The sequence below is a fragment of the Manacus vitellinus genome, unplaced genomic scaffold (genome assembly GCF_001715985.3).
Source record: "Manacus vitellinus isolate BGI_N305 unplaced genomic scaffold, ASM171598v3 scaffold_29_pilon, whole genome shotgun sequence".
Taxonomy (NCBI): domain Eukaryota; kingdom Metazoa; phylum Chordata; class Aves; order Passeriformes; family Pipridae; genus Manacus; species Manacus vitellinus.
In genome coordinates this window covers 9331215-9475393 of record NW_021940207.1, presented here as the reverse complement: position 1 = coordinate 9475393, position 144179 = coordinate 9331215, and the positions used below count along the sequence as shown (strand labels likewise).

Here is a 144179-nt window from a genome sequence, read left to right as displayed (position 1 = left end):
TGGGTTTTAACTAGTTTTATCCAGCCTAGACAAAGTAAGAAATTTTGTTACATGATGAGGCTAAATGTTTTTCTTTTACACTAAGGCTGTAACACACCCAAAACACAGAAACTGTGTTACCTGAGCATCAGTAAGGGGATTGCAATACAGCAGGAAGAAATGAGAACAATTTCTGACATAAAAACTAAGAATTTAGTGGTATTATTACCTGTTGTATCCAACCTCCTGCCAACTTGAGGCATAGACGCAATTTGCTCATGCTTGTCTACAAAAAAAGGTTTATCCTTCAGGATGTTGATCGGCCTCTTCAAGATCTTTCAGGGCTGTTCAGGATGCTCCTAATGTTACTAAATTTGCATGAGCATTTGTAGTTTTGTTACTACTATGCTTAGGAGCCATTTCTTGGACAATGATTTTAGTTTCTTGGTTGTGAACAGAAATTGGGTGTTCCTGCCCTGTTACATTTACAATCATAAAGATAACACATGGGTCCATGAAGCTGGGGGATTCCATGGAAATCATGAGCCAATATTTGATCAGTGTGGATAGCAACAGCCCTCTTGCACTGAGAAGCTTAACTGTCACCAAACCTCTGGTAAGGAGGAAGGATTGGAAGGAAGATATTATTATGGATGAAGAGGAATATTATTATGGCTGAGCCACACTGGCCATATGGAAGGAAAGCACAAGAATACTCATGAGAAAATCCAGCAGCTAAGTAATCAGAAAACACACTAAATCTACCATCCATGAGCTGTGCTCATGTTTTGCTTGCTCAGCACTTAGGTCTGTTGCATCTTAAAGGAACAGACTTTCTCTTGACATAATAAATTATGCGGTGGACAATTTCCCAGTTCGCATCTCCTCTGCTACGGTACACACTAGCTTTGTGCACTTTAGTATTTACCAGGAGTCAGAAAGGAGTAAATTATTTAACTCCCACCGTAACTAGCCACTCCAGACTTTGAGTTATCCAAGGCTTCCCCCAGCTTGGAGTGTTTGTCCTAAGAACGTGCCCTCTCAAAGCAGGACACCCACTTTAAATTCAGTAGGATGCTTTCTTCACAGAGTTTAATGTTTTGGCAGTTCAGCCAAACACACATCAGATGTGGGTGGCACTATTCACTGTGTGAATCATAGAAGGAGGTTTAGAAGCACATTGTCTTCTGCTGAATGATGTTACCCAAATTGTGACCTTAAGATCTCGGATACTTTCTTGCAGCAAAGTGACTTGTATGACTTTGTCAGTATTTGTAGACAAAGTCATGAGAAAGGGGCTGCTGAGGATATCTTACTGTTCATATTCTCTCACAGACATTTTCTACAACGCCTGACTTACACTATCCTTTATAGTTTTAATGTGGAGTAGTCCTTAGGGAGACCAGGGAATCATTCCTGTGGTTAGTGTTGTAAAGATAACTAAACATGCAACTAGAACTAGGGAATGAGTATTTGCCATTGGTTGGATCTCAGCACAGCCTTTGATACCACTGGGTATAGCATAATTCCTCTCAAATTGGCAAGAGAACTGTAAAGCTAACTCAAAGAGTTCTTTAATTTGGCTATATTATGAATAGTTCACTTATTTTCTTCCTCTTGGCTTGAGGTTCGTCCAAAGATGTATTCTGAGTACCCACACTTCTTGCTTCAAAATCCCGTTTTTCTTGGTTCTAATTTCTTCTTCCTGTTAAAAAGCTCTGCTTTAAGAAGCTTGTATCCCCAGTGCCTTGCTGCTAGTGCAGTCATTGCTGGCTGTGCAGCACAGATCTGAGGCATTGTCATTGGTCTGTCTTGCAGTTCCTGTCAGTCACACAACATTGGAACATGTAGGGACATAAGTCAGCCTATGTCCTTGATATAGGATACCTAAATCAAGATGCTGGTGCAAAGAGTAGGACAGCTTGAAGTGTTGCCTCTCTTCTGATAGGTACCCTGAGAAGTAGAAGAGACAGAGGGATAAAAAGCCTTTTTACTATTATCTGAAATTGTACATATACAGTGTAGCACACATGGTATATTTTGAGGGTATTTCATTTTGAAACTCCTGCAATAATTTGGAGCAGCTGGTGAAAGTTTGGGACAACAGCTCTTTGCAAGTTTTTTGCAGTGTTGCACTTCCCTTGCAGCATGTTGGTTATACTGCAATAACATATCACTGTGACCCCAGTGCACCCCACCTTGACCTCATGACTATAAGAAAAATGATCAAAAATTGTTACTCTTGAAGGCATCATTCAGAACACTGCCAGACTTGGTGTCATTAACCATGAGTCACAAATCTGATAATGCAATTTAAGATATTGAATCATATCCTCAACATGTGATTCATTATGAGATTTAAATGCCAGAAGTGTTGTCTTGGACTCTATTCCAATATATATGAGTTCAAATACCCTTCCAAAATAAACAAGTGACTAACAGCCATAAATTCAGTTCACCTCAACCACTAATAGTGCCCAAAAAGATTATCCTTTAGCTTTTCTGGCAAGGACAAGGTAATAAACATGTACTCGCAAACCCCACCCCAGATCTTCCTATTTCAATCCAAGGATGCCAAAATTAAAGTTTCAGCCTCTCCAGGGTTGTTAATTCTTTTTCAGATGAAGAGAGGTAAAGGACCTTACAGCTTTCATTAACCAGTGGGGTAAGACCCCACTTGACTTCTTGAGGCACACACAACCTGTGGATAATTGTTGCAGAGGGCATGGGAGAATGCAAGTGATCTGCCCCTCATCTGTTCTGGGGTGCAGGGGCAGATGCTCAAAGGAACATGAGCAGCTGAAGAAAGGATTTCTCCAGAGCAGATCTGACAAAGCACAGTGTATGTGCATGGTCAAAGTACTTCCTTCATCTCTTAGGAGTAAAATACTATTACTGGAAAGCAATCATTGGATGCAATGTCTCTTTCAGAGAACTATTCCTGAGTTTTCTTTATTGGTGTACACCAACACACTCTGTCTCCCAGTGGGAAAAGTTATCCATCCTTTGGAAATGGTAGAAACATCATTTTGAATGGATGATCTCTTACTACAACTCAACAACTTTTGGGCTTGCGCTCAAAAATAGATAAACTAAAAATCACAGCTCCTTGTGTCTGCCCACTGTCACTGAATACCATCTGCTGGATAAACTGCTTGTACTGGCATTGTGCAGTTCCTGTGAGTTGTGGTGGTTTTATTTAAACTTTTTCTCTTTTCCATAAATTTTAAAATTTTTGAACATATTCTAATTCTGACATATAAATATAGAGTTCTGTTGGAAGAAATCTGAGCAAAATCTTTTGGAAGCTTAGTTGTGAAGAAAGGAAATATTCTTGTTAAAAGAAGATTTTTTTTTTTATTCTCTGATTATTATTTTCAATTGTTATGGGTATCTGCTTATATAATTGTTATATTAATTGATACCCGTTAAAGAAATACAGGACTTGATATAAAGAGACAAATCACTGGATGTCAATGTGATTAAGGGCTCAATCTTGAAGCTGCATTTACTCTTTCTTTTATAACTAACTGAATCTAAGGTGTAATCCCATTGATTTTACAGCAGTTACTCTGAACTTACACATGTGGAAGTGAATGGACAGCCAAGCACAGCAAGTATTACACACAGCTTAAACAAATTAAACTAAATAAACCTAACAGACACCTCCAAAACACCATATGAAAATTAACAGAGGGAACTGTTTGAATCAAAGCAAAATTTCATTTCAAGACAACTGGCACATTTCATGTCATCAAACTGCATAGAGTTTCTGATCATTTTAAAACAAGAAGTAAAGATACAATAAGAGTTTATAGGACATGTTAACAAGAGGAAAACAAATTCATAGGTGTCAGCATCAAAGCAGCTTAGAAAGACAAACCTGAATACACTTGTTTTTGAACTACTGCAGGCAGAACAGTCTGTCAGTCCCTGACTGAAATGCCCTGGTTCAATGTTCATCAGTGCTGCAGCTGTTGGGCTCAGATCTGATATGGTATCTTGTGAAACACTGCAGAGATAATGCAATTGCCAGAAGATCTGTATAACAAGAAGTTTTAGCACAAGGAGGACGATTAATTGCCATGTCATGTGCAGGACTGAAATGGAAAGGATCATAGCACACTCTCAAATAGGCAGCATCAGTACCAAGAGGAGTTTGGGGAATACAGAAAGTATTGCTAATGAGCTCACATCAGCTGAGCTTAGCTCCAGAAAGCACACCAAGGTCAGGCAAAAATGTCATTCAAGCAGCAGAGTCTGGCTGGTATAAAATAGGTGAGCCTACGTGGGGTATCAGCATTCACAGGAAAACTCCCTAGAAGGAAAGGAGATGAAGGCATTTCTGTTTCTCAATAGAGCTCTGAAAACACACCAGAAGGATAGTAACATCACCCTCCATTTAATGAGAGATGGAGATGTTCACCAAGAGTTCTGACAGAGCAGCCCTTCCCCCAGTCTGAGTGCAGCACTGCTGGATTTGGGAGCCAGGCTGGAAATTGTCCCCATGGCTTGTCATGTGAAAGACTAGCCCTTTGAAGAGATTTGGTAATTCACATAATCATTTCTCCTCCCAGTGTAAGCAATAACCTTAGCTCCTAAAGGCCTGAGCTGGAGTTATAACCATTTTTCAGGTTAGTTATACAATGTTATGCAGCTCTTAAAATACAGAGCTCCGAGTCAAGATAAAAACTGTAAAACTAAACAAGTGAGAGACTGAGTGAGCTGAAGGTGCAGTGGTCTGTGGCTTGTCTCCCACTGCTCTCCCCTTCTCCCATGAAGTACATGGTCCAGGTGTAATGCAAGGCTACATGTTGCTTTCCATTAATGGCAACTGACACCCAGTAATGTCCTGCTTACTGTGGGGTTCCATCCCCACCTCCTCTTATTTAATTTCCTTTTTCCCCTAACATCATTTTTTTCTGATAAGAGAGTCTAGGGAAAATGTCTTGCATTAAATTGCATATTTTCTTAAGAATCATCCAGTGTTTATATCAGCATACCAAGGAAAGTTCTTTTTTCTTGCAATTCTCGGGGAGAATTCCCTATTTTTGGTGAGTGTAACAAGATTTTCATCAACATCTAGATGCTTTTCTGTGCCTTCCCAAATGTATTAGGAATAGAGCAGAAAACCCCAAATCACTCTTTTCAATATTTACAAGGTGTTCTGGTGTAAGGTATGTATGTGAAAGCCTCAGCTAAGCTTTGCTCTCTGGCATATGCCCAGTTTTAAACAGAGGGTTCAGCCCAGACTGTCAAGACAGAGTTGGGCAAACAACAACCACCAGTGCAGGTGTTGCCAAGGCACAGATTGTGCAGGGATATGAAATGGGAAAAAAAAAACAAAAACAAAAAAAAAAAACCACAAAACCAACAACAAAAAAACAACAAACTAGAATTTCATGCACAAGCCTGAACCATGTTTTTATGGCTTTTAAATTAGCAGCTAACCAGGTAGGGGATCACTTGTCTCTTGTGTTTTTAAACATTTCACTTTGCTTGCTTTTAGATCAGATACTTCATTTAAAAGGATACATGGATTTAATTACAAATTAGATATTCTTGCACCTCTAACTTGACAGAGCAATTCTTAGTTTCAGCATCGACAAGCTTTTCTGCCTAACAAAATAATTCACTGCAAATGATTTAATATGGCCTGAGAGAACATGGCAAAAGAGTAAAAATGCCTTAAAAAAATACAGTGTAGCATTCTGGCTCCCAAAAGATTACAACAGGATGTGTTTGACAGCCTTGGTTTATGAAATCAGTCTGGTAACACTTATATGTACAAGAATTGTCAAACTTGGTGTTACTAGAGGTCAATTTTCACATTCTCACTTAATGCAAGTGTAAAATATAGGTGACAAATTTCATTGTAGCCTGACAGGTTTAGATGTGCAGTAGATACAGTATCAAAAGTATGTCTTATGCTACAAGTGGCATTTTTAGCATTTCTCAACTGAATACAAATCCTTCACAATGTTTTGATCTTTTTGTAGCAGGACATGAAAAATGTACACCAGGAAGCTGCCTCATGCTCTAACAAGCTTTTTTCCTATGAGACAAATGTTTTAAATGCTGCATTCTTTGTTATTTTGAATCTGCGCAGTGATAGGAACAAGCCTCAGGAGAGTTCTGGCAGATTCTAGGACAAAGAAATTTTCAAGAAACTATCAAAATACATGGTTTTCTATGTTAGTACTTCTAGTCTGTTTTTTCCCTCTTGCAATATATTCTACCCTATTAAATGGCCACATGGTTCCAATTTCCTTTTCTCGTCCTAGCATCTGGCAAGGATGGGCTCAGCTCTACCTGTGTTCATTTTCATGACGGTGCTCTAGTTACTCAAGGAATCATGAAATCCACTAAATTCTCAGACAGAAGTTATCAGAATAGTTGGCCTCAGGGAGTCCTTGTATGCTATATCTCCAGAAGCTCCCCAAGAACTATGAAAATACTAATAATGAATAGATATCTTCCCTTTGGGCTTTTTCAAACCAACACCATTCTATGAGGCTAAAGGAAACTGCAGAGCTTGTAGCAGAGACATACAGATAAGGTTCAGTTACTTCATCTCGACTTTATATAAGATGCATATATACATATATATATATACATTTTAAAGATTACAGAATTATTGACACAATTAATTACTTGCAATATTCTGAGTGATTAAGACTTGAACAATAATACCTTTTCTCAGAAGTTTGATATGGGACTGAACAAACTTATTTCCAGGAATAATTCAAGAAAAAGGTTTGAAATTTCACCTCATGGATAGATGGAAATGATGCTGGTGCCCAAATCCCAAAATCTTTGAAAAGTTCTAAAGGGACAGAACTGTAAATTTGGTTGTATAGCAGCATAGTATTCTATTTTATCTCACATATTATACTGCTGCAAACTGTGAAGAATCCATTTTTTTTTTTTTTGGTGTTTTTGCATCTTTCCCCAACCCCAATGAATATATTATAAAATCTAGGAGAAAGTTTTGATTCTAGCAAAATAAAATTAAATATCTGAATTTTTACTGAGGAAATTGTATCAGAAAAAGCTGTAGTTGAATTAGCTGATCATTGTAGGTTTCTCACAACTGAAATTGTATATCCTAAAAAATTATTTTATTAGCTAGTGAGTAAAACCCTTAGAGTCCATAAACATTTGTGATGGCTCATGGCAAACCTGAGAAAGGAGATCTCTCTGTACCAGAGAGGCTGAAGACACAGCCTTAGCAAGGCATTTTTCTTACCTTGTGCATGGATATAGCACTTGAATCAATTAAAATTCAATTGCTTTGGAGACAGAGACTGAAATGTTGTTATCCACACAGGAACACTGAAAGGACCAAGGGGCTGTGCTTCACATGCCCTGAACAGTCACACCCCCTCCACCTCTCACTAATGGAAAATAGACAAGAAAAGAGAAGGGAAAGGGTTTCTGTCCTGGAAGAAAATGTGAATACTGTTATCTTTCAAAGGGGGATATGAACAGTGAAGAGTGACAGAGGATTACTGCAGTCTTAATGGAGACTGTTAAATTAGGAGTCTGGAACTGTGTCTGACCAGCAAAGGAAGACCTGGAGTCAGACACACCTGCGAGTGTTCGAGCTGTGAGGCATCAGTTATAAATGAAACTCTCTTGTCTAGATTATTGATGAAGATCAGTAAAACATCACCCAGAATGAATTATTTCAGTCTAGAATCTGGGAAGGGTTATTTTTTAAATTAAGGGGGTTTTTAACTACAGTCTCAAGTTGCCCATTAAAAAGTTCCAACTTTGCAATTAATTATGGTGTGTGGCAGCAATGTGCTACTGTGTTAAATATATTTTTCAGAGAAGAAAAGAAGCCAGATCATCCAGAGGAGCAGTGCAGTCATGTCCCCAGCAATCATCACTGCCTCAAGATTTTCCACCCTGACAGAATATTAGGAAGGCAGTGGATAAGCAAAAAACTTTTGGTTTTGAATCTTACAATAGCAAAGCAAACTTTTTAAGCTAATGTTTGAAACTAACATCTTTACAGATATGGAAGAAGCAACAAGAACATACTAGCATTTCTTCAATATTTATTTGTCAAATGAATGATTTTTCTTCATGCTTCTTTAAAAAGGGCTGTGATTACCACATCCCAATTTCACATTCAAAAAACAGTGAAACATAGAAACTTTTCTTTGGAGCCCTGAAATGGGACATTAATACTTACAAGACCGTTTTCCTAACTTTCTGGAAAATTATTATTACTATTATAGTAAGCAGTTTTTTCAAAAGATAAGAAGTTCCTTAGGCATTCACTGAGAAATTATCTCACCAAGGAGAGTCTTTTTTCCAGCAAACCTTCCACATTAGCAACTGAAGCAGCTCAAACCTGTACTCCTTCTCTGCAGCCCAGCTCACTCTGTACTACCAGCTGAGGAAAGCTGTGTGCACTAGATTAAGGAGTGCAGTGTATTTTTCAGTGTGAGCATTTATTTTCTGGTCTGTGCAGTTGCTAACCTGTCTGCTCTCCCAAACATTATGGGACTCTGACAATTTCTAATGATGACAAAGTAATTCAGCACTGTCTGTGTTTATTCCTCCAGGAATACGCCGCTTTAGCAGAAGCACATTTGCAATGTGCATGACCTCTGCTCTCCTTAATAAATCTTTTTGACAAAATGAAGAGATGGGGCAGCATTTGGAACGGGAGCTGCATCAACTGATGCATTTTCCTGCTTTAGGAATCAGTAGAAAAATTCTCAGATGTATTTAATGCAGTCTAAAAGGCATTCTTTCCATAAAAAAATATTCTCAGATGTATTTAGTGCAGTCTGAAAAACATTCTTTACATAAAGGTACCAAGAAAATTAGAAAAGCCCAAGACAGCTAGTTCATTCAGGAGGTGAAAGCTAAACGTAGAGCTGATTTCAGTTGGAATTGTGGGTCTGAGGTGCTCTCGAAAGAAACACAATCACTGGTACAATACTGATACCTCCAGAAACACCGGCTCAGGTCCATGGGACTGCTGTGCCTACAACAGGAGGGAAAGAAGACTTTCCTTAACATTAGGTCTTTCTGAATTTCTGGGGCCAAGCAGTTGTAGTGTAGAGTAGCCCCAGGACAGTTCTGCCTCTCCATGGCCCCCTTAGACATTGTGAGTGACCAAGAGCTGAAGAACTGAGTATCAACCAGTATTAAGCACACAGTGGAGCTGGATAACGTAGGTAAAAACCTTATGCTGGTGAGTTGTACATACTGGCAAATAATGATTTTGAATAATGGCCACCTGCCAGTAAGATCCAGTCTGGTTCAACTGTTACACACCCCTCTGTACCACAGGAGGACAAGAATACAGCTGCTGCATGAAAGTTTAGGGGAGCTCCTCTGATCTTCTGCATAGAGGTTCAGCCCAGTTCCCTGAAGGTTCCTATCATCAATCTAAAAAATTCCTTTTATATCTTTCTGCTGAAAAACTAAAAAGCTGAAAAAAATATTTTTTTTTTTATTATTTCTGCATTTTTTAATTTGGTGAGGATCCCCTTCCCCTGTTCCTACTGGAGCATAGGCTGAAATAACTCTCATCTGTTTATTCATCTGAGCAGCAGCAGCATTCATTCTTTGAGCATGAATGAAGCCTCCTGCACTAAAGCAATATAATAGTGTTTCTCTGCACCACAGAGAAAGAAGAAATTCATATTTATTCAGATTCATACTTATTTATTTATTTGGCAAAGGACTTAATTAAGTTGAGAGAATCAAATACATAACTAGAACCTGCAGAGCACTTTTTAATTGAGGAGAGCCTTCATTTGTGTTCAAACATTTTTTTAATGATTTGTTCAGTAATTGTTTCTAAACAGCACTGTTGATAAAAAGCTGCAGACTGAAAAATTAGACCTGAGCACATGTCTGACTTTTAGGGAAGCTTTGACTGACAATGCAAGATGTCATAACCTGTCAGACTCTGTTTCCTTAAAACATTCTGAGGAGAATGAAGCATAAAAGCACTTTCAAGTTTGGAATCTTACGTATTGAGTTCTGAACTGAACTTTCTTGTGTGGGCTTATCATCTATTACCATTATGGTAGTAGGTTTTGAGGCAAAAAGGGGGGGGAAAGTCCCCCCACAAATCCTCAAAAATCAAATGCTTTTGTGTTCCAAAAGAACTGTAGTTTTTTAGCAACTACTGCTGTTAGAGAAGTATGGACTAATAGTGAAAATAATGTCTGCACTCTGGTTACACAAGCAAGCTATTTTAATTGTTGCTATTGGAAGACAAGAATCAGCATACTACATCTTAAATCATCTGGAAAAATGTGTTCCTTGGCTTTTTTTCCATTGAATGAAATGTTGTCTAAAACAGATAAAAAAGTTCTACTTCCTTATATGTTTTTAGTGTGTCTTCAGGGCATTGCTATTTATTTTGCAAGGTCAGAGTAACTGTGTGTTATTCATTTCACTGAATTTTTGAAATAGGGCCTAGTACCTATCAATTAAAGTGATAGATGGACTAAAGTATGTAGTACTTTTGTCTATTGTAAGCTACAGTCACTGATATTTCAGAACTCTTTACTTTTATATCAGTTCTCTACTTGGCTGTTTTGCTTAATTATAGGTCTAGAGGCAGTAACTGTTTGAAAAAATTCTAAAATGAAAAAAAAAGGTCAGATTAAAAAGTAACAGCTGGGTAAGAATAATTATAAAAATAAATAATGAAAACAATTAGAAGTGAAAAATGCAGCATTCTGGTTTTCTCTAATTGCCAAATATCACTGACAGCATATTTCTCTGTTAAAACATCTCTAGGATTTTGATACCAGAGCATAGTCCTGATGGTTGCACATTGAAAAAAATTGATTTAGTTAGTTTTTTGGCCAGATTGTGTGCATACTGGAGGACTACTGAGCAAATTTTAAATGGAAGAAGACTGGGAAGGTCACATAATCTTCATTTCATACCTTTTTATACCTTTTCTTTTGCTGTGATTGCCTGATATATACTGATATACTGATATATTCAGACTGCCATCATGAGGTTTTGCTCATCCATTCCTACATCCCAGTTACTATACTCAGGTTCACTGTGTCAGAGGCAATAGAGGACAAATCTCCAGTTGGGAGACAGTGACTTGCTGGGCCATTTCTGGGAAAGCAGTCTCAGCATAATTTTATTGTGCACATTTGGCAGATGTGGTCACTGCCTACCCTGTGGCAAGTTCCCCTTTCACATCCTCTGATGTGGACAGTTTGAACCATTCTTTTAAGGCCTGTTTCCTTGTCTCCTCCCCATCCCCACTTCCAATAGCCTCCCCAGTCCTTGTAGTCTGGTCCTTATAGTCAAGTTCATAAAATTACATGAATTTGTGTATGTATACATATGCATGTACACAGGTGTATAGGGATGCATCATGACCATGTGTCAGCAATGCCATGCTGTGTTTTCTCTGGGGTAACAGCAGTCCACCACTGCCCTAGAGCCAACAGCTGGTACAGTATGCTGCCTCTGGACTCCTCTGAGGGTCACAGCCCATATTACAACCACAAAAGGATGTATTGCCTTGTGGTTCTGAGGACTCCCAGCAAGAATTGATACACAGTATCTCACAAAACCAGCCACTAGAAACCTGGGGAGAAAATGATGGAGCACCTTAATGCCCTTAACATGTCATAAATGGTATCAGTGGACTGTGCCAGGGAGTTGGCACATTCGTAACACTTTTCCTTAGTGCAATATTGAAATTGAGAGCTACAACAAAAAACACTGCTGGACTGGTGATTGTGCAGTATTTTGATGGATTTAGATGAGATTTAGATTTAGAGAGATCAAACAGGGAAAAGATGCCTTTTTATTTTAAACTATGATTGCTGAGCAGAACAACAGCCCATCTATAAAACTGTAAGAGGAAAAACAAAGGTTCATTTTCTCCCTCACTAGAAACACTAGTGGCGTGGGACTGACGCAAGGAAAGAAACTAAATAATCAATTCAATATTCACATAAGGAACAAACAAGCAAAAAAATACTCTTGTTTTGACATGGAGCAAAATTTCGTGACAAATATACTTGTATAATCTTGAAGTGATTTGAAGTCATAAGACTGATGCAATGAAGATGAAAAAGAGCAATAAAAGCAGTTATCACTAAGATCCTCTGGCCAGAGCAGCTGTCCCTCCCAGCTCCTTGTAGCCTTCAGTCAAGCATGGCCAGTCTGGCCAGAGTACCTTCATGGAATGGTGGAAAGAACAAAAGTCAGCTCAGACTGAGGAATTTCACAGGTTGTAGGGTAGTGTCAGCAGTCTGAACACATAACAACTGTTGTTGCATGCTGGCCTGGGAACAATAAATCACTGTCCAGCTCCACATTTGTTCCTCAACACCATATGAGGCCATTGCCAGCCCGGATTAACAGATCCATCAGCAGTTTCCATGAGGCACATCCTCTTTCCCGGCAGAGGTGAACACATATGCCTGAGCTGGAGTTCTATCAACAGCGGAGGTGGTGACACAGCAGTGCAGAGGAATATTTTACCCCCCTGCAGTGCCCCAGGCTCTGATCCACAGCAGTCCTCCTTTGCAGCACCGCTCACAGAGGAGCAGACATTTTTGGCCCATGTATACTTGAAGTCCCAATTAGGTTTTTTTCTCCGATTGCACCCAGAAAAAAACATTCAAATGCAAACTACCACCACAGTGGTGAAACCTCCCTAACTCACTAAATGATATCATAACAGTGAACAGAAAAACAAAGAAATAAAGTGTAAGTACACAACTTCCTTACGCAAAGATGGGGTAAAAGAGCATCTTACCAGTCTGCCATGGGTCCTGGCTTTTCCCTTAGCTAATTGGAAAGAGGCTTGCTGGTACACATACCATGCCATGGACTGGCTATATGCAGGCATCCAAGCTATTAAAGGAAATTCTCATACAGAGAAATCAACAGCTTCAAGCTGTTATGACTGATGTCATTTTGAGTACATGTTGCTTGACCACGTGAACTATGCAACAGCGACTTATTGGCACGGGAAATTCTGTCTCCACATCTCTTGCACTAAATAACATACTTTGACAGTATTTCTAGCTAGCAAAATAAGGGACCGTCAAGTTAAATGCCTTCTGAGCCAAAAATTTGCACTAAAGTATATTTTTTTTTTTTCAAACTGTGGAAATGTCCACTGAAAAACAACTCTTTGTCTGTCCAGCATCTTCTGAAGAAGACCACTTTTCTGCCTATGCCAAACCAGCTAACATAGTGAAGATCTGATGAACCCTAAAAGAACAGAATGTCTTGTTCATTTACATACAGTAAACACATGTTTCATCCAAACAGAATTGTGAAATAGTTTTGAAATCCTTCTTTCATTGGAGTTTGGAGACTCTTGGCTAACAAGACTCCCAGAAGGTTTTATTGTCTCTTGTTTACATGGGAGGATCAAATTACAAAAGAAATGTTTTGGAAATATAATTTGTCTTTTGTTTCCTGTGCACTTTATTTCTGTTGAACTCATATTTCTAAGATTAAGCATCAGACACCTTCAGGATCCTGCCAGCATGAACTTATGTTTTAAAAGAAGAAATGCATAAAGTCTGGCACGCATAATGATACACATAATGATGTCTTTATCACCACAGTTGAGATAAAATTTAGAAGCTGGAAACACGGCTGTCTAGCAGTCATAATTCTGTCTGCATTTGTCTGGCACCAGCTTCCCTTGCTCTTTATTTTGATTCATTCTGTATTTTCTTCTCCAAATATTTTCTTAGATTGAGTACCTGTAGTACTAATGCTTGTCATGCTGAGTAGTTTTAATTCTGGCCACTTATGGGAGTGGGTGTTGAAGGTGTGCAAAACTTCACATAATCAAGTCCAAAAGACAAAAACGGCACAGATTGTGAAGTCATCACAGCAACAGCAAAATGATCTTCCATGAAAAGATGTCTTGGAGAAAAGTCTGTGTATGTCAGGGAGCAAGTCTCAAAGTTTTCCAGCAATGGTTGCTGCAGAGTATTCCAGGAATTAAGGCATGCCCGAAGGATAACCGAATCAAGCCAAAACAAATCAGGTTGGGTAGCAAGCTTTTACTTAAAAAACAGTTCAATTTTGAAGCAGCTGTAAGTGTAACAAGCTTGGTGGTCTCCCCTAGGTCCCTGAGTGTTAGGGGAACCATAACCCCCATCAAACCACTGCACAGCATCTGGCACAACTGGCAGCCATGGCATCAGCAAGGCCCCAGCTGGAGCCTCCATGGCTGCAGTGCCCCTTCACTGCCCAAAACACCAAAGAAACTTGTGTGCTCCAAACAGAGCTGGTTGGTGGAAAACTTTCTCCGTTTACAAGCAGTAAATTCCATGCCTGACCCAAGGTCCATTCAAGCAGCTGTCACAGCCATTAATGTTTCCTTTTCTCAATGAACTGCCATGTTGAGAGCCTGGGGGGTAACCCCTGGACATGGGGAGGTTCAGCGAGTAAACTGGTCCCTCATAGGACCTGGTCTGACAGAGGCCAACTCTTGTGCACCCTTCCAAGTATATTACAGCGTAAATAGAGTAAAACTGGAAAGAAGACAAGAAAGAACAGCAAACAGCAGGAGATGCAGCAAGGCACAACATTTTTCATCTTCAGAAATAATGCTTTGTAATTTCTGTAATGGGTTTCACTGATGAGCTTGAAGAGATCTGTTAATGAATTACTTAGCTCACATAATATTCTTCTGTCATAGAAATATTAAATTGATATACAAACAAGTAAACTGAGAAGCTAGGAAAGCCCATGACCTGGCCAAACATGCACACCCACCTAGGAGCAATGGAGGGGAACCTGTGGATGTAGTAGCACCTCCCAACCCACGACACCTGCTTCAGGGATGCACACACCACAGAGCCACCAGAAGAAATACAACATGACTGGTGCTTCCCTCTCCCCTCCCATACTTCTCCTGCTTATCTGTTCCCTTCAAAAGTTCCAGCTTTGGCTTTTGATTAGTTGTAAAACAGAATAGTTCAAAGCTACTACAATAACATTCAGTGAAAATGGCACCAAACTTCTGAGCATCAATGGTCCCTGAAGTATGTGCATGGTTAGGAGAAAATCTAATTCAGTCTAGCTCAATAGCCATACCAGCCAGTTATAATAATTAGCAATCATCCAAAAATCAAAGAGTAAAACAATGTCAATGTGGAAAAAGAAATCTTTTTATGATTTGCTTTTACCCCGAGAATACATCTTATAAAATAGGCACCAAACAGCATTTGTTTCTACTTAAATTGTACTTGTGTGATTCCTTTTTTTCTGAATAAAATGTCCATTAAGTATTTAGGGAACACCATGACTCAGAGGAAGTTTGCATGGGATTCTTAGTGTGCAGTAGAGTACTATTGTTTTTAAAGTCATCAGCTTGGGAAGGCTATCACCACATTAAGAATGACCTTCAAAGCCACAAAAAGTAGGATTTGACCATGACTAGCCCTCTCTCTATCTACTAAGAATAATTGCAAGACTGGAATTCTTTATTCTAATAGTAATCAGGAACCAAAGAAATGTTGTATGAAGCAATAGCACATTGCTGCTCACTTATGGTGTATGCATAGTCATTGATGGATCAGCTCTGAAAATTATTCTGATCATTAAAGGCAAGTGGGAGCCAAGCAAATGAAAAAGAAACAGGAATTTTCAGCACTTAATCTGGATGTGCAGGTCCTCACAGAAGAAGAGCAATTTAAGCATCTGTTACTGTCTGCTACAATTTCAATCTTAAGAAATCAGTGTCATACTTCTTTTCAGGAAAGGAGCCTATGTTGTGACTCAGTATTTGGTTCAAGCTGCACTTAATTAGAGTAAATCATTGCTGGAAATGTCACTGAGCTGTAATTCAGATAGAAATAATGAAGCTTGAAAATAATTTGATTTACAGCTGACGATCACCTAGAGAGGTGCTTTCTAGAAGAGGTAATTCCAGAAAGTTCTTAAGGAAATACTTGGGTTAAAGATAGTCTGAGAAATTATGAAGAGGTTTTTTATTTGTAAGAGGTAGAAAGGTCAAATCAGACAGGGGTTTTTTTGTCAAAGATTTTCAACACACAAGCTTAACTCAGAGAAAATAGTATGTCCATGTACTCATTCCCTAGCAGATTAGATGTATGGAACTGGCCCTGTTGCTAATAAAAATCCAGTTTCAAAACAATAGCTGCAATCTACTTCTTCTCATAGCCAAGAAGCCATGTGGCCAGAGGGACCACTGTGGGCTGATGGAGCTGCTGTCTACACACTTTCAAATTATTTTTTTCTCTGCACCTGTGGTAAATAACTCCAAAATTTCAACTCTGGTTGAAATCATCTATAACAGATGAGCTTTAGGCCCTAAATTTAGAAAGATTTTCAAATTAAATAAAAGCTGAGAGGGTTTTTTTATACCTCTCTTCCTTTACCATTCAGATGCTACCCAGTGTTAGCAGTGTATAGCTGCTTCGCTGAACCATGGACTCATCTGCAATGCAGCAGCTCAGCAGCAATTCATTTCTGCTATGCTTAAAGTTTAACTTCTTTTTTTTTTTTTTTTTTTTTTTTTTGTCTTTTGAGCTTAGCAGGACAGAAATAGAGTCTCATTCCATTTTAGAGGCATAAGAGAAAAGGCCACTCATTCATATGCTTCAGACACTGGTTGGTTTTGACTGACACCACTAATATTGTGCAGATCTAGGCATTTTCTCTCCCCTATTTCAGATTATGTCAGATGCACCTTTGTCTGATTTCTACCCCTCTTGTAGCTTAGCTGTGCGGATAATTGTAGCATGTGAGCAGATGTATAAAAAAAGGTAAAACTACATAGAAAGCACACCATAATATGAAAGCAAACCTTCAACTTGACTTACCATTTCTGTGGCACATCAGAATACTTTATCCCTGAAGGGTATGTGGCATACACACTGTGCATGTCAAAGCCAAAAACAGGTCACCTAGTAGGTACTAAAATGAAAGAGGTACCATATCACTGCTAATTGCTCACATTCAGCCCACAAAAATATCTGCTTTTGCCACAATAGTTACCCTTTTATTTATTTTGTTGCATGCATCGAAGAGGGAGCATTTGCAATATCCCCTCTGGGAACCAGCTGCCCCATGGGTGCTGCGTGCTTACACTCACCCAAGCCTGAGCCCTCCCAAGTAACCCTTGCAACAAACTTACCCAACCCTGCTATATACAGGAATGTTCATTTCCTCATTTCTTTTTAAACTTCTGTTTTATTTCATTTAATAGCCAACCACCCTGTGCAGTCCCTGTGGGGACCTAACTCAGGGGCAGCTGCATTTCACAGCACCAAGAGGGGCACAGAACAGTTGGGTGACAGGGAGAGACCAGCCAAAGCAGATGTACATGATTGCTCTGTATCTCTGCGCTGGACTCTGACAGGCAGTCAGGCACAGGGAGAGTGAGGCAGGCTTTGGTCTGGCCTAACAGCTAGGCCATGTTTAAGAGTCGATCAAAGTTCTTATACAAAGGCACTGAGAGCATGGGGAATTGTTTTTCTTGATGTATTGACGCTTGCTTTCTGTGTTTCTTGCGTTCAATACCTACTCATAATCTCTGTTGTAGTAGCCTCTGAATTCTCAAGTTTTTTAGAGTTTTACTTTGTTTTCCTCTTAGATTGTGTTTTCTCTTTGATGTTCTGTTTTCCAGTGTTTGTTACGGCACTGCAGGCATCGCCCAGAAATCAGTGTCTCACTCGGGCATTACATAACAGTTACACCAGATATTGCTGATGTTTCCCACTGTTTACAAAGCAAACTTAGTTTGCTCTTCATGTTTTCCAGTGTTCAGTTGTCAGTTTACAGACGAGAACTGGCTGAGTCATTTTTGCCGAGCCGTCGCCTTTCCACTCGCTGTATCCAAGTCCCAAGTGACAGGGAGCACACGGCAAGGACTGCCACACCAGAAAGGGCAGATAAACTGCTGCTGCAGAGGAGAGAAGTTATTTTGACTTGATGTACAATGTTATGAGGTTTTTTCAATGGTACTAAGTCTTTTAATTTCACTGTGTTGATGCAGGCTTATTTTTTTAAACTGTTTTTTTTCCTTTCAATTTCCAACATTCATTACTAAGAGCTAAATCTTTGGCCACAGGAAAGTATGTCTCCTCTGACTTCCCTAAAATTATACTGAATTACGCATGCTGTGGTTTCATCCCCAAATCTGCAGCCCTGTATTTAAGGGGTACTTGCACGTACTGAAGTTTAAAAGTGAAAAAAGCTGGTTTGGTTTTGTCTTTACCTTCTCTGTCCTAACCTGAAGGTGTCACAGAGCATACAGCATAGTGATTCTGAGCAGGCCATAGTTCACTTTTGTGCCCAAACCTGTCTCTTTTCACTGAAGATTTACCTCTCTTAGTCTATCCTTTGCCAGCCCTGGCATAGTCCTTCTCTTTGCATGTGCTTTGGAAAAGGAGCCAGGTGACATACAGGGGAAGAAATGTGGGCTATGCAGAGCATTTATTCTCTCCATGTCAGTATTTCCCAGCACATGCTATAGAGCCAAGTGGATCTGTTTCTCACACGTCACAGCTCTCCCTTTAAACACAATGAACAATAATTTTCCTGTGCAATGCTTTTTTAGGCTATGGAAGAAGAGCGAATCCAAAAAGCCAGTGTGTGAATCTGCTTTCAGACAGCTCTCCACTCCACTCCTGTGCATTTCCAATAGGCACAGCAATGATGCAGCACCAGCACCACTACCCTGCCCTTTTGGAGATGGATGTTAGCAGTCATAAATAATCACTGAATCCATGAGAACTAAGGGGAGCTCATTCTTTTGCAGTCCCAACAGTGTGTCACACCATGATGCATCACCTTGTCTCATAGAAATGAATTGGTCTTTTGTCTTTCTATTCCTCCACATTTCCAGCCATTTGCATTTCCCTCTGATGAATTCTATAACCAGGCTGAGTGACTATTCTTTGCAGAATTGGTTTCAGACTTTCCAAGGCATGGTGGAAGAGGAAGGTTGTTGCACAGAGAGCTTCACTATTGCTGTGATGCCTTCTGGGTTGTAGTGAACTGAAAAGATTTTGTTTTAAAGACTCAGCTTTGAAAGAGTGATTTCACCTTCCCAGTTGCTAATGAAATTACTACATTCATGTCAAATTGAAACTGGTACTACACACTAAAAAGTGACAAGGAACAGCTGTCTTTGATGCTATGGCTTCCACTTATAAAAAGGTTTCCTTCTCAGTTCCTAGATATTTTCACGGAATAAGCAAAGCCAGAGTAGCACAGGTTTGAGAGCCTCAGTGTCCTTGTCCATTACACATTTTTCGCACAATTTGCCCTGCAGCTGCAGAAATGAAAAGTAAAAAAGTGATAGACTGAAAATTCTGCCCTAATTAATACTGTTTTCTCAGTATTTTTTCTAAGCCGATGACCAGATGTTTGAACTTAAATATGACCAGTCCAGGCACACTGAACATACACTCCACTTGAGTGCTTTGTTTGATTAGGGTTTTGTTTTGTTTTCTTTACTTTTCAATAACTTTGATGATTTTATAAGATCTTACCAAAAAAAATAATCACAAGTAATAAGCTAACTCCAGTTTACACACATGCAATGATAATTGTATTAATAACATGGTTCCTTTTACTACTGTGGTGAAAGAGCATTGAGCATCATGCTTATAATTTTCCATGTTGCACAGAACTGCCACAGAAAGGAAAAGTTACTTAACCTGAGTATTTTATCTTCGTTTTGGCTCCATTTAACACCACATTGCTAGTACTGAGATATGGTCAGTGTGTTTGTATATGGTCCACCAGGAACTTCAGTTGACATGATGCCAGTCCTTCCCTGTTCTCAGATAGTTTGACCCCCACATTTGTAGAAGCCAGGAAAAAGAAAGGCACAGCCCTGGTATCTTGCTGTGTCACAAGCAGCTGGTTACACAGGATTGGAGGAGGAAATAGGAACTGTTTTCCTGTTCAATGAACCATATGCAAGCTGTTTGCTGGATAGGAGTGGTGAGCCAGCATTGGGCACTGCTTCCTTAGGAATATTTAGGGATCTGAATTCACTTGGATTAAAGTGGCTTAGGTTATGTGACAGTCATGTGGGCACTCGCTGCAGTTTATCATCCATAACTGAATATTTGGTCTCATAGCACATGACTTTTAACTTAGTCCTCTCCTTAACACTTATGAATTTATCCACTGATTGTTACCAGTGTTTCCTGAAGAAGATGAAGTTCAGTCTAACAGAGCAGGCATTTCTGGCAGGAAAAAAAATAGACTATTTTTTTTTGTAATGAGTAATTTGCCCCTTTGCCTACTTTTTTTTGGTACAGTGGTGGTCTGCAGAGCAGGAAGTGACAACCCCACATTTGGCAGAGAAGGCAGCAAATATAACCCATAGCTTCCTTAGAAAAACTGCATTGAGAATTAGCCATCAGAGCTGACTGTCTATTCAGGCTAGCAGGCAGAGCCCAGCCCCAGACTGTTCACTGTATTGAGCCCATGTGGAGCAGGCTATTTGATGTATACAAAATGGAAGCCTTTTTTGAGTTCTGAACCTGATCTAGAAGTCTGCAGTTAAGTGTCTTTCTTTTACAGACAAAGGAAATTTTTCCTGAAGGTTGTTTCATTTGCTTCATAGTAAAGTGGTTTTCATTTAAGATGTCTTTGTGTGTTGACAACCTTGTCTGAAGGTTATTTCATTGTATTCTCCTTGATCAAATGCTATTCACAATACAGTGGATGTCATGACCCAGTAATCCCATTTAATAAAATTCAGTGTCTCCTGACTAGCTAGCAAAGGGAGGTCCTATTCAAACAATTACCAGACCTTAGCATTGAACTTGTGACTAATATAAAATCAGAAATGACTCTTACTTTCCTCCTTCTTTTCACCTTGAGTGAATTTTAAATTGATTAATAGATCTAGATATCATCAAAGTCCTCAAAATCTGCACACACACTATAATAAAGGCAAAAAATAATTTCTGATGGGTACATTAATTCACCTCATAAGGCATCTTGTTAATTCCCTTGTCTCTTGAACTATTTAAAGATGATGATGTTGCACATTTGTCTCCCCAAAATAATTAACTCTTATCAAAATCCACTATGCTTCATTTACTCAACCATAACAAACTTGTTGCTCACAACACACAGTTTGTCTTTGATATCAGAAACATGAAAATTATGTGAAAGAAATAGGCTCTAGGTCCATAAATGAAATTTTATCCCAGCCTTGCAATAACTGTATCTAGGTATCTTGCTTTTCTGCTACTATGGCCTTGAGGGAGTTTCCAGACACGATAACTCTGCAAGATGGAAGATGGGAGAAATTACCTGATCAGCAGGATACTCTTGGGACTTGAGTAATAATGTGCTCAGTCCACAGGAGAAATTAAGATGCTCGGATATCCTTTTTTAATGTGAATTTAAGCATCCCAACAGGTGCAGAGTTTTATGCGTGAGTTTCATACTTGCACAGTTAAGATCTGATGTGGATGAACCACCTAATGACTAAGGAGATGATCAGCTCTTTACCACCAATACAGCAAGAAACTAGAGGCTGCTAATGTTGCAATATCTGAAAGGAACAAAGCCTATTGACTTGACTGTCAAAAAAGGCTCCAAGCATTTTTGGACAGGGAAGATGAGTGACATCTGCATGATAATGACAGCAAGTCATGGGTAATTTAATGCAACCTGCCTTAAATGCCCTGAAAATCAAAACAAAAAGCATCCTGCACTTGCCTTTCTCAAGTATCATGTACAGCTGCTATGTGTTTCAAACAGCTGCAAGATTTGTCTGAGGAAGATGCAGTAGTTGTTTAGTGTCAGCATATTTGTCTGAAGAGCGTTTAACAAACCTTTGGGATGATCAGCACTTTTAAAAAGTACCTTGCTAAGGGCCAGTTTCTCCTCCATGTCACACATGGAGGAGGCCTCAAACATACAGCTAGCATGATTTAAACCTAGATATGCAGTAAGCATAACATGTACAAATATCCAGAAATATACTCACTGTGATAAAAGGTGGTAGAGCAATACAACTTCAATGGGTTTCAATGTACAGACGTCACAAAGTTCCAAACCACTTAGAAACTCACTCTGCAGATTTATTGTCACCCTCCTTCCTTCCTTCAGCATCGCCAGAAAATTAATGGACACTTGCCTGATACAATCACATAACTGAATGAAGCAGTTCCATCCATAGGCCTGGTACAATGAATTTATATTGACAAGATCACTGTAGTGTGACTATATATTTCAATAGTTCTCAAGCTGCTATAGATCAGTGCCTCCAAAAGCAAGCAAACAAACCCCAAAATGCGGATAATAAAAATGCTTGGTCGTCTTCTGCAGCCAGTGGCAGAAAGTAACCTACCAAGTTTTGCCTTTGTTTTGGGATGAGTTGGATGTGAATGTCATTGCACTCTGAAAAGACGATCCTGAAAACAAGAGCTGGCATTAGCATATCTTTGGATACATAATCTCATCCTTAAGGCTGAGTTGCAGTAATTAAATAAACAGGATTTCAATATGGGATTTGCTGCGGAGCCATTTTTCCATCCTGACCCTAAAGAAAATTAGTGGGGCTTTTCTAATGGATTCACATAGGACCTCAGTGCTGCAAAGCATCTTATTAGTTTCATTATTCAGCAAAGCATTCTAGTATAATTGAAGGATGCTTTGGGCCTCTTTCCTCACCTAGCATCACATCCTCAGCAGTTCGCTTGGAAGCAATCCCAGCTGGACACTGGAAGAAGTGCTGGTAACTATCCGATTGGTACTCACGGCCTTTGATACTTCCAGAGCTCCCTGGAGAAAGCCACTGCTTGTACAGACTCATGGAATCATAGAGTGGTTTGTGTTGGAAGGGATCTTAAGGATCATCTTGTTCCAACCTCTCTACCATGGGCAGGGACACCTTCCACTAGACCAGGTTACTCAGAGCTCCATCCAACTTGGCTTTCATCATTTCCAGGGATGGGACAGCCACAGTTTCTCAGGGCAACCTGTGCCACCACAGGGTGCCTCACCACCCTAACATTAAAGAATTCTTTTCTATTATCTGATCTAAACCTACTGTCAGTTTGAAGCCATTCCCCCTGGTCCTGTCACTACATGCTCTTGTAAATAGTCTCTTTTGCCATCTTTCTTATAGGTTCCTATCACATACTGGAAGGCTGTAATTATGTCACCCTGAAGCCTTCCCTTCTCCAGGTTGAACAAATTCTTTCCTCTTAAGAGAGGTGCTCCATCTCTCTAATCAACTTGGTGGCCTCCTCTGGACTCACTCCAACAGGTAGATACCAGTTTAATATGGTTGACTTGTAGCTGTTGTTGGCCTGGGGAGGAAGGGATGGGAGAATGACTGGTACAGAAGGCAAGGGAGGTCAGCCAAAACCAAACTGCTTCTTTTGGCTCAGTCCTAAAACGTGATGCTGAGCTAAAGAGAGCAATGCAGCACACAAGATCTCATGCCACGATCCTTGGATATCCACCACTACCATTTAAGGGTGTACTGAGGGCCCCCAGCTGGGTGGGAGGCAGAGAAAAGCCAGGAACGAGTATTTGTCAGGGCCAGCAGACTGTTCCTTGAACAGTTCTAATTGAAGCCAACCCCACAAACAGAGGAAGGCATCCCAGCTATCCCAGCTGGCAAATATTATTTTTTTCCTTTTGAGGAAAAAATAAAATACCATCAATTAAAGAATATTTAAAATATCATTCAACGTTTGTTTGGGTTGATTGTTATAGCAGCATCGTGTGGCTGATGGATTCCTGGTGCAAATGAGTCACTTGCTGCTGTAGAAAGGTATTTCTGCCTGGCCATTACTTCCTGCTCCCTTGACTGTGCTGACAGAGCTAATCAGATACTTAATTGTGTTCTTTCAAAAGTGAACAGGAAAGGCATTCAATGACCAGTGAAGACATTTCCAAAGGAAAACGCTCACTTTCTCCTGAAAAAAAAATATAAAGGATTAGGTCTCTTTGGGACTGTGTTATTGAGAATGAATGGCTGTAAATGTGGATTGCAGATGATTTACTCCATATCCCAGGATTTGGGGGATGAGTCATATTACTGTACCAGACAATGGCGGGACAAATACAAAAAATCTTCTTCTATTGGGAGAAGGAAATATATAATGGAAAAAAAAAGGTTCTTCAGCACACTGATAAAAATAAATACTTATTCAAAAGAATTTTAGGACTGGATTTTTTTATAGCAAAAAAGAAAAAAGAAATCGCTTGCATATCTAGGTTTTCCACAGTTTTTGATGTAGTTATTATGTAACATATACACATTATGTTTGCGTTTTATATGTCTGTATGCATATATAAAACCAGTACAATTTTGAAAACTAATGTGTTGTCTGGCATGTCCTCAAGCCCTGGATCACTTCTGGACAGAAAGAAGGCAAACCATAGAAATCTGCTTACTTTGGATCTGGCCTCTGACACTCTTTGATAGATAACAGATAACAGTGTCATTTCTAACAGGCCTTCAGCCGAGATAAAACCCTTTATATTAATGGCCGTATTTCTATGCAACATCAGAGAATGTAAAAGACAGGGTTTGGCTGAAAAAAAATGACCCTCTTGGCATGTGCTGATATCAAGGAATATTAAGTATTTTCTTCCAGCTCACTGAGCCTTCACAGATTTAAGGCAGACCAGTACAGCCGTCCACAGCAAGGTAATACATAGTACAGCTCTTTCTGGAAGAATTCTGGGAGACAGCCAGCCTGAGGAAAAGTGCTGAGCTAAATTCAACACAATATTATTGTTCATTTCTCTGCTCACTGAAACAGACTTGGAAAGGAAAGTGAATTTTAGCTCCACAGTGTGTGAAGTATATATTAAATAAGAAGTTGAATCAGGTGAGTATTTATTAGAAAGTACAGGAGATGCTGAGTAACACCACTCTGAGTTGTAAGAATGCCAGTCCACGCAGCCACTGAAAGCAAAACCTAGGAGCTGTGTTTCAACATGTGAAATTGGAAAGGAAAAAAAAAAAAGGAGATTAAGACACTTTTAAAAGTGTGTTCTTTAGTGTGCACCTACTTGAATGAGTTTTCCCCAGTGTGAAAAGTGCCATGTCATTAGAAGTAATATAGATTTGTGGGCAACTGCCAGCCATGCTTTGCGCAGGGTAAAGGAAAGCAATGCAGAATTATACTCCATCATTCACCAGATTGCTTCAACTCCTTTTACTTAAATAGAAGTCCATCATAATATTACAGAATACTTTAAAAATGTTCTGTAATTAGTTTCCAGAAATAAATTAGCTAACAGTGGATGAATCACAGACTTTTTTCCTGCACACACCAGGCTGATCAACCCTCAGAGATACTTGAACCTGGAAAAGTCACAACTGAAAACAGTGTTATAGCCTTCCCAGCCCTGTACAACTTTCTCATAATCAGGTCCTGGCTTTCATTCCTTCTTGTTGCTGTCTCCAAAGAGATACACTCCCATTGGCATGATACTTGCCTTGCTTTTTCGGGAGTGATGTGGAAGTATAGCAGAGTTGTGCATGGCTGAGCTGAGCTTTCAGCTCCTTTTGAAGTCAAGAGAATGGCAGACTGTGCATATTAGAGTATTTCTTTTATTGCATTTCCCAAAACAGTGCTGCTTGCAAGGTTGCCAACGCTAAGCAGTTGTTAGTTTAGTGTACAGGAGAGCAGCAGCTGCTGGGCACATGCCAATTCCTTTAAGTAGCAACAGCACTGCCACCTGAAGCCATCCAAAAACAAAGCAGAACTGACGAAAATGCCACAAACTCATCTATATGTTTATATGCTGTGCTGCTGTGGGCAGGCTGCAGTAATCACATATGCAGCCCTTCAACACAGGGCTGACAAGAAAGTGACTCCAAATACAGTGTAGCCAGGAGCAGAGTGAATGCAAACTGTAAAATTACTGTCCCTCTTAGGGATTTGCTGCCGGTTTTCTACTTTACTTCTCAAATAACTTCACGGTTGCTTTGAAAACCTCCAAAGCACTAACCAGCAGTTTACTTGTTAATGTCACAATTTGGGCCAACAGCGGAAGCACCAGCTGGTTTGTTTCTGAAAGGCTGTAAAGAAAGGGCTCTGGGCTGGGAGCACACAGCACTTCAGCTTTGCTTTTGGAGAGCAGTGGAGATTGCCTTTTGATGTACAACTGCTTCCATCACATGATACAGGGCCTCCAGAATACAAAGCTGCAACCACGATTTTGGAAGTAAAGCCGTAGGGTGGGTATAAGACTTTGGCCACACATCTGAATGCGTTAGTTAAAGTCCTCTCACCTCCATTACTGCCCAGTGGTTGCAGAGTTCTGCATCTGCCTTTTACCTCAACAGATATTGGGGCAACAAATACTAAGTTATCACATGAGATTCTGCCACATTTGCAGAAAGTAGTTGAATACTTTCCTTCTCTTTTCTTCATACCACCTAGAGTAATGAAGTCATGAAATGGTTACTTTATTCTCACTCCCATTTTGCCCCATCTTGCAAAACAAAGTAAAGCAAATGGGAGATCTCACGCTGGAGCACATTTCCTGCACCTGGCACCAATGCTGCCAGTCACTCTCCTCAACACAACGCCCACCACCATTTTGCAGCATGAAGTGCTCCAGTCTTCTGTCCAAAGCCTTCACACACCATAGAAATGAATTTAGCATTGTCTCCTCTTCCTGCAAGTAGGCACAGAGCCAGTGCTGAGGGCAGAGGGGCAGGGTCAACCTCAAAGGCAGTGTCCCTTCCACTTCCTAAATGTCTCTGCAAGACCTTTCTGCCAGCAGCCAAATTGTTACCGAACAAGAGCAAACAGCTGTTTGCAGCAGCAGGGACTCCTTCACACTGCCAGAACTTGTCATAAGAAACCATGGGACGTGCTGACCCCTGAGAACAGCCCCTGTGCCTGACACGACACCCCAGACATGCACCAGCCTTCACTGGGGCTGCCCATGGGACACCAGAGCTCTGTGAGCTTCTGGCACGTGCAAGATGTTTCTAAGACAGCCCCTTCTCTGGGGATCAAAGGTTGCCTGCTGGAGTGCTCTGTAGAAATTCCTCCTTCTCGTGGTAGGAAACAGCCGAGACCATGGAGTCTCCAGTGGGATAAACACTCTAAGCAACACACTAAGATAGCTCTGAAAAGCCAAGCCCAAGCACTACAAAGGCAACTATTTTCCTGAGCACTGGCAGTGGCCATTGCACCAGCACGGCTGCACTCAGAAATCAGGCATTTCAGATTTAGGTGCTAAACAAAGAACTTAAAAGCCCCAACATTTCTGGGGCAGGGAGCAGAGCCAAGAGAGATTTCAGAAGGCATTTATGTGCTTGAATTTAAAGATAGGAAATTACTACTCATCTGGGACGTGCAATTCTTTGGAATATCCAGACTTAGTTATCTTGCTTCTACTGAGTCTGAAGATCTTATTCTGATTATTTTGGGTTTTTTTAAGAAGTAATATCACATCTTCTATAAGAATTTAAATTATCTGTGTGCCTAATTTGTTTTGTTTATCTGTGTTGTGCTACAAAAAAATGTATTACACATTCAAAACTCACCTGAGTGGCTGCAGACTTTTATGAAGGCACAACTGATATGATGCTTCAAAGGCCAGCTGGTTTCCATGATAAAAGATGATCTGAGATGAAAAAGAAGTAGTTTTCCGGGTTTCATGCCTATTATGAAATGATTATTAAAAGGCGACTCCAACGCTGTGTTAGAAAAGGGTGTGGATGAGTACCAAAGACATTTTCCTGTCCTTATGAAGAGCTATTAATAAAGGAAAAATTTTAAAAAGTGATATATATTACAACCTAAATAATATCTTCCCACCCAAAAAAAGTTGTTTCACACTTACAGACAGGCACTGGGGTCAGGTAGACATAAAGATATCTGGGTGTTATGATGGTACAAAAGAAATGCTATACAGCGTGAAGTCGGCCATTCATTGAAAGGGATTAAAAATGGAAATGGAGTCAAAGAAGATATATAGGAAATAAAAAGGGTAGTAGAGGGTATAAATACCATAGGATAAGTGAGGGTAGCAAAGCAGTAAGAACAGATCATCAACACCCTGTGTACTGTTGACAGCAGCAGAGACACCTGGGGCACAATGATCTATATTTATCCTGCAGAACACAAGTGGTACGAGTGAAACCCATAATTATTGGGAGGAAGCTTAAGAGAGCAGAGAAGGAAAGTGGGGTGCAAGGGTGGGCAGCATAGTGTGTGCCCATGGGCTGCACCCTCTCCCTCATTCTCCTGGGGATGCTCCCGTCCCCGTTGGATGGATGAGTGGGTGCTGGATGCCCCCAGTCACAGCCCAGGTTGCACAGACACAGTTGCTGGCCCAGCTGACATCCTCATCACATTCCCAGCAGGGCATGGAAAGCCTTCATGGAGTCACTAACCCAGGAGAGAGGAGGAAAATGTGTGTTTGCATACTGTCCCCCAGCATTTTTTATCCTCTCCTAGGTAATTTCAGCCGCGAATGTTCAACTAATTAAGAGAAAACAAGACTTGACTTGAATTCCCAAGCTGAGACTGCAGCCTCGTCGAATTTCTTCTGCTGACAGATTTCTGTTTTCTTTTGAGTTTTTTTAATCTTTTATCTGGTTTGAGCTGTCTGCAGCAAGTGAAACAAGTCCACTTGCAGGCTATTTCTGAGGTATTGCTTCTAATGATCCAGTATTCAAGTCTGATTGTTTACACTAAAAGACACCTGATCTTGTTAAAAAGGCTAACATGTGCTGCAGATAAAATCCTAACGAAACCCCTTAATTCTTCAGATGTTTATCTACTGCGGTGTTGAATTTACTGTATAATGTCTGAGGTGTGCTGCCAATGATGGATTCAGGTTGTAATCTCTGCAGGAGAGGCAGCTGAGTTTTTTCTGTATGCAAATTGCTGACAATGTTAATGGCCATCAGCAAGGAACAAATAATCCTTCTTATAATGCCAGCACCAGTTTCCTGTCTGTATCACAATCCATTCTTAGGCAAGAGATGTAAAATCAATAGAACAGCTCCCCTCCATTTATGTAGAAATATTCCTCTTGCAGGTGTTAATCCAATTAAAAGCTCTTTTTTTTTTTCTTATACAGAGGCATCCAAAGAATAAGATGTTCTGCCTAGGGATGCACACGTATTATCAGACCTGCCTATTTGCATGTTTTTGTTCTTAACTTCTTTAAAAAAAAAAAAGAAAAGCAAGTTATTTCATTTGAATAGGAATTTCAGGCAGCAGAAATATAATTTGCACGTATAGTTGAACTCCAGAAATACTGGCCATGTCATAAAACACACAGCTGGATAGATCCTTATCTCACAGCATTCAACCTGCTCACTAGGTGGGAATGCTTAAATCCCTGCCTATCACAAACACTCCTGAGCTTATGTCACTGATCTGTTTTAATACAAAGGCTCGCTCTCTCTCTTCATGGTCCATCAAATTTGAAGACACCATACTGATACTACTGGAAAAAAACACCCTGCACCAATCCTGCTCACTTACAGGAGGTCATTTTCTAGAAGAGAGATTAATGGCATTGGGATTATGCAGCTAAATGAGTAAACCCATCTGCTGTCATTAAGTTGGTTATATTTACAATAAATAATACTCTCCATCAGAAAATAAAACTTCTGGAATTTGCTATATCTTACTATATTTTCTATGCAATGTTCACAAAAGATTGCCTGTTTCAGGTAATTAACAGTGATTTGCTGAGAAATGGATTGAAAAGGTTGTGCTTTATGACAACAGGTTGAGTAGCAGTGATCTGATTTCTCTGTGTGCACTTCAGCAGTGCAGCAGAAGCTGAAGGATAGACTGAATTCTTAGATGGCTGTTCTGGTACCAGCAGCAAGACAGAATTTATTGCCTGCTTTCATTCATTGAACCATATACATTTAAATAATAGAAAGTACCTGAAGACAATCAGCAGTGTAAATTACCTAAAGGAATGTAAGTAAAATGGTTTTGAGGCAGCTCTACAGTATGTCAGTGTCACTGAGAAGACTGTGTGGAAAACAGAGTGGAGTTAATGAAATGCCATTTCACTGTCAAGTGCTGAAGCACCACCAGTCAAAGACTTGTCAGGACAAACTGTGGTAGCAGTGAGTGAAGAAGCAGCTGGAATGGTGCCAAAAACAGGACCTAACACTGACTGCAAACTGTGCCACAAGCCAAGGTCAGACGTCACTGTAGTTTCTTACGGTGGTCTCCAGTCCCTTTTAGCAAAACACCCCAGGTGACTCTCAAAGCCCTATTTAGCACCAATGGTAGCCAGCAAACAGGGCTAAGCACAGGGGAAAGAGTTGTTCACTCTGCAGTGAACTTCCCTCTCTCTGGCAGAGTTTTGGGCAAGGATTTCTCTGCTATATGGACCCCATGGAATCCCACAGGCTCCCACCTGCAAGTCTGGCAGTATCATTTCTTTGATAATATTTGCATTGGCTAGTTTGTGAAATAAAGTCCATGAAATCATGAATCTGGGTCTCTGTGGTCAGTGAAATACTGAATAATGACACAAACTTCTCCATGTGTAACAACCTCAGGCTTCTCCAACGCAGCACACAGTGACTTTCTGCACACAGTAACAGAACCAGACATCTGAACATGTTTGGACCATGTTATCAGAGCTCCCAGGAAGGACTCAAAAAATCTCTTGAGAAATCTGTCTGTTTAATCACCTAAAAATGTTTCAACAGTCTGTCCTCTTCTATTCTGGAAGGAAACTCCATCCACTAATTTTGGGTGCACACTCATAAAGTGTGCACCACATCCCATCAGAGAGCTGTCACTACCTTGCTTTTAGAATGAGGAAATTATTTACAGCAACTTGATGTGTTGCAGCACCAGCAAGGAGAAGGATGAGTTCTGCAGGCTGGGAAGGAACAGCCCAGTGACATCTTCATGCAGATTGTTCATTTAATCATTAAACTATCACAGAAGAAAGTAACACTGGCTGTGTTATGCAGCCACATTCCTCAAGACAGAATTGCATTACTTTAAGACATAAAATGGCATAATTGTGTGCATGCTATTCTAGCAACGGCATTGACAAGCATTATATTCTATATAAAAAAAAAAAAAAAAGAAAACTGTTCATAAATGACACTGTCAAATCAGATAACAAGCAGCAGGAGAAAAAGCAAGAGTTGCCATGAACGGCCAAATGCCACTGATGATGAATGCAGGTAATTCTGGGGCAGGAACCCAACAAAACAGGCACAAGAGTGAAAAGGGCATTCCAAGATAATTAATGTAGTGTTTCATTTCTGCCTTATTTCATACATACCTTTCTTGTTGCCTTTCATTCTTTTTTTATTTTATCTTTTTTAATTTTATTTTCATTGTGTCTTAATGGATTGTTGAGAGTGTGAAAAGTGAATAAAGTTCCTTGACCACCTTGAAAAATTCACATTATTTTAGCAAATTATGCACATATATTTTTATAGGGTCTAGGGAATTCCAGATGTAAATTACATTTCTTGCTTTATTCATGCAAAGTTTTACTATGCTTAGAAGCAGGAATGCCTTTGTTGCTCAAGACCAAAGCCACTCCTTGAGAAGCTGTTCAGAAACAATAATATTAAACTACAAACCAAACAAAATGTTGCCTTACTACGTTTAATGAGAACTTCATTTTTCTTACCTTTCCAAGCCTGGCAAAATGCTTTCAAAATTAGATGTCATTCCTGAGGCCTAGAGACATGCAAGCTGGGTTAGAGCCAGACCTAAGTGAATCAGAAATGAAAATATTTATTGAATTTTAGAATTAGAAGTAGAAATATATAAATTCTTTGAAAATCATCAAAGTCTTTCCAAGGAGTGCATCCCATTGTAGCAGTCAGAGGCAGAATATGGCCAAAGTGTAATTAAACAAAATGCAGAAAAAGCTATAGAGGAAAAAATCAAAGATTTCCTTGACAAAGTCCTTGTTTTACTAAATGCATCATGTGGTTTTTTGGCTTTAATTCTTTGTGATGTTCACATCCATGGGGTTTAAATCTTTATGCAGGTTTTCCACTGTTGTGTGTTTACAGAGTCACTCACACCTTTGAGAAGTACTTTCAGGGAGATGGCAAAGTGGCCTCAAATTCAAATGGTTTTGTTACTTCACCTTCTCTGTTAACAAGTGCAAATATGTGATCACAGAATCATGGAATGGTTTGGGTTGGAAGACACCTCAAAGATCAAGTAGCTCCAAGCACCCTGCCATGGGCAGAGCCACCTTCCACAAGATCAGGTTGCTCAGAGCCCCATCCAACCTGGCCTTGAACACTTCCAGGGATGGGGCAGCCACAGCTTCTATGGGCAACTGGTTCCAGTGCCTTACCACTCTTACAGTGAAGAATTTCTTCCTAATATCTTATCTAAACCTACTGTCTTTCAGTTTATAGCCTTGTTCTATCACTATGTGATCAGCACATGCATGGCCTTCCCCATGCTGCTGACGAGGGCTGGGTGGGAGCATAAGCCAGAGACCAATTTCCCGTTACCATCTCTGCTGTGGCAGCAAATGCAGGCCAGGGTCAGGACCACGAGGTGTGTGTGGGTGCCAAGCGTGCAGCTCCCCAAACCGGAGAGGTGGGAGTCAGCACACTCCTCTGTGGTAGAGCAGAATGAGTAGCAGCAGGAAATAAAATGTGAAGGAGGCCAGAAACAGCTGGGAACACTCATCTTGCCTCGTGTCTTTTCGCATGTCTTTTCACTGCATTGGGAACAAAAGCTCAACTCCAAGAGAAGGCAGAGCTCACCAATGAGATGAAAAACATTGATGTTTTCTGAAGTTAAAACCATTTCTAGAATTAGCTGAAGTCCTGCAGAGGACAGTGTCGGCACTGGCACATGACACATTGTCTCTGTGTGGGCTGCTGCCAGCCAAGGGACTGGCACCCCCAGAGTTGCCTCCTCTGGCTCTAATAGGCTCCTTGGCTGTACAGACACATTTGGATGCTTTCATCTCATATCGGTCCCTGCTCGGGTTGATTTTACAAGGCTTGGAAGCCTCTGCATAACCTTTGTCCACAAAATGGGCTACAAACTTCTTCAAATCCAGCAAATCCATATTTTATTCCCCTTAATATTTAGCAGTAGTCAGCTGGAGGCACTGTCCCTGCTCTCTACTGTGAAGGCTGCTCGATGTGCTCAATACCATGCAGGTCTTTGACACTGCCCTACATGGCAACACAAATCCATGGGTTATGCTCGGAAGGCATTAATCTAAAAAGAAAAGAGACATTATTAAACACCATGGGAGTGCAGTAGTTTCAACCCTCTGTTCTCACACCCCATGTCTCCCAGGCTGGTTCTGTGGCAGCGGCAGTAGATGAGGAAGAACAACCTTCAGCAGCTGCAAAGTGTCAGCAAACATGGGAGCTGCCAGGGCTCTTCCCCCTTTCTGTTTTATGGTGGGATACATAGCTGTGCAGTGAGAAAGCAAGACATTCATCCAGCTACTTTTGCAGATGAATGAAGACAGTTCTCAGACAAACACTTTACCATCCAAATATTAGCAACAACCACTACTCAGGCATGGGTCTGGGAAATATTATTTTGATATTAGTGTTTTAAAAGAAAAACTGATGATCTTTCTGTCACAGAAACAGCATTTTTCAGCACACAGCATCACAGCATCATGTGCTGGAACACACAGGGGGGCTCCCTGCTGCTGCTGGCCCCGGCTGGAGGATGCTCAGTCTCCACTGAGTTATACATAACATGTTAAACTCATCAGGTTCAAGGTAGTGCCCCAAAACCCCGAGATCAAGAGCCAGCAGACCAGACATAACTCAAACCAAGGGGTAGGTAGTTCCTACCCTGAATATTGCCAGATTAGGTGGCAGTGGGAGCAGTCAGTGCAAGTCAAAGCATCACTGTCCTTGACCAACCAGCAAGGAACCATGACAGGAAAATGGTAATGACAAACTCTATTTTCCTATGTGGAAAATTAAAGCAGAGTGAGTTACTGAGGCTTACAGGGCAGAAATCTGTGAGAGAGATCAAAATCATCACCCCACCTCTGAAATTTCCATCCTGAGACTGAAGCAGAGAGCCTCAAGGTCTGACTGTCACCAAGAGCACACAGGGAGAGAAACCAGAGCTCTTTGTTCAGAGCTGCCAATTGGTTTGATACTACACTTCATTTATTTTCAAAAACTGAATTTGCTAGGAAGAATTGTCTGTCTATTGAATAGACAGAAAGGATGATGTTCCCTTCTGGAACCTGAAAACATTATCCTTTTTATTTTCCTTATTTTTTTCTTTTTTTTTTTTAAATTACCCTGTTATTGCTCCTTGAAGACTTACTGCTAAATGCTCAGTAATCAAGAACTGATCCTTAGACCAGACTCAAATATCTTATTTGTGCAAGACTGTGAATAACTCTGGCCAAATTCCCTCTTTTTAATATAATTCAGCTGACTTAGAGAGAGTTTATAGAAACATAAATGAGAGGAGATTCAGGTTCAATGCTTCATTTTCCATCCACATCTGAAGTTAACTACCAGCTTTATTCCCTGATCCTGCTGAAAGAGCTGATGATGGTGGTACACAAACAAAGGCGCCTTGACGTGCAAAGAGTTGTGTATGTTGTTGCTAAACAAACATGCCCATGTTAACTTCAGCCTCATTAAAAATACAAGAAAAACATTCATCCTGGGATCCCAGACAGGCAAATGGTACTAAAGGATGTGTTCTAAGCATTAAAAAAACACACAAAACACTCCAAAACAAACAGGAAAAAACCCCACTGTAAATCCATGGAAGGTAAATACCCAAAATTATAAACCTTAAAAAAGAAAACATGTTTTCTATGTCCTGCCTAGTATGTCTTGATTCATGGATAAAAGGATTTAACATTCTTTTTACTCTATCCACTTTTAATAGGAAAATCCAGGTGCAGATGTGGGCTTCATTCCAGTGCCAAGCTCCCTGCTCTGTTTAATAAAGAGTTTAATGCAATTTAATCCAAAGAAGCAAAGAGCCCTAAGATACCAGCACTAGAGATTCAGAATCCTAATTAATTTTCTGTTGGTCACAGTTGTCACAGAGATTCCCTCACTTGTCCTTTTGCTAATATGGTTTAAAAAAAATAAAATCCACTAAACTGTATTTGCACTCAGTTGCAATTCCTGGTGAAATGATTAATATTTATATAAGAAAATAGAATATTTCCAACCAGAATTATTCAGTTATCTCCTCCCTCCCCTTGCTTTTTTCTGCCCATGAGATTGTTCTGTCATTAATGAAGGGATAAGCATAAATGCATGGAAACACCACTGGCTGAGCTTGCCTCATCATACTCTGGTGTTTAGGAACAGAAGGCAGAAGCATATTCCCACCCCTGCCAGCAAATCCACAGGAAGACATGACACAAGAACCTTTCCACCACATGAGGAGAAAAAATTTTGGATGACTTATGAAGATGAGGAGGTGATTTGAATTTCATAGAATCATAGAGTGGTTTAGGTTGGAAGGGACCTTAAAGATGATCTAGTTCAAGGTCCCTGCCATGAGCAGGGATACCTTCCACAAGATCAGGTTGCTCAGATCCCCATCCAACCTGACTTTGAACACTGCCAGGGAGGAGCTAGTGACACCATTTTACAGGGAGCAAGTGGAAGCCATGGTGCCCTTGGCCTGGAAGAAGTCACTGATAGAAAAGCCAGTGACCACTGCACACGCAGCAGCCTCAGCCCTCCCTCTGTGTGACACACACCTGGGCCAGGCACTCAGGCTACCCATAATCTAAGGTGAGCAGCAGCAAACTGGCCTTGATGGGACATGCAGTGGTGGCATAAAGAAATTCAGCAGCCCAAGAGCCACATGAGAAAAAGCTGAGCAGCATATTAACCACTGCAGCTGGCTGGGGGTCTAGTTTGTTATAGACAAATTCTAAGCTCAGGGAAGAACAGCCTTTTCTGGGCAGCTGTGCAAAAGGTTCTCCCAAAGTGATGAACACGTCTGTAATCCCTGCAAGTCGTGTCTCTCACTCATTTGGAGGCAAACAGCAGCCAGCTGCGTTTATGAGACCCCAAACCACAGTCCCAGGGGCAGGCATGGGGCTGGCCACGTGCTCAGCACACCTGGAGCAGCTCATGTGTCCCATACCCACCCACGGTGATAGACATTTTCAGAAGTCCTTTGTTTCTAGGAACATAGACCACATGGTGGTTGCATTTCATTCTGGACAAGGGTGAAATTCTGATTGAGAAAAACACTGACAGGGACTCAAATAATGCATCACAAATTCAATATACTCAATACAAATGAACCAACACCAGAACTTCTGACCTCTAGCCACAATATCACTTTTGTAATATGATGACACCATACCAAGCTATTTCCTCCTGGTTCAAGAGCCAAATGCTATTTGCTGAAAGCCAATTCAGTTTGTCTAAACTTAATAAAATACCCTTCTGCAACAAAGAATAAGGATTTTCTTCTGGAAGAAAATAATAAACATATGACAACTTAAACAAACTGAACCCTGCCGAAACCCTTTGAGGCTTAAATATATTGCTTTCTTTTTTCTTCCCCCCAAATCACAGATTTTAATAAATGACAGAAGTAGACCATGTTATACAAGGGATTGTTATTAAGTAGATTGGGAAACATAGTAAATGTCCAGTGTCTGCCTGTTCACTAAAACTGTTTCATGGCATTGATGCGTCTCACCTTTATCATTTTCACTCCCATTTAAAGATACCCAAAACAAACTGGTTTCCACTACTGCAGCAAAGAAGACCAGCAAGAGATCACCTTCTCTTTATTTATGTACAGTAAATTATAATAATAATAACTAAATCATAATATTATAATAATATAATAAAAAATAATAATAACTAAAAAATCACAAAGCTCATTACATAACTAATTTCAGGAATGCTGCTGGGTTGTGGGGTTATTTTTAATAATGCACTCTTTCATGAAGATGAGTTTTAACTCAGCTTCATGTAAATGCTGACCTGTTTTATAATGACCACAGTGATGGGGCAGCCCCTAAGAGAGGGGACACCCGAGTGCAGTTGGGCTGTCCAGGAGTTACTCAGCATCTGGAGAGATTGCACAAACCTCTCAGAAAATGTTTTTGAGACTTTCTTTTCCCAAAAGGAATGGTACCTCTATGGACTATGAACATTGTTTCTCTTCTTATTAAAGGGAAGAATTATCCTGATGGTGACGGCAATAAATGTTTTTAGATTACTGAGAGGGTTACACACAACAAGAAAATAATTCGAGGTTTTACTTAAGATACAAAACCCATTAAAACATGGTCTTTTTCCTGATGATGCCTAGAGCCCTTTGCCAGAGTTTTCAATGTCAGCAGGACTGTGCCTCTCTTACTTGTAAGGAAAGACTCACTCTGTGATGATTACAAATGGAAAGACTGAACAATACGTGCTGCTGAGAAAGTCCTGTGACTGGGAAAAATTCCTCCCATCTCCTGCTGCTGCTTTCAGCATCATCATTTGGGCTATTTGATGTCACAGTGGGGCACCCAGGGCGGCCGACGTGGCAGGGGCCAGCGCTGATGCTCCCAGCTCCTGGGCCAGTGCTGTAATTGGAAAGAGAAGAGCAGGTTAAGACAAACACATCAGAATGGAGAGCTAAAGGCAGCAAGAGACGAACCCTTGCAGTGATGGAGTTATCACAGCTTGGCTATTTTCAGGTTGTAATTTCCTGCAGACATACAGGAAGAGTGGGAAAAAACAACTTGTATGTGATTAAGTTAAAACCACCGTCCTGATCTTTATGCCTTTCAAAATGAAAAAATAACTCTCGGATTATCTGCATCTGAATCCAGGAATGCATTTTCCTCCTAATTTCACCAGACCTCCAGAGCTGCAATTAGTTACTGAGACTGTCCATGTTTTCTTGGTCCCACCTAAGGATTCAGCAGCATTCAATATCCATGGACACTGAGCATGTCACCATGTTCCCTTTTGGTTTGGTGACAGCATCCCCCCAGATGTCAGTGGGAACTGGGATAGGCTCTGGAAGGAGTTGTGAATCTCTGTTAAGCTAACTTCTTCTCTACAGAGTTTTCAAATTATCACTGTTTTAATCACATGATACTTCACCAAGAGTTCTTTGTAGCAATCTAGTGCACTAAAACACATCACCAGATGAAAATTATGAGCAAAATGCACTGAAGTGTGAGAACCAGCCCACTAAGGTGCTCTGAGAGCTGACAGGGAAGGAAAGTGCTTGTGAAAATGCAGATGAGTGAGTGACTTGCTTGGCTCTCAGGGGCAGGGGTGGAGGAATAAAAGAAAACACTGCAAATTCAGCTGCATCGATGTGCGGACAAGGATGGTTCAAATGTCTTCTTTCATTTTGATGTCACTTTTCTAGGCAACTGGTGTTTATCTGTTTAAGAACAGAGGAGTCATAAAAGAGACAAAAGATTGTTTTTTCTCAGGAAGAAACAAGTCTAACCCACAACAGAAATCTTTCTCTATATTTTCACCATAGTGACAAAGCGACTCCTCTGTTTTCATTAACAATACTGTACTTGTCAAGCAAAAGTCAAGTCAATAACTAATAGCTTCTTGAAACATAAGGTTTTGACATGTAAGGTCTTTGCTTTCAGTTAATGGAAACAGGCCATCACGAGAGAACTTGACTGTGCCCTCCTGGTCTGTCACCTCAGAAATTGCTGAAAAACAGTAATCAGGGTGAGTGGGAATTTAGTAAGGCTGGCTGGGGCCAAACTTGGTCCCTATGGTCTTGCAGGACAGAACACAGTGCATTCTTGCAAATTTATTTGTAATATTTTGCCTGTTCCCCATAAATGTACTTTTACTCACTCACACTTGTGCACTAGTAGCCTAGTCATCTCTCAACCACAAAATTTTCCACCAAGACTTATGTAAAGGCTTGCTACAGATATTCCATTCTAGTGCTTCCTAATAAGAACCACTTTCAGACTTACCAAAAAGAGATAGAGGTGGTTTCATCAGTGTGCTACTGCTCCCTCAGTCATGCTCTGACCTTGGGCAGGTAATTTATCTGGTCTGTGCATCAGTTTTTCCTTCTACAGAGAGGGGGAATTGAATTTTACCTTATAGGGGCATACTGTGAAGCTGCAGAGCTTTAAGGCTGACAGGAGCAGACCTAATAAAGGGACAAGATACAAGTCCCCGAGGCACACACAGCTCTTGGGTGCATTTCCCAGGACTTTGCCCTTAGAGTGCATTTTATAAACAAGGCCAAAGGGATTTAATTAAAAAAAAATTTTAAAAAAAAAAGTAAGTCTTCTTAAATTTAAACATGACATTAGCTACCTCTCAAAATCATAGCATTAAATTAAAACTTCTAATGAGAGCTTTCAGACCAAAATGCTACACAGTAGCTCAAATGGAACAGAAATAAAAAGGCATTTATAGCCAACTGCTCTCCTGCCAACCACTGCTTTGCAGGTTGGAGTCAGGTCCAGTCAGCAGCTGCAATGAACACAATTTTTGAAGCTGCAATAAACTCTACTCAGGAACTTCCCAGCACCTGAGAAGGCCCCTGTGATATCACCCCCACACTGCAACTGCCATCCCAGCAGAGCAGCAGTCCTTGCCCCATGTGTGGTATCTCCAGACCACTCACATCCTTAAAGAATAACAACTGGTGACTGTCAGCACAAAAATAACCATCTGCATTGTTCTCACCAGGCTGGACAAGGATGGACAAGGGCAGATCAATGCACTCCCAATAGAAAGGAGAGGGGCAAGAAATATGAACTCAGTTCAATCTGGGAAGACCTTGCTCATGGGCAGATGCTGATTTGGTCTCCCACCTCCATCAGAACCATGTGCATACTTTCACTTCCCCACTCTGCAGCCAGGAAAACAAAACGTTTCTGGGACATTTGTCAAACTTCTGCCCTCCTCCCTAGTTTTCTGGAGGATATTTTTGGTGGGGTTTATTTTTTGGTGGGGTTTATTTTTTGGTGGGGTTTATTTTTGGTTTGGCTTTTAAAAAAAAAATATTGATGAAAGTCTAAAATTACTAAATATCTTCTTTACTTTCTCTCTAAGCATCAAGTTTAATTCTCCAAATCTGCAGTTTAAAAGGCATAAGAACCTCGAGATGGGTCTTGCAGAAGTGAGACACTTTGCCTGACAAGGGCAAAGGGCAGCAAGGGGTGGATGCATGTGCCAGATGGGCCATGGCTGGGGTACAAAGCAGTCAGTGAGGCTGCACAGCTTCCCTGCTGCAGCTCACACAGCGAGGGCTCCCTGCAGGGCCCACAGATAGCGGCTGTTGTGACGTGCAGAGTCACAGATCCGTGCTGTTTGCTGTTCTTGCCATCCCATTCCTCTTAGCTCTCCAAGTGTCCAAGCAGATCCTCTCTAACATCTTGTCCCAAAATACTCATTTATGGCTATTTCTCAAGCAGCTAGATATTATTTCTGTTAATTAGGTCTTTTGGCTGCTTGATATGCCAGAAAATTCACATTTTTCTACTCTTTTTCTCCTGCTTCTGAGTTGTTGTATTTATTCAAGATGAAAGCCAGATGTTATATTAATAAGAGAACTGACTTTCCTAAAGGGAAACATTCATCAGGGCAGAAGCAGACGCTGTAGCTTTGCTGTGAATTATTTAAATTCCTTCTTTTTTTCTTTTTCTTCTGAACAGGAAATCCAAGAAGATGTATTTGAAAGCAATAGTATTGTGACTGCAGAATAAAAGCCATTTACCCTAATCCCTTTAAAAGCTGGTAATAGGGACTAAAATGTACTGAAGTTTAAAAATGTTTAAATTTGAAGAAAAGACAAATATAAACCCAAAATATTTGGGAAAAAAGAATGTTTGGATAACTTACATAGCAAATACTTTTTAAATACAACAATGGATAATTACTATCAAATCACAGAGGCTCTTCTCCCACAGCCAGGGTTTTAGCACAAATGAACCTAAATGACACTTTATGATGAAAAAACCAACATTCTACAAAACAGCTCCTCTGATATTGTGTTGGATGGGTACACTGTGATTACTTTCATAGAGAGGGTGTGATGGGGTGACTTGGGAACAAGTCATTTGTGCAAGGATAAACTTCCCCATGGTGCTGCCCAGCAGGTTCTTGGGGGGTTTCTGACATCTGAGTTTGGCACTTGTGGAGCTGTGCTGGGTGTGACCCTTGGTCTGGTGCTGGAGGTGCCATATACTCCGCGGGTGCCTATTTTTCATCTCCTCCTCTTATTTCTCTTCACAGTGGCAGGAATGACACCTATAGGAAGAACAGCACGGAAGAAAACTGCAGTGTTTTCTCAATATGAAAATTCAATAGCCAATAAAAAACACAATTCATGGAAAAAAAGAAGACTGGTTGATGACCACAGTATTTCCCTGGGAGTGGGGGCAAGAGCAGCCTCACACACATTACCCCTCCTCTTGCACCTGCTCTTATGGACATGTTGCTCACACTTACTTGTAATCTGCATTCTAACAAGCCAAACATGGCTTAGAAATCTAACTCCAGGAGTATAACTTTTCAAACAAAGACCCAAGCTTCTCACGCATCCAAATTAACACTTTGACAATATTCCTGCAATGTATAAGCTATAATCCTTAATATTTAAATCAATAATGTATAGATCAGATATTTCTAATATCATACACTCATAGAAACAATCATAATCCTGAAACCTCACTTACCCAGTTTTGGAAAACTTGTTAAAGTGGTAATGAAATTATCTCCTTGTATAGAATGCTATATTCTTATTATTAAATATTTCCATTATGCCATTGCTGGAATATTTTTAAAATTAATATAATCTGTTGTAATAATAAGAAGAATACTTGTATAGCTATTTTACAGAATGTGTTCCAGCTGAGCGAGCTAATTAGCTTTTAATAATGAGACCCAGTCAATGGATTTACAAAGCAAGCTACTGGAGCTTAATGATTTCAAATGCTATCACATTTACAAGTTAATGTAGCATAAATTATTCATGAGCATCTTATAAATAAGTGTAATAAGTTATTTCCAGGGCTAGTGCTTCCTTAAAATGAGATTCTTCTGAAAATGCCTTTAGAAACAGAGCTTTGTGTGACCCCACATCTACTGTTTTCTGCTATTTTCACATGAAGTTGTAGAAGTTTGGAAGCAGAAGGTCATTCACCAGCCCAGATTTCCTTCAGCCCATGTCTCTGCTAAGCCCTGACAATCCCCATGGTTTAAGGGCAAGCAGAGGCAGCAGAGGCACTCAGTGTAATATTCAGGTTCTCTGATTCCCTCTCTTAATGGCACACAGTTATGGCTACCAAAGCTGGAGAAGCCGCCTCTCCCAGAACCAGTATTATCTTTGGTTTAACAGCAGTTTGGGCCACACAGAGTTGGAACAAGGGTCATCTACAACACAGCACTGTTATCTCACACTGTGAAAAGCCCTTGCCTTGCTGACTCCTCACATCTCCCTCAGTACAGAAACAAATGCCAGGGAAACTTCCTAAAGTTAAAGGCAGAAGAGCTGCACAAAAGCATCAGCAACACCCCTCTACTTCTTCACCCCTCTACTTCTACTTTCTTTCATGGGCAGGTTCTTGCTCATCCAGCAAATGGAGCTACACTCACCTGTGAAAAGTCAGCAAATTTTACAAATTCTTTCCAACCCAGGCATTGCCACTCACCGTGAAAGAATGGCAGAGTTTCGGTAGCAAAAGGTGAATCGAGCTTAAAAAAACATTTAAAAAAAAGAGGTAGGAGCTGGTTCAGGAGATATTCTACAGGTAGTTAAGAGTTTTGAGTCTAAAGGAGGGATACTAATTTAGAGGGAAGGGTCTACCAAGGGCAGCAGGAGGGAAGGGTTGGCTTGGTTGTGAGGTATTAAGGTATTTATATTCCTTTGCCTTGTTCCCATTGCCATGCTTGGCCTGGCTCGAGGGATTCCAGCTGTCAACAGTAACACAACTCTGGCTGCAGCTGTTCAGGTTAGGGCTTCAGCTTATATCACCATGGATGCTTTTCTTCAGTGTTCAGAAGAGTTAAACTGGTTCATCAAGAAATTGCTTTGATTTGTGAGAATATATAAAAGTCAAATCTTCTGGTGCAGAATCATCTCTGTCAAACATCACTTTTTATGCAAAAAGAATCTCTCTTCCAGCAGGGATTTTTTATTTATCTTATATACAATTCATAAATCTACAAATTCTAATCCTAGTTTAAGACCAACAAACACACAGTAAGATTAAGGCAGGAATGCTTTCTCTGTTTAATTGCCTGTCTGAGTTACATCTTGGTAAAGTTCCCAATGATTTGGTTGTTTTCTTATGGATGGTACTCCAAACATTTTCTCCATTTTGTTATTTTGCTTACCAGTGGGAGATCTTATATGACTAAGAAGCATAGATACCTGTAGAACTTCAGACTTTCAGAAGAAGAATCCCCACCATTCCATTCAGCTGTCATCATTTGGGATTGTTTTGGTTTTGATTTTACTGGGTTTTTGAAGTCACAGCAAGATCTCTTCAGGCCTCAGAAGGAACTATATGGTCCTCCTCATATTTCTGATTTGAATAATTAGCTACAATTAATATTTCTGAAGAACGGAGGAAACAGTTGGTTTCACAATTGTTCATTGAAACCAGAGAGCACTGGATTTTCTCTCAAAAAAGTAACTTGGCAATATTTATTTATATTATCAAGAAATAAGATGAGGGGGAAGATAGGTGAACTATATTCCTCTTACTTGTCACATGGAGAAGCTGTTCAGTACAAATTTGAATGAGCAGAAGTTCATTAGATGCATCAATCTTGAAAATTGCAACTGTTTCATTATCAAAGTTCATTTGCACAACAGACGAAGACAAGCTTGACTCAGGATTTCTAGCAAAGCATGTGCCATTTACTGTGAGGGTGAGCTCAGGAACTGGAGTCACTCCTCAAGAGATGTTAATTATTGCCATCAGGCTCTCCAGCTTCCTGTATCCTTTTGAGTTGCATTTCAGTCCTGCTTTCTCCATCAAGAATATAGCAATCTGGGACAGAAAGGCAGATACATAGACATAAATATCCACATGTGCATAACTTGCATAAGCACATACACCATACACACACATACACACACATACACACACACACACACACAGTGTTATGGAAGTCAAAAATGTCTCCCCAAAGAGAAAGGAAATAAGAGCAAACATCATTCCACTATTAAGAAATTTATGCCGTTTTTCCAAGGGGACAGAAAGGCACACGAATCTGTGAGGTGATGCCTTCCTCTTGGGTATTTCCCTATGGTCACCTCAAAGTTCATTCACAAAGTTAAAATTCAGTTTTGCAGCAATAGCAAGAAAAGCAGATGGGTCAGATAGTCTGCAGGAGGCTAAAAGGGATGACAGTAGTTAACATTCTTCTCTATATCTGTGTTAGAGGTATGAAAAGATATTCAATGCATACTCCTCCAAAAAACCCATTATGGATATTTATTACTTCATGACCATTGTATCTGCTATCAGCTGGGCTTTTAGAGGGCACCCCTGTGAGACTCTGGTTAAAAAACAAATTGATGTGATTCACTTGCAGGTTTCAGAGAAATCATATCTTCACATAGTATGACAAGGTCCTTGATGAAGAGTGAAGGATCATTGTCAGTATTTGGGTATATCTATCAAAGTAGTTTCCATAAACCTCCCTAAGGCAGATTAAAAAAATTTACGAGATGTTAGGAAGAAAACCAATGCACATGTTTGTAGAGCCTTCTGAGCCCTGTTTTTTCTCTTCCTTTAATTAGTAATTCATTAAACATTTTAAAACCATTAAGGTTTGCCAAGCAATTCCATCAAGCTCCATCTGTCAATGAGTCTATGAGTCTTCAGCTTAGTGAAGAACAAATGAGCAATGTCAACAAGGCATTCAGTTAACAGGAACCAGGTGGGGCTTGACACTATTTTCAAGTCGTGCGTCATCGCATCGCATTCTTGAGCCTGATGTGACTTCCTCGGAGCAGTGCCAAGGTCAGGCAAATCGTTATTTACAATTAGTGACATCTTGAATATTGCACACTTAAATTTCTCTTGTCCTTGTTTCTTTTGAACTAGTCTCTGTCTTCTTTTGATTCTGACTGTAAGCTCGTTGGAACAAGGATTTCCAACTATTTACAGTCTGAAAACAGGCCGGAGATCAGCCTCCACCCATGCGCTCACCAGGAGACAAATGATGGCTTCACAGACACATGAAACAGTGCTTTCTTCTCCCCAGGGAGTGGTTTGTTGTTCTCAAGCTGTCACCCAGCGTAAGGTCACCGAAGTGAATAAGGGATTCACTCCTACAGCACAACTCAGCTCCTACCTGCTTTTCTGCTGTTCCTCAGTTGTTGGGCTTCTGCATAAATTAAACTCTCAGCAGTTCCTGCTGCCTTCTCCTCACTGCCCCGTCATGTAGAGCCCAAGTCTGCCTTCCAGCCCCTTTCCAAACCTCCCTTAGCTGCCTCAGTCTCCACTGAAACCAGCACGATCCCCTTGCACAGACAGACCCAGGACCCGAGCACAGTCTCCATCTCCCCTCTCCAGATTCAGGGCATGGCTACATTTTGCAGATTCCTGCTGTGATATCTGTAAGATGCAATTTTCTTATGTAATCAGCCATTAAAAAACTTCACCAGCAGTACATCCATCTGATACAATCCTGCCTCAAAACCCCAATCTTGTAGCTCATCCCCTTTCAGAAACCTTTAGTGGACTGCTGCATGACATTTACCTGCCACCAGCAAAGCCAGCCATCCCCACTGCCTCGTCACTCATCACTTCCCAGCTCCAGGCAGACACATTGCAGCTTCACAGGCAGAAATCTCTGATTTTTCCCCTTTGCCTCCTTTGTTGATTTAACATCTTATAATAGATAATTTTAAGAGCCTTTTGGTCTGAAAGGCTTCCTGAGGGCCTGCACCATTACCCATTCGCTGTATTTATTCTGAAGATGCCAAACCATCACAGACAAATTAGACTCTTAATTACCACAATAGGAAAATGAGCTTTACTATTAAAAAAATGATGATGGTGTCTTGTTGGAACACAATTTAAGAAAAATGCAGAACAAGAAAACATGAAGGGGACATAGAATCATAGAATCATAGATTCATAGAATCATAGAATCATAGAACAGTTTGGGTTGGAAGGGATCTTAAAGATTATCTAGTTCCAAATCCCTGCTATGGGCAGGGATACCTGTCACTAGACCAGGTTGCTCAGAGCTCCATCCAACTTGGCCTTGAACACTTCCCAAAATGTCTGAGTGTAATTTCCCTAATGTATCTGGTCGAAGATGGGCTGTTGATACATGTTTTCCTTATAACAAGACCTACTTAAAAAATTTCTCCTTATTATTCTTCCTAAAAGTCTTCAACAGTTTACCATTTTGTAATTATTATGTTATCTCCTGCATTTGCAGTATATTGAATCTCTCATTAGTTGCTTATACACCAGGATTTGGAGATGATTATCACTGTGTTGCTTTGAATTTATACTTTGATATGATAATTTGCTGTCTAGATATTATCAATAAGAGCTGGAGGAGGCACCCTGAACACCCTGGCTGTAATTTGATGAAGGATTTGTGGTTCAACTTGCCAGGTCTTTAAACAACAATCTGCCTATGCAGGGCCTTTGCTTAATAGCCCCCTCTGCCATTCCAATGAATTACATGTTGGTGCAGGGGAAGAAGTGATTATTACAATTCATTGCTTTTAAGTCAGAGTGTCTAAACAGTGTCTACAGCCTCTATGGGAAGGGATGGTCATAAAGGACTTGTTTACAGCCCTGAATGCCCTCTTCTCTTGGAATTTATTAAGTAGGTAAATAGCACAAATGCTAGTCAGAGTTTGTGTTTTATGTCCCGTTCTAATTCAATTGTAACTCCAGTAAAAATATTGTCAGTGACCTTTCCTAGTTCATAGTCTGTATCTGAGGGAAGAAAAGGGACCTTGTTTTTCACTATCATTTGTTCAATTATTTATTTAATAAAAGGCTAATGCCAGACAGGCTTCCCTGCTAGCACATGTATCAGAACTATTTCTGACCAGAGGAGTAGCGCCAGTTTGCTGTTTGCCCCATCTTTGAGAAGATAGCCAAATTTATTTTCGCAGAAAACACGAGCAAAACCATTCATCTTAACAAATGCTCACCCCAGGGTGATGGTCCCTGCAGGGACCCTGTATCTCATTTTGGTTTAGGAACAGGTCATCCCTGCCAGCCCTGGCCTTGGGTGCAACCTCTGGGAGAACAGGCACCACTGCCAGCACAGCAGTCACAGGGGGAGCACTCTGGACTCAGTGCAAGTCTAGACTAAAATAATTAAAGTCCCTTGTCAACTGCATGCAAAGGATGCCACTGTCACCAAAGCCAAATTCCCATAGTTTTACAGCTCCCAAAACAGGCTGCCAGACTGCACCTGGGGCAACATTTCTATGAGCCTTCACCAACATTGGTTAAATAAATTCAGAAGCAAGATGATGACAAACATGAAAATTGGAAGTAACCATAAAATTCTGACTGTTCATATTTTCAAGACAATTCCTGTTTGTAAAAGTTCCCAGTTCCTGGACTCCTTGGCTTGACAGCTGCTTGTTTGGTTGCATAGCAACTTCCTCTCTGCCTCTGCTTGCCAGAATCAAAGGGCCACATGTTACATAAAATAATTAGAGTTTTTCTTGGCTCAGAGGAACCGAAGTTCAAGCAGGCAGGCTGGCACCTTGTTCCTTGCACTGGTCTCTGACTCCAAACACCCACCTTGACGATAAGTGGTATTTGTAGCACCGAAATTACAGACCTACCATCTGCCTTTTTTTTTAAAGTATGGTCATTCCTGTCACTGGCCATCTCCTGCTCTGAAACTAAAGAGGAAAGAGGCCCCTGTACAAGAAGATGATTATCCAGTGTGAAGTGGGAGCACCCTTGTTAGAAAATTTGTTTTTAGAAAATTTGATTAGAAGACCCAGTGCTTTCCTGTTCTTCCCCAGTGACATGTATGATGGCTATTTAACACCTCATAACGATGCAAGACCTGGCTGTGAGAGCAACCTCCTATTTTGATGCCATTCATGAAGGCGCTGGCAGTCAGCTCTGCCTCCCACAAGGTACACACCCCAGCCTTGGCTCATGGCCTGGCATGGCCACAGCTTTTGTCTATTGGGTTGGCTTTAGGACAAGGCCAGCTGCACTTTAGCACAAGGCTGAAGCACAGTGAGCTCTCAGGGTGCCCCCTTGCAGGGCTGTGATCTGGGAGGCTGGTGAGGGAACTCTGTTTTGATGGTCTTTCATGCATTTCCACATACCTGTGCATTTCCTTCTGGGGGTGTACCCCAACAGTGAACATGGCTTTTCTGGAACAGAGATCCAAGTTGTGCCCCTCATCACTGCTCTGTTTTATGCTTTGTCCACAAAATCAGTAAGGGTAGGCAATTACCCCAAATTCTTCCCAGCTGCCACAAGCATAACCATCTTTAGGAGCAGTCCAACTTTCAACAGAAGAAAAAAAACAAAAATCACTCTAAAAAGAGACCTTTTTTCCAGGATCTTTAGGGTAAAAACCTGCACAAGCTTAAAATGACAAATGGCTGCCTTTGATGGAAATATACCAAGGACCCAACCCTGCTGTCCTATATTCCTGCTGTTTTTGGGAAATGGGTCCATGGATTTAATACAGTCATAGTGTCATTTAATTGACGCTGAAACTTCCTCACTTTTTTTTTTTTTTTTGCACCTCATAGTTTGCAGAGCACAATGTCAGCAGAAAAGAAATCACAGTGAGTGGTCACTCCATCCCTGTGCAGTAACTCTGGATCACATGGGCAATCCAGCATGGTCCTTGCCTTGCTTTTGGGCCAAGCAATCCATCACTAGTGCTGGTGCTTGCTGCCAAGAAACAGAAAAAGGCTCTGCCCTAGCAAGGAAACCTAAGAGCTCACATCAGCCACGGTCAATCCCCACTGCTTTGTGGGGGGTTAGCTGGCAAACACAGCCTCCTCAGCTTGTGGACATGAGCAACACATAAAAACCTCAGTGGTTCAGGGAAAGCTGAACAGTGGATCAGCCAAAGTGCCCAGCACGCAGATTCTGAGCATCCCGTCGCTCCCTAACAGCTGAGACACAATTGTCTCCTTTGTTCCCCTTTCCAAAACCCCACACTCCCCAGTTCTTCTCTTTGAGTACAAACTGGTTGCTCAGATGTAACCCACAGGAGGGGAATCAGCCCTATCTTACACCTACCTCTATCCTCTGATGCAGGTCCTGCACCAGCTTCAGAGGAGTCACAATTAATTTACATTGCATTAAATGAAAGGAGAAAATCTGACTGTTTTCGTCATCCATCCCTTTCCAAGCACATAAAAAGCAGCTTGCCTTGCTAGAAATATGTTGAAATCCCAGGTTTAAAAGCCCCAGAAACTTCCAAAAATGAGCCCAGTGCTGGATTTGATTTGAAATGTGCAATAAAGAAAAGAAGGACAAAAGCTCAGATCTTTCTTTTTAGTCTCTATAGAACACTAAAATGCATGTTTTTGAAGACTCTGTTTGCATTAGTTTCATCTTAATTTTTTTGCTTTTTTTTTGACAAGAAAGAGGTGTAGAAACTGTACAAAACCACAACCATCAGGGACAGCATCCTCATGCAAGGACTGCTTACAAACAGCATCCTCACTATTTTCCTTATTGATGATGGAACAGAAAACTAGAAAATTGCACTGTCAATTGCACTTATGTCTACTTGCTTTGAAAGAACATATGAAAAACTCTGTTAGATTTTTACTGTAGACAGACTAAAAAAATCAAATCATTAATCTATTATCTCTCATCAAATTGCAAGAAAATTCAATGAGACCATTTTGTCATAATTAATTCAAATATATATCGCTCAGAAATCCACTGCACCAGGATTTTTATACATACATACACGCACAGGTACGGAGGAGATCAGCATTAGTCAAAGGCACAGGTTCTGCAGACAGGAGCAGGTGCCTGGTCAGTGGCCAAAGCCTTCTGACAAGCCCTGCTGCCACTGCTAATATATAAAGAATTAATCTCCTTCATAAACATCCTAAATTCATAGTGTAAAGTGCCTGATGGGAAGACCAAACCTTACCAACACACTGCCTGTTGTTAGCACGACCACACACAGATGTTCCAGGTTGGTTTCCTTTCCCTGGGTGTCAGTTCCGTTCACTAAGGGCTGAGGGCTCTTTAGTATTTCTTGAAAAAAGATCAGCTGCAGTATAGCAACATTGAAAAAAAAAAAAAAAGAAAAAAATGATAAACATTGTTAATATAGGCATGATTATAAACATTGCTAATGTAGGCATAATATGCATGCTATGTACTTTGTCAACAAAGCTGCATTAAGAAAATTAATATTACTGCCCAGCTAAGAGGAGGGAGAATCATATGCCATCCCACACCCTCCTAACATCTCATCTGTCCTCATTTTATTCCAAAATTAAGTACTCCAGTTGGAAAGCAAAGCTCCAAGAAGCAGCATCCAGAGTTACCCCACGGCCTTCTGAGAAGGACATACCAGCTGAAGCCGGGAAACCAGAGCCAAGATCTGGCAAACATGGAAGGGAAAAAGGGTTTTTCACCTAAATCCAAAATAAGGAGTTCCAGCAGTTTCATGCTGGGTTATGGTTTTATGCCCACCCAGCGAGGACAGGCAGCTCAGCCCTCTGGCACGTGGGGATGTGACCATCCGAAAAAACAAATCTAGCTGTAACCTCCTGCCATACCACCACAGGCACAGGGAACCAGCTGCCCCTGCCTCCAACCCCCTCCCCAGGGTCTCTCAGGATCATGTTTTGAAGCGAGTGACATGTTTTGGTGTTTTGCTAATTCTGCATTCTTTCCATTCTGCATTACTATGAGCAGTCACGAGCTGCTTTCAGGTTTTGTATTTCAATTTAGCACATAATTGAAGGCTTTACACATTAATGTTTAAGTACACCCAGGTCACCTCCGTTCAGCTGGGGAGAGGGAGGACTCCAGCCCCTTCTCTTCTCAGCATTAAAAGGGAGAAGTCACATGATGGGAGGCTGATTGCCTCTGCCCCTAGAAATACCCAGGGGCGTGTAGACATTTGAAAGGACAATTGTTCTCTTAATCTTTTCTGCTGCCATTTCCCCTTACAGACCACAACAAATTCCAGTGAAAAAAGTACTCTCAAGCTCCCCTATCTCATAAACATGTCTTCAACCCTGTAAAGATTAAATTTGAAGAGGGTAAAGGCAGACAGGTCACCTACTCACCTTACAGCAAGATCAAACCTCCACCTGGAGAAGCCCAGCTGTATCTGGACCTAGAACAACAACTGATGTGCCATTTGTTACCTTCTCAACTCCTGTAATGTATCTTTCTAAACAATGTCTGCAGACCGAGGCAGATATTTGTGCAGGGCATCAGTAATATGTAAGTTATGTGCATGCATGTCAAGCTAAATACATGTGCTAATTAACAAATATTGTTCTTAGATAGAAATAGGTATCTAAACATTTTTTAAAGTTTTAGTGCTTCCTGCCCCTGACATAAACCTATTCAAGCCAGGTCTACTTTTACATTATATTTTTGGCTGCTATTCAAACACCTCCACCATCAATATGGTCTCTTTGCCAGCCAAATCTTGACTGCTTCATTCGTTACCTGCCTTTGGCTCTTACAAATAGGAGCAGGGCTTACAGAGACAGCAGGAGCCTTCACACAAAGCCCTCCAACATTCCTTGAGTGCTATAATACCATGAATTCACCAAACACGTCTGTAATCAACGTGTCTGCCATTCACTGGCAAAATAAGTTGAGCTAAAGTTGTCCAAATAGCCTTAGGTTTGACATTTCTGAACTTTGGAGTGCTCAGTTTTTCAAAGTCAACGTAAAAAAAGCTTGAAGGACAAGAATATTTGTCACCAAGGGGAGGTTTTTGGGAAGAATCCCCAACACCTATGTTATTCTATGGTTATTTTCACATCTATTTCTACAACTCAAAGTAGGAGGAGTTGCAACAAATGTTTCACTGAAGCAAATCATACTCAAGACCAGTAAATTAACTTCCATAAGTTTTGGCCCAAGTTGATGTAGTCTAGAGTGGAATTTTTAAAAAATAAAAATGCCAGAGCCAATATACAGCTCTGAGTAGACAGAGGGCCTATCATATTCTTATTTTATGCTTCTGTTGCCAGAGGGAGCCTTTTATCATAACTGTGCTGGTGTTATTGCATTCATTAAAGAAGAAAAAAAGAGGGAAATTATATTTCTCAGCTGATGTTTCCTTTCTGATGAGCGGTCCTGCACACCATGGGAGCTTGGAGTCAGGCTTGTGACTCCCTATTACCAACAACAAACACAGGTACCTAAGAAACTCATCCCAAAGGCACTACTTGAGTCCTGGTCCTAACTGATGGAAGTAATGAATATGTGATGTACTGGTAAATCTTGTCTGTGGTGCAGGAAATCTGCCTAAAATTTTTCAGGAGTCCCCATACAGTGAAATATCTTGGCAATAAATTATTTCAAGTCATAGAAACAAGACAAAGCAACGAAGATGCTGTAACTGAACTGTAGAGAAGAAATTAGTTTCAAAAAAATATTAATTTCATATAAATATATATGCATAATGCACATAAAAAATACATATAAAATATATATTTGTATAAAATTGCATTACAGAGTATGCCAGGCACACAGGTTTATGTGTAGAGTACAAATGCTACACAACTAAAAAAATGTTGCACAGTGGTTTGTTGCTTTTAACAAGTTTGTTCTTAAAAACACAGTTCATAACCTTGAATATCCACATTTTGAACTAGAATGTTTATAGAAGGTTTTTTATATGGTAGTTTTCTCACTTGTAAAACTATTTGTTTGTTTGACATACCTAAGAAAAAATATTTTCTTCAATTACAGTCAAGAATGGGTATTTTTTCACTAATTGGCAAGAGCTGTTAATCTGGAATATATTAATTTAATTGGTTTGGCAATTGTTTGTGAGTTTGCACTCTGACAGAAATATGTATTTTGCATAGCACTATAAATACAAAACCTCTGTCAACTTGGCTGACAAAAGTATTCTCTCTGTTTTAAATTGCAGCATTTGCATTAAAGTGGGTAAGCCTGATAAAAACAAGCCATGAAGGGATAAAACTGCCTTGAAAAGGAAATATGGCATTCACTTAAGCAATTCCTTTGTCTCTAAAATACTCTGTGTCACTTGGCCAGATTGGGTTGCTGGGTGTGTACAGCACAGTTTGACAACCAGAGAGGTACAGAAGGAAATGTCCTGGTACTCACTGTCACAGAAGTACTGGCAGGACATGTATCTTAAACAAACAAATAAATTTGTAGTGAAATCTAAACGAGGCTTATTCAGGGGGATTTAGATATCTGACAAAATAGTATTATATTGTCAATACAGGCCCTAACCCTTCTGTTGGGGCTTCCTGTTATGCCAAGTGTGATGTTTGGGATATGAACTCCAGTGTGAGAGGGTGGAAACTTTCCACTCCTTTCTTAGCTCTGCCTTGGGCTTCGCAAATCATTGAGACAAGGCAGGTTTGCCATCAGTGACAGTCCACTACTTGTGAGTGAAGAAAACCCTCCCTTTCTCTAGTAATTAGCAAGGGGCACAACATCTCACTTGAGGCACCTGGGGTTCTGGGGGCAGCTGCTCAGCCCCCCCTCAGCGTTCAGGGGACTGACAACCATGGGAGGTAGCACTGTACAGCCCAGTGACTCCTTCCCTGCTGCTGCCTACTCCAGCACAAGCATTTGCTATGCAGCTCTATTAACTACAAATTGAAGGCATCCACATATTCAGGATAGCTGCAACATTTTCCCCAGGAATGTGGGAGATATTTGACATTACCAACTTCAAAGAGGGGGAGAGGGAGAGAAGGAATTTAATTCTGCTTGTGTATGAGGTAATGTCAATTCCTTGCAGTCAGGAGACTGGGGCTTAATTGATATCATATGGCTAACAAATGTATTCCAAAACCAGCCTCATTTGATTGCTTTTTAATAACTAATAACTCTCAGTGGGAGTCCAAAATATGTATGCATAAAAAAGCGGGCTGGAGCTGCCTTTGCTGTCTGCCAAGATCACTGTTACTGAAGCAAATTTGTACCTTTTGCAGTCCTGGAATAGATACCAGCAGTGGCTGGACACGTACACTCTGCCTGCCCCAGCCGGGAAGCGTCTGGAAGAGCTGCAGTGAGGTTGGAGGGTCCCTGCTGGCGGCAGTGGTTGTCTGTCCTCGCTGGGGTTTGTGTCGAGCCGTGGCTGGAGGGAGGATTGAATCAATCCAAGTGTTCTCCTGTACCTGCTCCACATGAGTGCACCTGCCCACGTTGATAAAGGGACACCAGGCAATAATTCTGTCATGAATCATTTTTCTTGTGCAGTTCATTGCCTTCCTGAGCTGTGGATCTCAAAGCAAGGAACCGTCCTCCGTGATGGGGCAGGACACTTATCAAGGGTTGGGCTCCTCACTCCCCTTTGGTGGCCCCATGTCACCCTCCCTTGATGCTCAGAGCTTCCCCACTTGCTCCCCACGGCCAGCAGGGCACTGGCTGTGGTGAGCAAAGGTACCAGCAGTGCCCCTTGGTTCAGCAACAGCACAGCTGCCTTTAAGTGGACCTGGTTTTATCTTTAATTTTTTGATTTTGACTTTTTTGGGGTTTAGATTTTTTTTTTTTGGGGGGGGGGGGGGTCCAGTGCACCAAATCTTGAAAAAATGCTGATCCTGTCTGTTTTTCATTCTGCCCCTGGTCAAAGACTCTTCTTGCTGTGGTTGTTTCTGGGTTAGTGTCAAAAGGAATTCAGATGGCTCGTGTCTACAACCAGTCCTAAAACTGGGCAAATTATACTTGGGATAATTGGAATGTATTTGATTTTTATTGCTTAACAAGAGGATGCAGGAACAGGCTTAATTCAAATGAGTTTACGGGAAGGGTATCAAAGTGCATACACTGAAAGCAATTAATGAGGGACCTCTCCTGGGATTATTTGAAAGACTATTAGGAAGATAGCAAATTATGAAAAATCATGATGCAGGGCAGAAAGAGGAAAACAATACCCAGGCTGGATAATTAATGATAAAACCAAAATTATATTCTATTTGGGAAGAAAATAAACACATTGAAAGGGTCCAGAGGTGCTTCTGTAAATAGAGACTGATGACTGGAGTGCTACCACTGTTTCTGTGAAGCACAGGCAATGTTTCCAAATCAGTAGAAAAATTATGAGATTTAAAAATTATTCCTCAGAAAAGCAGAGGTGAAATGCTAAAAATTACTATTTTTTGTTGCAAAATGGAAAAAAGATTACTGAAGTGTCTGTTACCTTGCTATTCCCCCATTTCCAAACCAGCAGAGGTAACAGGCACATCAGAACATGTCTGTCCTTCTCCCCATTTCCTACAGAGAGAGAATGGGACCAATTTATAAACGTCATTCCTTCAAGCAATGTCAGGAAAGGTTGTGGACTGTTATGATTAAAAGAAGTGGTGACTTCATTTTACACATGTTGATTTTACTTCACCTCTATAAAGCTGCAATTGATTAGATTTTCATCAGGACTCACACTAAATTGCATAATACTAACACATTTATGGGAAGATCTTTCCTTTGGCTTTCCACTTTTCCTGTTTCTCCTTGTCCATCATAGCTCAAAATTATGATATTTTTCATTTTGGAGTATTAGGTAATCAAAAAGCACAGTTATTTTATAAACATCCATTAAAAAAACCAAAACAAAACCACCCAAACAATGGAAAGGAACACTTACTGTAATGGAATATTAGCATGTTATTCTGAAAATGGGTACTTTAGATTTCAACTGCAGTAAATACAATTCATCAAAGCTCACAGCTCTTAAAAACAAGAGTGGTATTATTCAAGTTAATGATGAAGCAACATGGTTGGCAGTTGCAGCAGATGATTTTGGGCTGCTTCTAGGTAAGATCTGCTATACCTTTATACAGTATCAATAGACTTACAAAACCAATAAAAAACCCACCCAAACCAAAACCAAAACCAAATAAACCAATGTTGGTTTCCCGTTACAGGACTGGTGTTGCTGTAGGAAAGAATGATAAGAAATGGGGTTGATCTTCAGGTTTCAGTCTTACTGAAGACTGCAGATGCTCAGCACTACATGTGACTAGTTCCTTGTACTGTTTAAAACACAAATCTCCTAGCCTCCTCTCTTCGATACAAGTGAGTTGTTTAACCTCTATCATTTTATTCTTTGTCTCTGGGGCATAATAATATTAGTAATAGGAATAGTTTACAGCCTTGTGGGTACCTAAAGAGTCAATTATTAGGGTTTATTTAATTAGAGGTTGTGTCCTGCCCTCTTTGTTGTTACCCTTCATCCCAAACGGTGCAGCAGATCTTGGCAATTTTGGTTTTTTCCCCTGTCCTTTCTCTGCACTTTCTTAACAACACCATTAATGCTGCAGACTCAGATCCTACCCTTGGAAAACTGAGGTAGTTTCTTAAACAGCTCCTTGCTCCAGCTTATAGAGCTGCTACATTAGTTGTCACCGCAGGCAGGTAAAGCCACCTTTACCTTTAGTAAAAGCCACGCGTGGCTCCAGGTGCTGATCATAGGGATCAGAATCAGATCCATGGGGAGTTCTTTAGCCACAGCCCTCTCCTCAGTGAGACATGGTAAGTGTATGGATGTAGCACCATCACAATCACTTAATTCTTTCCATTTCACAACAAGACGATATAACAATTCTCGTGACTGAAAACGCAAAGGCACTCATAAAAAAGTCTGTTGAGTTTTATGCCTCATAAATGTAAACTGCAGTGCACTTTAAGTTTGCTGTGAAAACACACCTCTTAAAATCTGAGTTTGTAGGACACAGAACAAATAGGATTTTAGAACAAAAGTCTGGTTTCTATTATCTTGAGAATTCTACTAATGTTAATTAATTATTCTCGTTTGCCTTTGTTTTCAAGTCTTTTCAAGCAATATATTTCTGAAGATCTGCTGTTTTACTGCTCTTCTTTGATGAATATTTTATCACATACTAATCAACATCTTGTAAGGCAATTGTACGGTTTACAACAGTTACACAATGAAACATAAAGCAAGTAGGACAAGCAAAGGCAGAATGCAACGTTATTGAACCTTTAAACTTTCAGAAAAGCTGGAGTGACATCATATTAATTTATCCTAAAGCAGGCAGCATGTTGCTATATTGCTCCTGCCTGCCACTTCCTTGAGTGGCAAGATTTGGCTGCTTGTGTTTGATCATACTTTTGGAAACATGGGCAAGGAGAGTGGTGGTGCCAGCAAGGCCACAGCCCTGGCTGAGCTGGAACACAGAGCTCTGGCTGTGCAGACCCCAGCACGTGCCTGTGCCTCTCTGAGGTGGGGCAGTGGCCTTGATGGCACTGCAACCTTCTACCTGCCTGACAGTAGATTTTATTTATATCTGTGATGAAGAGCTATTTGAAAACCCCATGGTGGGTTTCTGGTGTGAGTGTAAGGCCATTGCCCCTCAGTGGCTTTGCTGGGTGCTGTTCACCAGCTCCGTGCCCAGACACCCTCCCGTTGCTGGGCAAAAGCATTTTCAACAGACATGATTTATTTACAGGCTGACAAAATGTAGGCCTTAGGGCTGAATATTAATGTAATAACCCTAACTGTAATAAACCAGCTGCTTCTCAGAAGTGCTAATCTCCCACAGCTTTCAATGGCCCTAATTTTTTCCCCCCATATTCTTCACTGTCCTAAAAATTAGAGTGCTTTCATTTCCTTCTCTAAATAGACCTGTGCCAAGCAGATTTTTTTACTATTTTACAGTTTTCAGGATTGATTCCTGTGTTTTGCTAAAGTCAGAGGCTTGTAAACTGTTTGGGAGACTATGTTGAAATTTTTGTGCTTTGGGGTTTTTTTAAATATTCATAAGAACAGCACTATATGCAGCACTCCCCTGAACAGTACACAGATACTACAGATGTGTTGTCACCATTAAATGACACCCCCAGGGAAGCTTCAAACAGTTTAAATACAAGAACTCTTTCTGGCTGAGCATTCTGGCACGTTTCTATGGTGTGTGTTACACAGATTTATTTAGACCATTGCTGACACTCGTCTTTTAAGTTACGAGGTGCAGATAAAGTGCTAGGAAAGGTTGTGCCCACCTTGGCAGAAAAGGTTCCTCTTCTCTTGACACCACACTCTTTCCTTCAGCCCCAATTCCCAGCTGTATATACTTACACCTGTGAGAGCTGATTGCCCTGTATTGATATACCTCCAAACAATGACCCTCGTACAGCAAAGCCCTGCCAGACTTTCCTGTTCTCGTATGGTCTTGGGTTGCTGATTCAGCAGGAAGTAGAAGGCCTAAACCCAATACCTGTGGAAAGATGGTCAAAAAAAGGTGAGCAGGACTGTTTCTTTCTCTGAGGAGATGATAGGGACAGTGGCATGAGGAATCTTTTCTAAGCCAGCCTCAGGAACCAGTCTTGCCCCAAAACATGTTGCCCATCAGTGTCCAGGTGCTTGAAGCCATATTTCTTGTATTGATGCTCTTCGAGCATGAGAAACTGCTAACAAACCACCAGGTTTTCAAATGCTCTGGATGATTTTCAGTGTTTCTACTGGTGCAAGTCTGTAGTCTCTCTGGTACCAAGGTAGAGGATCTGCCCAAAATTCAAGCACCATTCTAAGAGAAGTATTGACAGTTTTATTTCAACTCATTGAGTGACTGCTCTCTATTACAGACAGTACATAGCAGAACTTGGAAACCAATAGGAAGGAAATAAAAATCAGCCATGATATGCTAAGTTTTCCATTTGGGGTAGACACAACCACAGGGAGATATATTCAGCTGCATAAATACTGTCAGAACAAGAAAGAATGGGGTGATTTTACCCATTATCACTGTATTAGAGTGAAGAATTCTTCATGGGGGAGCAAACAGATTTTAACAGCTTTAAAGATTTACTACTGATTTTAAAAAAAGTTGCACAGCATGTGCATAACCTATTAACTCTTTGCCACATGTTATCTTAGCATTCAATAGTTTAATAGGGTTCACATATAAATTAGACATAGGAAAATAAGAACATCAGATGGCCCTAATGAGGTAGGTAGGTTTAAAAAGATGTAAACATTCAGATTTCCTTGGAGCACAAGCCACTTCCAAAGATCCAACAATGCACAAAATGGAGCATCGCTCTGCCTGGGTAATACCCAGTTACTGAAGAGACTCATATTACATTTTACTGTGTCTTCTTACATTTACATCTGAGAAAAAAAAAAAAAAGTATTTCCTATCCTTGAAGTGAACACAAGAATTTTTGGCTGTATACTCACATAAATGTAGAATTGCACAATTTGCCTTGGGTTTTCTCCTGGCATCATTCTGCCCAGGCCTGGCACCCCTAAGCTGCTTCCAGACAAGCATTTCTGATTCACTGGAGTGAGTTGACGGTGAAGCACAACACATGGAGCCTTGAAGCTGTGGTTAACACGGAAACAACTCAGGAAATCACTATTACTATCTCAACATTTTGAAAGGCATTAATCTTCAGCCCAGCATTATTGTCATTACCTTATCTCTGGAAACATCCAAAATCCAGTGCCTTGAAGACCATTTTTTCACAGGCTTTCACTGGGGTCCGTGGGCTATCAACCTGAGCCCTGAAAATCAGAGGTGGGACTAACAAAATCAAACCTTTCTTCTGATCTCCTTTGCAAATGTCCCTTGATACCTGCATGGCCACCAGCCCATCCAAAGATGTTGTGAGAAGGAAGCAGGGACGGAGAGCTGCAAGGAGCCTTTAACCCTGTTGCTCTGCAGACCCACCAGTCCATCTGACTGCAACCTCAGACAGGGCTCATCTCTCCATCTCTTGTCTCTCTGTCACTGAAGGCATCCACCCTGCCCTGAGCAAGACAGCGCAGTGGCATGGGGAGGACTGGTGATTGCTGGCACTCCCAAGGACAGCAGGCTGGTGGGACATGGGCAGGAGCCAGCTCAGTACTGTTCTGCCTTTGGCTGTAGCAAATGCTGTTGGAACATGCCTGGCCACCAGGTCCACCAAGCAAGGAAGCACCAGGTAAGATGAAGGTGGGAAGGGGAGGGAGGAAAGGGAAAGTAATATCTATTTTTTGAAAATTAAAAGCAAATATGTCGGCAGAGAAAAATACTTGATTTGAGGTTTGCAAGCGAGCAATTATATTTTTAAAGCTGGCATGAAGCCTGCCCTTTGTCCCACAGGATCTAATCCAATGCCAGCTAAAACCACTTGCCCATGGGCTTGCACTTGTACTTTCATGTAAGTCAGTACTTTACATAAAAAACTCACAGCACAAAATTACCCAATAGAACTGTTTGTAATAACTACCTTTCTATAAAACGTTGAACAAATAAGCCTCCATATTTTTAGGAGCATTTAAAATGTTTACTATAAAATTTTATTATGTATTAAACTTAATCACCCAAATTAAATTCTCAATTATTGTACCTGTGCATGCTGTTTTATTTTTTCCTTCAGTAATGCCAGATAGTATAGCTATTCAATTTTATTTTGAAATTTTGACTGCATTTATTCAGGTATTTCAAGTTGGTGGTGAACTAATGGTAGAACCTGGTTAAGCTTTAGTATTACCGACAGAAACCACACAGGCTATATACTGCCAGTCACAGTTGGCAACACACCCTGGGACATTTTTGAAGAAAGGCTGCGGTGATCAAATAAATGGGGCTGTCTACTAGGTTCTAATGTTGAATCAAAAGCAGATTTCCATTTTGGAGCCAAATCTTTCTCAAAACCAGGTTTTCAGAGATGAAAACATTACATCACTTTGGGGGCAAAGGGAAAGGATACAATAAGAAATTTTAAGGCAAATGAGCCTTATAGTTTGCCAAGCATGTGATTGCTGACAATTAATTTTATTTATGCATTTATGGAACATCTTTTACATTCTTATATCAAGAGAATATATCTCTTCCCCCCACACCCTGAGTCTCTACTGTATCAAACTTATGAAATAAGTTATATTCTTATTATTTCAATTTGAAATCTGAGTTCCCTGTTTCTCTAAATGTTGTAGCAGGCATGTATTTTCTGGTAATCTCACTGATGAGCTCTGCTAGCCATTCAAATGATACAAGCATAATTCGCTGCAAAGATATGCCTCTTTCAGAGACCACTTCATTTATTCTTTGCAGTAGCTGAAAAATCCAGGCATGAAATCATGTTTTCCAGCTATGCTTTTTGTCATATTTATGGTCTCTTTGGTAAAATCAAAGGAATGCACTTCTGTGTAATGGGGCATAGTTTGAATGGGGCACAGTAACCATCACACCATAAAATTTAGAGTTCGGCTGCTTGATTACAAAAGCATGTCCTCAATGCAGCCTTTGCACAATGTAGCTGTTTAAATCACTGGGAGTTTAAAATTGGAGTCACTTGAGAACTAAAATTGCATGTGATGGCAAAATGGAAGAAGATATTAAGTCTGGGCTGCCAATTTCAGAGCAATTTCTGGAAGTCTGAGAGCCTACCGATAAAATTATGGAATGTAGAACATGCAGCAGTCATTAAACTCCTTTTCTTTTGCTTGCATCATGAGATTTTCTATCTGAACACTTCACAGTGGGCCTCCTTGAATTTAGAAACAGGTACCAACAAACAAGAACTGGGCAGTGATATTTTTGAGGAATGGAGCCTTTAATTTCTGCTGGTTTTCCCCTGAGATGTGCTCTCTATTACCACATGTTCATTTATTACTCTGTTGGACACAATCTTGCAATCTCTACTTGGTTTAAAAACATTCATGATGTGACGATCCCATGTAAATTTTCAAGTACATAACAACATGCTAATGCAATGACCACTCTCCATTTCCTCAAGGTAATGAGCCTGGGGAAGGCTCTTGGAAGACCTCACTGCAGCCTCCCAGTACTTAAAGAGAGCTGATGAAAAACAAGGAGAGAAACTTTTTACACATGTAGATAGCGATAGGACAAGGGGGAATGGTTTTATCTAAAAGAGGAGAGACTTAGATTAGATGTTAGAAAGAAATTCTTTACTGTGAGGGTGGTGGAGGCCCTGGTACAGGTTGCCCAGAGAAGCTGTGGATGTGCCAGCCTTGGAAGTGTTCAAGGCCAGGTTGGATGGGGCCCTGAGCAACCTGGTCTAGTGGGTGGCATCCCTGCCCAAGGCAGGCAGGTTGCAATGAGATGATATTTAAGGTTTCTTCAACCAAGCCATTTATGATGATTTGTCAAATCTATGGCTTAGATTTGACAGTGGAGCCATCTCCTATCTCATCACCTCTGGTGGGTGGACAGGGAGCTGGCCTCCCCCACTATGTTTCTCTCCTCTGGGAGCACAAGGCAGAAAGACCTGGTGAGGTAACATCTCATCATACACTATTAGCTACAATAATTACATTGTTATAATAAACTAGAGCAGCTTTTTTGCTTGTATTTTTCACTCTCCTCCACAGAAGCACCCAAACTGTGTGAGCTGTCATGGATGCCCAGGATGACACGCTGTAATTCAATAAAACTCAATAAAAGCAGGTTTAATAGCACGCTTTTGCTGTTCTTCCTAATTACAAATTATAAATAGCCCTAAATCTTTTTTTTCTCAAGGTAATTTCCAGTTTTCCAGAAAACAGATAAGACCAGACTTCTCTACCTAAATATTACACACTAAAACTACAATCATTTAGTTTTATCAGAAATACATAAGAAAAATGCTTTGATTACCGGGACAGAGCTAATGTCTAACAATTCTCTCTTCAGGGTAATATTTCAGAGTCCAGGTCTAATGCCAAAGCATCAGTTACCTGCCATGCAGAGAGGCTTCTGCAGGGCAAAAGCCAGTGCAGAATCTGTCCTCCATTGTTCCTTGAAGCAATTCACACATTTGCCACAGGAGATGCAGTTTAAGGATTACCAGACAGCATGGCAAGTCTGCTGCTTCTGGTTTTCCTAATCCTCAGCCCTGTTGCCAACAAAATGTCAGTAAATTCAATAGCTTCCAAAACCCTGTGGTAACTGTGTGGCACCTGCAACAGCAGAAGGACGAGCATCCTCCTTCCTTATGATCACAAAATTTAAATTGGAAATTAGTGGAAAGCTATTGCTGAATCGAAGCATCACAGGCAAAAAAGGATACAACACCACCCTTTTCAGCTACTGAATGGTTGTAGATTTTTTTTCCATGCTTGCAGCTATTGTTTCTCTCCTTTCTATTAAATCAGGGTATATACCACTTCAGACCATTTTGATTTCCACCTGCATGAAATTTACATACATCTTGCATGGTCTGACATCACTTAATCTGCAAGATTAGAGTTAATTCTCTGTTTTACCTGATTAACTCCACTGAATTGATCACACTTATTTCTCTCTCCAGCTAAGATGCACACAGCTGCTCATCTAAAGCATACAAATTATCTCATAGCCTAGTTATGCTGCTGACACGAGGTCATGAAAAATGTGCCAACAAAACAGAATCCCCAGTGCTCCAGCAGACAACAACGAACCTCATATTTCACTATAACTTGGCAATTAAGTCAGAAGAAATACCTCAGGAGAGGAGCCATTCTCCAGGATTTCAAGCAGAACAAACCACTGCTGCTGAATTAGCTGAGACCCACTGCAGCGTGCAGGCAAAAGGCAAACTGTGCTGAAACTCTTCTTTCTTAACCTTTCTAATGGCATAAATTAGGATTTCTGTAAGTAAGGCACAGGGAATGCTGTGACCTGCTGCATGAGACTGTGCTGCCTTAGGAAAGCTCAGCACAATTCGGCATCACTTCGTCCTGCAAACAGATGAGGTGCTGTCAGCCAGCCCAGGGCTTGGCCAAGCTGAGAGCAGCCCACAGCCAGCGAGGACAGGACTGCCCCTGTGTCTTCCCATGTGCCCACTGGTGACTGATGCCCCAGAGACACGTGAGCCAACCAGGACCACCTGTTCCATGCCCACCAGTCTCATCATCCTGACATCAAGACATCAATGACCTGAGACAGTAAAGACTAGAGGTACACCAGCAGAGATCTGTAATGAGTCAATTAGTAAACACTGGGCAATTATTGTTGTTTAAACTTCTGCAAACTGAAGGAAGGAGCCTTTCCCTCTCTACTCAGCACAGCCCAATGCATTACCATATATACACTTCTACAGCCCTGGCAGGGAATAATGTATTTTTCTGACAGGTCACACAAAATTAATCGGAGCACACTACCTGCAGAAGACACTGCAATGGCCCAGGGAGAAGAGCAGAGCTCATTGGAAGTGACAGTGACCTCTTCATAGGGACACCAGGGACAGGCAGAGCAGGGTGGCCGAGTTGGGTCAGAGGAGTGGGTGTAGGGATTCCACAGCTCCTCTCAAAGCAGACCTGTGTCCAGCTCATCCCAGGCTACTCCTTTGCTACTGAATAGCAAAGACTATTAGAAACAGGGAAGGGAGGCACAAATGCCTTTTCTTTGTGTGGCCAGAGCCGACTGAAAAAGACACAAAGAAATGTACCTGAAAGCCCCAGAGAGAATCAGGTCCTAAACCAGTTAGGGGAGCCTGGGTAGATGTGAAGCATGGGCTATTAGTCAAGCACAGTTTCAGATTTCACCTGTTTCTGCACTGGAATAAGTCTGACATATTTTACGAATACAAAAATATCCCACAGTTGACTATCATCATTTAACCTCATTTTTCCTTTCTAGAGGAGTTTCCTTTGAAGTTCCTCTGCGTATTTCATTATTGTCTTGGGATCTGGAAAAGCTGCTGTTACTTGAAACCACCAGATCTGGAATCCATTAAAGATGAGACTGAGCCAGGGAGCACCGGCATGGTACTGAGCACTCAGCCACAACAATTTAACCCAACTGTGCAAGAAAACCTTGATTAATTATATCCTCAGTAATTATGCCTAAAACTATTTCTACTCTCTAAATGAGAGGTATCTAATTTGAGATAACTAACCTGAAATAGAAATAACTAATTTTTCACATGCACATGACCCATATCAACTGTATAAAATTACAATTTACTTTCTAAGAATGAAATCCACTCCTGTCCATCGTTCTCAGAAAATCTATACTTCCCATCAAAAAACATACCAGTGACATGATGCATTATTCATAGGATAATAATGTTTCCTCTCTTTCCAAGAGCAATACAATTTACAGGAAAATAACAGAGAATGTAAAGCACAATGCAAATCAAACACAATAGATAAAAGTTATCACCTAGCACTATCTTCCCATTCTGATTGAGAAATCAGGAGAGATGCTGCAGTCTGCACAGTAACAGCCCCCTAGTAAAGGGACACACTGATTCTGCACCATGCAACGTGTACAGTAACTAAGAGTCACTCCTTTGCCATCAAAGCTGAACTATCTCTAATGGCATATTTTCAACAGGTGTTTTCACCTTGCCAAGGTAAGCATGAGTCACTGTGAGCAGTTTTCTCCTCATGAGAAAACATTAACAGCCTTTTCACGTACACCTTCCACCAGAGACATTAAAGAAACCAAAACAAACACCTTGCTCCCATCTTTCTAGCAATAACTGGAAATCACACCCACTGCCTACAGGACCTATTTCTAAAATGCTCCCATGCCGTCAGCACAGTGTGAGGATTATCTTCAAATGCATTCCCAAAGGCTGTTCAGTAGATAGAGATTGTTACTTTGAGCATTTTTAACACTTCCTCAATTGTGCATTAGCAACCTGATCTTCTGCTTCCAGTTTTTCTGAAAAGAACTTGCAGCAATGCTAATTTCTTGCTGAGATGCAGGATTTGAAGCTTCTCTTTCAGCAAAGGAAATCAACCATCTGATGGAAAAGGAGAACGGACAGAGTTGGTGCCACCCGAGGAGCCCATCAAGCACCTTGCTGCTGGCACGTCCCACATGAAGGCAGCAACCCTCTGCTGCTGCACCACCCTGTGAAGTCCCAGCACTGGGCAGGGTCCAATCCACACAAACCCAACCACCCCCGGGCACTGGCCACACCAGAGCATCCCTAACCCCATCACCACTGTGGGAGCTGAGCACATCACATTCCAGAGAAGACTTTCTTAGAACACAACTGTGCCAGGGATCTCTGCTGAACTAAACTGAAAAAGCTCTCCAACAGCTTATCCTCACTCCTCAATCTTCCCTGAACTGTTCAGTCTGGGGAAGCCTTTCAGAGAAAGATGAACTACTCCCCATTTTTCACGTCTCCAGTTCATGCTCAGATACCAAAAATCTCAGCCTGGCCATCTCCATTATCCTGTAGACACACATGTCCCTGTTGGCTGGGGCCTTGCTGTGTCCTCCCACCCCTCCCCACAGCTCTACCAGCCTGCAGCATTCACCCATTTGCAGGACAGACTCAGCATGTGCATCACATCTGTGCTTCCAACATATTTCACAACCCTTTTTCAAGGAAGGCACTGCAGCAGACAGGATAACATCTCTCCAAACACACAACTATTTTCAACGAATTATTGTATCTTCTTTAACAGCCCTCACCAAAATTAATTGCAATCCTAACTGAAGAAATTCTCATGGCACTTACAATGAATTACTGCCACACAAGAGAGGTCTTCCCAAACTTCAAGCTTAGCCTGTACAACTTAGCTATAAAAATCCAAACCAACAGCTGAATCCAACTGTCTTACACTCTCCCACAGGTATCAGCAACTCCTCCATCCCAGCCCAGCATCCTGCAAGCATCATGCCATGCCCCTGACACAGGCACACAGACGTCCTGTGGGTGCAGCCACAGGGGCACAAGTGTCTGGGCCCTGGGAGGGGGAGGAACAACACCTATTTTCCCCAGCCAAAGATGATCAATGGTACAATGAACGAGAGGAAGCATTTCAATGGAATTAAACAAAAAAGGAGCTTTTAAAAATCCCCTGTATCTGTTTAAAATTACATTAGGAAAAAGGTATAATGAGTGTCCCTATTGTCAGGAAAGGATATGTTCTCTTACTGTAAACTCTTGGCAGACTGGACACTCCAGTCTACAGGATAACAATCAGACATTCAAGATACCACTTCCCAATTACACACAAATTAATAATTCACTGCCACAGGGAAAACTGAGCCCAATCATACATCATTCTTACAGCAGCTAATTGGGCATGGAAGGGAGAGCTCTAGTGGTAAATGGTAAATAATGCATACAGTACATCAAATTTTGCATGTAGATAGACAAGTTAATTTGCTTCCCACTAACAAAAAAATTTTTATTAAGTAAACCATTTATATCAGGACTAACATGCAAGATGGCCTTCACATATATGCCTACTGTTACATATGTCCATCAGACAGAAAATATTTAACAAGTAACATGTTTCAAGATCTGTGTGTGTGTACATGTGTACATATATATGTGTATACAGACAAACAGAGAACCTTACAATTCAAATAAAATTAAATGTGAATTCACTGATATTGAAGTCTCAAAACTTGCAAGAATAACATATATATGTAAAGTTTTCTAAGAGACTGATATGGGATTGCCTCTTTATCTCAGTCACATGCTATTTATTTGTAGGTTTTAGGAAAATTAAAAGCAATTAATTGGCAAAACCCTTTTTCATGTAAAAATGAAGTCACTCACTACTGGAAAGCTAGGGAGTGAAACCAGCTGCAGAGGGGTTCTTTTGTTTGGTTGTGTTTTGGGTTGTTTCTTTTTCTTTTCCCTTTTTTTTTTTTAAACAAAACATTCAGCTGTTCTTAGGGGCTTTTGAGTTTAAAACATGAAAGACATGAGTCTCTGCCTTTCTCCATCCCCGTGGGCTAAAACCCCACGCACATCTAAGCAATTCTCATGCAATCTGTGCTTGCCAGTGCAGTGTTGCCCTCCCCATAGCAAAACTGTTCCTGAGCAACCATATACTCACAGTTCCAGAGAAGATTTGGTAGGTACAAAGGAAATTCAGATTTCAGAGATTGAAAACTGAACAAACTTACTCTATATGGAGTAACACTTACTTTCTCTTTCTTAAGGTAGTTAGAAAAATTATGAAAATCACTTTGACATAACCCCAGTGACGTTACATAGGGATGTCAAGGTGTAAAGATCAAAATGCTCCCTACATTTTTCACACTTCTAATAACACACTTAGATATTCAAAACTTTTCCACTCTTCCCTACAAGCAGAAGAGGAAAAGAAATCCTTTACATGTTTTCCTGGCTGACACTGAAGGAACTCATCAACCCACAGCGGGATGCAGTGAGATCCAAAACTGGGCTCTTTGTAGTTGAACAGAAAAGCCTCTAGCCAACTGGAAGTGACTTCTGATGGAAACTTCATGATTTTTCTTTTCCAACAGATTAATTGAAGGAAAAGTTTAACTTGATGTTTCATTCCAGTATCTACTGGCAACCGATAATCAGCGATAACTGCTATGCTTGCAATTCAGGACTGAAAGCTTTTCTCCTTCATGCAAATGGCATCACACATTTGGTATTGATAATGCAGAGAGATTTGGCATGAATTCCATATTATCTAAGGATCCAAACTCATGATACTGATTATTTTTCAAATTTCATGTTTTCTAAGACAAACTGCAGTTCACATTCCCTCATATTCCCTTGCATGTTTGAACCCTTAGAAAATAGCTGGTTCATGTTTCAAAGGGTCTGACTTTCCAATAAAAAGGACTAGAATGTTCTCCTTCATATTTTATTTTTATCATACAAAATTCTCATGTAATCCATAGCCTCCAATTGATGAGGAATTATTGCAGACACCACAATATCAAATATCCTTTCTGAGCACTCCCCAACCCACTGTAAATCAGTACATCTGTAAAACAGAAATGTAGACTGTCATGTATGAGAAAAGACAAAACCAAAACTGTCAACAAAGGTATTCCTTGCTTAACCCACCCCAGCAGGTGACTGCTCCCACTCAGCAGAGCTCATTTCAACTAGTCAGGTGGTGGGAGGGGGTGGTATCACTGCATCATCCTAATAAACAAAAATTATAGATCATGTCCACCCTCAACAAAGTAAAAAAAAAAAAAAAACACAGAACAAAAAACACACAAAAAAGCCAAACAAAAACACTCAAACCCCAAAACAAAACCTTACAGCAATAATTAACCTAAATATTTAAAAGAAAATAATTTTAGAATGCTAATGGTAATTCTCATGAATACTGATGTAATACTTAAATGGAAATAAATTAACATTTTCATTCCACTAAACAAAATGAATACAAACCCCACACACATAAAACCACAGAGATTACACTGGAAAGACAGCTTAAAACTAAAAGAGTTTAACTCAAAACTTTTTTTTTTATTAAAGTATGAATGCATTTATGCTGGAGAACAGTTTACATACATTATAAAGCAACAAGCATATTTTCAAGAGGTGTGGGCCCTCCTCAATACATCTCCATGCACAATGTACATGCTTTACTACTGGACTAGCACAAACACTCTCACATACAAACACGTAGATGCACAAAACACAGACACAGAGCTATCTGCTTGGATTAGCTTTCTTTTAAGGCTTCTGTAAGGTGCCCTAGTGCCCCTAACATTACCATAATTACAAACAAAGTCGTACAAAGGAGCAGAGTTACCTGCGAACTATTGATCTGCTCTCAGCCTTAAAAAATATCAAGTGAAACAAGTTTTTCCTTTTATTTGAGTTTTATTAAACATCTGCATTTAAGAAAGGTATGACTGCATATCTGCGAACAAGGAAAGATACGGGAATCTTAACATGAGGTTCTCAACCAGAACAGATGTTCAAACCTGGCTCCTAAGGGACCATTTCCTTTGATCTTTACAGTAACACAGCCCTGGCTGTGTGATGAGACACTGCCAGCTCCATCCCAGCAGGGCCACTTGACCAGCAATGTCCGGTAACACGGACTCGTGGCTCCCGTGCTCGTGGCACTTCAGACCTGAGGTTGATGAGAAGTCACAGTTCAAACACTGACAGACCCAAGTGTCCCTCAACTACTCCCAGTGGGCCCCCCCTCCTGTGGAGCACATCAGGGTAGGAAAATGCACAGATAGCAGTGCTGACTTGCTGTACCCCCAGCCATTGGGGAGTATTTTTGCCCACCCCTTTTTGGTATCCTGCAGTACACAGTCTGAAACTGCAACTACTGGTGTTGGGTGAAAGATGTGGCAGCAGGTATATTAAGAAAATAGGTACAATGAATAAAATAAAGGATAGCATATGATATAATGTGTACATACAAGCATCTTTCATTTTTATCTGTGAAATGTGAATTAACTGCAGAATGCCAGGCCATTAGTCTAAAAGGCTATGTATGGCTGTCTTAGCCTACGTACGGTCAAAAGATTTTTGTGATGCATTGTGGAGAAAGATTCTTCGGGAACCATTAGGGCTTTCCAGGTCTACTTGCTCTTGTGCATCAGCATCAGCCTGCAGCTAGGAATGCCAAAGAAGCAACTAATAAAATTACCTGACCAGTCTTATAAGAAAAACAGGAATGACTGTACTTCATGGTATGCACCTGAACTACAGAGATGAGAAAGGGGCAGCAATGAGTGGGTGGGAGAGACGGGGGAGAGATATTTTTCCTCACTTTTACAACAGCAGCAGATTTCAATGTAACATGATTACTTTAATGATGCGTAATCTGTAGGTACCAAATTGCTCTTTTGATTTAAAAAGCTGGTCAGACAAGCGTTTGGCAGTCCTTTCATTCCCCTGTTTCAATTGTTGCTTATTCTTCTATGAGCTCTCATTCCCTAAGCCGTTTCTGCCTCTGCTGAACCGTGAATGAGTCCAGTCAGCCATCGTCAGATTCAAATTCATGAGACACTTCCTCTGACGAGCTGTTCCTGTGGATCCGGCCATCACTTTTCATGCTGTGAAAAGTCTTCTTAAAGGCCTCCATCATGGCATGGGCCAGCTTCTTGGCCTCCAGCTTGCTCTCACACTCTACAGCATGGCAGTCCATCTGGTAGGACAAGTCATCGTTGATCTCCCGATAGACCCAAGCAAAGATGTTTGGGCTGATGTTGTGGTCAGCAGTGCAGTAGGCTATACGTGCTACCTGAAAGGTATCCATGTGGACTGTCGCCTCACCTTTGAGGTCCAGATGGTGCAGCCAGACTTGGAAAGGGCGAATTTCCAGAAGGGCATTAGCTGGGTAAACATCCTCCCTGGTGAGCGTGTGCTTCTTCCATAATTCAATGACTGGTTTCTCTGTGCAGCCTGACAAAAATTGCATTCCTGTTGTGGAAACCTTACCCAAATATGTAACCTGCAAAGAAGAGCAAAGATAGGTGAAAACACAGATGGCAGACTTGGGTGTTACTTTCTGCCATCCTAGGGAACTTTACTGGAAAATAAAAACATCCCCCCTCCCCTTGAAAACACCCCTGACTCCCCTTCACTTTCAGTAAAACAGTTTTCAAACTGCTCTCCAAATATTTGCTTTCCAGACGCTGAATTCACCATTCAAACACAGAAGTTAAAAATGGCCAGTGTCTGAGTTTCAAGGGATTTCACTTTTGTCAGCTCCCCCAGAAAGCCCACCTTTAGAGCCCCTGACTGCCTCTAAGTTCATGTTTGCAAGTGCAAGTGTTGGTGGAGCAGGCCCCAGGTAGCTGTTTTTTCCTCCCTACTTTATTCAGATGATTTATTTGCATCATATTTTGAACATTACTATTAGGGAGATGGAGACATTCTCAGTTTGATAATGCAAGGCTGTAGGGGGTCAGAAAAGCATGATCACAGAAGAGGATTTAAACAGTTTGAATGTGTGGGTTTTTTTCAAAATGATCCTGTTTTTCCACCGTTTCTGCTGTTTCTACTTAAGTATTAAGCCAGGAATAGCTCAAAGCTGTTCAAAACTCTATCTTTGAAAGAGGGCTGAGACATTTATTACATCAATTTAAAAAACATGCTGTTAAAAAAATCTAGTAATAGATCTACCTTAGTTTAATCATATCATCTCTCTGCTTTTCTGTCTAGCTCTTTTGAGAAAATGAAATCCCAAACAGCACAGGAAAGCAAGGTGGTTTTAGTGCCCTTACTGTATTTTGTTCACCAAATATCAAATTCACTGAGAAGTCCATATCAAAATTCTGTGTTAAGCCTGTGCAGAAATATTCCCCTAAATCTGTGCAGCTGCTAATAAGGATTCCTTTCACTTACAGTTGAATGGGAGATTATTTGATCGGGGAAAAGGGGATTTTCTCTAGAAAAGACAGGTCAATGGCACACAAATACAATTATGCAGATTATTCCATTTATCGCTGTTGTCAGAATGGTGCATTTAAGAACAACTATATGAAAGCAAAATTGCTTCTTATTTGTGTCTTGCAGAAGTAACTGCCTGAGACAGAACCTTGTGCCTCTTGCTTAATGTCTTATAACCTCCAGTACATTTTACTCAAGGTGTTTGGAGCGAAAAATTAATCACATACACTTTACAAACTAATTTCTTCAAAATTCTGTATTAAGCACACAGTATCAGTTATTTTATTGTTGTAAATGCATTAAGAAATGTAGAGAAAAAAATATGGAATTTTCACATTTAAGCACATTTAAAAAATCATAACCACAAGAAATACAGGATTTGTAATCCATGCAAACAAAATTTTCCACAAGAAAAATATTTTGCTGCAAGCTTCATAGGTTTTGTTAAACTCAGAGACCTAAATTAAGCTATAATTAAGGAAAAAGCTTACAAAACTTTATTGGAAATCTGTGTGGCTTAATCATGCCTGCCAAAAAAGCAATTTCATAGCACTGACATTTCAAAATGGGAAGTCTTATTCTTTGACTATAAATATTCATGCTTTGCACAGGAAATATGCTAAATCTTATAAAGCTTTATGGTTTTTTTTTTTGAACAGTGGGAAACACAACAGCTAGAACAGTTAACAAGGCAAGACCTACCAGTGGTTTGCCTTTTTTTATTTTATTAGTGATGAGAGTTGAGTTCCCTCAAGTACTGTAGAATAACTTAAAAGAAAACCTCAGAGCTCACAGTGCCAACTAAACACATACAAACAGCACACACAGGACCAAAGAGGAATGTGTCTGCAATATACTGGAGGGTACTTCAACATATATCCACAGTCATATTGCTTTGAACAGATCAAGATCATTGGGCAAATCTGCACATTCAATATATTCTCCAATATATTGTGTTTGAATGGTGAATTCAATATATTCCAAAGGTTTGCTCAGCATTGTTTCATATTCACAAGTCAACTAACAAAAAACAAAACACATACTGTAAATTGACACTTGGGGTCAAATTCAAAGCCCATTGCAACAACACAAGTCCTTCACTGACTTCAAAGAGATTTGCACAAAGGCTTTAAACTCTGAGAAACAGAAAAATATCCTCTTGCTCATACACTTTGTCACTGCCCAAAGACAGCCTTGAACCCCTGGCTGCAGGAGTGAGCTGCCACCACTGCAGCATTTTGTCCCCCAGTCACTGTTCATAGAAGACCAGTGTCAGTTGGAGCCCACAGAAATAAGCACCTCTCATGAGTGCACAGCAGTCCATGCAGGGAATTGTTCCATTACTGGCTTGCCCTAAAGAGGAAGCTGCTGACAGCATGTGAGCTGCCCTGAGCAGCAGCATGAGGGTTGGAAGAGGAGAGGAAAGCTAAGGCAGCCCCATCCCAGTTAGGCAGCATTACTACAGGCCTTCCCAGGCAGTCAGCACTGCTGAGCAACATTCTCTAATCCACCCCAGCACACAGCATCAGCTTCTGAGCACAGGTAACTCCCAAGTGATGCTCGTGACACCTCCAGCAGCTGAGGAGCAAGATCAGAGCAAGTTGTCACACAGCAGCATAAATTGAATTTAATGTTCTTCTCTGTTCCTTTGCAGACACTAACTGCAAACCCCTGCTGGCCATCAATCCATGTGTGGCCTGCTTAAGGGTGAAGTTGCAAAAAATAATGTATTTCCTTAAAGTAAAGTATTTTTATTTTAAGAAGAAAAGCACTGAATTACTCTGAAAGTAGCCAATGCAAAAGTAACTAATAAGGAGGATGGGATGATGGTTCATTTACAAAAAGGGGATATACTAGTCTGATTTACTGTTCCAGTTTTATCACAGTGCAACTGTATAGGAACCTTTGGAAAGTTACTTCTTTTAACACCACTTTGCATTTTCATTATATAAATTTGATTTTCCTTTGAGGACACATACATAAATATTTATAAGGTGCTTAGCCATTACAACAAGCAGTTCACAGGAGAGAGAATAAACAAAGCCTCTGCTTTAGAGTCTCTTCTGTACTGTGTCTTACATAGAAACATCTACACCTACTAGTGCCGTTATTTTTTGTTTCTTTTTAAACGAATGATTATTTTTTTCCTAGTCGAGATACAAGCATTTGACAAGAGTAGCATCACTGAAGCTCTCAGTGAATACAGATGTCTAACATTTCATTGCATCATGGTCCCCTGACAAAAACAGAACAGGGATACAGGAGGTGGCAAGACACTTCAAATATTTGACCCACAAAAAGGTATTTGACCCTGAAATAGCTGTATCCTGTTCAGAAGAAAGTTTTCTCCATGATTAAGTATCATCTACATGTTATCCACTAAATATTAATCCTACTGAAACTGTCCAATTTATTAACTTAGACATTAACATTTGCATAATTGCAGGGACAGTACCAGTATGAACTAAAACCAGCAAAAGTTGGACTTTTAGGTTACTTCTCCATGAGCTCTCAGTTACAGTTATTCCACAAGCAGTGCTCCCTGCATTTCAGCTCTTACCTCAACACATCTCACAGTGTAGCCACCTTTGTTTAAACGCCCAGAAACCACTGACCACACACATCATTAGAGTAAAGGTATTACAGTACAACCATCTTGCTTTTCAATTTCCAAGTCTGCCAAACAAAGGTCAAAGAACAGATGATTCTTCCCATTATCAGATGGAGAAGAAAACTATTTTGAGGCAAAAATTCCCAGTGGTGGTCTTTTCCATTAAAATTGTTGATCTCTTATCAGTGTGAAGCCAGCAGGGAAGTACAAAAAAAAAAATCCAAAACAGAATTTCATCTTTAATACTCATAAGAACCACACGTGAAGGGCACAAAAAGACATTAGTAGTAGCAGTAGTCTTATTATTGTTGTTGTTGTTGTTATTGTTACAGTTATTATTGCACATGCAAACACACACTGGAAAAGTGCCTAAACAGAATCAACTGTACAGCCTTACTAACTAGAGAGTAATCATTGTCAAAGACAGGCCAAAGCCACAGGGAAAGCTGAAACCTGCATCTGTAATAATACAGCTCTGACCACCAGCCAAAGTTCACCAAGACTGAATAATGCTTTTTCTTCCTCTGAAACACTGCAAGTCACTTGGCAGCAAACACCGGTTCAGGAAAATGACTTATTTGTGAAAGCATGGCATATCCTATAGCAAGTGTCATCCTATACACAGTAAGGCCAGTAGCTGTGGGCCCTCCCCTCTGGGGTTGGTAAGCATTGGACCAGGCTGCCCAGGGAAGTGGTGGAATCACCATCCCTGGGAGTGATGGCAAGAAACAACTGGTCGGGGCACTTAATGCCATGGTTTAACTGACAAGGTAGTGTTCAAAGGTTGGACTCAGTGATCTTGGAGGTCTTTTCCAACCTTAATGATTCTATGATTATAGCATCAGTTCAAGGCAGAATAGCTACGGGTTGGTTGTAACAAGTAAATTATGACCAAGTTGTTGCAGCCTTTACTTGCCTTGGACACTATTCTAAGGGAGAAAAGTAATGCAAAAGCCAGTTCAATGCCACTGTGTTAACCTTAAGAAGTAAAGGCATTTCCTGTCGTATCTTCTGTCCCACAAATTTGTGGAAGATACACCTCACAACAATTTCTTGTGCATGTTAAAAATTATCCACATTCTTTCCAGCCTTCCTGTGGCAAACTTCACTCACTGACAAGCCACTGTCAACAACCATGACATAAAATACACTTGAGGTTTCAGCACTTCTATGCTTGCAAGCATTCAAACCTTTAGTAAAAGCCAAGATGTTCTGAAGAGCTCCTTATTTCACCCTAGAGACTTGCCAACACCAGTGTCAGTATCTGACAAAACAGTCCTCAACAGAAAAATACTGTGCCTTTGCCCTTTTTTTAACACAGCTACACCCATCTGACATGTAGAGATGCCTCATGTCAAAGAGCATGAAGAATAATTGATGAATAATTTCATGCACTATCCTGGAAACACAAAAGTATCTGAGAACTTTGACCTTGTTGCTTTCAGCCCCTTCAGTCCAATAACGTATAGTTAAAATATCTTTTAATAACTGTGTTCGAGAACTTACCAGCTTCAAAAACACCAGTATAGCAGCTGCCACAGACATTTACACTTCTAGCACAGCATGATTTCTCAGAAGTCACAGCTCCTGCCTGTGTCTATCTGACTTCAGATCCAACTCCTCAATGGACCACATGTCCATACTGCTCCTACCTCACAAGCCTCACTAAAGTTAGGCAGCTGAATGACCTTTCCTCCTTCTGTTCCCCATTCCCAGTCCATAGACTATCACTGCTCCAAGAAAGCAGATCCAAGTTGTAAAGATCCATAATTACTGTATTACACGAGGACAGATGCTCTCTTGGCACAGCAACTTGGCATGGGAACATGTACACACACAGGACTCTGGGCTCTCGCACTATTCAAGACTATGATCAAAAGACCATATGCAAAATTAACTCCTTAGTTATTTCTTTAATATGATTATTTCTTCCACACCAAATAAGACGGCTCTTTGTCAACAAAATTAACAAAGAAAATGAAAAAAAATAAAACAAATAGAGCTCTGAACTTGAGCCAGGAGGTATTACTCTGCATACTTGCAGTCACCACAGGATGCCCTGGAGGATCTTGAATCTTGTACAAATCTTAGTAATAGATCACTGTCTCTTTTGTCCATCGGTGTTTTAAAGTAAACATCCCTTTAGCCCAAAATCTGGTCTAGGTGCAACTGGCTATCTGATAGAGATAGCAAGATATTCCTCACTTAAAGGTGAGGCAAGCAGAGCTAATGACATATTTTCTTTCTGAAAACAGAATTTCTTCTGTGGCAACTTCAGGATATGTGGCAATGAAGAAGTGACTGGAAGGGTCTGTGTCAGGATGCACAAGTCAGCAAGTAAACCGTCACAGAATCATGGAAACATCAAGGTTGAAAGAGACCTTTAAGATCATCCAGTCCAACTTTCCACTCAGCACTACCACTGTAACACCTAAACCACTAAATCACATCACCCAGCACCAGATCCAAGACCAAACACCTCCAGGGATGGTGATTCCACCAGTCTAAAGATTAAGTAAACTCACAGAAGTATTTAAGAGGAATACAGAGGAGATTTGAAGAAGAGTGGCCAAAAGCAAGTTTGGGAGGATGTGTGCATGTCTTATGATAGATTGCAGCTGGAACACAAGCACACAGACACTCTCTGGGTTTGTAATACAAAAGCAGATGCAGGATGAGGAAGTCCAAGCTTCACCCAGACTCCACACTGTATTGTTGAGGCCAGAACACAGCAAGCTTCATCTCCACATCATCATGAGGTCTGGAAAACACTGCAAGAAGCTGCTACTCAGGAAACCTGTGCTCAGGCCTCCCTGCAATGACAGAATGCCCAAAGCCCACTGTGCCTCCTGTGCTGGGTAGTTGGGGCAAAGCAGGGTTCACCAGAGGGTCACACAGATTTGAGTGCTAAAACTGGATTTTTTTTATCCACAGTACAGTTGGGATACGAGTGGGACAGGCCTGCAGCATGCTGCCCAGCAGCTCGGTAAGTCCTGGCACAGCTTTCATTTCAGTAAACCCAGATCTAGCTGTAGTGTCATTTTCAACATCATTAATTAACACATCCAGCTCTAGGCACAGCAGGAGCACTCTGTGCTGGCCAGGGTGCCTGTCTCACCACGCCACTGCACCAGCTTAGCTCTCCTCACCCTAAAGTGCAGTGACTCAGCCCCAGACTGGCAACTTTGGGATTTAGTGCCAAAACCTGCTTTTTGGCCCTGGAGAAAAAAAAAAAAAACAAAAATATCCCAGACATTCCATTGGATCACTGAGCAAATACCGTGAACTGCATTCAAGAAACATTTGCTTAAGATCCAAAAAAATAACTCAGTTAAGAAAAAAGGCTGCACAGTTTCTCTTTGCCTGTCACTGTTTCCTCACCCACACTGCCCATGTCCAGCCAAAGCCTTCACAGCACAAACACGAGGGTCTTTGTGGGAACAGCAGAGCTCCTCAGCACACAGAAATACTCAGTAAATGTAGTAATGTGGCTTACAGAAATATGTGAAAAAGTGTTTTATTTTTCAGACAAAATTCAGAGGGAGAACAGACTGAACTGGGTGAATGTTTAATGGAAAATAACCATCAACTCTGACAGCTGCCCACTGGATTAGGAGGGAGAGAAAAAAAGATCAGTAGTTGAGGTCTGATTTATTCCAAGGAATCAAAGAGTAGCTCCAGAAAAAGCTGGAAGCGTTAGTACCTCTTCAGCAGTTAAGTCAACAGCCAGCATCTGACTCCTTTAATGGGAACGAAGCTGAACCCAGGTCTTAAAACAATGCTAAAATTCCCCCTCAAAAACAAAAACAATAAACAAGCTCAGCAAGATGTGCATTCAACTCTTTACATCTTCAGAACTCCTAAGGAAAAACAACCGCTGGGCAGCAACTGCTCTGTCCATCTGTCCCCACGCCACACTCACAGCAGCCCTTCACAGGTGCCTTTACTTTCCCATGTGTTCTCAGCTGTGACTGTGCAGCAGATCCTGCCTTAGCTCCCTCCCTGGAAGGGTTCACCACACAAGTAAGGTGTAAAGTGATAATCACTTTGGATATAATTCTCCAACTAAATGTCTTTGAAGGACGCAAGAGCTCCAGTTATTTTTAGCCCATCATTGTCCTTTCAGGTTTTACAGCCTCCATGCTTCCAGGTAGCTGTAACAGGTGAAGGAGAAGGAAGAGTTGGGGCACTGTGAAAATACCTTTCCTTGAAAAATGCTCATTCCCAGTAAAAGAAAGACACATTACCAGTTTCACTGCTGCTGCTCCTGAGATAGCCTCTAGGAAAGCTCTTTAACATGGCAGCAGGAGAGTTACTGTGGCCCAGGGTGGGTGTCCCAATGCCCAGTCCCACATCTGCCAGGGCAGCATCTCAGGCATTGGTGGTTTTTTTGAGGGCAGAGCTCACCCATGAAGAACCCCTCACTCCTCAGACACCATGCAGGACAAACACCCCAGGGACTGCAGACAATGGACATCAAAGCACAGGGCACATCTCTGAGATCCTGTCCCAGCTCTGAGTGAGACACCCACAATCACACAGAAATCCCAGAGCCCCTCTTCATGGCCAAATAAACCTCTCATCCTTCCAGAGCAGAGCTCTGACAGGCCTCCCACTAAGGCCACTTGGGGAGGGGAACAGAAGACAAAAACCTCTGCCATGCCCACAGGAGTGGAGTCTGCCTTACCCTGTGTGATCAGCCTCATTACCAACAGCAATCCCACTGCCTGCAAAGGAGAGGGGAAAACCCATCTACATTTGGCAAGCTTAAGATTTAGTAAATAAATGTACCGAAAGACAAAAAGTTACCCTTGACAGCTTAATTTATAAGCTCTGAGAGGAACAAAAGCCAACAAGAAAAAGCCCACTGAGTCCACAGGCCAAATAGCCAGTGTGGGGTAAATAAGGTAGCAAGCAAACCTCTCCTTTAGAAAGACAACCCTGAGAAACACAACGATCCAGGCTTTTCACCTTTCATCACATCAGGCTGCTGCTTAGTAAGCCTTTTTATAAACTGCCCTCAGTCAGACCTAAGAGCATCTAACTTATATCCAGTGACCAGGAGTCTCTGCCTCATTGCCAAAATGGTTAACCAAGCCCAAACACAACCTCAGCAAGAGCCAGCTCTGCTCTCTGCAGCCTCCCGTTAGCAACAAAAGGATCGCATCTTGCATTTCATTCTCCACTGGACAGGAAGCTCTTTTTGTGGTTTGGCTTGCGGGGATGAATCTGAAATGAAATCAAATGGAACTGGCAAACTGCAGTGAGCTTCCAGTCAGAGACTCAAGTCCTGGTGTGAGTGGAAGATTTACACTGCACTATTTAAAACTCAAGAAATCAATTTCATTCTAGCAGGGATTTAAAAACGTTGTAGTGCAAGACATAACTGAATGAACAAATATATCCATCACACACAACCTCAGCAGGGCTGCTGGACACACTATTGTACAAGTCAATAGTTATTTTTATTCCCAAATATTCTCTTTATGTTGCTATTTGGATCACTTTTCTCCTTTGTCTCCTTTCATTGCCTCACATAACTTCCTTTCTCTGTATTCAGTTACCACCGGGTTGAAATTAATTCTTGGATAAGCCAGTTCATCTCCCATTTTCTTTCAGGAGTCTTCACAGAGCAAAGAGAGATGTGGATGAAGCCAGTGAAGCGAGAAAAAAAACCAATCCACTCTGTAGTAACTATTGCAATTACTTGAAGTTTCCTTCACACAAAGTCCTTCCAAAACCTTTCCTCTAATACCTCAAAAGCCTCACACTGAGAACATCCCTTCTGCCAGCAGAAAGTGGTGTAAATTTGCATGATCATGATCTCCCCACAAGCAGACACCAACCTTCACGTTCATATTCAAATTACACACAAGACTTTTCACTACACATTCTTTATTTACATGAGGTTGAAACTGAACATGGAAATCTGATTAAGCACCTCATCATGTTTCAGAAAGCTTTTTAGTACTGGGTTCCTCACAGCTGTTGTCTCATAGCAGAGGGAAAGAGCCCACGGGTGGAGAGGGGAGCGGATTGTTTGCTTTTACTTTGTCCCCCTTCCTTTCCAACCCACAGAAAGTTCACTTTGGCACCAGTCCTACAAAAACTTTGATTGTACCTAATGGAGCACGCAAACAGCCAGTATGGGAATGGCTGTATCCTTCGGCCACGTTTTCCACCAAGGCATGTGCATTTTACATACTCCCCAAGACTTTGGACACTGAAGTACTCCCAGAAAGCCACACAGAGTGCATGTTTTTCACCTTCTTTTATGAGTAAGAGATCTGTCCTCAAGGTTCCTTTCTTTGCACATTCCCCATGAGATCTTTGTATTTCCCCTTTAGTTCTTCCTTTCAAAAGAAGATGCCAAGTAATAAAATTGAACAAAGCCTCTGTTACTAAGACATTCAGTTAAGGAGACCAAACATCTCAACTGCACTCACTTCCTGGCACAACTTGACAACACCTGAAATTAAGAGCAAAAGGGAAGGGAGCCAGCTTCAGGAACCACTGAAGATGACTACAGATTTGGTTTGTATTTCAATGGAAGTGTCGGGCCTACATCGCAGAAAGAACAGAAGAAAAGCAATGATAATAAAACTATTTCAGTTCTTCCTCCCCTGAGTGCTGTAAGATCAGTAACATTCAAAAAAAGAAAAAATTACAAAACAAAGCACAAACACAAGAGACTCCCAGAAATGGCAGCACTTGCTCCTTCTGCTATTGTCCACACACTGCAAATGAAACACATTCCCTGAAGAGCATGAGGAAACAGAGAAAAATCACCCCCATACAGATGTAACTGTACCCACATCCACAAAGTCTCTGATGAAAATACCCTGTCATTACTTTTGCATCTCCTTAATGAATCACTATGGGAAATGAGTTCCATGACTTAGCAAAACCCTTTGAGATTTTTCCAGCTCTCACGAGTTTTAGCATCTCCAGGAAAAGTCTTACTCGAAGTTTGGAGAAGAAGAAATACAGTGCCTACCCTGGGTTGGGCTCTTTCACTGCAGCAATGAAATACAGACCTTGCATATTTCGAATTAATAAAAAACACTAAATACATTATTAAGAAGAAAATACAGTTAAACAACTCTTTTTATTGCTAAATGAGCCCTTAGATAAATATGCCTGATTTATCATTTGTTTGTGTTATCAAACTCTGTATCAAGGCCATAGCTACACAGGCTTCTCCACAGACCAGAAAGAATACCACCTCACTCCTTCTATGGTTTATGACACTATATTACGATTTAACCAGAAATTTCTCACTCAGTCACAGTATGTTAGCAGGCTAAACAGAAGATTTTTAAAGAACAAATATGTCCCAAAGAGTATAACGATCAAAGACAATAGGGTCATACAGTTTTTAATTCATTTCCAAAGCCATGGTTCACAGTGCCTCCAAGGTCCTGTTTTCACAATGGATTTAGTGCTTGCCTCTGTCTTCAATACAGTCACTTTCTGTTTGGATAATGTTTTTCCAGCCAGCACAGAAAGACCTGAAAGTGATCCTTAGCCTTCATCAGGTTGTCTGGGCTCTAGAGATGGTTATCTCCTGGGATTTCTCTAGGTATCAGGAGGTTTTTTACAGTATTACAGAGGGAGCCCCCTTCCTTTCCTGGTTAATTTAATCACAGCATTACCTAAGCACCTCACCCAGAAATGCCACATTGCCTCCAACCCATTCTCTTGGCATATGTTTCAGCTCTAGGGTGAGAAGCCTACAAAGCAGCCAGAAATACAGCCCTTAACTGCCTGAAGCAAAAACTGAGATGTGGAGATTTCCATGGTGCTAATTTCAGCCAAGATGAAAGACCAAGCCTAGGATGGGAGAGCCTGGAAAGCAGCACTCCAAAGTGAAGGACTATCTGGAGGAAGGAACGGGATGGGGGCAAAGGTCCTCTTCTCTGGGGACAGCTCTACTTACCAGTGCTGCAATTTATGTCATCTATTACAGCAGGTTGCCCCCAGTATAATTCAGATGGCTGCAGGTCAGACAAATCACTGTTCACACCAGCAGTACAGCAAGCTCCTAGAAGCTCCCTTCATATCCACAGTTCACCTCTCTGTATTACAGAGGTCATGGCTTTTACAAAGGGCAGAAAATTAATTTTCATGGTTTCCACTGGCCCTGAAGTTGACTTTGCAAAGACAAAATCTATACTGAATAGCCCTGATGTTGATCTGTTTGACGAAGACCAAACCAGCACAAATTTTAGGGATCTAAGGAAAAAAGAAACTACTTATGATGAAAATAAATAAACTCTTCACTGTTTTTCTTGACATTTACTGTCTTTGTGCAACAATGAATACCTGCAGTTAAAATATAATAATCAATAACATTATAAAAAGGCCCCAGTCTTGCAGTTCTTAGCCAAACAAAACTGCCATCTGGATTTAAAAAATTGCTCCAATTTATATTTGCAAAGGATTTATGTGTTTGTATGAATAGTTAGAAAGAAAGGATATAAAGATAGAGCAGGAAAACACAGTGGTGGGATCAATACTGATTCAGAGCAACAACTGAACATGCAGAGCATCAAATTCATTTACTCTCCATAGCCGACATTGCTTTAGGAGAAGTCAGGGTAAAAGAAACACAACAGGAGCTCCACTCATTCCTATTTTCTGCCTTCCTGTTTTGCATAATAAGCTCAACAAGGTCTCCCCACCCAAAAATCAACATATTGCTAACTATGACTGCAATATACATCTGCTAAAAATCTCAGAAGTCGAATTATTGTTTTCTACATAAATAATTAACATTTTCCACCAACAAGGAGTTTCACAGCTCTGAAACAAGTAAATACTCAGTCTCATTCATTAACGTCCTAGAGTTACAATTTTTCACATAGTTAATAAAATTATTTAATAGAATGAGCAGATCTTGTGAGAGCTTAATAGTTTCTTGATCATATCAAACTAAGAGTCCAACCAGTGCGTAATACTTTCTCCAGCACCTTCCAGGATCAGATAGACAGGAAGAACAAAGAAGCAGAGTTTGAAGTGACAAAGCACATGGTCAAGACTGGAATAAACTGCCCAAAGGGGAAGGTTTCTCTTCCCCAAAGAGCAGGAACCAAATATTTCCAGGCATTTCAAGAAAGCCCATGGGTTTAGAGTGCTCTCTGCCTTTGCTTTGAGATTTGACAGAGAGACTTTCAAAAGAGCGCAGACAGCAACATGTGTCAAGCATTCTAAGCAAAGCCGACCACTCTTTCAGTATCTAAAAATGCAGGCAGAAATTTGGCAAGAGAAATTGTTGTGTGCATTAACAAATAAGGAATTACTCGTCTTTTAAAATTCTGTAGCTTTCTCCATGTAGCCTGAAGCAAGCAAAAGGCAAAAAGCTCCTGTTCCCAGGGAGCCTGATACAACACACAATTGTACTTTTACTCAAGGATTACAGCCCTTGCTAAGTTTCTGTTAACAGCCTCATTTCTTACCAAAGCTGTTATTATTTTGGCTAAATAGTTTTAAATAGAGAATAACATACATTTTAGGTTTATTTATGCATGAGCATAATTGAAGTATGACAGCACAACAGAAAGAAAATGGCATCTAGGGTAACAAAGAATTTACTTTCTGCTAAAAATATAGATATTTATAGTGCAAGCACACACTATGCTATTTGTCCCCTATTATCTACCTTTAGCCTTCCACACTTTTCCTCTGCTGTCTCCTCATCAAAACAAATTGGTACCTCTTTTGGGGTCAAAACCAAGCAGAAGATTCTTTAATTACCTCGAAACCCAAAAAGAGCATTGAAGTTCAAGATATGTATGCAAAAATCAAATCTGAATAGACCAACTTAGCTATTCCTGGGAGGGAATCTTATTTACAAGAAAACATACTGCATCTAAACCAAAGCCCTGGTGGGGGCAGGGGGGGTGGGGGAGAAACAACACAAAAAACTCTGCAGTGTTTCTTACTCCAAGCAAGGGCAGCCAGCACATGACATTTCTTTGGAGGATCTTATTTACCTTTTCTTTTCCAAGGATAAAAAGCTGAATTAAAGGTTAGTCCCCATCTGAAAACCCAAGTACTATGGCAGACAATATAGATCATAATTTGTCCTCATATTTTGTCATTAGCAAGGTAAGCTTTTTAATTTAATTTTCGAAAGTAGATACAGAACAACTGCATCTCCCCTTCTCACAAAAGCACCAAAGAGATTATAAAAATCTCCACATTTAAACTAACTGCAGCAAAAACAAGGCAGCCCCTCCCATGGCAGCAAGATCATGCAATATGCACTGGTGAACTGCAGCACAGCCCTTCTGGGGATGAACTGGCTGACACCCAGAAATGGCACTAATGCATCACAATGCCTGTCCCTGCCTTAGGTTCCTAAGAGCCCAAATTGGTCAGCAGTGCAAACAGACTCCCATCTACATCCTTAAAGTGACAGTGTCATTTTAACAGGCTATGTTATACACACATATGTACTACAAAATAGTTCCACTGAATTATTTATAACACCTTTCTTCTTAAAGAAGCATTTAGCAAGCTGTATCATTAAAATATAACCAGCAGCTACCTACATGCCCCTGTATACCCCAGATTTGGAGTTTAGAAGAAGTGATGAATGGTATTACTGGGGCAAACTGCAAGGGCAATTTTTGAGCAAGCAGTGCAATTAATGGAAACAGAAATTGGGCTCTAGCCGCCACAGTCAGTGCTACTCTTGCTAAAAGACACAGCTTTCCAATGACTGCAGAACTTGGGGCACTGCCTCATTCACAGCACAGTGCAGAGCAGGTTCTGTTACATTAACACCCGAGAATCAGCAAATACAAAGGACAGGCATGCATGAAGCAAGATAACTTCACTATTTTTTTGCATCTGCCTTCTTTCCTGCCTGCCATTTGCTCTGCTTCCTTCCTTTGCTCCCAGGAAAGTACAATCCTGGCAACGGACAAGTGCCCCACCAGCACTGCCTGTGCCAGCCAGGTGATGGAAACAGGTGTGAGCAGCTTGGGACAGAGCCCAGGTAGAGTGTGGAACTATGAAAATTACAGCAAGTGGGAAGTTTATATAGGGAAGACTGGAAATGTGTGGAACAGAGAACAAGTCACAACATGACCCAGAGAAAGCTCTTGAGGGATAAGCAGTTGTTTCCAGGGCGGATTGCAAACCAGAGCACACCCGTCATAGGGGTGCGTGGATGTCCCTGAGTAATCCATAAGGTTACTCCTGTGCTCCTTACAGTCACTCATATGTAGTTAATGTGATCATGAACCAATGACTAGAAGGAACACTGTAAGGTTCACCCAGACACTTTTAATTTAGGATATTGGGATGAAATTTCAGAAGGTGAACAGAAGAAATTCCATGGTGTGGTCCAAAAAAACAGTGCATCTCAAGGGTGGGTCATACAGCAGAGGATACCAGCCAGAAAGGCTAATAAAAACAGAGAAGCTGTGAGATCCCAGCAGAACTGCCACCTGTGCTCTCCTGGAGGTGGTCCAAGAGGATGACAGCACAGTACCACACGCCAAAGCAAAATCTACTCTCCATTATATAAGGCTGTTGACCTTTGGAAAAACACATGACCAGCATGATTAAGTTTAGAGAAGGCAAAAACCACTTTGGCTACTACATATAGATTGGGTTTGGACTTGTATTAAAAACTGTCTGGAAGAGATCAGGAAACCAAACATTTCTCTTTGATGTAGAGTCCAAACTGCTCTGGAGTTTCTTGTTAAAAGCAAAATGCTCTTTAGGCTTTAGGCAAAGGACACATAATGTCCTTCACACCTTCAAGCTAATACTTAAAACTCTTACACAACAGAATGTCAAATATACCAAAATCTAATTAAATCAAGGATGTAACGGCAAGAACAGGCTTCATCTTGCTTGCGTTTTTCTCCAATTCCAGCAACTAAGCTGTCACCTTCAGGCACCTACTTGTTTTTGAAAGGAAAATTAAGAAAACACACACATTGTAAAAACAGAAATTTGTATCTAAGGGTGTCCAGCAAGTGTGGAAAAGGAGATAAAGCTCTGGGCTTTGCCAAATGGCACAATCCTCTTCGGGCTGGAAAAATTCTGAAAGAATCAACAATGGACTAACACAAATCCTTCCATGTAGATGGCTAAAGACACACAGAGTGGCTTTCATAACACTTAAAGACCTTGACTTAGGTACGTGTACAGTCATTCTCCTTGATCACTCTGTGACCTGATAGGGAATGCAAATTCTCATAATATCAGTTTCTTCCACTCACTTATGCACTTCTCAGCAGATGACTCTGAGATTAACAAAGCCCTGATCACCCCTGAAGGACATTATCACATGCACAGCCCTGCCAAAAGAGCCAAATACCTCCTATTCTGAAGTCCCACTGAATTCCTGTCTGAAAGGAGCTATAGCTCTTTTCCAACAGATGATCAGTTTGAAGTTACTAAGAAAATATTGGGGTTTGAGATGTTTTGGTTTTTTGGGTTTTTTTGTTTTAGTTAAAACCTAAAAAGATAGGTTGATGTCCAACTCTTAAATCGCAAAGCAATGGAGAGCAGGAACTCAGCAAGGTCACAGAGCAAAACTGACCTTGGGGTCCCCAGTGCTCCATGTCAGCCCATGTGAATTTACTGTGTGCTTTGGCAGCAGAGCACAGCAGTGGTCTTCTCCACTCCCCTCAGAGTGACTTCATGTAAAACAGCAACAGCTGAAAGGAAAAGGGAATTTTGACACCCTTGAACAAGAGAAGGTGTAAAAGCTGGTCAGGAAGAAAACCAAGAACAGAGCTGGGGGCCCTGGTAACACGCATGAGGTAAGACACACACTCCTGCTAACAAATGCCACAGAGGGAAAAAAGTCCTCCCCTCAGCAACAGCAGTAGTAATATCTTTCCAAAAACTTTGAGTCATATGATATGGTCTTGTTTGATCTATCAAACCAAGACAAACTAGTCAGTTAAAAGACTTGAAGCAACTGCAAAGCCCAGGCTCTTGTTCATTATTTGAATACCAAGTAGTCATACAGAAGTCAGTCTGAGGTATTTCATACTGCCCCAAGTTATTTCTAAGCCATTACCTAAGAGGAAGGTTGTTTGGATTTTGACCTGCTCTGCACTTGGTCACCAGCATTTGTGAAATGGAAGAAACAAACACGATTTTAACCTCTGGCACAGAGCACAGAAAGTAGAAATACAGACGCCAGCACAGTCTCTTGTGCACTGATCTCTGTCATTTGAAGCAATCTCTGTTAATGATGAAGCCTTTTAGATGTTTACTCCCTCACCTCCATCTTCAGCAGCACAATCCACAGTCACTCCCATTAAAGGACTCGGACCAAAACACAGATCTGGAAAGCTCAAAGAGACCTGACAAAAAAACTAAAAAAGGGTTCATAAACTGTGTTTCTGTGGGGAAATATGTGTTTAGTACATACAACTAGATACCTGATACACCAGGCTCATGCACAGTGCAGTAGTACATGAAGGTCATGTAGGGAAATGTGGGGATACTACTACAGCATCTCCATAACAGATGAAAGTGAAGTCATGGTGCCATAGGTTGAGTGAGAACCAGAAGCCAAGATAAATACTGTGCCTTTCCCTGATGTAGCTCAGGCACCACAGTAATAGGTGTAATTGCACCAAAATGGAAAGGGATCCAAATTCACTCTGCTGGCTCATAAAGTCTTCCAGCATGATCAAGCCTATTAGGAAGGAAAGCTCATGGTCATATGGAGATGACACACTTGTTTGGACAAGCTAGATTAGTGAATTAGCATCAGAGAAGTGATTGTGCAAGGCATGCGTGGTCTCTCTAGGCCGACAGGAGAAGGAAGGGAAAAGGACATTGTATGCTAAGACAGAGCAGCCAACAATATCTGGAAATCCCAAGAAGTCACATAAAGTTCTCACCATCACCACAACATTGACACAGCTGTACTGTGAATGTGACCTTCCCAGTCACAGCCCAGGAAATATTCTAACCACCATGGGCTGGCCTGTCAGGGAGGATGGTGTGGGTGGGTAAGCACTTCCCCAGGAAGAGGTGGCAGTGTGGACCCCAAACCCAACCACCCACACCCTCCTCAGCATTCCATTCTGTGCCACCTTTGACCAAACCAGACTGGAGTAAAAGCGTCCACACACCCACCCTGTGGTGGTGCTCACCCAGCTACCAAGAGTTGGAGTTCACACATGGTTGTCTCATCTTTCAGCACCAGCTGGCAGAGCTCCTCAGTCACCAGGAAATGGGCTGGAGCAGCATCTGCTCCTTCAGAGGTGATTTTGGGGTCTGAGCACCTCTTCCAGACCAGGGGCAGAGAATCAGACCTTTTGTTTGTTTGTTAAGCAGATCCAGAGTGATCAAAGTATGTAATAGCTCAGCATTTTATAACCAACCTATGCTAAAATGTAAAAGTACCTTTCTGCTGTGTGATTATCAGACAATAGCAATCAAAACTTAAGACAAAGTAGCGAAGGAATGCACCATGTTAAATAGATAGAGCCTTAAAGGTTCCAAAATATTTGGCTTAACTTGCTGAATACCTCTTTCAAGCCCTAAATCATCACTGGAAATCAGATTCTAGAACAGAAACTCAAGAGAAATTAGTCATACATTTTCCCATGACAGTCCATTACTACTTAAAAAGAAAATATAGTGTCTTCTTCATTTGTTAAGATAAAAATGAAGAATGGTTTCTCATCTTAAGCCTTTAGAGGATAGACTATTTCTGCTGCACTGCTGTTGAATCTGTTTTATAGTTCCACTACCGGGAAAAAGGAACATCACACTTACAAAATTATTGCAATTATCAGCCATTAAGGATGCAGTTTATAACATAGTACAAATCCCTTCTAAATTTTATAACTTCAGCTTATGCTTCATTTTATCCCAACCAAGCAACAGCCTAGAAAGTAATGGCCTACTTTGCACTTGAGTACAAACCAAAAGTATAAAAACATTTTGGTTTTGAAGTGTTTGCATACTAATCCCTCAAGTACTTAATGTCACCCCATGGGTATCCATGTACAGACACAGCGACTGTGAGATGAACCTATACAACTTAAAAAGAATCAAAGATTCCTGAAAATATCAAGTTGACAGAAAATACCATTGACATTTGCAGGCAAGAAAAAAAGTAAGAAAGAATTCTGAAACTCCGAAATTTCAGTCCCGGTCTGATGTGGCCTCCCATCACAGGAAGCTGACATTTAAAAGACTGTTTAGAGAAAGCAGGGTGATGTCTGTGCCCAAAGCCAGTCTGAAGCCACACAGATGTCAGTCAAGCCGCAATCATTTGTCCTGCCTGGGGCTGTGTGATCACTACCAGACACCATTTGAAACAAGGAAATGATCTGATGTGGATGGGGCCGACTTTTCCCACTTTTTCAAAAACAATGGTTAAACTTAACAATGCTTTGTGACAGACACAGCTCCAGAGGGAACCGTAATTCTTCCTTAGCTGCACAGATATCTCATCTTCATTGGGAACTGGAGCTCTATCAAGTGCATTTATTCAGAAATATTGCTAAAGTTCTTCTTCCAACAGCTGCCTTCACAGTTACATATGCAAAACAGTAGGCTGGAGTTACCAATTAATCTCACAAAAGAGAATTAGGTTGATGTCACATAGTTTGAATAGTAATTACAGTATGAACTAGAAATTGTTCATGGTAATAAAAATTGTTACAAACAATTCTAGATCCACAGAGTATGATGGATGATTTGTTATGACACTGAATAATGTTTTAAATATTGCATTGCTTAAATTCCAGCACACAGCACCATATCTAAATTTAGGGTAACTCAAATTTGATTCACACCAAAGCCTTGCTTGACCTATAGCATCTTGGGTACAGCCAATCAACCACAAATGGTTTGGTCAACAAGGTCAATTTGATATTTTATTTGAATTCTGTGTAAGTAAAAACAAATCTTGGGAGCTACTGAGAGGTTTTAGTACTATAAACAAAGTGCAACCTCAATGTGTCAAAATGAATCTTGGAAGCATCACTAAAGCTGGATGAAGAAGCTAGCACTGCCCAAACTGCAGTAGGTTATATCCAGCAATGGATGCAGCAGCTTGAACACCTGCCTCCAACACCAACATCTTTCATAATGGCACCTTCTAGGGAAAAAAATATTCTAGCAACCCAACCAAATACCATTTTCAATGGATATTTTTAAGCTTTAATCTACCTTTGGCAACCTGCTATTTTTTATGATTCCTCCTACTAGTTTTCTGGAGTAAAAATGATGGAAATATGTTGGTTTATTTTTGTTGCTGCTAGACAGCTAATCAAATTTGATATTTATATTGTACTGGGATAATGAAATGTCAAGACAGATATTATAAAAACATTTCTGAAGATAGTAATTTAACCTTCAGCAATTCAATTTGATTCAATGGTGTCTGCGCACTTGCAAATAATTTTATTTTACATCCCTGAAACCTGATGGCAGAAATAAACCCTTTCCCTCTTAGGTTGCTGCATCTGGAGTGCCACTCGGTGGCCAAATACAGACACTCTCATTGAGCAGACATCTACCTAACACCAGTCAAGCCATCTCATAGAGTTTGGGATATACTGGATTTGGGAACAGTCACTCTGCCATTACTCATATGACAGCCTAACACAATAAAAAAAATTTTTATTCCTCATATAAACTGTGGTCATGAGACTCTGGTTTTAGTCAACACATCCTCAGTGAACTAAAGAACCTCCAACTCTACAAGCTCATCCTCTCACATCTCACTTCACAAAAAGTGCAGCTTCAGAGCCAGGCTGTAACAAACATGTCCTCTGTGCATCAAGCACCTGCAACCCATCCTCACCAGCGGATTACTTTGAATCTTTAGCACTGGGAAGCTTGTATTTATTTTTTTTTAACCTAAAGAATCAAGTTTTTTTACATAAACCGATACACGTATTTTAAACAGAGAAGGAATCAGAAACTAGGGTGGGGCAGGAAAATAGCAGCTTGTAAAACTGAGAGCATCTTGTTAGGGTACCACTTGTACACTGCCATCACAAGAGAATAAATTACTATTTATTTATTTCCAGTATCTCATCACTCCAAGCCAGTGCTGAACTTGCATCACTCTGATCTGGCCAGTCTCAAGGGCAAAGTACTCCCTGTACCATCAGAAAACTTTCACTTCCTCTTATTCAGCTGCCTCCCAGACATTGAGATGCAACAGGGATTTTTGTGTTCCTGCTTAGGTTTTTTTTACAGCAGCAGCACTCACATTCAGCATAAGCACTACACAGTTGGAAAGTGGTAAAGAAAAGATGGAGAAAATTAATTTATGCATGACCGACATCTTTCATCCTTCAGAGGATAAGAAAAAATTCACTCCAAAATTAAAGAACTTCCTTACAATCACCTGGGTTAGTTGCACTGTTTCTTTTCCTTTTGGATAATACAATATATGGAAATGGAGAGCAGAAGTGAATATCTTGGATGAAGAATCTTAACTATAAGAATGTGATTTCATTATATTAAAAATGTAAAACGTCCATTATTATTTTTGCTGTAAGCTTTCTAAATTGCTTGTCAGCCTCCCAGAGCATTTTTACCTCTTGTTTTCTCTCAAGGGTAAATGTCTCATGGTACATTTAAGAAATTTAATCAGAGTCCACTTTTATATTGCTATCTGAATAAATCCCAATTAGATCAAATTAGCTAAGTATTCAGCGTTTCTCAATAACCCATCCATACTGGTTTAAACAGATGAAAAAATACTATCTTATTATAACTTGACATCAGACCATAAACAACTGTCAAATATAACACCAGGCAGGAAAAGACAATGCATTCTTAATTCAACAAGACATTAACTCATCCTGCATCAATCCACACCACTAGGCAAGGCTCCTGCCCTGACTCATATGTGGGCATCAGTCTAGGGGAATAAGAAACTGCCTGTAAAGCCAGAAGTTGCTACGTGGGAGACTTTTACTCGTGTGAGGAAACCTCAGAGCTTGTTGGAAGGTGTTTACACTGCTCACTTCAGCTAAGCCTAGAAATATTTACAGTGATACAAAGTAAGGTCACTACAACTGTGCCTGTTCTGTGGCAGCACAAACATCTTTCTTTAAAAAAACAAACAAACAAAAAAACCCCACCAAACAAACAAGGTGAAGTCATCAGGGGATAAAAACAAAAAAAAACCTGCACAATTTTTGAAAGAAATCAGGGAGCTCAGTGTTCCCTATGATTTCATTGCATGAGGGGCCATGAGAAGCAGCTCTGGCATGAAGAAGGCTTTTTGTAGCACCATTTTCTTAAACCAGAAGTTTAGAAACAGCAACAGGATGCTGAAACTACATGATCCTTGCACAGAGGAGCTACTAGCAGGGTCATAAAAGATGTCAACATTTCCACTGAATCAGCTACAAAGCCTTCATCTTGTTTTGCCCTCAATGTTACCAAATACCTTTAAATCCCTGTGTTCTAATAAAAAATGTTGTTTGACCAGTGAACATCTGCAGGCAGCTGAACTTTGTCTTATTCAGCATTTGAAAATGAAAAAAGGGACGTGATTTGCTGAGAGCAGATGAGCTACTCACCTGAGATATGACATTTCAGAAGGCTGAAGTCCAATCCATTTCAAAGTGGAGGATGACAGCAGTAGGCTGGGACAAGCCCACAGAGCTCACTGCCATGGGAACAAAAAGCTGCTCTGAACTGGTCAAGTGCCCCATGAGTAGCAGCAAACTGAGCACACCAGCCCCTTACACTTTTCATAGGACTCCATCAAAGTGCTTAAGCACAGGAACCCACCACATGCTCTCTGTATAATAGAAGACATTTACTTTTGTGAATGATTATAAACAGAAGGCTCTTGAAAGAGCTTTACTCTTCAATAGAACCCCTTAAATGTTTACATTCTGAGGGCTGTTGTGCAGTAAGGCCTGTTCACTGCAACTGTGATAGATGGAGAGCTTGCTCACAGCACATGGCTGTACCACACCTGTCACAGCAGGAAAACAGGTCCCCACAGACCAACTTCTGCCTAATCTACCCCTCAAATTCATTTGCAAATAAGCCACCTGTATTTTTTCCTCCCAGGACTCAGCTCAACTATCATCTCAAATGCCTCTGAGTAGCCCCAAACAGAGACTGAATGCAACTCTGCCCTCCACATCACAGCCTTCTGGAATCAGCAGAAATAATTCACTGCAACAGATAGATCTTAAGGGGGGGAGGGGGTTGTTTTTTTCCTCTAGCAACTGAAGCTGGCTGTCAAAAGAAGCTGCTAGTACAGCCCTTCCTTCCCTCCCAAATGCAATTCTTATCTTGGTAAGCAAGAAACCTAAGATGAATGAAATGAAAATGTGGAAGGAATGAAATAGGAACATTTGAGTCACTTCCGTGACATGACCAAAGCTTTTACTAATTATGAAAGTGTGCAATGTCCATTTACCAAGCCATTTTTCAGCTTTGTATTTAGAGAGAGAAGCAGACATTTAGCATAAGCAAAGAAAAATCCTAAAAATTCACAATAGGTGGTTCCTCTTCTGAGACAGCTCTAGTTTATCATTTTTTTTTTTTTATTGCTATTTAATGACTCATATCATGCAACTCTTTTCTCATTCCTAATGTCTGCTGCTGAAGTCTCCTCCAGAGAGACAGTACTTAAATGCCTGAGGGAAAGTCAGAGAGAAAGATAACTGCAAAAAAATCATGGGAGTCATCATTTCCTAAGTCTGCATTGAAACAGATAAAACTTCCATTGCCAAGATTAGTTCATACAGTACAATATATGGGGAGACGGACAGATCTCTTTACGTGGGATGAAAGGATGAACCTTTCCATCAGATATATATGCAAACATATATGAAATAGCTTATCTGAAGTAGCTTATCTGAAATCAGCTGAGTTACTTTCACAGACAGAAATCTAAAGTCTGAAATGAACTTGCTCTGTGACTTGGCAGCTGGAAAATCCAACTGATTGTCACAGAGAAGGTGCATCTTCTTTTGGGACAAAGCCAAGAACTGCAAGCAGAAAAAACAGAACCAGATGTTACCGTAGCATATCACAGCATAGAGACCCATTAGTTACTAACTAATTTCATGCACAATAACCTGCTAAACTAAAGCTGCAACTGTCACAAATGGTCCCATTCCTATTTCATCGTTACAGGTGATTTGATTCACCTTGGTTAAATATGAACAATACTATAATTATTGAACAAAGTTGTTAAGCCCAGCTCATCACTTCCACACATTCTTTAAAGAATGCACATCAGTCCTAAACATTTTGATATGGGCTGTTTTATATGATAGCAACTAATATAGTTGCCTCCTGCTCTCAAAGCTTTAAGTAATAAATCTGTTTCCACAAGTGTGTATAATCTCATTGCTGGTCAACATCTCTGACAGCACAGGTAGGTGGAGATGTTTTATACAGCACGTAATGAGGAATCAGAGATCTATCCTGTGGAAATCAATAAAACCCCCTAGGCTTGGAGAGATTCCTCGGGGATTTCTCTGGAGAATCATGGCTAAGAAAACTGAGGATATTGTAAAATCAATACTATGGCATTTTTCAAGTGGGCAGATGACTTAATTTATAGCATTGCTATGACTTAGTAAAACATGCATTATGACTAAGTAAAAATAGAAAAAGTCTTTTTTAAATAAGTCTGGTTCATGCTCTTTGACAAGCTCTGCACAGCTTTTGACACCCAGCCAAGAAAACTGGTATGACCAGGTCACATCCTCCCCTCCTGCCCACCAGCCCTGCCCAGGTGCCTCCCTGCTGCCCTTGGACACATGCTCTGCAGCACAGCACCCACCTGCCTGGCTGGATCCCCACAGTCTGGCTGCAAGGCACTCACTGGGGGGTCACATCCTCTGTGCTCCCCCCGCTATGTGCCACAGGGCAGAGGGGCATTTCCCAGGCAGCAACTGCAGGTAAACTGGCAGGAGAGCTGCCTACCAGCAATTGCAGGCTGAAAAAAACTCTGCAGAAAGTAGGAAATATTTTCCATGTTTTCTATCTTCCTCATGAGACTGCAGAAATTACACACAAAAACCTCTGGCTCCTACTGAGAGAAACTAACTCAGTAGATAATGCCTTTAGAAGAATGACACAGAAATAGGAATACATTCTGCCATGGGCTGTGGCTACAGAGGCAGACTACCAGCCTGTTCATTTTCAGGCTTGAGGAACTGCTATAGGGAATGCATTGCAGAGGTGAGCCCCAGGCTTCCCCCTTCTGCTGGGACAAGTCACTGTGCAAGGACCACAGCCAGACCACATGCACTGCACTCCTGATGCTCCAGTCACAACATACTCCCTACACAGTAGTGAAGGCAGAACAGAAATCTGCTGGGATTAAGATTTTTCCTACAGCCTACTACTCAAAATTTTAAAGTCTAGCTTGGTTTGACTGTGGTTATCTACTTCCCCACTGCCTGCTGTGACTCCCAGAGTATTGACTGGACAGAGCTAGATGTGGACAGAGAATAGAGTGTATCCTTTCCTCCTCCAAGCACCAGCTGATGCTGTCTGTCCCAAGCAGCCAGCTGAAGCTCTACCCCTGCTAAGCTTCCAACAGCATAATTAAAGGATTTCCCAGCTAAGCAGGGAAGCAATTTATCCTTGCAATTATCAGAATGCCTCACAAATCCTCCAAGAGCCCTTCAAACAGCACCAGATTTGCACAGACAGGAAAAGTAATTGACTCCACACTGGCAAAGGTGGAAAACTCAGGGATATGTTACACTGGCGCTAATACAGCAGAGATGGGGTGCCCTCAGGAACACCCTCAGTCTTCTCTGGCACTAGGAAGAAAACCACCAATGCTTGGAGGCTAAGCTGCTGGAGATGAGCTCCTTGAAGTGTAGGTCTTTCATCACAGATGCCTGTTGGATAACCATCAGTCCCTAACGGAAATAATGGATTTCCATTTCAATTGATAAGCATCATTTACTGTGCATCAAAAGGACTTCTGTTGGTAGAAGGGATTAGAAAACCAGGAGTTGCCTCAAGAAGGCCTCGAAGCTTTTCCCTGATGAATTTCCTCTCCCAAATCCCTGTTTTTCTTATTTCCATCTCCATAAACAACATTACTTTATCCACCAAGTTTTGCAAATTCAGGTAACTGGTAGGAACTCTCCTTAGGTGGGGGAACCCAGGCCCAGGGTTAAATAATGTTTTACCAACTTTATAATGTCATTAAAAACCAAGGAAAACATTTGTGTTTGTCATGACTTTGATGTGAAATGCATTTAAATGAAGCAGTTTAGGCGGAGCTTGGGGCAAAATTAAAAACCCCACATGGGACACAACCACACAGGAAAGCAAACTCACTGAGCTTTGCAGAAATCATTATAGAGATCCAAGCAGAAAAACCACTGTTAACTTGATCTAAGAATGGCTAAATTACAAAGACAACAGTGAAACATTATAGTCAAAACACGCAATCATGAAAGAATTTAGGATTTTTCCTTGAGGCTGCTGCCCGGGCCCCCAGTGGGTCTGTGCACAGAACTTCTATTGTCTTCAGCAGGAGACTTTTGTTTGGAAGAATCACTAGCTAAATGATTATTTCATGCCATTGAAACAGGTTTAAAGTGTTTATATTTACATACAGACATAAACACAAATACATGTTTTGTTTTTTTTTTAAATCTTCAAAATCAGCCATTATAACAAATTTTCCCTAAATCATTACCAAAATAGAAATTAATTTTCTAGAAATAAAAAACAAGTAAATATATATTTTTTAATGTACTTCAAAATTTCTTCCAGAATTCAGCTAATCTGCTAAATACTCCCATTTCTACCACTTTTCTTTTTCCTGAATCTGTTAGAAAGAAAGATAGCCTACCTCCTTTCTAACCCAGTGAGCCAGAAAGCCATCTGGCCATATGGAGCAACACCTACTCTGACATCAGAAACCATATTCTTCATTTTGAAATACAACATTAAAATAATACATTGCCATACCCTTACTGTGCACAGCAGGACACCTCTTCAGACCAAGAGGCTCTCATCCAGCAGTGCTGGCAGCAGCCAGTGGGGCTGAGCACATTTTTTTCTACTTGTCACCCGAGCAAAAGAGTGATCCAAAGGGACTGTCTGCCAATCAGCTGCAAAGATCCCAGAAACAAGAGTTCATCTCAGTCCACACTGAGTGAAGAGATTTGTGGCATTCTAGTTATGGTAGTTTTGAATCTGTGGAAGGGTTTTGATACTTTCTGAGACTACTGAGAATGTTAAAATTAAATATTTAATTACTATCAGTATTTTGTTTAGGAACTGCTCCTTAAATAAGGCAAAATTACAGTCAAGCCAACCAGGGTTTATTCATTCAGATAACTCAATAACATCATCCTGGTGCTTTGGGATGAAGCAATTCCAATTGTGATCTATGGCCACACTTAAGCCATAGCTTGGGTAAATGAAACATGAAGAAAGGAAATAAAAGGAAAGTAAAAAAAAATACTAAAAACTGAGAGTTCTAAATGTGGTTGCAATTGGTTACCCCGGTCCAAAACTGCATGCCAAAGAACACAGAGGACTGACAGCTCATGTTTGCAACCTGCATTTTCCAGCAGCCAGAATGTGTTGAAACAGGAATAATACAGGGAACCCAAAAAGAAGCTGTTCTGCACGTTTGCATTAACATACATTCATGCAGCCTGCAAACACCACTTCTTCTGGGTATATGATGGCCATTTATCCTACAAAGCAAAAATTCTCAGCAAGAGAAAAATGAAGAAAAGGCCCAAGAATAGGCACAGATGCTCTATCCATGGGCAGCTCTAGCCATGTGCACAGTGCCATATCCGTACTCCTGTCTTTGGTTATATGTAGGAGTAAAATGGAGAAAGTATTCCATATGCAACAAAAATCCATAAGTAAAAATCGTTAGTCAAAGCCATATTTTTTCTAAAAATATTCACTGTAAAAACAAATCTGTTTTATTCTGAGCATTGTTAAAACATAATGCAGTGCAAGATAAAGGAAATTAGAACAAAATCATGGAAAGTTCAGGATCTAGAAATAGCAGTGTAATTCCATTCCAGATTTTGATTCAGTTATTGCCATGGAACAACTCCAGGTTTACACCATCCTGTCAGACTACAATTTGCCACCGTATATATGAAATATTCCTCTGAGTCAGTGCAAAGAAACTCTACAAAAAACCTGAAGAACTCCAAGAATCTTTGGACAGCAAGAGAGGCTCAAAGAATCCTAAGCAAAAATATTTTGCTTTGTCCAAGCATGCACATGTGGAAAAAGTGCCTCTGAAACAACTGCAGTTTGCAAAACATCAGCACACAGAAGTGCTGAAATTACCTCTCCACCAAAAGCAAAGCATTTGCAGCTGCCATACTCTGTTCTGGTCAGATAGAAACCTGTGTGCTGCATTCCCTCCTCCTCTCCTGAACCTGGAGAGGAGAGAGAAGATAGAGTCATGACCCTTCTGCTTGCTTTTGGCTTTTCAGACCACAGTACATCAACTGCATGTCAAGAACTGAAAACTCCTCTTGACAAATGATTACTTCCACCCTGCGGCACAGGGAGTGGAAGAAGGACTGTCTCCTCCTTACTAAGGTAGCTCCAAAAGCAAGCTGTATTTTAATCAGCATTTCCTGTCCAGACAATATTTTTCACTGAGTACTGTTCTCCCCTGAAAATCTGCCCACGAAGAACTACCAAAAATTTAGTGGTTTAAAAACAGGTTTTCAGGACCATGAGATATGACCTTATAAACCTCCTGCCTCTGGCTTCGCAGTCTGTTTGGGTGCCAACCTTAGCAACAGCAGTGTTGGGCAGGGACAGACATGGAGACAAACAGCTCAGCCCTCCCAGCTGGTGCGAGCCAGGAAGAAATACCTCAAATTCTCTATAAAGCCCACAGCAGCAGCTGCCCTCAGCAGTGCACTGAGGACAGGCAGCCCCAGCCTCTCCAAGATGTGTCACTGCATGATGCTCTCAACCCTGGTACCTCAGGACTGCAATTCTGCAGTAAATGAGTGATCTCTTATACAAACTTGGAAGGTCATGACGTTTCTCTTGCTTACTGGTTTGCATGTCCAGAAGAAGAAAAGGGCACTTTCGCAGCTCTGCTCTCAGTCTGAAAGCAACATGAATGGAGAATGGACAAGCTCCAAAGGAGAGGGGCAAGGAATGGCCTAACAGCCATTTGCAAGCAATTTGTAAGAGTACAGGAGCCAACTAAAAGTCAGTAGACATGTCAGACTTGAAAGGCATATTCTGCTCAGCTCCAGTTCCTTCAGGCCCTCTCCCAACCCACACCCATGAAAGCCAACTCATGAAAAAAATGAAGCAACATGACAGTGTGGGTGCCCTTGCTGTCCATCCCTTATTAGTCCATTGATGAGAGTTATCTATAATTCAACACGCCCAGTTGACAGCAAATCAAGAAACACAGCACAAGAGAAAAGCAAAGGACACTTTCTCAAATGAGACAGACGTGCCTAATAACAGCAGTAACAAGAGGAGACTGTGTATATGTGCTCCAGGTTAACAGACTTCTCTGTGAACTTCTTCCTGCCACTATTCATACATCTGTAAGACAGGAGTACAAAATTAACCTGAAGGAAACAGTCATCTCAAAATGATGATGTCCTGTCAGTCGTCATGTAGTTGCACAGCCCTTTCCCTCTATGTGAGCACTCAACAGCTTCTCTCCTGTTCTGTATCATGTCTAAAGCACATGCATAACAGGCTCATAATTCTGTGGAAAAAATTGCTTTTGCTTCTATAAAATCCTACATGTTTTGTAGGATTCTTTGTTCACTCACTCTTCATCATCAGCTTGACTCTTTGTTGTGCTGTTTGAGCTAAGGGGGAGGAAGAGGGTGGAAGAAGAAGGTCTGGGTTTAGCTCCAATTCACCCTTTCCAGAGAAAAGAGCCTGAAAACAGTTTGAGTCCTGCTGCAATAGGTGCTGTGGAATTGACACTGCGGGAGTCCTAGAAAAAAAGTTCTTTCCAGATCAGCTTGGCAACTTAGCAGCAATATGCATCATTAAAATCCCCCCATCCTTCCACATAGTCAGTAGAGCCTCTGGTGTCTCATGTTAGGAAGCATATTATTGTCTGAATGACAGGGGGCAAAAACAGGTTTTCATCTGGGTTACTTGTTTAAACTCCTGTAATTATTCCAGCAGCACTGACTGCAAAAGTGAATGAAATACACAGTGGTGACCCCTGTTCACAGGTCTTAGAGAGAAACCAGCTGACATCAATGAAGGATCTTCTTCCCTAGTCTAATTCCCACAGACTTCTTGAAACTGCATTACTGAACTCATACACTGTTTAAAAAAGGTATGCCTGCATGTGAAAATAAAACCTTATTAAATCATTAGTCACACAGAGTCTTAGGACATGGCAGAACAACATAACTAAGTTATGTGTAGCTGTTTCATAATTGGACACTGCCTGTCATCAAAAGGTGATGCTTTGGGTCAATGCTGGATGGCCAACTTCTTCCATGCACAGCACAGGGGCCTCCACCATGCTGAATAGAGCTCCATGGCAGAGTAGGAGGACTGTCCCACCGTGTTCCCCTCGAGGGGCTGAGACAGCACACTCCTAACCCACTTGCCCACGTGGGGCAAGGGTTGTGACAGTGACTGGAGTCAAAGCCACAAGGATTATTTTTAAGTGTACGTGTTATTCACAGTCAGTGTATCTTAACTTCTCTCATCTGCATGGAATTATTGTCCCTTTAAAATTTGAAACTTGGTACATTTTATTTCAAGATGACTTTACAAGGCCTTCTATGTGATATTAATTTCAACAGCCCTCTAATATTGCACAACAGTCATATGATCCAGTGTGTGTGTTTTATGAGACAGACATGACACATGAAAATTAAAAACAGGTCCTTTGTCTGGAATACAGAGAGGAACCTCAGGGGAAAAAAAGAAAAAACAATGAGCACGCGTGCCCAGAGATCAGGGTGGAGGGAAAAGGGGAGGAAAAAACAGGATGAAACATCAGAGTCAGTTCATTCTGCCCAGAGTGAAAACAGCTTTCATCAGTATGAAAGACAATTAATTTGCATAAATTTACAGCACAATACAATAGAACTGTGCTGCTGCATTTCAGGACTGGCACTGGAAGTAAGGATTGCTATGCCTATAGAGCAGTCCTTTATTAATAATTTACAATATTTCCTTCTGCAAGCAAAACTTTGTAATTGCCTTGCATTTCAAATGACATTTTCTATATGTATTAAATCCGAGGAGAGATACAGAGAATCAGGTTTTAAACGCACAGGGTTTAACGTTTATTTTTTAACACACAATCTAAGCACTCAGTACCAACACAGAGGTGTTTCCTATAGTCGACAGTATCCTTCTACATGTTCTGCCAGTCATGGAGGATTCAGAGGTATTTCAAACATATCAGCCCTGATCTGAATGCATCTCTCATTCACACTCACCCTCCAGATTGCATGACTGAACTATTTACAAGACCACCAGCAGTTGCAGTCATTTTGGTCTGTTGAACTCTGAATATATTTGTATTGCTGTGTATGCATCATACACTATACTGGGAACAGCACAGGCAGAGCAGGACACCTCTACCTGAGGAAGAGTGCTCAGCAGACAACAGTCTGTGAGTTTTTGCAGAGGTCACAGCTGGAAAAATCTCTTTTGCTTTGTCTGGCCTGACATTACTAGCTGAGACAAAGAGGCTCCCTCTTTCAACCAAGCACACTTCCTCAGTCAAAGGGTTATAAAATTAGGTAATTTTACAAAGTTAGATAACACAGCAGGTGTTATATTTACAGCAATGTGAGCATGAACAGAAAGACCTGAGGTAATCAAATCTCATGCTTGAAGGATAAGAGGATTCATAAGATGATCACCAGCTGAGATCAGGCACAAGCTGCTTTATCCTACACCCCTTTAGACACCAAGCAATTGGCCAGGTGAAGGCCCTGTCTTTTTGTTTACTTTTCAGCTTCTCCTTCTTCAAGGCATCCACTGCTGGAGGTCAAACACAGAACAAGATGACGACCCAGGTCCATTTGTTTTACCCCATTTAAGCGAGGTGTGGATGAGACACAAATATCTCAGCACGCAGAGACAATGGGGAGACAAGCCTGGACTAGCCAAAATGCTTGTACTTCTCCATATATCTCAAACACATACCACAGGCTTACATGAAACAAAAAGCACTCCTCCAAACATGTGAATGATCCTTCACTTTTGTTCCCTCTCTCACTGGTAATATCCCTAGAGATAGTTAGTAACATTCTTGAGGTAAACATATGTTCCATTGTATGGAGATAGATTGTTTCTCAAATGAGTTCACCTCTGTGGGATTTTTTGGAACATGTAATTTTAAATTAATACCATCACATCCACATGCATTTTATGACAACCTCTCTTGAAAAACATATTTTTAAACATAGATGTTGATTTTATGAGGAACTGAATGCCAAGAAGTAAATAAGTATAAAAATATATAGCAAAAGAATAAAAACATTTCCTGTGAGTGAGAAAAGTCTTTGGAAACAAACTCCTAAGAGGCCATTTTTATAACTTCTGTTCTACAGACTACTCAGGACTTGCAACACACAGAACAACAATGGGCTATGCCTGTATGTGCAGTTACCCCAGCTGTAGTTGCAAGGGAGTATTTCCACCAGTAAACAACCACTACTGTGCCTGGTTGGCCTCTTTGCACACACAAATATCAAAAAATAAACAAATACCTCGAGAAGTATCTGATCACCATGAATTTTTAAACTGCCTTTCTCAGCTTTGCAGCTTCTTCTTTTGATACCTTTAATAAGCAATTTATCTTTGTTTCTTTTAATATCAAAAAAAAACCAGCCAAGGTCAGCAATCTGCTTGTCAAAGGTAAGCTATTTAAGGGATAAAAAAGGAAAAAAACAAACAAGAGTCATAAAATGCAGTAGTACCCTTCAGCCAAATCCAACTACTACCAATATCAAAGGAATATTCATCATGAACTTCAATTAGGAATAAAAATTGTATCTAAAACTATGGTTAAAACAAGCAGCTTCTAGACAATGATAGAGCAGGGGAACTGACTGTATGAATAGGAAAAAACGTAAGCAAATTAACTTAATTGAATCTACATTCATTGATAACCAAGATCACCATTAAAATGCTTGCTTCTTACTCTCTGCTGCTGCTAGTGCAGAATATCACAGAATGATATAGACTGGTTTTTCTCATCCCAGAAGAGCAATCAATCTCAATTCCATCTAAAGAAAATGACAGTGAAATAAATGCAATAACCAATTTTCTTCATAGTACTCTGCAAAGGGGAACAAGAGGTCACCAAGATAGTTTTATTTCTGCAGGCTTCAAAAGAAAAAAGGAAAATGATCCTTATAATGTTTGGAGTTTATTTTGGTTTTTTAAAACAAAATAAATTGGAAAATTGTTTGTTTAAGCCAAACTTTTGGAGAACTTGTTAAAGGACCATTCATAAATATGAAAGTAACATCTCCAGCCAATGCTACTTGCCCATGACAAATCTATATTGCTCACAGTCCTGCAAAAAATGTCTTGATCTGCTTTGAGGCAGGTGCCCATTTTAGTTGTCTTGAAGGATGCTAAAAATATCACCTAGTAAACTGAAATTATTCTTGTGTGGATACAATCTTTCATGTCTATATCAAGCCCCCAGGAACTATATGAAACCTGATTAAACTTTGTGCTTAAATGTAGGCAAAGGTAAATATAACATCATCTATCTTATCAAAAAAACGAAAAGAGGGGGAGAAGGGGGCAATGTCCACTTCTGTCATCCCTCCATGTTGAAGTGAAGCAGGTAAATCAATTATTCTGATTCACCTTAACTTTGGTAAAATGAAATAACTTCATTTCTCTCCACAAGGAAACCATGAGGATTTACTCATGGTACCAGTACCAGAGTACTGCTATATATCCAGTATAAACAAGCATAATCACTCTCCTAGTTTTTCTGTACAGTCTTTACAAAATAATGCAGAGATGGCCAGGGTCTGTATCCTCAATGCAAAGTCTCAAATCTAAATGCAAGAAGTGGTTGGAACAGAAGATTTGTAGGGACACGCTTTTAACACTGCAAAACCTGCAACCATCCTCACACCCATCTCCTGCCCAAACCACTGAGGGGTGTGCAAGATAACTGGACACAGGGAAAAAATCAGGGATATAGGCATTATTCACTTCATAAGGGCATCAGAACAACAGTGGCCAATACTATCTTACCCTTCTTTTAGGTTTTGAAGGGAAAGAATGAAACACTGGATAAAGTTAATATATATTATCTGTGAGGAACACATGGCGTTTTGGGGAGTTTCATTTTCTACTAAGATCCAATCTGACAATTGGGAATAGCAGCCTGAGCCATATCTTTTTTTTATATGCTGAACAAGCATCTTAAATATCTTATATACATGTTGATTATGTCAAACTGTTCCAGACATAAAAAGACCGTATAGCTTGCTTTGTGCTATACAGCAATGGCCACAATCATTTATATGATCTGGACCCTCAGCGAAAGAAATCTGAAACAGATTTCACTTGGTAGAATATGAACAATATGTTTCCTATATTACACGAAATGCAGCTGGCTTTATATGTAACACTCCTCTCATCTTGGAGGAACTTATAACCATGCTTTATATTGCAGTGGTGGGATATCAGCGCAATTCTACATGGTTAGTGCAGTTGCTGTGGAGCTATACTGCTATAAAATGGATAGAGAATTTGCTTATGCATATACAGCACTCTATTAAAAATATCTTTTAATATCTGTATAATCAGGCAGCACTTTCACCGTCACCTGACACATACACCCTAATACTTTTCATGTTATTCAGCTTGTCAGCTGTGGGAGAATTAATTGAAAAGATAGCCCTGAGACGTGAACCAACACACCAGCTTAACCAAACGCGAGGGTTAAACCACAGGGCATCTCCAGCTCATTCACAATGATGATCCTCATTTATACCTCCTGTCAGCTGCAAATAAAGAAACACTCTTTATACCTTGAGGCTACAGTCAGGCATGACTACAGAATAATTTGTCTATATACTGTCTGATTTCAACAGCAGCAATGAGATACTAGGCAACTAGGCAGTTTTTTCCTATTAATTCCCCGCTCCCCTTTCAACAACCTTCCTGAGTAGGAAAAAAATTTGTACAAGTCCTCATCACCCTGGAATCTTATAGAGAAAGGCTCTGTACTTTAGGGATGACATTTCTGACACCTCCCTCTCAACTACAGCCTGCACTCTCTCACACTTCCTTCCCACCCCACATGTGACATGGACTGAGCAAGACACCGAACTCTCATCCAAGGGTCAGATCACACCACTGAGAAACTACTGGGTTAGCCACATATTTGCATGTTTTAATTGCACTTTCTTGGCCTTTAAAGACTACGATGGAAAACAGACAGCAGCTTGTTTTAAGTGGGTGCACACTTCAGAGAAAGTAGTGAAGGACATTTGCTCATTTTACACACTGGGTCAAATTTGGCACGCCTGCATTTTTGCACAGTCATGCTCTTAGAAGAAGAAAGCATTTATTAAAAAAAACAAACAAACAAAATAATCCAGTCTCTCTTTTTTCTTGAGAAGGCAGCAAGGCTTTCTCTCATGTACTATGAAATGTCACTCTTTGTCTATGCACTTATACAAGAACACCAACAATTCACTTGAAGTAGAGAAGTCAATTAATATACAAATTACTTAATCCTTTGTAGCTGTCCTTCACGTAATAAACAAATCTTATGTCTATCCTCTACACTGTTTAAAGGATGTTCTAAAATGTACTACATAACCATAGCTGTAATTTTTATGTTTTATTTTAGGTTCCCTTCTGAGAGAAGGTAGTGCTGCCTTGCAAAGACAGATAGGATGGGACAGAACTGATTTGCTCTGCAGCTACAGATTAGTCACTTAAACCTCCCCGATTTCCAGTCTGCCCATGTGTATAATGGTGCAGCTCTACCCAGGATTGTTAGAAGGATTAACTAAGTGACACTGAAAGGCTTTGAGACCTGCTCAGTGAAAATTATTTCTATAAAAGTGCATATGCATAAAGTGCTAATCGATGCCAGCTGGCCTTTCATCCTGGGCAGCAAAACCAGCTTCCTACCACACACATTTCCTTTAGTGGGCACCAGCGGCATATTTTTTCCTTTCTAAATTCCTGGGGTTTGCCTTAAAACACACAAACCATTTGATTTTCAGGAATAGTGCATTATGAGATTGATGCAATAATGTATTTCAGCGATTACCTTGATTAACCCTGCACAGGCAATAAGTGTAAACATTGTAACACCCTTCAAACTGAGAAATGAGCCCTATTTGCAGTGCACAGCTCTAGATTCAGCAATTTACATCTTAGAGAGTCTGCAGTGTCCTGTTCATTTCCTATACAAACCTGACAATCGATTTACAATGGTCCTTGAAACGAAGCAGAAAGCTGCTGTTCCTGGACTGACCTTATATGACAAGGCAGCGTGAAATAAAGATATATAAGTAATTATTTTTCATTTGATTTTCCCTCTGTGCTGCAAGCAACCGTGTTTTCTGGAGCCCCTCCCTCAGCTGCAGAAACTTGGATGTGCTCCACCTGTTTATGTTTGCTGATAGACGCCAGAGGAATTTTCACTTCATCTGTTTTACAGATGCTCAGACTCTTTTCTCAAGACACATCATACAAAAATGTCTCCAAAATAATTAGCAGGATTTTAGTCGGCATGACTGTGATGGCTGCATGTAAGGTAAAGCTCAGACAGCTCTTAAGAAATTGAAGCTCTGGAATGAGTGTCTGGGACCTTAACAGCACTCATTTAAATCTTACTGCATGACACATTTATAGTTTTTCATGTAGTCAAAAGGGCAAAGGGGTTGGTATGCAGAAAGCTGCTACAATGTGAGAAACATCATGAACTTCTCTAACCTCTTGTACTTATACGGACATGAAGGTAATTGCTAACAGAGAACAAACATGCAACCTAACTCAAGGAGGGGGGAAAATTACAGAAATATCTCTATAATCATCATCTCTATGTCTCACTTCAAAATCAAACTCATTGTCTTACTGAGGAGTTAATTGGAAAAAAATAATACCATAAAATATGTTGCAAAGTAGTATTATAATTTTTAATTGAAAGATGCCCCTCCTTTGGCCATTTGCCTCACAGTGCAAATGTCAAGTGGGGCTCTTAACCATCCCAAGCCTGCCCTTCACCTGTCCCCAGCAAGGCCCCCATCAGCCAGTCGTCCCATACAGAGCCACAGGCAGAAGATGACAACTTGACTGCAAAATGAGGGCAGGCTAACAAATCCAAAGAGACAGCAAGAGTGCCTCATGATGATTCACAAGGCTCACTCTACCAAGTCCAGGTGATAAATTATCTAAACTTCTGTGGTTGCACACTAGACTCTCAGAGAAATCCCACCACATGTTTTCCTGGCCAGCTCTTATTTAGTGCCCCACGAACAAAACCATACAAAAGGACCACATTTGGACCTTAGGTAAACACGTACAAGAGCATTCTGTGGTGCAACACAGCAGTGTCAGGCAGCCGCAGCCGTGCCCAAGGCAGTCAGGGCTGGGTGGGCAGTCACATCAGTGAGTTCCTTGGAGGCTGTAACCACTCAAAGAAACTCCACGAGAGGCCACACAGCACCACCCAGCCAAGTAATGCTCAGCAGCTGCTGTGGTGCCATTCAGGCCCCTTGCCCCCAGTGGCAGCCAGGCTGGGAGCTGGGATGCAGAGACATGCACAACCACAGCGGTGGAACAGCATGGAGCTGTCACTGGAGATGTGCCTCCCACTCCAGCCAACACTCACCCAATGCCCGTGTTAAACCCCCCTTCAGAGCACAGCTACAGCAATAGTCATACACCAGTCCTTTGTTTGGGGACAAATTCCACCCTGAAGACACACTGTCTGCATAAAATTGATAACATTGAACAAAAATCTATATACACAGATTAGGAAAGCCTTGCAGAACAAAAACCTTAGAGTGGCTCATCAGTAAGTCACTGGTAATTAAAGTTATTCAGTTTATGCTAAGTATAAGAAAGTGCTGTAAACTGTTCCAAACTTAAATTATATATACAATATATTTCTTAGATGTATATCTCTCTTAGATATATTTCCCACTTGAGAAGGCAGAGTGACACCATTTATTTGGCCTTGTATGAAGACCTTCAAATGCAACTTGAGGCAAAGCTCTGGGGTGAAAACACACCTTTCTTTAAATCATTATAAGCTGTTTCATAAAAATAATTTCAAGAACTGCTTAATATTTTTAGCATTTCTGCCTAATAACAAATGACAAACAGCACTAGTTCCCATATGTTGTACTCAATTACTTTGATTTCATTAACAGACTACTTTCAATCATTAGGAATTCTAAGCCACATGCCAAACTAGAAGGCCAATTTCTTAGATGATATAACTTAACATGGCAGTTCAGTCGAAGAAAGCACGCCAATTTATACCATTGCAAAGCCAGCTCAAGAACTGCATCCCATTAACGATGATTCCCATAGGGATTCTGACCACTGTGGTTACAAATAGCTGACAAAGCTGAAGTGCATTATTGCACTATTTGTAAGAATGAGTCAGACATCAGCACAAGGCAATTATTCCCAGCCTACAAATAATTCAGTCAAAAAAGGGGCTTCTATAAAGAACTGGAACCAATCTGTTTTCTGCCCATCCTGTCCCAGAAGATACTCAGAATCAACTTCAATGACATTCTCAAAATAATCACAACACACATGCATTATCTTACCTTATTTCATTTTGTATTTTCCTTATCATCTCTCTCAACTTACTACTCAACTATACCAGGCTTTACAAAGATCCTTCTCTAATCTTGGAGATATTAATTTAATTTTGTTTCTGGCTTAAAGTTTTCTTTTCCTCCTCCTATTTTCTCTCTGCTATTGAAAAATAAATTGGGGGACAGGGGAAACACACAACAAATAGTACAATAAAACAAGTTCCTGAGGATGAAAAAAATCCCACTGAATAACGACTCATTCACAAATCTTTCTCAGCAAACAGTTCAACAAATCTTCAGTGAACTTTCTAAAGTGAAGTTATAAAAATATTTTCAACTTGCTCTTCTTCCAAAATTTTCTCATTTAAGTTAAAGTAGCTTCCTTCTACTTTAAATGTTTGTGTATGGGCATCTATTAAATGTAAGATCATCTACATCCCAAGTTTGGGATTATAAAGTGCAGGTCACTGCCATGCCATTTAAATCTTGAGAGCACTTTAATCAGAAGACCATGTCATCATGGCTTTAGAGGTGAAAAAAACCTGAAGAACATAATGAATTAAGACCATCTCTTAGCTGATAACTCAGTAATTATTTTTCCTCAGTGTGCTATGCTCTAGCAATCAGAAAGCATCCCTGATATCTAACAGGCAAATGAACACCAGCTTTCAAAAAGAGATAGACCATACCCTTGGTGGGTATCAAACAGTATTCTGTTCCATCAAAGTTAACAGGACACTACCAATGCAACATTAGTTTTTCATTTACTGATAAAACATGATAAACTTAATTCCAAATTTACATTGCTGCAAAATTCAGTTTCTTCCTTCTGTGGCAATGTGTATCATTTAACAGGGTCTTGCTGTGAAATTACTATAAGTGAGTACCAGAGATTCTTGGGTTAGTAGTACAAGGGAAGTTCTTAACTGAGGAGTACTCACTCATTTTCCAAACCAGACTGTAAACTTTAAAATTTATCTGTCTCCTTTCTTAAAGAAAAAAAACAAACAAACAAAAAACCACCCTCATACTTCTGTTGCAGATGCAACCTAGAATCACACAGAAGAAAGCTTACTGAATTTCCACAAGCCTGAAATCAAATATTCCCTATAGTTTACAATAAATCAGCAATAGATAACATACACCAACCCTTAAAGTTGCCCAGAAGCATTGTAATGGTTATTGTTATGAACTTTTAATTAACTATCAAAAAAGAAGATCCTTTAATGAAATAAAAAAAGATGTTATTAGTCTCAGACGCTGACATTCAACCCCCGGAATGGAAAAATTTCTTTCATTTTCTGAGCTAATGTATTTATACATCACATTACATTGCAGACTATACTGCAACAGTACAAGGATTACTTCTGGGACCAGCTGAAACAGAGGTGGCACAGAGAACCTTCTTTTCTCTGATGAAATAATGTATTTTTGACTGCAACATTAATCTACATTCCAGCAGCCTGTGCACATATGAACATAGCCAATGGTACCTCATCTACAGAAGAATGGATGTGTAATCCAATTTCAGCCTCCTTCTTTGCCAACATCATTTGCTCCAGTGGGAAGCTTTCAGCACACAGGATTGGCCCCAAAATAAGAACTGCAGGGTTTGGGCACAGTACAGCTGTAAGCAGAGATTACAAATTCCCAAGAAGGCTCATGTTGGCTCAGACTAGCCTGAGCAGTGGGTACCCAGTGCCAAATGCAAATTTTGCAGTATTCTAATGGAAATCAAAGAAACAATATCCATGGCTTCAGGGGAAGAGCCACACAGAATACCTTCACAGAATAAGCACACATGTCTTTGTTGTGAAAAAGCACAAGAAAAAAGATCTGCTACCACCTCTCCCAGCACATTTCACATGCAACAATACCAGGGAGCAACAGCCACAGAATCAGAAGTTCTTTGATTTTGTTGAGGAATAACTTCATGTGCTATGAAGGAAGGGTGCCTCCTCCTCCTGGGAGTCAGCTCACAGCAAGGTCTGTATTCCCCAAGGGCCAGGGACAAGCACTGGCTTCCCTGTGCTCTCCAGCAACACAAATCACAGCTCCATCCCTACACTGCGACAGCTGCACCAAGATGGAAATATTTCTCAAGGACACCCTAGAACAAAACAATTGACAGTGACTGCAGCATCTGCTCGGCGTAACCAACATAATAAATTTCAATCTAATTTTAATTTTTATGTGTCTAAAGCTATTAGGCCTTAGATATTTGAACCTTATTATGGAAGCAATTAGCTCCTGTGACCAGAAGGCTTTGCCTCAGCAATTGTGATGAGCACAATATTTTCTACAGCATAAATAATAAATACCCTGACACATCTGTAACTATCTAGGACCTTACAATTGCCACTGTGCTTCATACTGGTATCCTGGCTTTGTGCCAGACCACAAAAGCTAGAAGTTATTGGCATACATTATATGACATTGTATATTTGTGTAATTGAAGATTATCTCCTAAAGTATTCTGTAAATTTAGAATTTCAAACTTTAAATATTTCCTGCTGTAAAGAGATTAAAATAGTTTTGAATATTTAAATATTCTTTCAGAGAAAACTATTTTGGTATGTTATCTCCTACAAAGACAGCTATAATTAAACAACAGTTCCAAGTACCCTGGAAAAGTGGTATTTCTAGAACTGACAAAAAACCTTCCATTTGTGTTTCAAGATACCGAAGTATTCCATGGAGTTTAATGCATCAAAGGAATTTCATTAATATATATTGCTTTTTAGTACCTTCATTCAATGCATTACTACTTAATAGAAGCATGTATTTTAATTCTCAGCATCTTTTTCAGTTTTCCCCTATAGTGTATTCTATCCTCAGCATAGTGTGCCCACACCAAAGCCTTCCCCTGAGCTTTGGTGAGCTGATCTGACCTCTGCAAACAGGGCTGCTGGCACAGAACAGCAGCTGAACAGCAGGGGACAACAGAGCTGTTTAGAAGGTGTTCAGGGATCTTTCTGGTTGAGAAATACTACAGAAGTACAAATGATACACAGTAAAGAGCAACTGAGCATTCACCAGCACACAGTGCCTGGTTCCTCAGTACCTCTCAAGTTTCCCAGTTGCTTTTACAAGCAAGGGCGGAAATTCAGAAACAGACAGTGCTCATTCTCCACCAAGCCACAGGAAGGATTTTTAATTCCTATATGGTGGCATTTTACACTGTGCTCTTTGAATGCCAGTCACTCTCTCCTCCATAACTAAACGAAACACAAATGGTTTAATGCCTTTTTTTACATTAAGAGGTTTGATTTAGGTTACCTCTACTGATAAGCACCATTTGCTAACAAAATTAAGGGTTGATCATTTCCAATTCAAGCTTTTGTTGAATCAAAGACAACTAATAATGTCAAAGCTCTGAAGCTAAAGGAAGTGCTAGATTCCAACCAAAGGGATTTCTGTTTAGGTTAAAAACTTTTTCCCAGGCTCCATATCATGCATTGACACCCATTTTTTTTTTCACTGGGACACACTGCATCCACTACATGGACATAACTACAGAAATAAGAAGAAATGTAAGGTACACAATGGTTGTGTAAGCAATACAATACATGCACCAAGGGGAGCAAAGCACAACATGCTAATAGATACTATGATTTTTCGTATCTTTACATTTTCGAGGGAGTTGTGTTGTTTAGGGGTTATTTTCTGCAGTTTACTGCCAAGCAAAACGGGCTTGGACACACATATATCTGAGCAAAGTCTGGCTTACCTGGTGCAACATTTCTGCTCCCATTTCTTCAAGCAAGACAAAGCAGTGTTGGGAACTCCACATGCAAAGTCTGGGACTCCAAGCCTTGTTCTGAGGAACAACTGAGGAGAATTGCTTAACACTAATTGTCAGGTCCTGGTGGGAGATCTCTCTTCCCAGGGGACAGGTCTGCAGGGGCCACAATAACTGGAAAGCTTCCCGTTCAGTCCAAGGATCAGGGGACACAATCCTCTGGTCCTGGGATGGGGCACACACACACAAACTATTTTCATTGCACACATCTCTATGAAACCCAATTCATTCCCTAATTTTCCTGACAAAATGTCCAGCTCCCTTCCTCTTGAGGTAATCCTAAAGGGAACCACAGGGAGAAGATCTTGCACCCAGAGTATCTTTGGCCACAAAGATACAGGGCAGCTCCCAGAAATCCCTCTGTCCTCCCTGTCACCAGTGCTCTCCTCGCAAGGTGATGGTCTTATTCCTTTTATGGAACTCTTTGAAATGGTTTCAGACACATTTTCATAAAGAAAATCAAAAAGTAAACGGAAATAGGCAAAACTGTTTTCCTTTAATTAATATACAAATATTCAGAGCAGTTACTTCACCACATGCAGAAAACACATATACTTTCTCCTATAAAAGATAGTTAAAGCAGAAACATGAAGCTGACTACAATACATGATCATTTTTAGATGGGATGTAAGAACTTCCTGAATAACAAAATGCCCTTTACTTGAACCATGGCTTGAAAAATGTCACCAGTGCAAATGCTAAGAAAAAAACAAATACCATCAACATATCTGACAGAACATAGGACATAACTTCCACTGCTCTCAGCATACATTATTCTTATAATGCCACTTGACCAGTAAGTAAATAAAATTATGCCAAAATACATCCAATACAGCAAAACTGAACACTGTAAAAGATCCTATTTAAAGGAGGTTCAGTTAAATATTAATTCAATTGCTTTACCCAATTTATATTCTCCACCTAAGACTCCTGGACTTCAGGAAATGAAGCATTACGATGCTTTTAACAATATTCTGCACTTGCATCTACCCTTCGTGTTTCTATTAGCTCCTCTGCACACATTTAAGGTATAAACTCTCACTGATATAAATGGGCTTTCCATGCATGAAATTAAAAGAAATCATATGCAAGAGAGACTCTCTCTGAAGCTGAGAGCAGCCAGTGCCAAGCCCTGTGCAGTGTGTGCTGCCTGAGGGCTCTGTTGTCAGCATGGCTCACCCCACCGTGCTCACAGTGGAGCCCATGGCAAAGCTCTCATCAGCTTCAGAGGTGCAAGGCAGCACCTCACCATCCATACAATCATGTTTGGAAAGGAATGAGCACATGCAACTCTCCATTTTCAACACTGGAACAACATTCGACCAATACAGTCACGTGCAAGATTTCTGCAAGCATTTTACTCTTCCACAACTTCAGGATTTATTTTTTTTTTCATTTCTGTAACACTACACAAAGAAAAATTAAATAACATACTTCATCTTCATAGCATACTTGTTGGGGCATTAGTTTCACCTTTGGAAATCGTGTCATTTGAGTGTCTGTATCTCTCACCAATTAGAACTATATCTAAATGTACTGAAGCTACTAAGATTTGCCCAAAGCAAGAGTTCACATGTATCCTTTTGCTTCATTTCATAAGGGGAAAAAGAAGAAGAAAACGAGCTCTCAGTTCACAGTACAAAATATGTAATGCTTAAGGATAACAATAGAAGGCCTTTAATGAAGCAAGAATAAGCTCTGTGCTTCCCACTCACATTAAACAAGGCAGAAAACAGTAGGCTCGGGAGTGATGGTACAGTTTAGCTTGTCTCACTTGTTTAAATTGTTTCTTTATTGATGTTAATGGTCATCTTAATATTACAGGCCTACAAAATGATAATGAAGACCAGGCAGCCAGTGGGAGTTGTATTTACAGCTGGACAAATCTGCATTCAAAACAATCATTCTTGACCCTTCTGTAGATGCAAAGAGAATATTTTTAATAAGCTTTATAAAGATAAAGTGAGGTGGTTTTAAGAATATGTGCAGCTTCCAATCAGCTGTGGCTTCAGTAGCCAAAAGAGTAATAAATGTTCAACAGAAGAAGGCTTTTTAAATTACTTATGGAAATTTAAGTAAAACAGTAGATTGTTAACTACCCATTTCTGTCATCTGAATTTTACCATCCCAGAAAGTCTATGGATGCATTTTCAGCCCTTTAGAGTCAACAGGACAGCAAAAACAGGAAAGAACACCTCGGTCTCTGGGTATTGAAATGAGACAGCCTTCTGGTTGCATTAATTTTGTCTGATTCAGTATCAAGACACACAAAATCAACCCATAACAGCAACACAGTAGCAGTGCAGCAGAGGGGAGCCATTTGTCTACAGGTCAGCTGGCCAGAACAAGAATTTAGGGGTTGGGGAGCAACAAAGGGGCAGAGAAATGAGGCTGGTGTTGTCACCACCAAAACCATGCTGCATAGGCTGCTGGGCTGCATGAAGCTGGAAAGCTGGCTCCTCAATTTGGACATTTTCTGAATGTTGAAGGGTCCCCAGATGCAGTAGATGGGGAGCATGCTGTCCCCTGAAAGCTCAAGTGACAACATATTTGGCCACCGCCATGGCTGTGCTGATTAGGATGGGGTACTAGGGTGGCAGAGGTTGCATAGGCCAGAAATGCTGGGCAAAACATCTTGGGAAAGTCTGATCTAGAGGTAAAAAAGCCAAAGAACAACACTAAGTTTTAAAAGTGCAATGACCAATAAAAGCAACAACACAGCATTACTAAATTTGCTGTAGAGACATCTAGGGTAGAGTAGAAATGGGGTATTTTGCAAGTATGCAGCAAGAGAGTCCTGCTGCAAGGCCTTTGCAATCAAAATTAACAAGGCAGAAAACCAAAAATAGGCAGTAATATCCAAGCAGACATTATTCCTAAATGACTCTCTTACACAAGGAATTAGAATCAGGCTTAGCAGGGCAATTTTAAGACAATGTTTTATTTCTTTAATATGTATCCCAATGAGAAACATTGTATTTCTATAGATCCTAACAGAATCACAATCAACATTACTCCCTATTCACCCTATAAGCTTATTGCAAGCCTTTCCCTTGCAGACTAACTCCCAGGCTCTGCTATGCTGGGGTACATCCCATTGCTCAAAGCACGTTGGGATAGTTTCACATGCAGGGAGAATGATTAGTGGGGCCCACAGGTGATGGAATTGTCTCTAATGGTGGAAATGAGTTTTGAGAAAAGAAGAAAAATGGGAGAAAAAGAGACAAAGGGAAAATGAAAATTGTTGGCAGCAGCAAGCAAGGTCAGGAGAAGAGCAGCAACAAGGGCAACAGGCTGTTCCAGTGGCTTTCCTGAAGGGGCCAGAGCTGCAGCTGCAGGAGAGCAAGGGCAGACACAGGTAAGGAAGGGCCCCTCAAATGGTTCCCAGTTCTCCCAGAAAACACCTCGAATCCAGTTCATAGATTGACATAAGTGTAACAGCACCAGCCGTACCCCAGAGGTGCAATGGTCAAAGCTGGGTGCCCAACTGCTGACACTACACGGTGCCAGGGAAGCCCAGCTGCAGCACAGCCCCATTGTGGTCACCAGCCTGCTGCCAGCCTAGTACAGGAACCACTTTCTTTTTGCCTCTGGAGTGAAGCTATTAAGCTTTTCTGAAAGACCAAACTCCATTTATTTACATTACTTCTTGGCTATTTTTAAATCTGTATCAGCATGTGCAAGATTTGATTTTAAAACACCATCACCACTCTAATGCCATTGATACAAATTTTTAAACAAGACTTTCATCAATCTTTACCTAAGACACACCATGACAGAAGTTTCAACATCATACCTTCCAAAAAGTTTGAATTAATAATTTCACCAAGTCAATCCAATATGACAGGCAAGTAACAAGTATCATTCCTGCAAACACCATATCATTAAAATATATTTTCACCCTTAATAAAAGCTACTCTTAAAAATGCAATTATTTGCACTGTTTATGTTCCTCTCATCTCAGCCTCCCAGGCTGCTGAGAAAAGCTTGTACACTGGTGGGAACTGGAGGAATGAGATTGCCTGACCCAGGGAAGCTACTGACTATTCAGCACTGACTTCACTTTGAGGAGCCTTCCAATAGAAAGGGAAAAAAAATTAAACCTACTACACCACTTCAAAAATCACAGACAGCATTTTTAACCTCTGTCCTTTTACATTACTGCAGCAGTGTCTGGAAAAGCTAAAGCAGGAGAGAGAGAGAGCCATTTAGGCAGCTCCCTTTGTGCCACCACCATGGCTCAAAGGGACAGAAATCAAGAAACATTAGAATCAGTGTAAGCCAATTAGGACATTAAGTAAGAATAAAACATGCAGAACTTAAACAAAATCTGTTAAAAGGCATGGAGAAAGCATGCATTTCTGAGCAGAGAGTAACTTATTTTCTGGAGATAATCCAGAGTTTGGGTTTCCATTTGGTAGAACTTATTGTGATAAGGGATGAGGAAGTTATCAGCTGAAACACAAGAGTACACATATGATATGAAAGACCTACAAGTAGGACAGCCACAGACTAATCAAAATCCTTAGGATCTGAACAATAATGGACACGTTTTTATATACAGACATCTAAATCATACTCATACCCATACAGAAAACATGCTCTATTAAAATAAAATCAAATTAGGAACCTGGGATTGAAAGTGTATTCCAGGTAGTGAGAACAAAAGATTTATTCTCACTTTTTTTAGTCTTTCCCCAGCAACGGGTGGTTTAGGTTAAGCTTAGTCTTGCCATTTACAGATATACAATAAACCAGTTGGTTTTTTTCATTCTTCAGAGCAGATGCCAACCTTAACACTTGGTGGCCCAGTATTCACAAATGCCATGTCTCTTGCAGAGAAAAGGCAGGATGCACAAGAGTATCAACCAGGACTCCCAGAGAGATGACAACTCTCTGGGCTCTGCATCCCACTGCCCTTGCCCCTGCAGGCAGAGACCTGCCTCTCATCTGACATTCACCATGGTTCAAAGAAAAGCAAATGACCCCCAAGGAAAAACAGAGTCTGAGTGCTTTATTGTACCTAGAAATCCTGCTCTGGTTTAGGCTGAGTGGGGCTGCAACAGTACAAACCCCAGGGTGCACAGCTGTCTCTCCCCATTTGCAAGCAGGACTGGTAGGGAAAGGAGGGAAAGGGAGGCAAGAAGGTGTCCTTTGGGAACTACAGCCTGGAGTCAACCTGTCTGACTGAGCAAACGCCAAAATATTTTTGCCTAAAGCTCTGTGTTGCAAACCTATGCTAATACTATCCATTTCTCATGCTTGGGGAAATCATGCCCACACGTCTAGAAGGGTGGGAACGGCGACAGCACAGACAACCCAAGCAGGCAGATCCAGACATGCAGTTCCAGGAGGAATGAGTCTTAAGCCTTCTACTGTAAGTAAAAAATATATTTTAGGAAACATGATGGCAAAAAAGTTGTGTCAGATCTGAAATTGAGTAGGAAAGAGAAGCTCTCAATTTGTTCAATTATTTAACTTTCCAGATTTGGTGGGGGTTCCCCCTAGATTACTTCAAGCAAGACATTTCTCTGCTATTTTTAAAACTATCCCATTCAATTAGAGAATGAGATTAGATGTCAGCAAGAAAGTTTTGTTTCTTCAGGATTCAACAGTTAACTCAAAATGAAAGCAAAAAGAGAAGTCTGATGAAAGGACAAGGAAAAGAGCAATCACAGAAGGAAACCAGTGCCCAGACATCTGAAGAGCAAAGCAATTGCTTGTGTCAAGTTCCCATAACAAGATGGTGCCAGCTGAGGCTTATGTTAAAACTGTGCAATAAAATTAGATGTCTGGAGCCTCTGTCAGAAGAATGATGCTATCTCATTAATGGGATTACATAGAAAAATTGGAGGGATTTCAGTCAAGAGGAATAAAACGATTAAGGATCAAAAGAATGTGACTCATGAAAGCAAGTAAAAACTGGATGCTGCACTCTTGCCTGAGAAGCCCATGTCTCAGAAGCAAAGAGGTTTGGTGGTACTAGTGACACCACAGCATCTACCCCCTTACATCTGGAATAACAGGAGTAGATCAGATCCCATGGAGAAAAATCTCATATTATAAAATCCTAGTTTTGTTACAGCAACACTATTATTGTATCACTCAGTAAGAAACTAATAATCAGAAGAGAAAGAGGTGAGGAAGGCTAATTACCTATAAACAGCTGGCAGATACAAGCCCCATAAGAGAAGAACACATTTAGTGAGGAAAAGGGCAGAGAGGGAAGAAAGAAAGAGGCTGTGACTACAGAAACTGGGTAAAATCAAAACCTTAGAACAGGAGAGGATTTCTTAGCCACAGCAACAACATATATGTGCAGTCACCTTCCTAAGGAGGGTACTGAGAATCACAACTGCTGAATCACCTGAAGAGGTGCTGGCCACTACCCCAAAAACATCATCATGAGACTCCAGCATTGACATAAGCTACAGAGGAAGAGGAGAAGGCAAAACAGTGCAAGAAGGAAAATGGGAGTGTTGTGGTAGCAGATGTTCCCTAGTCACAACTACTATGTTACACTGCAGGAAAAATAAATGAATAAATAAAAGAGATCTAAATATAGAATGAGATTCTCTTCACTGAGGCGATCAACATCTCTCTGCAATTCATCTTTTCCAATCGAAGGACTGTAGGTTAAGTAAAAAGGTTCATTTAAATTCTACACACATTCACAAAGATAAACTGATTTCAGAAAGCATTATTATGTCTGAACTCTCTCACTAGGGGTGAAAGCCAGATACTTTGTGAATCATTTTGATCATAGCTAATATTCTCTAAAAATTCATTAGGAGTCAACATAAAGGACAAAAGACATCACCATGGAAAAGCAGATGATACGAGCTACCATACAAAGCACATTAGGGTCACTTCCTCTGCATCAGCACAGGGAAGCACTGCTCCAACACCCAGCAGCAGTCTTGTTCTTGGCTATTGTGACAGGCAAAAAGTCAAACAAAAATGACACTTCCCAAGAAGAAACTTTTCTGAGGAAGTGCCAAACCTGGGAGTACCCAGGTACCGTATGCCAAGAGAAGCAGGGGAACACACCATAAAGCAATTTCTTCCAACCTCATCTCACATCAGATCCCCCAGCAAGGAAGAGCATGTGTTCACACATTTGTGCATACACACTGCCAGGGCAGGGGTTTAGGACGTGTAATTGCACTGTGGACCTTATCCAGTATATGCAGCAGCAGGCAATGGCTCTTCTAGAGTTCACACTTTACAGAGCAGTGGAGGCTGAAGCCCAGTTCTCTCCATTTTTACTAAGACCCTCAAGGGCTTATATCCCAGTAGGGTGGATACTCCCTACAACTGACAGCCAGGCTGGATGAAGGGGAATCAGTTGCCAAGCCCTGACGGGCAGCACAGGCCAAACTGGTACCCAGCTCAGTCTACAAGGCCGCCCACAGCTCTGCAAGGCTGGGCAAGCTCTGCAATCAAGGAAAATGGCTCCAACAGAAGATGCAAACAGAGCAGATTTGTTTGCTATTTTTATATGGTTTCTTACCACAAAAGAACACACTGAAAGCTCTTAAGCCATTAAACTTTTTAAAAGAGGAACAGCTTTTTCAGAAGCTGTGCTTTGATGTAACTGGGCAAATTCATCTTGTTGCTTAACCAAATCAAGACTTAAGTCTCCCACTTCTTTTTTTATCTTACTTTAAAAAACAAAACAAAACAAACAAACAAAAAACCAACCAACCAAACAAAAACAGGCTCACACCCCCAAAAAAACTAACCTCAAGTTTTTAGCTCTTGCAGAAATAACGTCAGTGTTTAAAACAAGCAATGCTCATTACAGGCTGTTAGAAATCCTCCACAATTTGCATCATGGCACATAACCCAAATCTTTTCCTCCTGAAACCCAAAATTTCTGGTCAGAAATTCTAAATTTCTTTTTTGATTCAGAAGCTTTATAGTAATAGTAGCACCTAATGGGGCTTCCAGAACAACAACAATGACCATGTTGGTTACTTTGGGCTCTTTGGAGCTTTCACAAACACATGGGACACTTCCACAGTGTTCTCATTCCTTAAGTTTATACTTCTGAGTACCTTGCATCCAGTGTGAGTCCGGGTCTTCATGAGGGGAGTTGTGGTGCACAGCTCAATGGCTTCTGGTTCGTGGAAGATCACTGTTGGGAGAGGCTCTTTACGGAGAGTTAGGACATTCAACTTAGTCTTTAACATGGTCTGAAAGTGCTAAACAGAAAAAGAAAAGAAATTATCTCCAGTTATAGTGTAGAAAAATCAGAGTTAATAGTTGGACGTGCCTGCAGTTTCATTTGCTGTTCAATGCCTTGGAAGTTTTCATGGGGAAAGTTAACAAGTTTTATAACTTAAGAGCATTCACTATTACTGTCAACAACGTGGGTACTGCTTTTAACTAAAAAAGATATACACACACAAAATGAGAGGATTTATTACAATCCACATGTGTTCCAAAAAGGATCTAAATTCAATCTCTGATCACTCACAGGCATATCACAAAATTGTTCATGGACCCACTTCCTCTACTAATGTCCACAGGGAGGGAATAACAGGGGATCAAAGAGCATTCAAAGAACTATGGATTTATTCATTCTTGTTCTCTTTCCTCTACACTTAAATCTCATCCCACTGACCTTTGCAGACATTACCATTCCAACTGAAGTAAATGCCTCATTGGTTTGCCTTTATCATGTGAATTTTATATTCTCTTCCTTTGTAAGCAATAGTTCCTGTAGTCTCCAAAGAAAATGTCACTACAGTACTAACGAATAGATGTCATTCAAAACGTGTCACTTTCTATAACAGACTCCCCAGGCTTAGGTGAAGAACTATCCAAGTGCATAGTAAAGTCATCAAATTAAGTTTCCCAGCAATTGTTTAGAGTGAAGAAAGTGAATCCTTGAAAGATTTCCAAATCAATTTTGTGGAATCAGGGGAGTCAGAGAAATTTTTCAACATTTAGATGTTTCTTTGTACTGACCTTCATTTGAAAAACTGAACATTTTCACTTGGTACTACGTATCTCAGGGGGGAAACACATAGATATGAACCAAATCAATTAAGTACTCCCACCTAGTAACATACTGCAGCACCATCTAATGAAATATGAATTTATCAAAGCTTCATAACTCAACTCTTATCAATCAGCAGTTATTAGACCTATGTGCAATGACTCCAGATCACTTTCATCAAAACTAAACCATTTGTTCTGACTTCTGATGAGGGATTCTTAACTTGTTTTGCAGTCACCCATTTTCTCAGCCTCCCCTTCCCCTCTGCAAGGCAGATGAGCATTACAGGGTCTGTCTTGCAGCAAAAGAGATGCTAAGTGATTTCCCAGAACCATGCAAGAAGTCTCTACCAGAGCTAGAAAATCAACACAAATCCTTGCTGTTCAGTCCTGTGCTTTAGATGAAGAGAGTGTCTATTAAACATTTTATTTATACACAGGGGATAAATCAACTATTTAGATACTATGATGGTTTTCTATGGATTTTTGCATATATGAATACTCCATTGAAAATAAGCTTCCTACTTTATTCATAAATACTTTACCATCAGCTAACTGAAAGCCTGTTAATACACTTTTAAAACAGTTTAGTCCTTAGTTCATCAGTGTTTAGATCTAATAATTGTTATGATACTGGAACTACAGCACCTCAAACACTCTTAGAAGCATGTTCAAGGCATATACCCTAACAATCTGTGAAAATAGTACTTGTTTACCTATCTCACACATGAACTTACAGCCTGTTAACAGCAATACTTCAGGGCCTCTGCGGTGTTTGTGAAAGCATTTTCATCCCAGCAAAGAAATCCACTCATATTATTTTTCATCTGGCTCATATTACACGTTCTCCTATTCACTCTCCCTAACACAGCTCCAGCAAAGAAGTACTCCATTTAAGATGATTATACACTAAAGAATATTCTTTGACGTGTTTCTGAAGATAACAGAGCTCTTTGACAGCCAGGATTACTAAGCTTACTGAGAAAATCTACTTCATTTTACCTTTAAGTTGTGATTAACAGCCTTTTTTTTTGGAGTTTCCTAGGCTTCTGCAGTGAAGTTGTTAGCAAAGGCTAAACAGCAGATAAACAGCCATGACAAGTATAAAGCAAGCGGAAGGTCTGAGATGCTGAGGTTGAAGGAGCACCATCAATTACCAACTGCAGTGTTGGGTTTGCTGGTCCCATTAACTAACTGCTGTCTATTACGACTGCAGCTCTGTCAGCTTGACTTGATTTTGTATATAGGCTCTAGGTTTGTTAACCTATTGCTGAGGTTGTGTTTCTGGAGAAGAAATTACACAGAAGGGAGAGGGCGCTGGAGGTCAGGCCCAGCCACGCGCAGGTCACAGAGATTCCCCACCTGTGACCAATCCCTTTTCAAGCACAGGGAAATGCTGCATCCAAAGCTATCTCTTTCTTGTGGGTGTAGGGGATGGGAGAGGAAGGCAAAGATGGAAAACTTATGAAATGTATCCTTAGCTCGAATTTTGAATCAAACCAGAGACAATAGTTGCAAAATAGCAGATTGAAGAAGAATCTGTCCTAGCATTTAACTCCTCCCTCTCTTCAGTGCTGAAAGAGTTCTATTTCCACAGATGATCTGTTTACAGAGCTTTTCAAATAAAGAAGGTTGCTTCTATTAGATAATAAAGGAAAAAACTCCGTCTGGCCCCTCTGAGTTTCCCTTGGACTTTGAAAATGGTTGTTCTCCTTTGCTGGCATCTCTATAAACTTCAGTGGGACTATTGACAGAAAGAGCAGAATTTGACCAAAATGAAGAAAACTATTATAATTATCTACTTCTTTTTTCATGTTGTAACAACCACATATACAATCTTAAACAAGGAAAAGACTACTCTCTGCCTTACAAAAGCAATTCAATACTTGTATGAGCAGCAAGTTGGAGTGGTTGAGTGCCAAAAACACTAGAGCACAATTGGCAGCAAACAGATGATTAATTGCCAGAGAAGTGCAGAATGGATTGGGGGTGGACACAGAAATAGCCTCTTGCTTTGGAGCTCATGGCTAATGCAGACAAGGCTGTGCTCCCTGCACACAGGTCATATGATGGCTGCCATAAGAAAATCAAATCTCTGCCAGAAGACACCACGCAGTGAGCCCCAAATAAGCACATTATTGAAACACATGCCTAACTTTCACTATGTGAGCAGTCCCAGTAAAGCACACGTGGGTAGTCAATGGGATTATTCATGTGCTTTAAGCCAAGAACAGGATAAAGTGCTTTGCTGAACCAATTTCTTAGGTTTCCACTCCAAACTGGCATCTCCTGCGGAAACTGTTGGCAAAAGCTGACCTATAACAGTAGCCAATATATTTTTTGAGAAGAGGCATTCGCTCTCTGTGATGTGAACCCAGAATATTTCTTTAAAGTGCTTTAAGTTCAAAAAATTCTTGAAAAGCATGTCTTTGGCAATTCAGGGAACAAAGGTTGAGGGAACTTTATACCATTCACATTTCATGTGCCAGAACCCCTAGGTTCATGTGGTGGCTCTTACACTGAAAACCATCAGAAGAAGATATTTTTAGCTGGTATGACTATAACAGTAGTTCAAAACTACACATCATTCATTCTTTATCCATTTAAATGATGTTACCGATATGACTTTATGTTTGAAAGAAATCCAACAAGCAACATCAAAGTAAGAAATTAGCAGACAGCTTTAAAATGCCTTGAGCAAACAAAAATACTTAAATGCCACAGAAAGGATTAGAGCTGCAATTAGCATTGTATTTTCCTATTTGCTGAACATTAAATCATTCAGAGCAAAATTTAAGTAAAGCCCCCTACAACATTGGGTAATTATCTTAATTCAAAACCCTAGTTTTGCTTATTCAAGAATTTAAGTTTTATCAGTTTATTTTGCTTAGTTTACCAATCTTAATGGCATCCTTTCCCCCCACAGAAGAAAACTGAAGGGTGTATAACTGGTAGCCCAAACCCATAGCAGGCTAAGACTGTCACTGCAGAGGTACTTGCCTCTTGCCTCCGTGGTGACCTTCAAAGTGTTCCCTATTTCAATGAACCCCCTGCCACCACTAACTCTCTAAGCTACCAGCTAATTAAACATAAGAATCAAGAACTTCTAAATTGTTTTCAACATATATTTTGTTATTAGATCAACAGTCACACATCAGCTCTAGACTAACTATTTCACAGCATTCAATTTGCAAATTTTAGGTGCTATATATTTAGTTCAGGCTGTTGCTGTTAAAACTAAAAATTAACAGCATTTGGGTTTTGGTTTAGTTTGTCAGCAAAAATACAGTCACTTCCACAATTCACACCAAATGTTTTGGAGAAAATAATTATGATTACATACAAAGAAACGTGACTTGGAGGAGAAAAGTATGCACTGAAATTTGTAATAATAATGCCCTTCATCTTCAGGTCTTAACAAAACAGTCACTGCTGTTCACAATACTGAGCAAGCCTGGGCTTAGTGGATCTTTTAATTATCATGATGGAAATGAAACAAGGACCCAAATTCAAAAATCTAAGAAAGGGTTATATATTGGATGTTAATATAAAAATAAATGTCAAGAAAGAGGGGACTGTAATTCATTGTAATTTTTAATCCAGCAACAGGAGATGAGCAAAATAAGCACATTTTACAGGTTAATTGGGTTGCAACATGGTGAATGTAAGAAAGTCTTTAGCACCTTAGCCCTCATCCCCCATTCTCTCTTAATGACAGCATTACAATAAATACACAATAACCTGGCATCACATTTCCAGATGACCTGTATTTGGCCAATTTTGCCAAAGATGCACATTGAGTTCAAACCTGAAAATGACAGGATGTTAACTTCAAAAAGAATTATTCTAAAAGTTCAAAGACTCTGAACGACCGATTTGCCAGAATGAGAAGCAGTCCTCTGGGCAATCCTTCTACAGCACCTACAAAGGAATTCCCAGATGAAATCCACATTAGTGCATCAGCAAAAGATCAGTCCCAGGGAAATTCAAAAATAACCTCTATAATTTACTGCCTCAGTGCAAGTACTTCTCTACCTTTGAAACACATTTAGTTCTGGAACGAAACCAACATTTTTCAACAGCATCCTACAGCGAGACAAAGCAGCCTAGGAGGGGAAAGACACAACCAAGTGCACTGAATTGCAAGAGAATTTTAGAAAATGCAAATGTTCCTTTTCACCTATTTCCAGTCTGTAGATACAAGGCTTCACTCTTACTCATGGTCAGAGGAGATGACAACACAGTAGACCTTTAGCAATACGGTTACCCCCTCAGTGACATGAGCACAGCTGTGACCAGAGGACCACCCAACCCCAAGCCTCCAGCTTCTCAGCAAGAAAAGAAGAATTCTGATACATAAGAAAACTGATCCATTTCAATGCTTTGTTTTGTTTAAAGCAAATGCTGTCCAGTAGAGATTAATGTCACATCTGATCCATTTCTTGTTAAACAAATACTGTTAATACAGTTTAAATGCTTTTCCTCCCTGATATTAAACTATACAGTGCTTTATTTATTTATTCTTTACTAGCAGTTCATATAAACTTTGTACTGAGCACTACAATAAAACCCACTACAGAGGGGATGGAAGCACTTTGTCATGATAAAGTCAGAAATCATTTCATCAGCAACCTGCTTTGTAACACAAAACTGACTGGCATGCACAAACCCAAGACCACGTCATGACTTTTTATACTCAAGCAGATCCAGCCCAAGTAATCTTGAAAGCAATCCAGCTCCAGAAATCTGGTTATTAAAAGCATCTCTCATCTAGCATCTCAAGACCTATATTTTGCCACCCTATCAAAGCAAATCCATTCAATCTCTTTCAGGTAACAGATGGTAGTTACAGGAAAAAGCAGATAATTATCTCTGACTTTACATCTCTCAATCACAAAGAAATGGCAACATGCACAAGTGGTAAGACAGACTTGCCTTTGGGCACCCTGTGACACAATCTGGAAGAAGAGGAGCTTGGACAGGCCCATGGCACAACTTGGTGCAACTCAGTGGGCTGAGGGCATGGCACACCAAGGGTCTTGGGACAAAGCACCTGGGAAATGTTGCTCCACACACATAACAAAACCAAAACCAAACCAAAACAAACCAAAAAAAAAAAAAAATAAAAAAAAATAAAAAAAATCCCCATCAACACACAAACTTTTGTCACCCCTCCACACACCCTGCATGGTTCTGCTTTAGAAACTGAACCAGTGCCTGCCATCACTTCCCCCCTCATGTCCCCCTGCTCCCACCAACCCCCTCAGCAGACAGCATAGAAGAGAGATAGGGGTAGCAGGGATAGTTTGGGCATAGAAAAGAGTGATCTGCATTTGCCAGGGTAAGCTCTAATTTGTATGACAGGACAGCAAGCAGAAGATGGCATCAAAGCAAGCAGGACATGAGACTGGGGAAAGGAAAGCACCAGGAGAGGCTTGTAGGCAATGCTGGCTGCTGCCAGGCAGAGACCCTCCTGGACTTCTCCTGCTGTTACTGAATGTAACAAGGCCGCCAAGCACAAAGCTATGATGGAAAAACCTATAATATACAGAAACTATGGATAGATGGAAGGGAACACAATACTGCAGATGGAAAAGCATGACAAGGTACAGAGAAATACAAGATCAGCTGAGTGTCAAAAGGCCTTTCAGCAAAGATGTTACTGAATCTTTGCATGCAAGCACCGAGAGTTATTCCATCTTACTCTAATACCAGTTTGTTAGGGAATATTCTTCTTCCTACAGTGATAAGACATATCTCATAAGTGCACAACTATCAAGATTTCATAAATAAAACCTGCACTCCCTATCAAGAGCCTTGATCACACAGCTGCCTGTGTGACAGTGCTCACACTGCCTTGTTTTCTTACAAGTTTAAAGAATGTCTGTTTCCTCACAATTTAATTCATGTGAAACGTTTTGTTCTCAGACCCTGTGTACTTTGAGTTTGCTCTGGCTGGATGCCTTCATTCTGTTGCCAAGCTTATGCGATTCCAATCAGCAGGATTGCTGCCCAAACAAAACACAATCCCAGATACAAACACCCTCCAAACTGCAGGGAACTTCAGAGCCAGATGAGAATTTCATGATTGATCCTCTAACATCTCTCTATACTTAGTCAAACTAAATCCTGACCTAAACAAATCTAAATATAGAGGATATTCCAAGACTAAGTTTCTAGTTTAGCCAGAATTGCTCAAAACCTGAAGTCCCACTATAGAGATTCACAGCAGAGGAAGGAGTCAAAGACACTCATAATCATGAAAATAAAATAAGACGTTCCGAAGACATCAGCTACCACTATTTTGGCCATAGAAATCATTGTTAATTCTCAAATTTTAATAGCTTTGTCACAACCGAACTAATTCTGGTAACAAACAAACCCAATTAACATAACTTTGTTACAAATTTTATTAAACGCAATCATTCTAAATAACATTTACACTTGCAGTAACAAGTCTGCATTTTCCTTCCATCCCATTCCTGATGATGTTGATTTCAAAATGTGTGCAGAAGTCCAGCAAACAAAACCAGTCTGGGAAGCACATCTCCATTACAGGGCACAGAGGGAAAGTAAAGTCATTCCCATTATCTGCTGTTCATCATCTCATCACCAGAGCAGAAGTACCTCCCCAAAAGCACCATATCTGTGTGCAAGACTGGAATTTTAAACTAGATTACAATTTCAAAGATACCAGTATGCCAGAATTTCTCAGTGCAAACAGAGGTATTTATCAGCTCCAGCATTTTTCAAGACAAATGGCAGGCAAAATACAAGTCCAAGACAAGACAAATGGTTTTAAAAAAAGAGGAAGAGTGGAAATAAATTAAGAAATAGGAGATGACAAGAAGAGAAAGAACAAAATAGAACACACAGCAGCATAGATATGTCAAGTTCATTCACTTTGATTTTGAGCTGACCCCTTAGCTGCTTTCCAACATATTTTTCTCCTAACATGAGTTTTCAGTAGATGTATTATTTGGTATAGTTGGCCCAATATTAAAACAATGGAATCCTGCAGCATGAAGGCGGCTGTTGCTTTTTCAATTTGCTCTTGGAGGCTTTCCAACAATTTCTGTGTCAGAGGATGCTTTAAAAAGTTCTTTCTCCTCCCTCTGTGCCTGGCAGAGCAAGCCCATCTCAGACAATACCTGCCAGACAGCCACTGCATTCCCCAACACAGCCTTTTCAAAAACAGCATTTCACTCTGTCACTCTTCTCCTTAATTTTCTGCAATAAATCAATAACTTCGTAAGCAGTAGTTCAGTGACCTCTTTCTTGCCTTTCTAAGACTCATTTTCTGAGACAGGGAAAGGAACTTGATGACAAAGGCACCTGCTGCAAACAGGGAATCTGCCCTAATAATTTGCTAGAGGTAACAGTGTGTCTAATACTATGGAGAAACAAGGGTACAAATTCTTAACAAAAGAGTGATATGTGTTGCTTAAACATAAACCAAATAAACTTCTGGTCTAATGAATTATTGTATTTACAGCTACAAGATAATGAGAATCCACTCCTTCCTCTAAAGCTGTCCATTTTATCACTGAGTCCTCTGATGCTAATTTACATCACTGTCTTTTTCAGGTCAGAATCACCCCCAAGATTTAAGCCTGGCATTCCTGAGGGTCTCTGAGAGGGGATCCTCCTATCTCCCATGGACAAAAGCCCTTTCCAAATGAACAGACCTGCGTCTTCAGCAGGTCAGCCTTTTCAGAAAGCCTTCATCAAGGTGTATCCTCTCAAACCTTGCAGGGTGTGAAGAAAGAAGCCTGGTGGCTTTAGTGGTCCCTCCCTCCACACATGTCCATAAGCACTATGAGTACATGCCCCACAGCATTCCCAGGTCAACCATGTCTGGTTCTGTCCCATACACCTTGCTGAGGACACTTCCCCAGCCCTAACTACACTCACAGGCATTTCATCCCCTGTAATACTACTCCGTTTCTGCCTCCACTAGCAAATTATTCATCATGGGGAAACTCTGCCAGGATTTATAGCTACACAAACCTTTCAGCAGATAATGCAGAATATAGACCAAAATTGGGTCCCACTGTAGTGCAAATGCATAACCACTGTCCCTGGGGCAACTTCACACAGTAGGTCCTCCCAGTTCTTCAAGTTGTGAATAGAAGTAGCACACTAGAGAGCCTACATCAGAAATAAGGGAGTCTACAGAAAGTGATCAAAAATACCTTTCTACAAAGTGTCTCATTAATTCAGCAGAGCTTTAGATTTGGATAATTGACAGGATTTGCACCAAGAAACCTTTACAAAAGAAAATCAAACCAACTCATTTACATTCCTTTTTCTGCTGCAGCTACCTTACTGGTTAAGCCGAGCCAAAACAGCCAGATGCAAAATTACTCTGCTTTTTCCAGTTCAGAGGTACTCAAGTAAAATGGCTGAGGATGGGGTTCCCCTTTGCTGGGGCCAACATAAAGCATCCACAGGTAGGACAGCCCTCCAACATCCACATCCTCCAGATGTAAAGGTTAAATCTGCATGGTGTTTTCAAGGTTTTTCCAAAAGTAATTAATCTTTTGTGATGCTTCCATTTTTTTGGTTTTCAAAGGACAAGTCCTCAGCGGTTGACAGGAGGGAGATTAAGCTTCTGAGTTCTTGCAATTTAAGCGCACAAACCCAGAGATACTCAGAAACTCCAGCTTCTCTATATAACCTCAGTTTCTTCTTCTTTACTTGTCAGTAAAGTTCAGATAATTTTGCAGAAGCTTAACTAATCCCTCAGCTGAGTATTAAGTTCCAAAATGCCGGTGATTATACATATACATACATATCCACAGTTCTTAGAACAAAGAGGGGGAAAAAACCCTAGGAAAAAAAAGCAAATCCCTCCAGAAAAGAAATAAAATATGCACTATGATATTCAACCAGATGCCCTCATCCCCCCAAGGCATGGTTAATATACTATCTGCCAGTACATATGGGACCAATTAAAAAGAGCTAACTCCTCACACAGGCGCTGCAGCGTCACTCTGGAGGAATCCACAATCGATTAAACAAACTCATTCCAAGTAATTCCATTCTGGAAACACATGCTCATTCATAACCAAATCCCAGCCTTTAGGAATCTCATATGCCATGAACAAAACAACCCTGCTTCCACAGAAATGTCTGGCAATACAATCTGAAGTTCAACAGGAACAGAACTATCCTCATCTTTACTGCTGCTTTACATGTGCTACTACATGCACCTACGTGAAGACTTGCTACTACTTCTTACAGTATTATCTCAGTCTTATAATTCAACATTGCCAATGAAATTAAGTGCACGGAATTATGGAAATATTAAATTGTTTAACTAAAGGAAACAAAGGAGTTCAAAACTATCCAAATGTTCTGTTCCAGCAAGACCAGCAGACTAGGAAGACTTCACCTGTTCAAGGAACATTGTTCAACATCTTTACATTGTGAAAGCTACTTTCTCTGTTTCCAGTAATTATACTCTCGCTTTTGTCCAATCTGCTCCAAATGCTGGTCAACACAGCAATCAATTGCAAGTTTCCACACATAAAAAAGCTAGAGAATAAAGAATTCCACACAGCAACAAAGAGGAACACCCTTACTCTCAGTAGTCTCAAATTTCTTCCCTCCTCCATTGATTGCTGACCACCACAAACACCATCTATTCTCAGCCAATTTAGAACTTAAATAATTTTACATTGAAAAAAAACTAATCAATTCTGTATCTTCAAGTTTTGGCTCAACTTCAAGAAACGAAGTTGCAAAAGAAAAAGGAATGTAGATGAGAGGGTTTTTTGGGGGGGTTATTATTAATAAATGTTTGTTCATGCAAATCCCGTCAATTATTGCACGTAATATTTTAACATGTTTCAGACCTAGGGGAAAAGAAATAATACAGAACATCAAGATCCAGAGAAAAGGACATGGGTTGTTAAAGCCCTGAGCTTCTCTAGATGCAGATCTAATACATATTCCTGTAATACAACATGATTAAAATGTTCTGAATACCCATTACATTTATGGTCTCCTGTGTACCTGTGTCAGGCAGCCAGTTAAACAGATGTGAAAGAACCAACAAAATTAAAATAAATTAACTGCCTGCCCAGCATTCCCCCACTGTCTGCTTCGTTTGCCCCATTCAATTTAACTTAGAAGCATTACTGATGCAGTTATTCCAGAAACCCTCTAAGCACATAGAGCTGTAATTCTACAGGAGACATTAACAAGGTGGCTTTTATCAAACTTAATGCATCTGAAATCTAAATTATTTACCCTGAAAGAGAAGGGAGTGAAAGAATTCAGGGGCGTCTGATAAAATATTAAAGTATTGAATCCTGTGAATACATATTAGTCATTCCACTGGGGAAAAAAAAGTATCAAGACAAATATTTCATTTAACAAAAAAAAGGCACGTATTTGGCTGAAAAAAATACTCAACCCTAATACAAAATGTTTGAGCAGCTTTACAAATTCAGTCCTCTATAATTATACCAAGACTGCTAAAAATTCCACTTTCATAACCGCCACCACCAATAAATAATTGTCAAAATAAATTCAGTAGATTACCATGAAAAAATGTGTCTTCCACAGCTTAATCTTGCAATAATTCTTTTTATAGCATGCCTTTCTGCCCAGATTTGCAACTCTTGTTATTTGCATTCTGATCACTAAGCACAAAGGTCATCAATCTTATAATTCATATTTTTTTATACTCTAAATTCTTCATGCTGCAGCTCTGCCAATGGCTTCTCACCTCTGCTTATCTAAGGTATTTGCATGTATAATGGCCATACAGTTCTTTCAAAATATCTCCAAGCCATACTAAGTGATATCAAGGACAGTAATCTGGCCAAAAGAGAAAGAAAAAAAGCCCAATTCAGAACATTTTCTGGTATAGCAGTAACCAGACAAACTGTAAATATGAGGCAGATGGATGCATGCATAAAGGGATTCAATATGAGTCTCCAATGCCACTTCTGTATGGGTCAGACTCAATTGTGCAATCAAAGATGAATCCACAGAAGACTTTTCAAGGGAATCTGTCAAGTTTCCTGGTCTCTTCCACAAATCCTTTTAGGAAAAGTAACTCTCTAGCTCCAGATATTTATTGCAGTTTCTTACCTTTGGAAAGCAAGGATCATGTAGAAAGTAATTAAAATGAACACTAACTCATGGCTGAGATCATCAAGACCAACTACCCTGGCAGAGCATCATCATCAGAAGGGAACCACAGTGGAGTGCATCCATCAGTGAAGCAACACAGCAAACAGGGCACAACAGGATGACAGCTTCACCAGACTTCTGCCTCACCACCACACTCTTCCATCAGAGCTTCCATTTCAGCTGCTGAGATCCTGAAGGCTGCCCCCTGCAAAGCTGCTCTGCCTATACCCTAATCATGAATGCTCAGCACAAAATGTTCCATGTGGGCACAAAATAATGTTTTGCCTCTAGGTCTCCACTTGGGAAGTCAGAGAGTGGTCAGAGTGGAACACTCAAAATGAGCATTTCTCTTGCTGAGTGGTAATTCTGAGCTAGATGACAGAAGGCTGTTTTCCTGCTTTTCAAGCATTACCATTATTTAAAGCAAAGCCTACAAAAATGTTTGTACTGTTGGTAAGTTACTTGGGAGACCACCACAACAAAAATATTTTTATTTTAAAAAATAAAATTTCAGTCCAGATGCGAAGCTTGAAACAGATAACCTCAAAAGTGGAAAGTTTTGGGCAAGTTGTTAACTGAAGTCACAGATTTTCAGAAGAGACTAGCTCCACATCAATTAATCACAACTAGCTCCCCTCCAACAGACCAACCTTTAATCCAACTATACTATTTTTAGTGTTAGATGGCTTTAGGAGTAGAAGGTATCCTTATTTGATTTTTTTTTTTTCAGTTTTGGATTCCAGGTTCTCTGGTTGGACCAGATTTTCAGATGGCACTAGAAAAGCCTCCGAAACAACAACAGTCAAGTTTTGCATGGACAGCTATTTGCACAAGCCAATTCTACAGTTTTACAAGACAATCGGCTAGATAAACATCTGTCTGCTCCATTCCCAGCAGCTGATGAGCGAAGGGGACCTTTGATCATGCAACAAAGCCAGTTCCCTCCTGGGTACAATCCAACAACCCCCATAACTGAAGTGTTCTCAGTTCTGCTTTCACTGTTGGGTATCACGTACATCTCAGTGTCATCCACAGCACAGCACAGAAAATCAGAGGTTGAAGAGCTACAGTGACTCCCTGCAGAAACAGGAACACAAACTACCAACACTTTCTCTCATTCAAGCCAAGGGAGTGTATGCAGTAGTTATCCACACAGGATGACCATCGGTTTTGACTTTGACACAATGAAAAAATCTATGACAAGGGCATCTGCTTAAACATACAATTTTTAAAAGAATTAATTTGTAGAAATATAGGTTGGAAATAATTTGAAAACCATGATATTCCACACAATACCCCATTACTCCAATATAAAGGTATATAAAGGTATAGATTAAAAGGGAAACAGCTTCAGCCAGCACACAAAACAAGGCTATGTGCTATGATCCATTTTCCCTGTAGCATCTGTAGGAAGGTGATTAGTTCCAACTCATGCTCTATGACATGAGCACTTCCACTTTCATGTTTTATCACCATTATAGTCAGAAATTAAAAGGCTCTGGTGCCTATCACTGATGTTCCTAACCTGGCAGAGTAAAGCCATTCCTGAGGCAGATTTGGGATTGCCTTTTCTGATTACGCAGTAGACAAATCACAAATGCAGTTTAGTGTGAAGCTGCCAATATTTAATAGTGTTTAATGGTGCAGTATTTATCTGAGTGGAAAAAGGGTGCAAGCATCTATCTAGAGAACAAATTAGTTCATCAGCTTTCACTGAGTTTCCCTCTTTACCTTCCTCCCTGAATGTGTGCTGCTGTGTTGGAGTAACATGCAGTTTGTGGGCTATTTTTTCGCTGAAATACCATCTCAGAGACAATTCTGAGAAAGAAACAAGAGGTAATTGTGAAAACAGTGGCAGGAACATGTACACCATTTAAGAAATAAGGTACGCAGGACACAGGGGTAACTCTCAGTGTTAACTTGGCAGAGCTACCTATGGCAACCTATGCCACCTGTCCCAGGCTGCACAAAACACTCCCAGAGTGTTGCTGCCCTGTAGTAGGTTGGGCAGTAGCCGGCCTGACTGTCTCCCACAGTTGTTTCATCATCAGTTGTCACAGAGGGTGGGTATCTTTCTATTTATTTAGCTGTAAGTGTGCGTGCATGGCAGAAGGAACGAGCAACATAAGGCTCATTTTGGTCTAACCCATTCAGTTCGGAAGATATTCTTCTCCAGTTCAGCATATGAGGTGCTCTGGCTTCAGCCTCTTTTCTGTTTGGCACACAATCAAACCATATTTAGAGGAAATCCAATTCTTCTATAAAAGTTGTATCTCAATAAATTGTGACTTACTTCTCTTCCCTATCCACGTTCAAAGGGAGAGAGCACGGCACACCTTCCAAAGCCATTCCCATTTAAACATTACTTTTCATCTGTACATGTTTCAACTTCCAAAACTGCACTCAGTATGAAAAAAAAGCACAGCAAAAAAAGCAAGGTTGTCTCACTGTATTATATTCACTTAATAATCATAAGCAATTTCTCAGGAAAGTCCTCCAGGCACAGTTTTAATGCTAAAGCAATTCTTGCTTCATTTTAACCATCCACTGATGCAGAGCTGATAGCCCAGCTCATTAAAAAGTACAAGGCACTATTTCAAGAAATGCCATAATTTATCAGGCAGAGTTTAGTCACGCTCCACACAGCACCCTGGATGCACAACACCAACCGCCTTTGACACTTCTGAATCCAGCTCTGAAGTCCCTCCACTTTGTGCTCAGCTGCCCATGCCCATGGTGCACAAAGTCACAGAGCAAAGCTTCTTGCTACAGTGTCATCTCCTACCTGCAGTTTTTCAAGAGGCTTAGTGACATTTAAAAATGCACGAATCCTACTCGAGTGACAACTCATTCTTCAGGTTAAGCATTTGCACCCATATAACCAGCTACAAAACTCATTACAGGAAGGATGATTGGAGAGAAGATGAATAATCAATTGCAATCATTTTTTTTAAACTTTAGCATGAAAAGCCACCCATTAGTTTGACTAAGGACAGTGACAGAACTCTCAGTTTATGCTGTTGGACATGGGTTGTTGGTTAGTTGATTCGACAGACCAGTGATTAGATCTGACACCTTCACAATGCAAATTTCAACAGGCAATGCAAGGAATTACCTGGGATGAGGTTCAATTTAGCCCACAAATTATTCTTTTGAGGGACTGTGTTTCGATTCTCACAAGTACTCCCCAACACATAGGAATGTCTATCAGTCTTTGGTCTCATGTAAGATGGGAATGAACTACCTCCCATACCCATTGGAAGGTATTCTTCCAAGAAAATAGGGATCAGAAGAAAGCTGTAAACCCTTCCCAAGCTCTAATTAGGAAGGTGTGTGTTTGGGACCATACAACATGTTGGCAGCCACGTGATAACTTTATCAGGAAACTCAAATGGCTTTGCTAAACTAGGTGCTACACCCAAGTGAGAAACTGCAAAACCTGTACCTTCCTGATCCACACTGGCTCTGCAAACATCTCACTGCTCTGCTTAAGGATTTGTGTTGCTTTCCAGAAGGAAACCTTATTTTTAAACTGTAGCCCACTAGAAGGAGATTAACTGCCCTTAAAAAATACTTAACAACCTCTTTGCTTGTTATCAAGTGTCCCATACATATATGCCAGATGAGCACTGTAGATGTTGATAAGGCATTAAATAAACACTTCTGTTTAAGATACATAAGCTTACTTATGACTAGTTTGAGACACACAAATATTTACAGCTTACTCAATTCAAGAATCCTCTGCTCTCAAAATGTCCATTCAGCAACCCTGCCAGATACTGTTTCACAATACTACAGGCTCACTTATTCATAAACAAATCATTAACATTCTTGACATAAATCCATAGCGTACAACAAATCCCAGCTATGATAGTGTTTTACTACATTTGCTGTGCCCATCATGAATGGGAGTTCTGTTTTCACTAAAAAAAACACTCTGAACAAATAAAAGGCAAATTATTCTCTGCAAGAAAACCACCAGGATGAAATGCCTATGCACGGATTACAAACTAATTATCAACTTCATACAGTAACAAACCTGTTGTTCAGTCAGTGAAATGGGTTGCCACAATTTATGCAAGAAATTTTCTTGCTAGAACTCTAATAACTAAAAAACTCTAATAACTAAGAAACTCTGATGGTAAAATACATCATTACAGGCTTTTATAATTTCCTCAGCTATTTGGGAAACCTTTTACACATCCCCATTCCTCCACACATGGGCACTAGAATCACTGAAAAGACCCTTCTAAAGCCCTTCGATTTTCTTTCACTGCCAGGGGTTTATTTACAGTCTTGGATCAGAGGATTTCAGCCAAGCCCCAAAATACCTACATCACAACTTAAATCAGAGTAATTAAAATGAATGGAATGAGTAGCTTAATGAATACAACAGGACCAGGCTTCTTGTTCCCTTTGAATATAATCCATATATTCAACACAGGGCAATAGTTTAAAATCAGGCTGTCGCCAAAAAAACATGGTCCACAGGTAAATCCTCAAAAGGGTCTGTCATGAAGATAGCATTCCCCTATACTGAGGGGCATGGAGGACATGGCAAGATGGGATTCCCTGCCCAGGGTTGGTCCACAGACGGGAGGATGCTCCCACAGCACCTCCCAGGACAGATCACACATCATCACACAGCACCCAGCCATCGCCAATGGCCAGCCACCAGCAGAGCTGTGGAAATCTTGTGAGATTAAACCTCTACCCTTAATTCACTAATGCCTTGCTTGCCATATTTAAAGAATTAAACGCCTCCCTGAATGGTCATATTTAAGTAATTAAAAAAAAAAAGAGAGTGGAAGATAGTTAAGTTTCTGTTGATGCTCTTGGCAGATGAGAAATACGCTCACAAGAGCTGGAGTTCTCCCTGGATTGATAAACATAAAGCAGACTGCCTTCTGTGCAGGCTGCCAGCTCAGCCCGGGGAATAAAAGATGTTTTCAATTCCGGAAAAGATACATGAGCATTGAAATGCTGAATACTCAGCAAGGCCTCAGTCCCTTACTTACAGAGCACAGGCCTGTGGGCACCGGGGGCTGCTCACAGGACATAAAAATATGCATATGGCTGAAGTTTTGCAGAAATTAGACCTTTGTTATTGTAAATAAAGGCAGACTTTCATAACAATTACACTGCGGCACTTTTGAGGAGCATGCCCCCTCTTTTTATTATTTCCATTGGCATGGTTTTTCCATTTTAGCCTGCATTAGTTCCAGTTTTGTGACAATTTCATGGCAGTACACTCACGTATGAATATATACAAGCATGAATAGCTTGTGGTCTTTAGGTTCAATATCTGAGGGCTGTTCTGCAACTCAGGAGAGCATGTTTACAGGATCTATTTATGGGTCTTCCTCTGTACCCAGCCTTTGAAAACATTTCAAACCTATTTTTGCCAGAGAACACAGCTACCAAAAAACCACTGGGGTATTCTAACCTGGCTTTTGCTATCACAGAGCTCACCATCCCTAACAGCTCTTGCTTTCACCCCTGGTCTCCCAAAGTTGTAACATATCCATTAGTATGGAAACCATCACGGGTGAAAGAGTTCAAGGGATGAATAAATTTAGGCATCTTCTCATTTGACTCCAGGTTTTCTGAGCATCTCAATCACAGTTTTAGACGTTGTCTGCAACAGTAACAGATAAAAGCCAACTTTAAAAAAGTAACAACAACAATTTAAGACAGAAAATCACATGTAATAACATGTCTATAGAAAATGAGGCGCTGCAGAAATCCCAGACTATGGGGGTCAGGCTAAAGTGATGCATGGTTTGAAAGAAGGCAAACAGCTCTGCCAGGAATCAGCAAGGAAACCAGACAAGTTAAGCAGTCATTTGCAGTATGATACAACAGCCAAATAAATTACACTGAAACCTTAGTGTCAGGTCACCCAAGGAAATGTCCATGCTGCAGAGCCACCACCCCCAGTTAGGAAACATGCACCACACAACTTTGCTGAGTGGTGCCAGGAAAAGGCAAGAATGGAAACAGCTAAGTAATACTAAAAAACTCAGAGGGCGTTCAACAGGGTCCTCACAATCTGGAATAATTTCATCCTCCTGAGTTAGGGTAGCTCAGAGAGCTTGCAGGGCAGATTGCTAAAAGGGATTGATGCCAGTGAAATTCTGCCCACGCAGTGTCAAATCCACTATGCCGACCCATGGAGAACTGCAGCAGGCAAAGCCAGAAGCCAACATCAAAAAACCTGAATTAACAGGGAGGCTGAGCAGAAATCCTGATGATGTACGTTTGCCACCTCTGATTGCCTATTTTCTGGAAATACCAATATCTCCAACCCCAACTTTCCTTTGCCGACCAGTAACAGCATCAAAAACATCAAGCTCGGCACACCAACAGCTGCACAGCACCTGGTACTGCTAACAGCTCTTCACTAACCTGGTTTAGAAGCCGAAATAAACACTACACTTTTGTTTCTAAAGGCAAAAGCTGGTTATCAAAACCCATCTGTAACTGGCCATGCTCCGAAACACGTCTCACGGTAAATTCCAGCTTGCATTTGCACAACCATGTGCAGGGCACACCCCATGCACAGGGCTCCAGCAGCCACACTGAGCTACCACTTGTCTCCTTCAATACAGTAATGCTGTATTTTGCCCACTGATCTAGTTCTTTAAAAAGAAAAAGGAAAAAAAACAAGGCACAATCCACACGCCCCTGATCCAGCAGCAAAGTTGTATTTTAACAGCGATTTCAAACAGGAGCAAAGCCAAGCCTGAATCCTGAGATTATCCTTTGCAAAACCCCAGCATCAGCATTAGCAAATGAAAAGATCAAATCACTTGGCTCAGATAGGCTGTTATTTTTGTACCTATATTTATTAACACCAGGTACATAAAACTGAGAAAAAGAAGGGCTAGAAAAACACACAGTGATGTTAACCACAAAGGCAAACTGAAGGGATGTACCGATCCTTTCCTTCGGCCAGGAAACATTTTCAAGCTGTTTCTTTTACAGCTAGTCACTGGGTAGGAAATGCTTTTTAAACAGAAAAATATTTTCCTTTCCAGAAGACGCCATAAAATCCATGCACAGAGAACAGTCTACGTTTCAATGAGAATTAATTACTTGTTTACTGTGGTAGTTCATTACACAGCTAAATCCCCACACATTGTCTAAACAACTTATCTCCTCCAATAAGGAATGGTCAAATGAAACAAAACAATGTTATTTTCTTAAAAAAGAAGAGGTAGAACACTGGTAACACATCTGGAGGCTGTAAAAATTTGAAGAGAAACATTAGAGGATGTCCTTTGAGCACCTTCCAGTTTTTTATAAGTGAAAGTATTCCAGAATAAAATGTTATCAAATATAATGGAATTGAGATGTTCTAATATACAAAAATATTGTTCTAAACCCTGAGCTATTAATTTTTAAAACAGTGGGCTGTAGTTTATCATTAGCATCTAGAAGTGAAGGATGGTTGTAACAGTCAATTCCATTTCTCCCCAATGACTAAATCATGTACTAGCTAAATCATTTATTAATGTCAAGGGGTGACATTTTTCAATTAAGATAATGAGATTCTGGAGGCTCTGGCCATCTGAACCCTATTTGTGAATACTCTTGCCAAATTTAAAAAAAAAAAAAAAGAAAAAAAAAAGGAAAGCAGTCTGAAAAACTGATTTTACTTAAACTGGGTACAAACTGTTAACAATTTAGTATTAATCCTACCACATATCTGTAGCTACATACCAAGGACAAATATTTGTACTAGTAACCACATGCTGTTAAGCATTAACACAGGATTAACAAGATATTAATTGAATCATGAACATTTGAAACCAAAATCATGCTCCCCATTGTAATTCTTCAGCTCCTCAGGTGAGGGCTCAGCCTTTGTCCATACAGTGTCTCAGCAAACAGACACACAGCATCCTAGGCCTGGCTGATCTGGGAGAAGAGGGCAAAGCAGTCAAGGGAGAAAACCAAGAAACAGCTCACTAGCACAGCAGGGAGTGGCAGCCTCCCCACCATCCAAAGTGTCCTGCTGATCCTGTGTCAGGTCCAAAGGAGAAGGACACAACCCTCCAGGAAGATATATATTCCACATCTCTGTAAATATGACCCCTGTAAGTGAGCATTCTACCCATCAGACCCTTCACTGTTAACTTCCATGGAGCATCTATAATGTAAGTGCTGGTAGCAAAAACCTTTCTGTTTTTCTTTTAGCCATCTCATACCCACTGTTCAAAGTAATTCCTTATATTGACCCACCAGGAAAAAGAAAAACAAACAAACAAAAAATCTAAAGAAAGTGTAAAGAACAACAACTACACAGTAGAAGTTGAGATTTTCAGGATAAAACTTCAAATTCCCACAGAAGGTCAGTAAAATCAAGTCAGAAAAATAACAACACATTAGACTAGTTGGTTCAGACATTACTAAACGCTGGCCAGACTCCACATGCTTTCCCTTTGCTTTATTTTACTTACAATTAGCCGGCAAAAGACGATGATTAGCTAGAAAAACCACATTCCCTTTTGACCTCCAGGTGTACAAAGCAGAACAGCATTAAGTATTTCCTAAAGCAAGCTCTGGATCTGTACACACGGTGCAGAAAACACCACGTGGGATAAGCAGCCCCAGCAGCAAGTCACTGAACAGCATTTATGGCACAAACTCTCACTGTGGAGCCTGCCAGTTCCCTGTCAGATCAACCAAGGCAGACACCGAGTGTCATGGCAGTCTCAGGCAGACACCTGTCTCCAAACTCCCTTCCAAAGCCTTGTTCAAAGGCTGGACCTGTACAAACTACCACATACACAAGAATTTTACAAAGCACAAAATTACATCCCATTTCTCCGTGATGGTGTGCACTGGCAGCTCAGCTCCCTGCTCCACTGGAGATCTGGGCATCTCTGTACCCTGTTTGTACCCATAGTCAGGAAGGATTAGAAGGGTCAAAGAGTGCAACAACAACATCAAGTATTGTGAATCACCCAGGCAAAGCAAGTGGTGTTACCCTGGTGCAGGCAGCATCACACCCTCTGTTCTCCAGGATAACGTCACTGTACAGGATCCAGTCACCTTGGCATTGCTGGTACTGCAATCACCTTCTTCTGAGTGGAAAAACCAACCACATGAAGGACATGATGATATGCTTAAAAGTCACTCCTCCATACCTCCAATAGACAGACAAATTGTGCTGTGCCAGTTTGTTCCTGTTGCAAAATAGTCACCAATTCCCTCAGAGCACTCCCAACAGCCCTGATCCTTCCTGGCCAGTCAAGCCTGCTTGCATTGCAAAGGGAGCCCTTACCTGCTCCTTTAGGCAAAGAGTCCCAATAAAAGGGCTTTAATAAAACTCTGTCTTAAATAAAACTACTGCTGCATGAGGAGACCTACTAACTGGGATGCTACAAAGACTAACTTTTCTGGAAACTGTGCAGCACAGCCAACGTAGCCCTGCCCTGACAGCTTTGCAGCATAAGTGCAATTATTGAAAGTGACTTTCTCAACTAGAACTCCTCAAATATACAACATTTCCCTACTATCAATATGGGAAGTCATATATGGGACTGGTATGGCAGTGTAAGGACTAGATCATTTTAAAGCAAATGTTCCAGTCTGATTTTATGCAGAGTTATACCGAGTCGTAGAGCTCAGTGGAGGCAAGATTTAAAAACCTCCCAGAAAGCTGTGTAAAAATAAAAAAAATAAATTAAAAATTAAAAATCACCAGATAGATTTTGGGGAAATGAGGAAGAATATGACTGCACTTTCCTGTCATACACATATGGATTTGAAAATAACAAAATGTTGGGAACAATGGGGTTTTTTCCCAGGATGAGAGAGACTGCTTTCTAACTTCAGCTCTGTGAGGATTGACTGCTGGATAAGAAACACTTGTCTGTTCCTGAGAAATGCTGAAAAAAAATAAAAAGCAGAGTGGGCATTTTAAACCCTTTGAAGAAACAAATATATGAAGCTTTCACAAGAAAATATGAAAATAAGAAAAGGTCTCAGAAACTGACTGGATTCACAACTAAGAAGTAAGGTTTCCAGCTGAAAACTGAAAATATTTGCTGAAGCCCTGAGGGCATGTGGTGGCTGCACGCTGTGCCAGGAGGCAGCTGCGGCCACCGTGGGGCACCGGGGCTGGTGATGCTCTGAGCCCACTGCCAGGCAGCCACCCCGGCCCCACACCGACCCTCCTGCGAGGGACCCATACTCCCTTTTTCGCCTTAAGGAGGGGAGGAATCTAGCAACTGGGAGGCTTATTAACACTTCCAGAAATACTTTGTAAAGCGGTTTTCCCCCCACCCCAAAGCAAGCGGGCGGCGCACTCACTGCGTGACACAGACGTTCCTCTGTCGGATACAGAGCAGCCCCTTATCCAAACAGCATTAGAGCCCGGTCCAGAATGACTTCAGTAACACACGCTTTCCAAAAAGAGTCATACAGAAAAGTTTAGTTCAGCTTTCTTAGACATTAAATCCTGTCTCATGTATCTACTGTTCAAAAAAAGGAGAAAGAAGAAAAAAAAAATCAGGTAAACTTTGGACTCTTAAAAACACATGAAGTTTCTTTACTCAATCAGAGTAAAAGAAACACATGGTAACTCCACTAGCATTAGTATTGGCACTTAGAGTTACAGCAACGTTCCCAAGATCTGAATTTGGACCAAAAACAAGACCCACATATAGACAAGGGCAAAGTTTATCCCCAGGTGAACAAAATGACATCTCTTGTAGACATTAATGCTTCT

The 144179-nt window shown here is 40.6% G+C and overlaps 1 protein-coding gene across 1 annotated transcript; it reads right to left on the bottom strand.

Moving 5' to 3' along the window:
• Positions 1-69198: 69198 nt before the first annotated feature.
• Positions 69199-143848, bottom strand: PID1 (phosphotyrosine interaction domain containing 1). Its single transcript, XM_018074845.1, has 3 exons — positions 143762-143848; positions 121345-121491; positions 69199-71173 (listed from the first exon to the last, which is right to left on the bottom strand). Exons 2-3 carry the CDS (start codon positions 121477-121479, stop codon positions 70697-70699), a joined length of 612 nt encoding a protein of 203 aa, XP_017930334.1. The 5' UTR covers positions 121480-121491; positions 143762-143848; the 3' UTR covers positions 69199-70696.
• Between the last annotated feature and the right edge of the window lie 331 nt (positions 143849-144179).

Excerpts from the sequence above, each read along its gene's own strand:
- PID1 (XM_018074845.1), bottom strand. The coding sequence starts at position 121,479 with ATGTTAAAGACTAAGTTGAATGTCCTAACTCTCCGTAAAGAGCCTCTC. Across the intron at positions 71,174-121,344 it reads GGACTCACACTGGATGCAAG|GTTACATATTTGGGTAAGGT; the intron begins GTACTCAGAAGT and ends TCTTCTTTGCAG.